A 105540-nucleotide genomic window follows, 5' to 3' on the forward strand; every position below is an offset into this window, starting at 1 on the left:
TGGCTGGATCTCACTCACTGCAACCTCCGCCTCCCGGGTTCACGCCATTCTCCTACCTCAGCCTCCCGAGTAGCTGGCACTACAGGCGCCCGCCACCTCGTCCGGCTAGTTTTTTGTATTTTTTAGTAGAGACGGGGTTTCACCGCATTAGCCGGGATGGTCTCGATCTCCTGACGTCATGATCCGCCCGTCTCGGCCTCCCAAAGTGCTGGGATTACAGGCGTGAGCCACCTCGCCCGGCCTGGTGATGACTTTTCACAAGCATACTGCCTTGAGGCACTTGTTTAACAAAGCACACCCTGCACAGCCCAAAATCCTTTAAACCTTGAGTCACCACAGCACATGTCTCTTGCAAGGACAAGGTTGGGGGTAGGGTCACAGATTTACAGCATCTCAAATGCAAAACAAAGTGGAGTCTCTTATATCTACTCTTTTCTAGATAGACACAGTAACAGTCTGATCTTTCTTTTCCCCACACTGCCTCACCATCCTCCTTCCCAGTCACACCTGGCGTGACGAGGCCCCATCCCCAGCACAGAGGCTGGTGCATTTGTGGGGTTTTATCCCCCAGGGACGGTCTTGGAGGGTCACATCGGGAAGGCCATCCCACGTGGACGGGAGGAGACTACTTCCCAATTTGACGTAAAGCCAGGCGATGGCTAAAGGGTCCTCTATTTTTTCACGTTACAAACGCTTTTCCTAAGCTTCCAATGGCTATTGTCATTGATCTGCTATCAGGCATGTGCAGGCAAGAATGGGAATCTGTAAGAATCGGATACCAGCCAACATGCCCAGGGTGACGAGGGCAAGCGAACGACAACGTCCCCAGTTACATTTTGTTCCTAGTGGGGAACTCACAGGCCGACGTTTGGGTGTTCTGGGACAGAAGTACGTATTCTCCGAGCTGCTGAGGCCTAAGCATCAGGTCTCAAAATTTTCTGGGATGACAGTTTTCCCATCACAAAATTTTACCATAAGCATGTGTGGCCAGGCGTGGTGGCTCACACCCATAATCGCAGCACTTTGGGAGGCCAAGGCGGGCGGATCACAAGGTCAAGAGATAGAGACCATCCTGGCTAACACGATGAAACCTCATCTCTACTGAAAATATAAAAAATCAGCCGGGCCTGGTGACGGGCGCTTGTAATCCCCGCTACTCGGGAGGCTGAGGCAGGAGGATGGCGGCGTGAACCTGGGAGGCGGAGTTTGCAGTGAGCCGAGATCGTGCCACTGCACTCCAGCCTGGGCGACAGAGCGAGACTCCGTCTCAAAGAAAAAGAAAAGAACAGATTAAAAGAATGAGAGAATATGCTGGTTTAGGTGTCAAGGATCCTCTTGGGCAAGGAATTTGTCACTAACAATTGGCCAGGTATTAACCACAAATTACAAAGGAAACAGAACTAGAAAAATAAGCCTATAGAAGAGATTCTGAGACAGGAAAAAAACATCTTAGGAAAGAGAAACACTGTTAGAGGGAACAGAGAAAGTGAGAGAGAGACAGTGTCAAAGAGAGAGAGGAAAGGATAGAAGTAGTAAAGAAAAGCAATCTGCCCCATTCTTTTAAAAGCCAAGAGTAGGCCCAGCGTGGCAGCTCACGCCTGGAATCCCAGCACTTTGGGAGGCCGAGGAGGGCGGATCATGAGGTCAGGAAATCGAGACCATCCTGGCTAACACGCTGAAACCCTGTCTCTAAGAAAAATACAAAAAATTAGCCAGGCACGGTGGCAGGTGCCTGTAGTCCCAGCTACTAAGGAGGCTGAGGCAGAAGAATGGAGGTTGCAGTGAGCCGAGATTATGCCACTGCCCTCCAGCCTGGGCGACAGAACAAGACTCCATCTCAAAGGGAGAGAGAGAGAGAGAGAGAACCCAGGAGGTGGAGCTTACAGTGAGCCAAGATCGCGCCACTGCACTCCAGCCTGGGCGACAGAGAGAGACTCCGTCTCAAAAAAAAAAAAAAAAAATAGATCTAAGAAAGTTTCCTAATAATTGGTGTGCTTAAGCATATTGAGCTGTTTGCACTCAGCCAAGCCTTAAAATACTTAGAGAACCAGGAAGGAACCATCTATACCAATTCTAAGTATGCCTTTGACGTGGCTTATACATTAAAAATATATATGTATTAGACTGAATGAAGTCTTATTAATAGCAAAGGATAATTAAAATCCCAAACTTACAAAGTTCTCAACAAAAGTAAAGTTTGCTCTAAGTTATCAGCGTAGGCTGTGCTCGGTGGCTCATGCCTGTAATCCCAGCACCTTGGGAGGCCGAGGCGGGTGGATCACCTGAGCTTAGGAGTTTCAGACCAGCCTGAGCAACATGGTGAAACCCCATCTACTAAAATACAAAAAATTAGCCGAACGTCTCGGCCTGCACCTGTATCCTAGCTACTCAGGAGGCTGAGGCACGAGGATCGTTTGAACCCGGGAGGCAGAGGTTACAGTGAGATAAGATGGTGCCACTACACTCCAGCATGGGCGACAGAGCGAGACTCTGCCTGGAAAAAAAAAAAAAAAAAAAGTGCTATTCCAAACATCAGACATTACGTAAGAATACCACACTCCTTGACACCCACCCTCATCAGGGAAAGTAGAAACAATGAGTGAGACTTTAAAGAACCACTTGAGGCCAGGCGCGGTGGCTCATGCCTGTAATCCCAGCACTGTGGGAGGCCGAGGCAGGTGGATCACAAGGTCAGGAGATCGAGATCATCCTGGCCAACGTGGTGAAATCTCTTTCTACCAAAAACACAAAAATGAGCCGGAAACGATGGCATACGCTTGTAGTCTCAACTACTCAGGAGGCTAAGGCAGAAGAATGGCACGAACCCAGGAGGCAGAGCTTGCAGTGAGCCAAGGTCGCACCACTGTACTCCAGCCTGGGCGACACAGCAAGACTCCATCTCAAAAAAAAAAAAGCCAATCGCATTTAGATTGTGAGGTCTAACCCTGGCCAATAAGGGAACCACACAGCAGTAGGTACTACCTGCGTCAGGAAAAAGAACCTTCCCCTCCATTCTCCAAATGCTCGCCATTGCTCCATCTATGAGATGCCCCCTTCTATAGAAGTAAATTTCCTAGCTGAGAAAAATGTACATTCAAGTGCTACTTGTTTTGCGACACCGAAAATTTACGTATAACACAGTGAGCCGCCACTGCACTCCAGCCTGGGCGACAGAGCAAGACTCCGTCTCTCAAAAAAAAGAAAGCCAGCTAGGCACGGAGTCTCAGGCCTGTAAAAGCCCCACCAAACAGGCTCTGTGTGAGCAGCAAAGCTGATTGTTTCCCCTGGGTGCAGGCGGGCTGTGTCCCAGGAGAGCCAGCGAAGGGAGATGGGGTGGGGCGGTTTTCTAGGATGTGGGTGGATGATGGAAAATTACAAAGGGGGTTTTTCTCTTGCAGGCAGGGGCGGGGTCACAAGGTGCTCAGTGGGGGAGCTTCGGAGCCAGGAAGTTAAGGTGGGGCAAGAACAAATCACAATGGTGGAATGTCCTCCGTTAAGGCAGGAACCGGCCATTTTCACTTCTTTTGGGATTCTTCACTTGCTTCAGGCCATCTGGATGTCTACAGGCAAGCATGGGCTCCGAGGACTGACAGTTCCCATCTGTTCCCCGGGTCACCTGCTCTCCCCTGGTCACCTGCTCCATCCTAACTCATCCGGGTCACCTACTTTGACCTGAGTCACCTTTAGTTATTTGTCCTATAACCGTTTTTCCCACCAAACCACTTACCTGGCCACTCTGGCCCATACTCCTGCTCTCTTTAAGGCCAACGGGCATGAGGTTAGACTGTGCGTTCTAACCCTAGCCAGTAGAGGAACCACACAGCAGTAGGCGCTACCTGCATCAGGAATAAGAACCGCTTCCCCTCCCTTGTCCAGACACTCGCCATTGCTCCAGCTATGAGACGGCCCCTTCTATAGAAGTAAATTGCTTTGCTGAGGAAAGTTTGTATTTGAGTGCTACTTCTTTGGCAGCACAGAAAACTTACGTTTAACACAGTGAGCTGCTGAGATCTCGCCCCTGCACTCCAGCTTGGACGACAGAGTGAGACTCTGTCTCAAAAAAAAAAAAAAAAAAAAGCCAGAAAACGCCGGCCAGGCACGGTAACTCACACCTAAATCACACGGTAGCTCACTGGTAATCCCAGCACTTTGAGAGGCGGAGGCGGACAGATCACCTGAAAACAGGAGTTTGAGACCAGCCTGGCCAACATAGTGAAACCCCCGTCTCTGCCAAAAATACAAAAATTAACCTGGGCACGGTGGCGTTCGCCTGCAATCTCAGCTACTCCGGAGGTTTAGGCATGAAAATTGCTCGAACCCTGTGTCACGCGTGTCCGTGTGAAGACACCACCAAACAGGCTTTGTGTGAGCAACGAGGCTGTTTACTTCACCCGGGTGCAGGAGAGCTGAGTCCAAAGAGTCAGCAAAGGGTGCTGGGATTATCGTTAGTTCTTACAGGTTTTGGGATAGGCAGTGGAGTTAGGAGCAATATTTTGGGGGCAGGGGTGTGGATCTCACAAAGTACATTCTCAAGGGTGGAGAGAATTACAAAGAACCTTCTTAAGGGTGGGGGAGATTACAAAGTACATTGATCAGGTAGGATGGGGCAGGAACAAATCACAATGCTGGAATGTCATCAGTTAAGACTGTTTTCACTTCTGTGGATCTTCAGTGGCTTCAGGCCATCTGGATGTACACATGCAGGTCACTGGGGATATGATGGCTTAGCGTGGGCTCTAGAGGCCTGACACCCTGGAGGTGGAGGTTGCAGTGAGCCCAGATCGCACCACTGCACACCACCCTGGGCGAGCAAGACTCTGTCGCAAAAAAAAAAAAAAAAAAAAAAAACGGAAAACAGGTCAGGTGCGGTGGCTCACACCTGTAACCCCACCACTTTCGGAGGCCGAGGCAGGAAGATTGCTTGAGCCCAGGAGTTGGAGACCAGCCTGGGCAACAAAGAGAGATCCTGTCTCTACCAAAAATTAGGAGAGGACGAGAAAAACCCGATGAGTTCCCCTGCCATAGCCAGACACCCCCCAACCCCCACCCCATGGCTGTAATCAAGATTTTGATTCTTTAGAGACAGGGTCTCACTCTGTCACCCGGGCTGGAGTGCAGTGGCATGATCTTGGCTCACTGCAACCTCAGCCTCCCATGCTCAAGTGATCCTCATACCTCAGCCTCCAAGCCAAGAAGCTGGGACTGAGCTGGGACCACAGGCACGTGCCACCTGACCTGGCTTTTTGTTTGAGAGTTTGACTCTTGTTGTCCAGGCTGCAGTGCAATGGCATGGTCTCAGCTTACTGCAACCTCCACTTCCCTGGTTCAAGTGATTCTCCTGCCTCAGCCTCCTGAGTACCTGGGATTTCAGGCACCCCGTACAATGGTTTTTTTTTTTTGGAGAGATGGGGTTTCACCATGTTGGCCAGGCTGGTCTGGAACTCCTCACCTCAGGTGATCCACCCGCCTTGGCCTCACAAAGTGCTGAGAATGCAGGCATGGGCCACCGCAGCCGGTCCCGGGTGGCATTCAGGCAGCCGGCCCCGCTGTGGCAGGCACCTCATGTGAAGCCCACCCTTCTGTGCTTAAATTCTCCAGAAAGCTCCAGCCTCTGTCTTTTCTGTCACCTTTGACCCCAGGAGGACGCTAGGGGACCCCAAACCCCGCCCCACATCAGCCAATAGACAGACACAGCGGTGCGGCCCCCGTGGGAGTTTATTAGGGGGAGCATTTCCTTAATGTGCAGGGACTGGAAAGGCAGGGGTGGGAGGGGTCCGCAGCCAGGCTCCGTGAGGTGTGGTCTCTCCGCGGACTCAGGTTAAGGGGTGCTGATCCTCGGACCCAGGCCATCCCTCTTCAGCCACTGCATTTTCTCCTGGTGCTGCTCGACAAAGTCTTCAACATGGGCATCCAACATGGCCTCAGTGAGGACTCCATCCTCGGAGGCATATGCCATGGCCTAGTGAGGAGAGAGGGAGCTGAGGGAGGCCACCATGGGAACCCCCCACCCGTAACACACGCCAGGGCCCCAAGGTGGGGAGGGTCCAAACCCGAGGCACCAGGACGGCCTCAGGGTGAAACACAGGCTTCCTGCACCTCGGCAGAGCCCAGCATGCGTGTGGACACCGGGAGCGGCCCCTGCAGTGCCACAGCCCTGACTGCGTCCTCGGCACTGCTGTTTCTCAGTGACTTTCTAATAACAGAAAGCCCAAGGACGAGCCCCACTGACTGCAGACCCAGGGCAGCTCCCAAGAGGCAGGTGGGAATTGCAGACCCTCTGTGTGTCTCAGCCGTGGCCAGGCAGTGCCCCCGGGTCACAGTGCACTACAGATCCTCAGACCCTCACCTTCATAGGCCTCCAGGGCAGAGGCAGCCACTGCCCAACCTCAGGGCACATAGGTGGTAGCATCAAGATCACCCGTGCCTCCACCTCCCTGTCCTGGGCACAGGACTTGGCATCCAGCACGCGGAGGCTGGAGCTGCTGGGAGTGTGGCCCTCGGTGTTGCTTCAAGCACCTCAGGTGCAGCCCTTCTGCCATGGACAAGTCGCTCTCCATCCCAGTCCCAGTGAAAGGCGTGGAGTCCCCAAGGGAAGTCACCCATGGGTCAGGGTGAAGGTGTGGGCACCCCCACTGGGCACCGTGCTTGGGAGTGCACCAGGATGCCTGGAGGAAGCATAGGGCAGGGGACGCTTCCCGGACAGCTGAGGGGTCCCTCATCCCGTCCCGGCTGTGCCTCCCAGAGGCAGGACTCATCTCACAGGGTAAAGGGGCAGCAGCGCACCATCCTCCCACAACACGGCTGCCCCGACGGGACCTGCCATGGGGATGACCACGTGGTGCCCGTCCCCTCTGGCAGTGCCAACCCCTCGCCAAGAGCCACTGTGTGGGGAGACACTGACTGGAGCTGGACCGCCACTGTGGCTCAGGGGCCCAGGAGTGCAGGAGACACTGACCGGAACCGGACCACCACTGTGCGTCAGAGGCCCAGGACTGCTCAGCATCATTTTTGGTCTTGAGCCGACCCAAGAGAGTTCAAACAGGTGCAGGAACCCTCAGGGTGCACCCAAGTGGCTGCACCTCACCCAGAGCCCAGCCGAGGAAAGGGGCTGAGCAGATGCTCATGGGGTCACCCCGCCAGGAAGCACGGGACCTGGCAGAGCCCACCAGAAGTGACAGCTAAATGTCACGTGGCCTCCTGGGTGGGATTCTGGGCAAGACCCAGTCCCAGGTGGGGCCAACTGTGACACATGACGTTCACCATGTGGCAAGGCCCCGGGCCCGGGAGCTCTCTGTGCTACCCTTGCAATTTTTCTGGGAACCTCAAGTCTTCAAGCTGTAAAAGTTGAAACACAAGACCTGGACCTGATGTCTTCATGTGTCAATTCACAAAACATTAAGAATCAGCAGCACTCCTCAAACTCTTGGACAAATTGAAGAATATTTCCTCACTCGTCCTAGGAGGCCAGCATCACCCTGATATCAAACCCAGACAAAGACATCACAAGAAAAATGACAGGCCGATATCCCTGATGAGCATCGCTGGGAAAGTCCTCAGTGAAATGCCAGCAGAGTGAATTCAGCAGTATAGTTAAAGGACTCTATACCCTGACCAAGCAGGATTTATTCCTGGAATGCAACGATAGTTCAACATAAGAAAATCAATGTTCCGAATATGAAATGTTCAACATACAAAAATCAATGGATATTAGCAGAGTGGAGGAAGGAAACCACAAGACTGTCTCAAGTGTTGCAGGAAAAGTATTCGACCAAATAAAACACCTTTTTTTTTTTTGAGATGGGGTCTCACTCTGTAGCCCAGGCATCTCGGCTCACTGCATGCTCCGCCTCCTGGGTTCACGCCATTCTTTTGCCCCCAGCCTCCCAAATGGCTGGGACTACAGGCACCTGCCACCATGCCCAGCTAATTTTTTATATTTTTAGTAGAAACAGGGTTTCACTGTGTTAGCCAGGATGGTATCGATCTCCTGACCTCGTGATCCACCCACCTTGGCCTCCCAAAGTGCTGGGATTACAGGCGTGAGCCACCGTGCCTGGCCACTTTTTTTTTTTTTTGGAGACAATGTTGCTCTTCTTGCCCAGGCTGGATTGCAAATGGCGCGATCTTGGCTCACTGCAACCTCTGCCTGCGCATTCACGCGATTCTCCTGTCTCAGCTTCCCGAGTAGCTGGGATTATGGGCATGCACCACCATGCCCAACTAAGTTTGTATTTGTAGTAGGGATGGGGTTTCTCCACGTTGGTCAGGCTGGCCTCGAACTGCCGACCTCAGGTGATCCACCCGCCTCACACTTTTATGATAAAAACACTCACCAAACCAAGAATTGAAGGATACGCCCTAAACACAATGAAAGCCACATATCACAAGCCCATAGGTGACATACTCAGTGGTGGAAACAAAGCTTTTCCTCTGAGGTAAGGAACCAGGCAAGAATGCTTTACCGCTTCTATTCCACACACCACTGGAAGCTCTGGCCAGAGCAATTAGACAAGAAAAAGAAAAGTCATCCAAACTGAAAAGGGACAGGTAAAATCACCTGTTCTCAGATGACATAATCTTATATGTAGAAAATCCTAGAATCCATATTGGAAGAAAAAATGCCGTGACATCAACAAACTTACAGGATACAAAAGCTGCAGTTCTCCATCCCAACAGTGAATAATGTGAATGGGGAATTATGAAACCGTTTCCATTTACAATAGCAGCAGCAAGAATAAAATGCTTGGAAATTCACTTAACCAAGAAGCTGAAAGACTTGTACAGTGAAAACTGGCCGGACGCGGTGGCCCACGCCTGAATCCCAGCCCTTTGGGAGGCTGAGGCAGATGGATTACCTCACTGCAACCTCCACCTCCCGGGTTCAAGCGATTCTCCTGCCTCAGCCTCCTGAGTAGCTGGAATACAGGCATGCGCCACCACCGTGCCCGGCCAATTCTTATATTTTTAGTAGAGGTGGGGCTCGATATGTTGGCCAGGCTGGTCTCGAACTCCTGGCCTCAAGTGATCCTCTCCCCTTGACCTCCCAGCATGCTGGGATTACAGGCATGAGCCACCATGCCCGGCTCAAATTATTCTTATTTTTAAAGACAGGGTCTCACTCTGTAACCCGGGCTGGAGTGCAGTGGCACAATCACAGCTCACTGCAGCCTCTGGCTCCTGGACTCAAGTGATCCTCCCACCTCAGCCTCCCTAAGTAGCTGGCATTACAGGCGTGCACCATTAGGGCCGGCTAATATTTTTATTTTTTGTAGAGATGGAGTCTCCCCTTGCTTTCCAGGCTGGTCCTGAACTCCTGGCTTCAAATAATCTGGCTGACTTGACCTCCTCAAATGCTAGGAATACAAACGTCAGCCACCACCATGCCCAGTCTCTGTTTGCTTAGTTGTGGAAACAGACCTGGTCTCAAGTGGGGACGGCCTGGAACAGACCTCAGGTGACCCACAAGGATGGGGTTTGAGATCTGGGGCTCTTTGTCACAGCGGCATAACTGACTAATACAGCCCCTATAGGCCCTAGCTCCAACGTTCAAATCAAGGTAACTGGCTACTTCATGAACCTGTCACACACCAAAGCGCTGCTAGGTTGAGTGACCAGGTTGTCACACAGACTCTGCAGACCCCAGAGGCAGCGATGCCTGTGCATGGCCTTGGTGCCTTCGGCCCCACAGACCTGGTTTTGCTTTTCCAGCAACCCCCAAAGATTAAAGCTTTCTGGATGGCCACGCCCACACTGCTCTGAGTCCCGGCTCCCCGTCCCTGCAGCAGCCACGGAGCTGCAGGAGGGGTCCTCCAAGGAGCAGCCGGCTGTGGAACAATCAGAGGTCACTCCTGCCCATGTGTCTGAGCCCGTCAAGCAGGACCAAGCCAACGGACTTGGTCCGGGAAACACAACATCCCTCCAGCCCCACCACCAAACTCAGGCGGGGCCTGTCCCGATGACCATTCACACCAGGGGGTGCCCGTCTGCCAAGGTGAGTATGGAAAGCCTCCCGGCCCACCTGGCAGATCCCGGATACTAGGATGCCGGACGCGCTTCCTGACCTGTGACCGTCAGCCACGGACATGCCCCACCCTTCCGAGGGCAGGAGCAGGGGCGTGCCACTGTGTGGAGTGGCCGACTGGGGCGGGTGCCCCGCGTCACATCTGTGCACTGAAAACCCCTCAACAGGAGCTGCTGTGTGACACTGGTGCTGGGACAGGCGCAACCGGGCGTCTCCACAACAGTTGGACTCCCGTCTGGGTGGGTGATCCGGAGCCCGACTCACCTGCCAGGACTGAACCAGCTGTGAGATCTCCCGGCCCGACATGTGCTCCGTCAGATCAGCGATCTCCTCACACTTCCTCTCATAGTCAAACTGGGCCAGCTTCAGGTGCCTGGGGAAGGAGTTCCGAAGTGGGCCGGCCAAGGCAGCGGCTCCCACACCACGAGGTGGGGGCCGGAAGACAGGCAGCCAGGCGGGCACCCATGCCAGATGCCCCCTTGGGAGGGACTCTTCCTGTGACAGCCAAACTCCACCCTCTCCCTGATGCAAACCAGGTCTGGGCTGAGCAGGGAGGTGGCGGCTGCTGTGGGGCCTGGAGATGGCCGCACCCCCTCTTCACACCAGCCCTGCCCACACCTGCCCACTCAGCACCCACAAGGCGCATGGCCGTTACAGTGGCAGTGGCAGAGCCCTGACTTCCAGCAAAAGCATCTCCCTGGAGGCCACAGAAGCCAAGTCATGGTGCCAGGGCTACGAGCAGCCGTGGGAGTGGGAGAGCCACTCACCAACACGGGCGGCAACACCACCTGCGACATTCACCATCACACTGGCGACACCACAGGCAGGCGCTGCAGTCACAGCTCAGGGCGCCGGCACCACGGCGGAGCAAGTGCCCACTGCGTGCCAGGCACCTACTGTGTGCTGGGCAGCGGGGGACGGAGGACGCAGTCGTGTGCGACGTGGTGTGCCACCACACTAGGCTGGCGCCTGCGCACAAAAAAGTGAGGCTGTAAACGAGAGCTTTCTGTGAACTTCAAACTCTCAGGGTTTTCTGAGGAATAAAGTTTTTGCAAAATGGAGTCAGGGTCACCTTCTGTTTTCTTTTTTTTTTTTTGAGAAGGAGCCTGGCTCTGTCCCAAGGTGGGAGTGCAGTGGCAGGATCTCGACTCACTACAACCTCCGCCTCGTGGATTCAAGTGATTCTCCTGCCTCTGCCTCCTGAGAAGCGGGGATGACATGCACGTGTCATGTGTAGAGATGGGGTCTCACTGTGTGGCCCAGGCTGGCAACTGTGTTTTCTTCTCCCAGCTCGAGGAGCAGCCCCACCAGGAGGTCCAATTTGGCTTGTTCCGTGCTGGGAGAGCTCCAGGGCCTGTGCAGAGCCAGCAGGGACAGGACCCGGGGATAGGATCCAGGGTTCCAGGAGGCCCCCACAAGCTGCCCCACAGCCACCTGCCAGCCCTGCCCGGGACACGCATGTTTACCGTGGCTGTCACTGTGTCCCGCTCTGTCACAAAGGCACGGAATCTTTCCCCAAACACGGTGACAGACGTCCTGCGGGGAAAGCAGCGGTGTGACCAGTACGGACACGAAGATCCGAGCCACACAGCAAGAGCAGGTTGAGGGTGAGGCCCTGACACAGCGGCCCGGTCCTGCCAGGACAGAGGGGCAGTGCCCCCACCAAGGAGCCAGCCTGGAGCAGCCAGGCCTGGGAGAGCTGGAGAGCGCCTAGGACCAGCGACTCACACCTGCGGGGCCCCGTCTGCGGCTGGCCTGGGCAGCGCTCACCTGATGGACGCCAAGAAGGTCTGATGGTGCTTCTGCACGGACTCCTCCTGCTTCCGTAAGTTCTCCTCATTGACAAGTTGCTGAGAAGCCACAGAACAAGAGAAAAGCCTTTAAAACCAAAAAAATGCTCAACACCAATCCAGAGGTTGTGTCTGCCCCAGGACCGGGGGCTCCAAGCGTCTCGGGCACCTGGGGCCCTGCAGATGCCACAGCCGGACACAGACACAAGTGACATCGGCCGGGACGGCAGTCGCTGAGGGGCTGCTTTCAGGAGCCCAAACTCCCCAGCGGCAGAAACAGCCCCCACTGCGGCTTCCCTGAGAAGGGCCACTGCGCGGCCGACCTCCCAACACCACCGCCCTGATTCACGCTGTGCTGAAGGAAGCCTCTGTCTTCTGCCAAGAAAACGTTAGAGCTACAATGGCCACAACAGGCAACGCGTGAACCCCGCCTGTGAGCTCAGGACTGAGGGCGACGGGCCGGGCGCGGTAGCTCACACCTGTAATCCCAGCATTTTGGGAGACCGAGGCAGGTGGATCACTTGAGTCAGGAGTTCAAGACTAGCCTGGCCAACATGTCGAAACCCCATCTGTACTAAAAATACAAAAAAGCAGCTGAGTATGGTGGCAGGTGCCTGTAATTCCAGCTACTCGGGAGGCTGAGGCAGGAGAATCGCTTGAACCCGGGAGGCGGAGGTTGTAGTGAGCTCAGATCACACCACAGCACTCCAGCCTGGGTGACAGAACGAGACTCCGTTTCAAAATAAATAAAATAGAAAAAATCCTGCTGAGCTCAAAGAAATGAGGTGAGAATGTCAAGAAGATCTAGGCCCTCCAGACGACCAGACACCCTCACCAACACTGGTCCTCCCTCTCGGGTGGCACTGCAGCAGCGTCTCTCACCTCCCCTTGGAATGAGGCATCCAAGCCCTGCCCTGGGCCCCACTGCTGCCCATGTACACGCCCCTCACCCTACCCACGGGCAGTAGCCCACCAATCTCCACGCCCGAACCCCATGTGCACCCCGGCCTCCCCACACACACCGGCTCCACTCACTTTGAGCTTGGACTGTTGCTCCGGCTGCAACGTCGGCTCCTGCACCTGCACCAGATTCACGGTGTCCTTCGACATGGCCTGCGGGCGCAGAGGCACGGAGCGCAGGTGTTAGGATACACGGAGGACTGGGCAGGCATGCACACCAGCCTGGGGGCTTTCACACAGCCACACCTGGACCTCAAAGCCCCCAGCCCTGCCTGAAGGGGTGGCCTGCCCCTCCACACCTGTAGGTGTTTCTCGGTAGGTGGAACGAAAGACTTGAGAAAAGAAATTAGACACAGAGACAAAGTATAAAGAAAGAAAAAGTGGGCCCAGGGGACCAGCGCTCAGCATACACAGGACCCACCCCGGCACCTGTCTCTGAGTTCCCTCAGTATTTATTGATCATTATCTTTACCATCTTAGAAAAAGGGAAGTGGCAGGATAATAGGATCATAGTAGGGAGAAGGTCAGCAGTAACACATATGAATAAAGATCTCTGTGACATAAGATTAAGCAAAAATGCCTTGATATGCATATGCAAACATCTCTATAAATCTTTTTAGTGTACAAAGAGCAGCATTGCGCTAGCACGTCCCACCTTTCGCCCTAAGGCGGTTTTCTCCTTTCTCAGTAAACAGAACATACAATCGGGATTTACACCGAGATGTTCCATTGCCCAGGGACAGGCAGGAGACAGATGCTTTTCTCTATCTCAACTGCCAAGAGGCCTTCTTTCCTCTTATACTAATCCTCCTCAGCACAGACCCTTCATGGGTGTCAGGCTGGGGGACGATCAGGTCTTTCCCTTCCCACGAGGCCATATTTCAGACTATCACATGGGGAGAAAGCTTGGACAATACCTAGCTTTCCTAGGCAGAGGTCCCTGCGACCTTTGGCAGTGTACGTGTCCCTGGGTTTGAGATTAAAAGAATGGTGATGACTTTTTTTTTTTTTTTGAGACGGAGTCTCGCTCTGTCGCCCAGCCTGGAGTGCAGTGGCGGGATTTCAGCTCACTGCAAGCTCCGCCTCCCGGGTTCACGCTATTCTCCTCCCTCAGCCTCCCGGGTAGCTGGCACTACATGCGCCTGCCACCTCGTCCGGCTAGTTTTTTGTATTTTTTAGTAGAGACGGGGTTTCACCGCATTAGCCAGGATGGTCTCCATCTCCTGACCTCGTGATCCGCCCGTCTCAGCCTCCCAAAGTGCTGGGATTTCAGGCTTGAGCCACTTCTCCCGGCCTGGTGATGACTTTTCACAAGCATACTGCCTTGAGGCACTTGTTTAACAAAGCACACCCTGCACAGCCCAAAATCCTTTAAACCTTGAGTCACCACAGCACATGTCTCTTGCAAGGACAAGGTTGGGGGTAGGGTCACAGATTTACAGCATCTCAAATGCAGAACAAAATGGAGTCTCTTATATCTACTTCTTTCTATATAGACACAGTGACAGTCTGATCTTTCTTTTCCCCACACTGCCTCACCATCCTCCTTCTCAGTCAGACCTGGCGTGACGAGGCCACATCCCCAGCACAGAGGCTGGTGCATTTGTGGGGTTTTACCCCCCAGGGACGGTCTTGGAGGGTCACATCGGGAAGGCCATCCCACGTGGACGGGAGGAGACTATTTCCCAATTCGACGTAAAGTCAGGCGATGGCTAAAGGGTCCTCTATTTTTTCACGTTACAAACGCTTTTCCTAAGCTTCCAATGGCTATTGTCATTGATCTGCTATCGGGCATGTGCAGGCAAGAACGGGAATCCATAAGAATCGGATACCAGCCAACACGCCCAGGGTGACGAGGGCAAGCGAACGACAACGTCCCCAGTTACATTTTGTTCCTAGTGGGGAACTCACAGGCCGACGTTTGGGTGTTCTGGGACAGAATTACGTATTCTCCGAGCTGCTGAGGCCTAAGCATCAGGTCTCAAAATTTTTCTGGGATGACAGTTTTCCCATCACAAAATTTTACCATAAACATGTTTGGCCAGGCGTGGTGGCTCACACCCATAATCGCAGCACTTTGGGAGGCCAAGGCGGGCGGATCACAAGGTCAAGAGATAGAGACCATCCTGGCTAACACGATGAAACCCCATCTCTACTGAAAATACAAAAAATCAGCCGGGCGTGGTGGTGGACGCTTGTAATCCCCGCTACTCGGGAGGCTGAGGCAAGAGGATGGCGGCGTGAACCTGGGAGGCGGAGTTTGCAGTGAGCCGAGATCGTGCCACTGCACTCCAACCTGGGCGACAGAGCGAGACTCCATCTCAAAGAAAAATAAAAGTACAGATTAAAAGAATGAGAGAATATGCCGGTTTAGGTGTCAAGGATCCTCTTGGGCAAGGAATTTGTCACTAACAATTGGCCAGGTATTAACCACAAATTACAAAGGAAACAGAACTAGAAAAATAAGCCTATAAAAGAGATTCTGAGACAGGAAAAAAAACATCTTAGGAAAGAGAAACACTGACAGGGAGAAAAGAGAAAGTGAGAGAGAGATAGAGTCAGAGAGAGAGAAAAGGATAGAAGTAGTAAAGGAAAAGCAATCTGCCCCATTCTTTTAAAAGCCAAGAGTAGGCCCGGCTTGGCAGCTCAGGCCTGGAATCCCAGCACTTTGGGAGGCCGAGGAGGGCGGATCACGGGGTCAGGAAATCGAGACCATCCTGGCTAACACGGTGAAACCCTGTCTCTACTAAAAATACAAAAAATTAGCCAGGCATGGTGGCAGGTGCCTGTAGTCCCAGCTACTAAGGAGGCTGAAGCAGGAGAATGGCATGAACCTGGGAGGCGGAGGTTGCAGTGAGCCGAGATTATGCCACTGCCCTCCAGCCTGGGCGACAGAACAAGACTCCATCTCAAAAAAAAAAAAAAGAAAAAAAAAAGAAAGAAAGAAAGAAAGAAAAAGCCCGAGTAAATTTAAAACCTATACTTGAGGCGAGGAGTGGTGGCTCACACCTGTAATCCCAGCACTTCGGGAGGCTGAGGGGGGCAGATCACCTGAGGTCAGAAGTTCAAGTACAGCCTGGCCAACATGGTGAAACCCCGTCTCTACTAAAAATATAAAAGCTAGCCGGCCTGTAATCCTAGCTATGTGGGAGGCTGAGGCAGGAGGATCGTTTGAACCCGGGAGGCAAAGGTTACAGTGAGACAAGATGGTGCCACTACATTCCAGCATGGGCGACAGAGCGAGACTCTGCCTCAAAAAAAAAAAAAATGCTATTCCAAACATCAGACATTACGTTAGAATACCACACTCCTTGACACCCACCCTCATCAGGGGAAGTAGAAACAACGAATCAGACTTTAAAGAACCACTTAAGGCCAGGTGCAGTGGCTCATGCCTATAATCCCAGCACTGTGGGAGGCCGAGGCAGGTGGATCTCAAGGTCAGGAGATCGAGACCATCCTGGCCAACGTGGTGAAATCTCTTTCTACCAAAAACACAAAAATTAGCCGCACTTGATGGCATACGCTTGTAGTCTCAACTACTCAGGATGCTAAGGCAGAAGAATGGCACGAACCCAGGAGGCAGAGCTTGCAGTGAGCCAAGATCGCACCACTGTACTCCAGTCTGGGCGACACAGCAAGACTCCATCTCAAAAAAAAAAAAAGGCCAATCGGATTTAGATTGTGAGGTCTAACCCTGGCCAACAAGGGAACCACACAGCAGTAGGCACTACCTGCGTCAGGAATAAGAACCTTCCCCTCCCTTGTCCAAGCGCTCGCCATTGCTCCATCTATGAGACGCCCCCTTCTATAGAAGTAAATTTCCTAGCTGAGAAAAGTGTACATTCGAGTGCTACTTCTTTTGCGACACCGAAAATTTACGTATAACACAGTGATCCGCTGAGATCTCGCCACTGCACTCCAGCCTGGGTGACAGCAAGACTCCATCTCAAAAAAAAAAAGAAAGCTGGCTAGGCACGGTGTCTCAGGCCTGTAACAGAAACACTTTGGGAGGCTGAGGCAGGAGGATTGCTTGAGCCCAGGAGTTGGAGATCAGCCTGGGAAATCAAGAGACCCGGTCTCTATCAAAAAATAAAAAGAGGAGGAGGAGGAAAACCAAATGAGTTCCCCAGCCATAGCCAGACACCCCCCCCAACCCCCAAACCCCCCAATGGCCATCAGGAAGGGCTTATTTTTATTTTTACTTTTATTTATTTATTATATATTTATTTATTTATTTATTTTGAGACAGAGTCTCGCTCTGTCGCCCAGACTGGAGTGCAGTGGAGTGATCTCAGATCACTGCAAGCTCCACTTCCCGGGTTCCCGCCATTCTCCTGCCTCAGCCTCCTGAGTAGCTGGGACTACAGGCCCCCGCCACCACACCCGGCTAATTTTTTGTATTTTTAGTAGAGACCAGGTTTCACCGTGTTAGCCAGGATGGTCTCCATCTCTTGACCTCGTGATCCGCCCGCCTTGGCCTCCCAAAGATTACAGATGTTAGCCATCGCGCCCAGCCAACAAATTTTTGCAATTAGTGGGCGTGGTGGTGCACGCCTCTGGGGGCTAACTAGGACCTAGTAGGGTATGGCTACTGGACAGGCTGAGTCAGGAGGATCACTGGAGCCTCAGAGGGCGAGGCTGCAATGAGCTATAATCACACCACTGCACTCCAACCTAGGCTCAGAGCAAGAATCCATCTCTAAAAGGAAAATGAGAGAGAGAGAAATAGAGAGAGTGGGCAGAGGTGAACCGCCTCCCTCCAAGCACTGCAGCTCCCAGGGTTCTGTCTGCTCTCTGACAGACCCGCTGCATGCCCAGGCTCCTCTTCTGTTTCCTACTTCTGCCAACACCCCACACCCTTCCTAAGGACACAAAGTGCAGAAAGCAGTTTATGTTTCATCCGCCAATATGAGGCTCTGCGCGATTGCACTGTGCTGTTTTGCCCTGCGATTCCCCGCGACCACCCCTGCACCCCGCCCTGCGCCCAACGCAAAGGTTTCCTGAGAGAGTCCTCCAGCATTGAGGACCTGGAGGAGCGACCGTGCAGGTTCCAGGTGCAGCCTGGACCTTGAGCCAGGATAGGGACACAGCTGCCTCCGGAAGCCCGGGCCAGCGGGAACAGGGGCTGGAGTCCCAGGGTAGGCCCCGGCCAGGCAGTGGGTACCAGGCTCTGCTCCCAGAATTCAGGCAGCGAGTGTGGTTTCTGCCCTCTGCATCCCTGAGCGGACATCTGGGGACAGGGAGCTGCGTGGCACGACAGGACTGTGGCCTCCCAGCGTGGCCCGTGGCCCCCTGTGACCCAGCCCCAGGGCATCCCAGGACCGAGGCTGCAGTGGCCGGCTGCGTGTCTTCCACGGACAATGCCTGGGCAGAAGCGGCCTCTTACACCTGAGAACAGTGTGGTAGGAAGTCACCGCTGGCCCCCACATCACTCTGCAGCCTCGTTCTTCTCGGGGGCCCGGCCTTCAGGAGGGAGGGGCTGCTGGAGCGCAGGCAGCTGGTCCCGGGCAGCATTCAGACCCAGGCCCGGCCATGGCGGGCACCTGATGTCAAGTGCACCACTCTGTGGTCAGTAAATTCTCCAGAAAGCTCCCGCCTCTGCCTCTTCTGTCACCTTTGACCCCAGGAGGATGCTAGGCGGCCCCTGAAAGCCCGCACAGCATCAGCAAATAGACACGGCAGTGAGGCAACTGTGGGACTTTATTAGCTAAACAGACACCACCTCCAGCCACAGGGCTCACGGTTCTCCATAGGGCTCCCTGAAACCGGTCAGCCCCTGCCAACACTCCTCAAAGTGCACTGATTCATGAGAGGCAAACGGAAGCGGCAGTGCCAGGCCGGCAGGGTGGCTCTGGTCTGCATTCCCAGCATTGTGGGAGGCCAAAGCAAGAGAATCCTTTGTGGTCAGGAGTTTGAGAACAGCCCAGGTAACATAGGAAGACCCCCATTCCTTAAAAAATTTTTGCCAGGAGTGGTGGCTCACACCTGTGATCCCAGCACTTTGGGAGGCCGAGGCAGTTGGATCACCTGAGGCAGGAATTCAAGACCAGCCTGACCAACATGGAGAAACCCCGTCTCTACTAAAAATACAAAATTTAGCCGAGCGTGGTGGCACCTGTAATCACAGCTACTCAGGAGGCTGAGGCAGGAGAATCACTTGAACCTGGGAGGCAGAGGTTGCAGTGAGCTGAGATCGCACCACCACACTCCTGCCTGGGTGACAGAACAAGACTCTGTCTCAAAAAAAAAAAAAAGCAGGAAACACACAGCTACTGCCCTGGAGCTGATCGTCCTAAACTGTCCCCTCTGGTGGGAGGCTGTCATGTGGGCTGTGCCTCGGGGATTTCACTTGGTTTATTACTGTCACCATAGAAACAGGGCGGCAACCGGCTTCCCTAGGTGGTTCCCAGCAGCGTGCCCCACGCGTGGCCACCCCACTTCCTAGAAATCTGGACTGAGACCCCAGGCCTCTGTCTGGCTTCTCACGAACAGCTCTCTCTGGAGAGTTTTTTTTTTTTTTTTTGAGACGGAGTCTCGCTCTGTCACCCAGGCTGGAGTGCGGTGGCCGGATCTCTGCTCACTGTAAGCTCCGCCTCCCGGGTTTACGCCATTCTCCTGCCTCAGCCTCCCGAGTAGCTGGGACTACAGGCGCCCGCCACCTCGCCCGGCTAGTTTTTTGTATTTTTTTAGTAGAGACGGGGTTTCACCGTGTTAGCCAGGATGGTCTCGATCTCCTGACCTCGTGATCCGCCCGTCTTGGCCTCCCAAAGTGCTGGGATTAGAGGCTTGAGCCACCACGCCCGGCCGAGTTTCTTGTTTTATTTTCTTTTTTTCAGTTGGAGTCTCGCTTTGTTGCCCAGGTTGGAGTGCGGTGGTGGGAACTCGGCTCACTGCAACCTCCGCCCCTCCAGGTTTAAGCAATTCTCTGCTTCAGCCTCTGGAGTAGCTAGGATTACAGGCGCGTGCCACCACACCCGGCTAATTTTTTTGTATTTTTAGTAGAGACGGGGTTTCACCACGTTGGCCAGGCTGGTCTTGAACTCATGACCTCGTGATCCACCCGCCTTGGCCTCCCAAAGCGCTGAGATTACAGGCGTTAGCCACCACGCCCGGCAGAGTTGCACATGCTGGAGAGCTGCTGCTCTGTCATCGCTCATGGAGGCATGGACCCGAATTTCTGCCTCTCCTTTCAGTGGCCAGCAATGGGCTGTCCAGCGAAGGACCTTGCACAGCCTATCAGGGACTGGTCTGGCACGCGGCCAGCGTGAAACCCTCAGGTTGGTTCTCTTCAGATGTGGGAGCAGCCTCCCTCCGGGATCTCCTCAAAGTGCCCAGGGCTCTCCCCAGCCCTGCCCGCCCCTGGCCTTCTGAACACCTGCCACGTGGATCACAATCTTGTCGCTCTTCTTGTCTCAACTAGAAGCAACCGCAGGATGGCCCTTCCTGATTTCCAGGTGCATGTCGAAAAGCGTGCAGTGGCCTCGTGACGTGGTCAGGCCCTTGGCAAGGAAGTCCTGGCGGGTGTCAGCCTCTGCACTGCACTCTGAGTGGACTGAGTCGGGGCCAGGATTGTGTCAGGGGAGCTGGAGGAGCCACGGGACAGCAGGTTCACAGAGGCCTGGATGGAGCACTCCGGGGCCAGAGTTGTTTGCAGACTTGGTACAGATTCAAAAACTTCAAAATGCCTGGGGCTACATAAGGGGCAGCACTTCCCAGACGAGGGCCTCTGGAAGGGACATTCCTTGACACGGAGATGGAGGCGGCAGTGCCTTTCACCCTCTCTGGGAGGCCTTGTGCTGTGCTCGGCCTTGGTGCGCAGAGATGAGCAGAATGGAGGTAGAGCCTCTGCCAGACGGGTATGTGGGGAGCAGGGTTGTGGCCAGGGCCACCGATCTGCCCTCTCAGGATTGCAGAGCTGGAGCCCCTCCCAGCTTCTCATGTGAGTCTGAGTCGTCCACAGAAGCCACCGAGGCCATCAGGAATGAGCCCCTGGTGCCCCGCTGCCACCCACAAGGCACTCCATGAGCTGGGCCTGGGCTCAGTGTGCAAGGGACATCTCCTCTCAGGTGACTGTGGGCTCAGATCTGCCATCACCCTGGAGAATGGGGTAGGGGGCAGGGGCTGCATGAAGGAAAGTCTACCCCTCGACAGCAGGTGGGACCGGAGACCCGAGCCTGAGACCCTGGCCACCTGCTGACCAGCAGTGCAGTTGTGAGCACGCCATCTGCAGTGACACGCACAGGCCCTGGGTCCTGCTCAGGCCTCCGTGGCCTGACTTGGGGGCTGTGTGGAGCTCAGGAGAAACCCAAAGTCCAAAGTCCAGCCAGCTGGGCCCCCCCCAACAGACACCTCCTGCACACACAGGCAGGGGGGCCTCCTGTGTCTCACTTATAATCACACCGGAGGGCAAACTCTGCGTGGTGAGCCTGACCCCAGCCAGCCCCCCACGAAAGGTCACCACACCCAGCTGGTGGGTGGTGCAGACTTGGGTGTCTGGTGGGGCCATGGGATGCACAGAGCTGGGTTCTCGGGAGACAGTGCCAAGGCCAGCTGTCCCAAAGGAGGCCCCTGGCACAACGCCCACCATGTCTGAGGGAGGGACTGAGACCACCTCAGTGCTGCAGTTCCTGGGGTCACGTGAGTCCACCTGGGGAAAGGAGCAGTGGACCCCACGCAGTGCAGGGTGCGGCTTTGCCAGCAGAGGGAGCCCGCATGCGGCTGGGCCCAGGGCTATGGGTCATGGCAGAGGCTGTGGTGGGAATGGCCCTGCAGAGGCCCCAGCCCCCTTTTCCTCTGCATTCCAGCCATCTGTCCTGGGCCCAGTCCCACGGGAAGGGGGCCCAGCCTCTCTGAATAAAAGGTGCATAGAGGGACCAACGAGGCCTGGCACTGGGAGGGGACAGCTCCACCTCCTCTCCCCGGACACCCCAAAGGGCGGAGGAGAACTTCACAAGCTGTCCTGTCCGTGGCTGCTGTTTGTGGAGGAGAAAAGCATCCTAAGGAGACTGCAGGTTCGGTGTACATCTGATTTACTTAATTTTAAAGTCTGGGACGTTAGTGGGGAAGAGGGGAGGTGAGCATTGCGTGACACCACAGTCCTGGGAGCCAAGGACTAGGCCGGGCAGGGAGTGTGCCTGGCTAGGCACCCCCACCCTAGGCAACTCGCCCGCGGGCCCCAGGGTAGTGAGTAGTGACAGCATGTGGCCCAGGGGTGAGACCTCTCACAGCCAAAAGATGGTGTGGTCGCTGGGGCCTCCCTGGAGAGCGTTGTCGCTGCAGCCCCTGGGAAGTACTCCCACACAAGGCTTCCTGTCAGTGCGGTCCCGGGGCCTGACCGTGGAGGTGGGTGGGTGGGGTCACCTGTCCTCAAGGTCCTGAATGCCCGGCTCTGCCCCATTCCTCTGATTCCCAGTGGCTGCTAGCTGGACCCAGCTGGTGTCCTGGGCATGAAGGCAGGGCCACCGTCCTCAGCAGGTGCTGCCCTCCCGGCTGGCTGAGCATCCCCGCCACACCACCAGCGTCCGGGTGCCCCTACCTGCCCTTCCTTTTCTTCAGAAGCCTTTGGGGACCTGACCTGGGCCAGCTTCTCCCGCGATTCCCCTTCCACTTCCTATCAGCGCCCAGGGCCCAAGCTGCCCACCCCAGGCCAGCCCTTGCCACCTGGGGCCGAGTCTTCACACGTGGGAGTCTGACCGGGGCTCCTCCCTGGACAGTCCTGGGTCTGATGCTCTCAACACCACCCACGAGCCGATACCACGCCTGACTCGGGGCGGGGATGGGGCCGGAGCTGCTGCGCGGTCCCACCAGGCGAGGCCCCAGCCCTGGAGGGCAGGTGCCAGGCGGGGAAGCCCTGTGGCCACAGGGAGAGGGCCGGGGTCGTGCGGAGTCCGCGTGGGGAAAGGCTGGGCCTGCACCCTTCTCCCGAGCTGGGCGCCTCCGCACCGGGTTCGGGACACAGGGGCCCTCCGGTCGGCGCCGGGCTTCTCGGCAGGGCGGGGATGCCGGCTTACGGCTCACGGCTCGCGGTCCCCGGGGTCGAAGCACGGGGCACGGGGCGTGGTCGCGGGCGCGGGCCGTCCGCCGTGCAGGCCTTGGCGGACAGCGCGCTCTCGCGGCCCGAGCGGAAGGCGGCGGTCACGGTCACCAGGTAGGCGGTGCCTGGCGCCAGGCCCTGCAGCGTGGTGCAGTTGCGGCCCGCGGGCACCTCCACGCGCTGCGCCGCCCCGCCCCCCAGCGGCCCGAACTGCACGTGGTAGCCGAGCGCGGCGGCTGCGCCCAGCGCTGGGGCCCAGCTCACGCGGAGGCTGCGCGGCCGGGCGTGGGAGATGACGATGCGCTCCGGCCCGGCCTCCTCCGGGGCGGGGAGGGCGGCGAGCTGGGTGGGGGCCGGCCCAGCCCCCGGCCCTGCCTCACCCGGCCGCGTGCGCACCCGCAGTTGCTGGGGCCTCAGGAGGCGCACGTTGGACTCAGGCACCAGCGCCACGTCGTAGTCCGTGTCTGGGTCGAGGCCGGCCCAGGTCCAGTCCGTGGCGTTCCCCGGCAGCTGCTGGCGTCTCGCAGCCCCCGGCTGGGCACTGGGCACCAGCTCCAGCACGTAGTAGCCCGAGTCTGCGGTCAGCAGGGGCGGCCAGGCCAGGCGGAAGCCGCTGGACGTGATCTCCGTGGCACGGAGCTGCTGCGGCCGCATCGCGTCTGTGGGTGGTGCAGGGGGTCGGGGAGCAGCGGTCAGTTCCTCCTCTGCTCCTGGAGAGCGGCCCTGGCTGATGGGGAAGATCTGGAGATTGGAGACCCCACTAGGAAAGACGGGGCCCCGCGGCCAAGGAGCTGCTGGAGCCATGCCCCGCAGATGCTGGGGATTCTTAGAACATGCCTTGGCTGGGGGAGGACTGAGGAAGGGGGTGCAGCCACCTCACGGCCTGTCAGAAGCGCCCCTGCCTCCCTCAGCCCAAACCCAGTCCTTTGTGGAGAGGTGCAGTGGCCAGATCAGTGACCAGGACAAAGGTCCTCAAAGACAGCAGGGTCCACGGTGGTACCTGAGAGCAGAGGACCAGCCCCAGCCTGAGTGGCCAGGCCCGGGTCTGAGGTCAGCCCGGCTCTCTGAGCTGCAGCCAGGAGATGGGAGATCACAGGGGCAGGCCCTGGGGTTCTGGAGGCGCTGCCTGCCCCTGGTCCCCAGGAGAGTGTGGGGTGGGGTACTCCAGAGGGGGACTACTGGGCCCTTGACACCAAGCCCCACATAGCCCTCTGAGTGACCTGCTGTGGCGAGGCTCATAAATGTCTGCGCTGGGTTAAAGCTATCAGGATCTTCCTCCTGTAGTGCTGGGTGCTTGTGCCACTTTCTTCCCACCCCCACCCTCAGACCCAGCCTCTTTCCCAGGAGCCCCCACCCTGCTGCCTGGCCCCTCTGCACCGCAGCCTCAGGCTTTTCCTTTCCAGCTACTTAAGGCAGTCTTTTCTCCTGGTCCCCTCCAGGCACAGCTGCACTGGGTGACCCTGGGGCCACTAGGGGTCAGATGTCCCTGGCGAAACCTTGGGGCGGGCCATCCACCCCTCTCCAACCCACAGTCCAACCCCTTCCGGCTCTGGGTGGATGATTAACCCACAGACGAGACTTGGTGAGATCCCCGGGGTTAGTGGTATTTTTCAGTGGCTACAGCAGGCTGAGCCAGTGGCCAGTTTCCTCATCTCCAGCCTCAACTCCTTCAGGGCTTGGCTGGGGCAGAGATGTCCAGAAAAAAGCCAATGGGAGCTGCTCAGCTCCTGCCTCAGGCCTTCCCTGGCCTGGCCTCTCAGGAAATCCTCACGGTAGGCCTGCAGTCCAAACCTGTTCAAAGCCCTCGGTGGCTGTCCCGACCCAGGAGAGGTACCCTGTGCTTCCTGGGGGGCAGTCCCTGACCTTTCTGGCTCTCCCCTCTCCAGGTATGGTGGGCATGCCCAGGAGCACATGCTGCCCATCTGCAGAGTCCCCAGACTCGCGAGCTTCTTCCTGGGCCTACACCTGGGCTCTGCACTCCATGGGGCCTCGAGGTCTGGGCTGGACCCGTCAGCAGGGAGCTACACTTGGAGGTGGCTACTCAAGCCCCCATCTCAGCAGGGCGCATGGGTCACCCAGTGGAGAACGTGCACAGAGAAGCTGCATCACGCAGCCCTGCACCCTAGGAGTACCACAGCCCCGGAGGCCCTGGCCGCTGCTCTGGGGACATGAGATATTCCCAAAGTCTCAACCCAGCCTCTCCTCCTGCAGCTCCCAGCTAGGGATCCCTGGGCCCTGCCTCCTCCCACCTACCGAGGATGGAGCCCCTCAGCTCTTGGACGATGATGTGCAGGTCATCCACGTCCACAAAGTGCAGGTGCTTCTCGGCAGGGGCTGAGGCAGCAGCTGACAGCTCCAGAAAGTTGCCTCGGCCGGTGCTGACGATGAACACGGTGACGCCCAGGTCTTTTAGCTCCTGCATGGGGGGTCCCACAGGGTCGCTGGAGCCGCCATCTGTCACCCACACCAGCACCTTGGGCACTCCTGGCCGGGCACCTGCTGCTTCAGCAAAGAGCTGTTCCTTGGCATATGCCAGCGCCAGGCCAGTGTGAGTGTCACCCATGCGCTGTACTGAAGCGCGAACAGCATCCCGAGCAGCCTCGCCTGAGCTGTGTTGGCCGAAGGGGAACTCAGTGTACGGCCGAGTGCCCACGTGCACCAGGCTGGCACGCAGGGCCCCAGTGCCCAGGGGAAGTGGAGCCACCAGCTGCCCCACAAACTCCCGAACCCGGGAGAACTCGTAGTGAGACACGCTGGCCGAGCTGTCCAGCAGGAACATCAGGTCCCCTCGGGGGGCTGATGCTGGTGGACCTGGGGGAAAGGAGGAATGCTCAGCCTCAGGTGTGGGCCCCCCAGACAGCCCCACACAAGGCAGGGTCCCCCAGGGCCTCAGCTTTCCTTAAGTGGGTGCTTGCCCTCCTCCGAAGGTCCTAGGTTGGGGGAAAGAGGAACTCTAAGACAAGCAAGAGGCCTGTACTTTTGGGGCTTTCACTCTGCACACTGGCCATGGGACCTACAGCTCTCTCTGGGCTGGTGTTATCCCATCTGTGAGAGGACGACTCCCCGCTCCAAGCCCCCACACCTTCCCATTCCTCACCGACCCTGTGAGCTGGTGGAGCCGAATCCTGGCCTAGGTCCCCAGGACAGGCCTGAGCCATGGTGCTGCTCCCTTCAGGCATGGCTTTCAGAGGAGCAGCCCGAGGCTGGAGTTCAGCCACGCAGCTCAGCCTCCAGGTGAGGCACCGTGGGCAGGCACACAGCAGCAGGGGAAGGTGTAGGAGGCAGAGCAATGACCCCGCCGGATGGCCTGGCTGGAGCCCAGACCCCACTTACCAGATGGTGTCCCCTCCCCTGGCCCCCATCCACCAGCCCACCTGGACCCACACAAGACACACACCCCCAAGCAGCCTGAAAGCCAGATCAACTCCTCCCAGGCTTCCCCCTTCCTCCCGGCACCCCCAGGGTGGAGGCTGATGCCCCACACACCACCCCTCCGCACCAAGCCAGGGACCAGCGTGCCTCAATTCTAGTCCCGGCCTTGCGGTTTTCCCCAGTGCGGTGGGGCGACTCCAATTTCCCTACCATCCCTCCACTGAGCGCCTTTGCAAGGGTAGGGAAACTGAGGCTAGGTGCCCCCTCGACAGACATCTCCCTCTTCCTGTCCAGGCCCGCGATCCCGCAGAAATGCAGGCCGGGCCGGGCCGGCCCCTACGCCCCGGCGCTCACGGACGGTGTCGCCTGGAGCACCTGGGCCGCCCGCCTCAAGTGAGCAGGACGCTCCGCCCACGCCCACGCCCGCGCCCCCGCCCGGCTCCCGCAGCCTCCCAGCCCGCCCGCCAGCTCGGAGCCGGGGACAGCGACGGCCCTGCGCGGGCAGCGGCGCAGAGCGGGCACCAGGGGCCCCAACCCCGGCCCGGCCGTCTGCCGCACTCACCGCTCTCCGCGCCGCTCCGCGCCAGCGCCAGCCGCAAGCTCAAGGCCAGGCCGAGCGCCGTCCAGGGGAGCATCGCGCGCGACGGACGGGGCTCGGCAGCTCGCTGGCTCTCTCGCTCGCTCGCTCGCGGCTGCAGGGCGCGTCACCGCGCGGACCAGGCCGGCCCCGCCCCCTGGAGGCCCCGCCCCGAACGGCCACACCCACGCCTAGGCCACGCCCACGCCCTCCTGCGCGAGCGGAGGGCCACGTGCACAAACCCCGGAGAGGCGCACCAGCGGACCCCGACACGCAGGGACACGCAGCACCAGCCGAAATACGACGGAGGCATGCACGCGTGGGCACGCACACACACACTCCAGTCTCCCTCTCCCGGCCGAGGCTGTGCGGCCGGCGCTCTCCACCCGTCTCTGACCCCCAGCCGCAGGAGCGGAGCAGGGAGGTACCAGGCTAGGCCCTCCCCATGCCCACCACTGCCGTAACTGTGGGTGCTGGGGTCCCTGCAGCCAGACCCAAGAGAACCCCAGGGGCTGGCGGTGGCACCAGAAAACGTCCAGAGCCTGGTTTCACCTTGGCCACACAGCTGGAGGCCGGTGGGTGTCTGGAGGAATAGGATACGTGTCCTAGGGACTGACCAGCGGAGATTGGAAGGGCCATGGGGTGGGACTTAGAAGGACACAGTGCCTTGAAAGGGGACAGAAGACAGGAATTTGAGAGAGACTCGAAGCTCCCACCCCACCTGGGCTTCTTGGAGGAAGAGGCATGGGAGTGGGAGATGGTTGGTTCAGGCCCTGTCCAGTGGGACCACACTGGGCCTGTTACCCATATACCCTACTCAATGAGGGGCCCAGACTCCAGGACCCAAGAAACACCCCCGGCAGGACTGGAGGGGCCCACTGGTGAGCCAGGAGCTCTTGGGTCTTGGGGTCTTGGCGAGGCCCAGACTAGAGGTGGCTGGCTGCAGGGGGTGTCCTGAGGCCCCCAGGGCAGATTTCCCTCGCTCAGGTGGGGCTGGGCCAGCAGTATCCCCTGGACAGGAGAACCCCACCCCAGCCCTCCCTCCAGTAGCCATGGCACTCTCCCTGGGCCTCCTCAGCTCAGAGCTGGGGGGCGGGGGATGGGGGTGTGTCTGCCAGGATGTCCCCTCCTTCCCCACCCTCTCCTGGAGGATGCCCCGCAGGAGAACGGATGGGGCTCCATGGGCTTCCTTCCTCCCTTTCAGGCAGGTGAGACACCGCGGGGCGTGCAGACGAGCGGCCAGCGCTCGACTTTGCCTAAAAAAGGAAGCGGCAGGCTGAGTCTGAGGAGCTGGCGGCAGGAACAAGGGAGAGCTGTGTCCCCGCCGGCGCCCCCCGCCCCCCCTGCCAGGGATCTTGGCAGTGGAGGTGCTGGCTGGGCTCCACAGACCTCAGGCCTCCGCTGGGACCAGAAATGCCTTGTGCTTCCGCCTGGGCCTGCTGGGGGGACTTTGGGTCCCCAGAGTGCGAGCTGTGCCACTCCGAGGGGCCTTACCAGGCCCCCCAGCCCCCAGTACACAGAGGCTGCTGTGGAGATGACGCTCAAGGCCACAGCCGCTGGAGGACCTGAAGTCTGACCGGAAGCTGGCTGCAGACCCTGCGGGGGCACACCCAGGTGGTCAAGCAGGGAGCTGGGCCGAGGGTCCCCCACCCTGGGGAGGCTCACAGCCAGTGGCCTGCTCGTCCCCCACCCCTGCCCAGCAGGCGGGCCACAGTCACACCTCACACTGCTGGGCTGACGGGGAAGTTTCCCTCACTTCTGGAAAAAGTGAGTGCGTCTTCTTGGCTGTGACTCAGGCCCTCAAGGAAGCTGCCGCCCTCCTCCCTTCAGCTCGCCGTCAGCGGGAGAAGGCACAGGAGGCCTGGCCTCCACCCAGCGTGGGCCGAGCTCAGCCACCTGCCTTGCTCCCAGCTCTGCCTGGAGTCCCTCCTGCTAGGAGACCCTCCCCATCAGCTCTCCCCCTGCTCCTCAGCCTTCAGGACTCATTCCTATGTCCTGCCCTCCACCCGCTGTCTCCACCGCAGAGGAAGGACGTGGACAGAGGGTCTCAGAGAGCATGGGGTCAGCCAGAGGTGCAGTGTCAGGGCCCGGGCCGGACTTGAGGCAGACACCAGAGGAAGCACAAATATAACAGCCGGAACCCTCCAGTCTCCAGGGAGAAGGGCCCGGGGTAAGATAGGCAGGGCAAGGACGGGTCAGGCCAGATCACAGTGGCTCCTGGCCCCAAGACTTCTGCCTCCTGCAGGCATAGCCCCTGTCTGATCCTGGTGGCCTTGGGCCCCACGGGGTGGGGAGCAGCCTGGTGTGGCTGCGGCCACCCTGCCCCCACGGTCTGGGCCTGGGCTGTGGGAGTCCTTGTGCCTCACTTCCCGGAGCCGGCCTGCCCTGCCGGTCTGTCTGCGGGCAGGTGGAGGGGGTTCCGGGAAGCTGGGGACGCTGCTCTCGCCCGGGCACCGCCCTGCCCCCACCCGCCTTTGGGAATGCTCCCTCCTCCGCACAATCCAGGCTTCTGCAGAAGAAGAAGGGCCTTTTGTCCCCAGCTGGCTGTGGTCATGTTTGACCCCGGGGAAAAGGGCAGCTCCTGAAACCTCTGACCCCACCCCTGACCCAAGCCGAGCGCAGAACGACCAGGCCCGCACCCGGCGCCTTTGGTTGCTGTTTTCCTGTATCTCATAAATGTACTCAAGCACACATTGGAACAGATGGAAGGGGCGGTGAGGGGCAGCAGTGCGGGCCTGAGGCACTGCTCTGGGGTGTGCCTGAGCCCGGGACCCCACCCCATAACAGTAAGTGGGGCAGAGCCGGGGTCACCAAGAGAGCAGGGCCCACCCAGCTCCTAGACTCAGCCTGCTCACTGGAGTCAAAGACAGGTCCTGGGGTCACTTTTCACTTCCCAGGAGCCCAGGACTGCCCCTCTGGCCCCAGAGCTGACCCCACTCAGTCCCCTGTGCCAGCAGCAGCTGGGGTGGCGGGTAGCAGCCTGGGTAGGGGGCGGGAGCCGCACCATCTGCATCTGTCCATCCATCCCTCGTCTGTGTGCTGGGCACAGCCGCACCCCGGCCTCAGTGCTGGGGACACACAGGCGCCGGGCCAGCACTGCCAGGCTAGGAGGGGTGGGCTGTGACCAGCTAGGAAAGATACGGTCTACGTGTTTTCCCTGTGAGAACGGGGGGTCACTGGGGACTCACACGCAAGGTACTCGAGGAAGAGACTTCCGGGCAGAGAGAAGGAACCTCGAGTACTGAGACCAGGGTGGGGTGGGCAGGAGGGCCCTGCACCGGGACAGCAGGGGCAGAGCAGGCTGGGGGCCTTTGGGAGGGGTGGCCGGGCTCCTGAGTGCAGTATTCAGAAGCCGGGTGGAGGCTGCTGCTGGCCTCGGTGGGGGCAGGAGATTCGCCGCAGCGAGAACAGAGCCCGGCCCCGTGGGAGCCAGAGAGTAACAGCCTGAATGACCCCGGGTTTCCCAATAGCAGGGCCCCTTCCTTGTGTGGGTCCCCTCACTTTGCCTCTCTCCTGGGACATCCTTCCCCGAAAGGGAGAGGAGGACGACACACTGCTCCTTCCCTAGACACAGTCAGGACAGGCTCAGACCACAGCCCTGGGCAGACCCAAAACTCCCAGGGGCCTGGACCAGGGTCGGAAGGAGGCAGCAGGGAGGGACTGACCTATGTCCACACACGAGGGACTCCCCAGAGGCAGGTTGGGCGGGGCTGGGAGCAGGGGCCTTAGCCCTCAGACCAGCCCACTAACCCTGGGGAGTTCCTGCCCCACAGCCTTCCCAGCTTACAGGCCTGGGGGCAGGGGCAGGCCAGCACAGGCCAGAGGGACAGAGGGAGCCACATCTGAGGGGCCCCCCAGCTGTTCACACCGTCTGAGGCTGTGCTTGCCAACAACTGTGCTCCCAGGAAATATTTTGCAAATCAGGAAATGACACGGGGCAAGGTGGGAAGCTCGCTCCATCCAGTGGGGCGGGGCCCCTTACTGCCCCCCTGCCCCAGAATGAGGCATGATGGGGACGCAGATGGGACACACACAGGCACACACACTCTGGGCTCCCTTTCGGACAAGGCAGGGGCTCCAGCCACTGGGAAAGAACGCCAGGCAGAGGTCCCCACAGCCACCCCGAGGCCTCCGCAGCCACCCCACAGTCCCCATGGCCACCCCAAGGCCCCCACAGCCACCCCAAGGCCCCCATGGCCACCCTGAGGTCCCCACAGCCACCCTGCAGCTCAGCTCCTCCACCCGAGGAGTTCAGGCCCCTGGGCCAGGGGAGAGCTGCGGTAGAGACTGCAGGAAGAGGAGGCTGCTCCTGGCCCTCAGGCTGGGGGAGGGGCTCTGGGGAAAGGGGTGTAGAGGCACCCTCAGGGTGGGGGCCGGCCTGGGGACCCAGGGCCCTGAAGCGGGGTTTTGATCATGGGCGCCATGCTGGGCAAAAGTTGGGAGAGATTTGTGGGGTCCAGGTGGAGTCGTTCCCTGGCAGGGGCTAGAAGGACTGGGCAAAGGCCAACTGTATACCTGGGGCCTTGAGGAGGGGCACCCTGGCTGGGGCCCCCACCTCCTCCTCATTTCATGCCCCCCTCCTGGCTTCCCAGATGGTGGCCAATAAGGAAGCTGCTTAGGATCCATGAAAGAGGCCAGGCAAGGACCGTCCCAGGAAGAACCCAGGGGCCTCAACAGGGAGTCTGTTCAGTCCTAGGGGGTGGGGCCCCTGCCTTCCAACGTGGGGCCTGTCCTGTCCTAGGGGCTGGGGCCCCTGCCCCAGCACAGGGGCTCTGGCCTTCCTGAATCACCCCTTCCTTGCTTCTTTTCCGCAGGCCAGGCCTCTGCTATCCGGGGCTATGGCCTGCCACAGGCACGTTCCTACACCCCTCTGAACCGCCCACAGGCCCCCACAGGTGTTCCTCTGCCAGCTGATCTGGCAGCCGGGGCTGGGGCCGGGCTTCGCTGCTCCGTGCCATCAGCCTCCCTGGCAGTGCGGGACCTCAGGGTGGGCCTGGGAAGCTGGAAACACCTTTGGAAACAAATGCCTGAGGCAGCTGTGGACAGAAGCCCCTGCCCAGCAGCCAAGGGAGCTGGCCTCTCCACTCAGCCTCCCCACCCCCACCAGGCCCAGCTGTTGTTTTCATGGCTCCGGGGCCAGGCGATGCTCAGCCAAGAGCTTCCCAGGAGAGCCCTCATCTTCAACCCCTAGTGGCGGCCAGAGCCAGCCCAGGCAGGAGGGGAAGGAAGAGAGCCGTGGCCCCGGGGAAGCCATCCTGGCAGCTTGGCCACTGGCCCAGCTCCTGTCTGACCAGGATAGGCATCAAAGTCGGACTCGGATGGAGGCTGGAAAACCCCGAGACTTCTGCTGGACTTGACCCAGCCACACACCAGGCTGTGCTCAAGGCCACGGAATGAGCCTCGACCCTGATCACAGGCTGAGCCTTGACCCTGGCCCCAGATGGAGCCCAGACCTTGCTGGTCACAGGCTGAGCCCTGCTGGCAATATGATGTACTAGATCCCTTAAAAGGCCTTCCAGCAACAACCAGCTTCTGGATGAATTACTATGAGCATACATTTTTAATAGACTGCTGGGCTTCCAAGAAAGTAAATATCTCCAAGGCTCCCCCAAAATTAAACAGCAAAAATAAATAAGGCCAGGTCGGGTGGTTCATGCTTATAATCCCAACACTTTAGGAAGCCGAGGCGAGAGGATTGCTTGTGCCCAGGAGTTCGAGACCAGCCTGGGCAACATGATGAGACCCCGTCTCTACAAAAAATTTTAAATTAGCTGGGTGTGGTGGTGCACTCTGTAGTCGCAGCTACTTGGGAGACTGAGGCAGGAGGATCACTTGAGCCCAGGAGGTCGAGGCTGCAGGGAGCTAGGAGCTCACCACTGCACTCTGCCTGGGCGGCAGAGCAAGACTCTCTCTCAGTAAACAGAGTAATGTGGAGGCCCGGATGATGAAGGGAAGTGGCTGGGAAAGCCGATAATTCACTGGACACACACAGGGACAGAGACCCAGCCTGCGGCCAGCGAACAAGTATGCTTCCCTGCATAGGGGCTGCTAAACCAGGGGTCTCAAGGGTCACCGAGGGGGCCCAAGGGGGTCTCGCCTGGAAATGGGGAATAGTCTCTGGAGGGAAGCATCTCCAAGTTGGACCTCAGAATTGTCACAGGTAACGGCTGACAATTAGACATTACCAAACATTCAGAGAACCACCATGCTACTGATGAGAATCAGTAGAAACAACCACTCACAGATTTAGACCCCTAAAGACTAGGAAATTGGAATTACTTAGTACAGAATATAAAATAACTATATATAAAATATGTTTAAGAAGTGGAAACTGTAATCCAAAAAGTAAGCACGTACCAAGAGACCATAAAAAGCGATCAGACAAATCTAAAACAGAATCACATGTAACTTTTAGATATGTTAACCCCCTCCCCTTTTTTTTTTTTTTTTTGAGATGGAGTTTCACTTTGTCACGCAGGCTGGAGTGCAGTGGTGCCATCTCAGCTCACTCCAACATCTGCCTCCAGGGTTTAAACAATTCTTGTGCCTCAGCCTCCTGAGTAGCTGGGACTACAGGTGTGCACCGCCATGGCCAGCTAATTTTTGTTGTTTTTTTGTTTGCTTTTAAGATGGAGTCTTGCTCTTGTCGTCCAGGCTGGAGTGCAGTGGCACGATTTCGGCTCACTGCAAACTCCACCTCCTGGGTTCAAGTGATTCTCCTGCATCAGCCTCCCAAGTAGCTGGGGTTACAGGTGCCCGCCACCATGCCCAGCTAATTTTTGTATTTTTAGTAGAGACGGGGTTTCACCATATTGGCCAGGCTTGTCTCGAACTCCTGGCCTCAGATGATCCACCCATCTCGTCGTCCCAAAGTGCTAGGATTACAGACGTGAGCCATAGTGCCTGGCCTGGATATGTTAACATAATAATTTAAGATAAAATGAATGAGTTAATCAGCAGATTAGACAGAAGAGAGTAATTTGATGAGGGGGTAAAAAAGGAAGCGGTGAGGATATGGAGAAGGAATTCGTGGTGAAACTGGAGATAATGGTTGAGGGATTTCCGGAGTTGATGAACGTTGTGGACCTGTGGCTTACACCAAACAGGGTGGGTGTGAGCTCGGCCCAGCTGGGACGTGCTGGTGAGACCGAGGAACACCAGAGTCAGTGAGATCGTAGAGTCATCCCGAGAGAGCCCACAGATGCTGGCGCCTGTCTGAATGCGAGGCTGCCACAGGCTGAGCCCCGCTGCCGCCCCCCGTGGGCTTCTGGAACCCTGGGCGTGGCCGAGCGTGGGCGTCTCTCCTGGGAGTCCCAGAGCCCTGGACGCCGGAGGCCGGGACCTGGGCAGACGGGAGAGGCCTTGGGGCTGGGGCCTGACCCCCTCCTCTGAGGGCCGCCTGCCGGGCTCTGCCTTGCCCTCCCCTCGCCTGCACTCCCCTCCCCTCGCCTGCACTCCCCTCCCCTCCCCTGCACTCCCCTCCCCTCCCCTCCCCTCCCCTCCCCTCCCCTCCTCTGCACTCCGTGGCGGGGGCGGGGCTGCGGGCGGGGGAGGCCGGGGTCGTAGCCGGGAGCGCTGCGCGCGCAGCCAGGAAGGGGGAGCGGGCGCGACCCTCAGTTTCCCGGGCCGGGCCACGCGATGGGGTCCCGCGCGAGCTCGGAGGCCTCTCGGGGTTTCGCAGCGGCCGCCGGGTCACACCCAGGCGCAGAGTTGCTCGTCCCCGTCGGGGCGCCCCGGGGGGCGGCGGGGTCCGGGGGTCCCAGCGGGCGGAGGCAGCAGCGGGCGGAGGCGCCGGGCCAGGCGGGCGCGGACGGCCGAGGCGAGCACCAGCAGCGGCGGCAGCGAGAGAAGCCCGAACACGATGAGCGCCGCGGAGCCGCGGTCCGAGAACAGCGCGCGGCACCGGGGACCGGGAGCGGGGTGGACCTGGGGGCCGGGCGGGCTGTCAGTGGGGGGCGGGCGGGGTGATGGAGCTTCCGGAAGGGGGAGAAGAGGGAGCGGGACAGGGTGATGGAGGGAGAGGAGGGGGCGGAGGAGAGGGGGCGGGACGGGATGTGGACGGGAGGGGAGCAGGGCAGGGTGATGGAGGGCAGGGGTGGAGGAGAGGGGGTGGGTGGGTCAGGGTGATGAAGGGGCGGTGAGGGCCGGACGGTGAGGGATGGGTGGGCCGGAGCAGGGTGGAGAGGGGAGGGGAGAGGGAGCGGGGTGGGAGAAAGGATGCTAGGCCGCGGCAAAAGGAGATGGAAGGGTGCAGGGCGGGAGAGAGGAGTGGCAGATAGAGAAGATGAAAGAGCAGGGACGGGGCGATAGAGGGGCCGGGGCGGGCTGAGCAGGGTGGGGAGAGGGAGGGGGAGATGGAGGGATGAAGGATTAGGGCCTGGGCGAAGGAGGGGCGGGGCGGAGAGAGGGGAGGGGCGGGCCGCTGTGGGCCAGGCAGTGCTGAGGGGTGAACGGGAGATCCGGGACGCAGCAGGTAAAGGGCCGAGCAGGGTCCCTTGAGGGGAGGCTCAGAAAAAGCGCCCACTGCCGTGTTCTGTCCCCCTGCGCCGTCCCATCACCAGCTGGCGCCATCCCCCATGCCAGCAGAAAGGGGCCCGGGGCCATCTGCCTAAACCCCCGCCCCCAGACCAGGCCACAGCCCACTCCACAGGGGGGAAGCCCCGCCCTGGCAGGAGGGCCTGGGAGGGGCCGTGTGTGTTGGAGGGACGGGGGGCTGTGCGTTAGTGAAACTTGACAACATTTTCATCTTCTTTTCCTGGAACCCCGTTCTCTCCCCACCCCCACCCAGCTGTCCAGGCCCTGGTGGCCCCTGGTACAAGGCCGGGAGGCCTCGGGGTGGGGACAGAGCTGTCCCTTGGGTGAAAAACAAAAGCCCTTTTTTGGCTGTGGCTGGTGGGGGTGCTTGGGAGAAGGGGCTGCCAGGTAGGGGCACATGTGTCTCCGAGGACAAGGGGCAATACTGGAAAGGGGCACAGAGGCCTTCAGCCGCAGGGCACGCCCACTCCCCAGGACCCCAGCTAGTTCCCCGCCCATGGGGCACAGGCTCACCCTCGAGTGGCACAGGAATCCCAGGTAGACGACGGCCGCTGCGGGCAGGAGCACCAGCAGGAAGGCTGTGGCGGGCAGCAGGAGGTGCAGCAGGAGCCCGGCCACCAGCCGGCCGGGCAGCAGCAGGGGCCCCGGCCACCCTGGGCACGGCAGGGCTGAGGCCTGGTGGTCAGGAGGTCCCCGGGGCAGCATAGGCGCTGTGTCCGAAGCACTGCCTCCCTCCTCCTCCTCCATCTCCCTTCCCTGCTCGCTCATGCTCCTGACGCTGCAGGCCTGCGGCCGGGGTGGTGTTCAGGTGCAGAGCTGTGCTCCCCAGGGCCACCCTAGAAGACCTTTAACCCCGCCCCACGTTGCAGCTAGTCCTCATCTCCCAGCCAGACCGTGGACCCTTGCTAGGGATGTCCTGCCCTGATGTCTGTCCCAGAGCCACACCCCCACCTCAGTTTCCCCTCTGCCAGGCAGCTGCAGCTCCAGCCGCACCAGTCTCCAGTCCCAGCCAGCTCCTGGTGCTCTGGGCAGGCCTTGCAGGGCCCTTCCCACCAGGGCCTCCTCCCTCCCTGTCCCGCCCTCCCCCTCTGCAGCTCCCCCACACAAAGACTTCATTTCAAAGGGATTGACTCTGACAGCTGCCCCATCAGTAGCTGCCACCTGGAGCCCGGCCCCCCACCCCATTTCCCAGCCCCGGCCGCACTGCTCCCTCATCTGAACGCCTTGTCAGTGTCCTCTGCCTGTGTCTCAGAGTGGATGAGAGGGCACCTGGGATGCGCGTGAGCTGTAAGGTGTGGGGCCTGTACACAGCAGGCACTCAGCAGGCAGCCAGGGACCACAGGCACCCTCGTGTCGGAACGCAGCCATCCCGAGCAGAGGAAAGGCAGATTTTCCAGGACAAGAACCTATGTTCCATCATTTCTTTTTTTTTTTTGAGACAGAGTCTTACTCTTACCAGGGCTGGAGTACAGTGGCACGATCTCAGCTCGCTGCAACCTCTGCATACCTGGTTCAAGTGATTCTCCTGCCTCAGCTTCCCTAGTAACTGGGACTACAGGCCCTTGCACCATGACCAGCTAATATTTGCTTTTTTTTGGAAGGAGTCCGCTCTGTTGCCCAGGCTGGAGCGCAGTGGTGTGATCTCAGCTCACTGCAAGCTCTGCCTCCCAGGTTCACGCCTTTCTCCTGCCTCAGCCTCCCAAGTAGCTGGGACTACAGGCGCCGCCACCTTGCCCGGCTAATTTTTTTGTATTTTTAGTAGAGACGGGGTTTCACCGTGTTAGCCAGGATGGTCTCGATCTCCTGACCTCGCGATCCGCACGTCTCGGCCTCCCAAAGTGCTGGGATTACAGGCTTGAGCCACCGCGCTCGGCCTCTGACTTTTTTTTTGAGACAGGGTCTCATTCTGTCACCCAGGCTGCAGTACAGTGGTTCAATCACAGCTTACTGCAGCCTTGACCTCCTGGGCTCAATCAGTCCTCCCGCCTCAGCCTCCTAAATAGTTGGGACTACAGGCACCTGCCACCACGCCTGGCTAATTTTGGTATTTTTGTAGAGATGGGATCTTGTCATGTTGCCCAGGCTGGTCTGGAACTCCCGGCCTCAAGTGATCCGCCTGCCTGGGCCTCCCACAGTGCTGGGATGACAAGCATCAGTCCCCGCGCCCGGCACAGTCCCTGATGTCTGTCCGTCTCCCAGGGCTTTATTGCACATCAGTAGTTCCAGCTCCATTTTCTTTTCTTTCTTTCTTTCTTTTTTTTTTTTTTCGAGGTGGAATTTTTTGCTTTTGTTGCCCAGGCTGGAGTGCAATGGCACGATCTCAGCTCACTGCAACCTCCACCTCCCAGGTTCAGGCAATTCTTCTGCCTCAGCCTCCCGAGTAGCTGGGATTACAGGCGCCCACCACGCCCAGCTAATTTTTGTATTTTTAGTAGAGGTGGGCTTTCACCATGTTAGCCAGAATGGTCTCAAACTCCTGACCTCAGGTGATCCGCCCGCCTCCGTCTCCCAAAGTGCTAGGATTACAGGCATGAGCCACTGCACTCAGCCTCCAACTCCATTTTCATAATTAATTGACAGGAGTAGGTGTCTGTGAGCTGAGCCACGCCCGGTGAGGTCTTCTAGTGGGCTCCATCCCTTTCAACACGTTCCAGGCCTCTCCATCTTGCCTACTTCTTTCAGACCTGTGAACAGGAAGGAGAGTGGCACCACGTGGCGTGTGACATCTAGCAGGGCAGTAGAGGCCTCCCTGCAGTGTCCCTACAGCGCTGGGCACGGTGGCTCATACTGTAATCCCAGCACTTTGGGGGGCTGAGGTGGGTGGATCACTTGAGGTCAGGAGTTTGAGACCAGCCTGGCCAATTTGCTGAAAGCTGGTCTCTGCTAAAAATGCAAAAATCAGGCCAGGCACGGTAGCTCATGCCTGTAATCTTGCACTTTGGGAGGGTGAGGCAAGTGTATCACTTGAAGTCAGGGGTTCGAGACCAGCCTGAACAATGTGGTGAAACCTCGTCTCCTAAAAAAAAAAAAAAAAGGCCGGGCGCGGTGGCTCAACCTGTAATCCCAGCACTTTGGGAGGCCGAGACGGGCAGATCACGAGGTCAGGAGATCGAGACCATCCTGGCTAACACGGTGAAACCCCGTCTCTACTAAAAAAATACAAAAAAAAAACTAGCCGGGCCAGGTGGCGGGCGCCTGTAGTTCCAGCTACTCGGGAGGCTGAGGCAGGAGAATGGCCTGAACCCGGGAGGCGGAGCTTGCAGTGAGCTAAGATCCGGCCACCGCACTCTAGCCTGGGCGATAGAGCAAGACTCCGTCTCAAAAAAAAAAAAAGGCCGGGCGCGGTGGCTCAAGCCTGTAATCCTAGCACTTTGGGAGGCCGAGACGGGCGGATCATGAGGTCAGGAGATCGAGACCATCCTGGCTAACACGGTGAAACCCCGTCTCTACTAAAAAATACGAAAAACTAGCCGGGCGAGGTGGCGGGCGCCTGTAGTCCCAGCTACCCCGGAGGCTGAGGCAGGAGAATGGCATAAACCCGGGAGGCGGAGCTTGCAGTGAGCTGAGATCCGGCCACTGCACTCCAGCCTGGGCGACAGAGCCAGACTCCATCTCAAAAAAAAAAAAAAAAAACTTAGCCGGGCTTGTTGGCATGTGCCTGTAGTACCTGCTACTCCGGAAGCTGAGACAGGAGAATTGTTTGAACCCGGGAGGAGGAGGTTACAGTGAGCCGAGATCAAACCATTGCGTTCCAGCCTGGGCGACAGAGCGAGAATCCATGTCAAAAAAAAAAAATTAGGCGTGGTGGTGGGCGCCTGTAATCCCAGCACTTTGGGAACCTGTGGAAGACGGATCACTTGAGGTCAGGAGACCAGCCTGGCCAACATGGTGAAACCCTATCTCTACTAAAAATACATAAATTAGCCAGGCGTGGTGGTGGGTGTCTGTAATCCCAGCTACTTGGGAGGCTGAGGCAGGAGATTCACTTGAACCTGGCAGATGGTGGTTCCAGTGAGCTGAGATCATGCCACTGCACTCCAGCCTGAGTGACAGAGTGAGACTTCATCTAAAAAATACAAATAGAAAGTTTAAAAATGTTGCAAAACCTCTGCTTTCTAAGTGTCCCCCAACCAGGCCCCTCGCTTATTCATTCAACAAACACTGCTGAACTGCTACTGAGTCCCAGGGACTGTCACCAGAAAAGGAGGTCCCGATCCAGACCCCAAGAGAGGGTTCTTGGACCCCATGCAAGGAAGAATTCGGACGAGTCCACCAAGTAAAGTGAAAGCAAGTTCAATAGGAAAATAAAGGAATAAGAGAAGGGCTGCCCTGTGGGCTGAGCAGCGGCCTGGGCTGCTCCACCGAGAACGCTTACTGTTTTCTGGGAAAGAGGCAGGCAACTCCCAGAAGTAAGGTTTCCTCCCCGTCTTAGACCATCTAGGGTATGTTCTGGCATTGCCATGGCAACCGTAAACTGTGCTGGTGGGCGTGTATCTCATGCTAATGTATTATAATCAGTGCATAAAGAGCAGTGAGGACCGGCCGTCTTGGTTTTGGTGGTTTGGGGCCGGCTTCTTCACGGCATCCTGTTTTATCAGTGGGGTCTTTGTGACCTGTATCTTCTGCTGATCTCATCCTGTGACTAAGAATGCCTGACCTCCAGGGAATGCAGCCCAGCCGGTCTCGGCCTCATTTTACCCAGCCTGTTCAAGATGGAGCCGCTCTGGTTCAAATGTCTCTGCAGAACTACTCCAGGTTCTTTGGATTCCACGGCAAGGGGGCTGTGGCTTCTGCCCTTCCGTGCCCCACTGTGTGTGGGTCCTACAAGCATCACAGAGGCAGCTGTGGCTGCCCCCGCTTTGGTGGAACCTGGGAGACGGGAGTCTTGGGAGTGGCCTTCTGGAGGTGCATTCTCGCCTCTGTACCTCTGGGAAGCTGGCATGAGGCAGTTTCTGGGGCCTCCCTGGCCCTGATGAGTATGGGACTTTCCACCCAGCCCCCAGAGCTCCTCACATCTTTCCTGGTCAGCCTCACAGAGCGTTCCTTCGAGAAGAGGAAGGCCGACATTTAAATAAAATAAACACATACTTTCCCATAGTGATAAATGCTAAAAACTAAAACGGTTAGAGATGCATGTTGCGTCAGATCCATCAGTGGTCAGGCTCTGGGAAGGTGACCGATGAGTAGCCTGATGAGGTTTGCAGGGCAGGGTCTGTGTGGCTGGGTGGGTGGTCCCTTGTTTGGAGACCCTTTGGGCCCTTGGAGAGGCAGTCCTCTAGGGAGTGGGGGAGGCCAGGCCTGGGCCCTCTGGAGACCCTGTCCTTGGGGACCTGGGAGGCTGAAGGGGGCTGAGGTGGGAATGGGTAGCCCCCATCACCTTTCCCGTGCAGCTGCTGGAGGGGCCAGGCTGCTGCAGCCATCCCAAAAAGCCATGCTCCCTTCTGTCTGGCCCGAGGTACTGGGAGAGAGGAAGATGCCCTCAGCACCAGCCCCACCTACCCTGTGCCAGGCCCCCAGAATCCCGCTGCCCCAGGCCTTGCTTGAGCAGAGCTGCTTTTCCACATGCAGACGTGCCCTAGCAGGAATTCTCCCACACTCCCTCCTGCCCCCCGCCCCCACCTGCCCCAGCATCTGTCCCTTCCCTGGCTCCAGACTTGCCCCAGCCAGTCCCGAGAGGGTTTTCATCCCTACCACGCCAGTGCCACCCTCTTCTCCAGGCCAGTGCCACCCTCTTCTCCAGGCCAGTGCCACCCTCTTCTCCAGGCCACCTGCCTGGAGTCCTTGGTGAATCTTTTGTCCTGTCCAGCATTTACAGAAAGGAAGGCCAGAACCTCGCCCTGCTCTCCTCCCCAGCCTGGAATCGGGAGGGGGGGCCGGCACCCACCCCTGAGTGGGCTTAGCCAGCACGGAGAGGAGTGAGGGTGAGGGGGCTGCCCGAGGGTGGGCACCATGGAGAGGCCTGTGAGGCCTTCCAGGGGCATGTCAGGGCACATCCAAGGCTGTGCTTCCTGGGGGAGGTGGCATCTGAGCAACTTTCGTCCACAGGCATGTTCCTGCTTGTCCTGCCCAACCACCCTGGCCTTTGTTCCCCAGGAGGGCAGCCGAGCTGGGGCCCTGGCAGCCACAGGGGAGGAGCGTGTTGGGCAGGGGCTGTGCCTGAAGGCAGGGCCTTCCTAAGTGGCTGAGTAAACAGCTTCAGGTGTTCTCAGCCTGGCCCAGGGGACCAGCTGTGTTCTCCCACCCCCTGCAAGGCTGAAGCTGCTGCCTTTCAGCAGCGCACTCTCCACCCCAAAGCCTGCAGAAGGCACTTTGTGAAGAAGGTCAGCAGGCTGAGCCTGGGCCAGAACCCATCTGCAGAGGACCCCCAGCCAGAGCAGAAAGCTCCTGGGCCAGCTCCCTTAGGTAACTGGAGCCAAGTCCGTCTGAAGGCTAAGTGGTAACTGGAATGGGGGGCTCCAGGTTGGCCCGGGACACTGGGCTGGGGGCAGGCCAGAGGCCTCCACGGTGGATGCAGGATCCCTGCTCCCCCAGATGGACTCCCAGAGGCCTGAGCCCAGAGAGGAGGAGGAGGAACAGGAACTGCAGTGGATGGAGCTGGACTCCAAAGAGGCCCTGGGAACCAGGACAGAGGAGCCTAGTGTCTTCCAGGGCTGGGGGCACCTACTCCGGGCCGTGTGGAGGGGCCCTATAGGCCTGGTGATGCAGCTGCTGCGGCAAGGGGCCAGCGTGGAGGAGAGGTGCACCTGGGCTGGGGGGTGAAGGGGTCCGTTCTCTGGTTGGGGTAGGACGGGGGTTCCAGTGCTGGGTGGGCGGCAGGACGGGGTGGGGCTGGGCGGGGTTCTGGTCAGTGGTCCATCCCCGCGCCGACGCCCTTTCCCCCTCCTCAGGGACCACGCAGGCCGGACCCCGCTCCACCTGGCTGTGCTGCGGGGCCACGCGCCCCTGGTGCGTCTCCTGCTGCAGCGAGGGGCCCCGGTGGGCGCGGTGGACCGGGCGGGGCGCACGGCGCTGCACGAGGCCGCCTGGCACGGGCACTCGCGGGTGGCCGAATTGCTGCTGCAGCGCGGGGCCTCGGCGGCGGCGCGCTCCGGGACGGGCCTCACGCCGCTGCACTGGGCAGCCGCCCTGGGCCGCACGCTGCTAGCCGCGCGCCTGCTGGAGGCTCCGAGCCCGGGACCCGCGGCGGCGGAGGCAGAGGACGCGCGCGGCTGGACGGCGGCGCACTGGGCGGCCGCGGGCGGGCGGCTGGCGGTGCTGGAGCTGCTGGCGGCCGGCGGCGCGGGCCTGGACGGCGCCCTGCTCGTGGCGGCCGCGGCGGGGCGCGGGGCGGCGCTGCGCTTCCTCCTGGCGCGCGGGGCGCGGGTGGATGCTCGGGATGGCGCGGGGGCCACAGCGCTGGGTCTGACGGCCGCCCTAGGCCGCCCGCAGGTACGTCCCGCCCTCCGCCCCGCAGTGATGGGATGGGGCGCAGGGCCAGGAGCCCCAGAGAGGTGCCCCCGGGGCAGCCGGAGCCGGCTGGGGGACGGTGTCCGGGCACGAAGGTGACCGCGCCCCTGGCTGTGCCCCTCCCGTGTAGACCAGGGCGGGACCCGAGGCCCGGGGCTTGGCTTCATGCTGGTGGCAGCAACAGACTCTCTGCCAGCGCCCGGCTTGTGCCCGAACCCCCCTGTTCCCGGGCAGCGGGCAGGGCTGCAGATCCTTAATTTGCTGTAAAGACCCTTAGGGGAAAAAGTGACGTTTCCAAGCAGAGCTGCTGCAGGCCAGCCTTGGGTTCGGCCTCACTTAAAGCATGAGAAAATGGTGTCAGGAATTCAGGCCACTGGGGGAACAGAAGAGTCCTGGGCTGGGCAAACGCTTGGTGGCTCTGCCCCTCGCCTGCTGGGCTGAGGCCAGCCCCTGCTCTTCTTCTCTCCTGTTCTAGGACATTGAGGTGCTGCTGGGCCACGGGGCAGACCCAGCCATCAGGGACAGGCATGGCCGCTCTGCGCTGCACAGGGCTGCCGCCCGGGGACACCTGCCCACCGTCCAGCTGCTGGTCACCCAGGGGGCTAAGGTGGATGCGCGGGACACCCTGGGCTTCACGCCCTTACACCACGCCTCTAGGGAAGGCCACGCGGAGGTTGCCAGCTGCCTCCTGGACAGGGGTGCCCAGGTGGATGCTACCGGCTGGCTCCGAAAGACCCCCCTACACCTGGCTGCAGAGCGAGGGCATGGCCCTACCGTGGCGCTTTTGCTGAGCCGAGGGGCCAGCCCCACCCTGCGGACGCAGTGGGCTGAGGTGGCCCAGATGCCTGAGGGGGGCTGGCCCCAGGTGCTTCCTGAACTTGGAGGGGGGCAGGAGTATGAGGGCACAGAGCCCACAGGCTGAGCCAGACAGCAGGCTCTGGGCTCTACTGCCCCAGCGATTTCCAGGCTCTCTGGCTGAGGCTGCCTGCCTGGAGGGAACATCAGGGGAGAGGCTCCCAGAGGAGAGGGTGGGAGAAAGCGGGGTATGTGGCTTGAACTGGACCTGGGATGGCCGCCAGCTCCCAGGAGGGCCCACCGACCCTGCAGCTCCAGCCTTCTCCGCACTCCAGCAAAGAATGAGTTGTGGCAACTGATGTGACCAAAACCTGATGACAGACGGTGGCAGGGACCTGGACAGCACCTCTGCCTTCCCTTCCTTCCCTCTGTCTGCACACCCTTGGGGCGCCCTCTTCAGTTGCTCTCTGTAGGCCGGGGTGTTCCCACTGTTTTCTTAGATTTGTATATGTCACCTTGGCAACCATGAATTACATGACCAAACTTACGGCCATGGCTGTTCTCCTCGCTTCCATCCAGAGCCCATACCCTGACCCACCTCCTCATCTAACTGCTGCACAAGCCCCTACTTCCCCTGCCCTGAGTCGCCCAAGGCCAGGAACAGGCAACCAGGACAGCCACCGTGCACCAAGGCCAGATGGCATTTTTTTCTTTTCTTTTTTAAATGGAGTTTCGCTCTCGCTGCCCAGGCTGGAGTGCAATGGCGCAATCTCGAATCACTGGCAACCTCCGCCTCCTGGGTTCAAGTGATTCTCCTGCCTCAGCCTCCCAAGTAGCTGGGATTACAGGCGCCCACCACCATGCCTAGTTAACTTTTTATATTTTTAGTAGAGATGGGGTTTCAACATGTTGGCCAGGCTGGTCTTGAACTCCTGAACACGGATGATCCGCCTGCCTTGGCCTCCCAAAGTGCTGGGATTATGGGTGTGAGCCACCTCGCCAAGATGGCATTTTTCAAGCTGGCCCATTCTGAACTGCTCACCCCGCCCTCCCTGCCCTTCCCACAGAATCCTTAGCCAAGGCTCTGGTCTTAGCTTTCCCCCCTCTGCCTCCTGACAAAACATGGGCGCTTCTCACGTCACCCTGTATAGTGTGGGTGTCCCCATCGCTAAGGAAATGCAAGTAATAAAAATCTCCAATAACATCAGGTTCTCCACGTCTCCACTCAGTTACCTCCACGAACTGAAAATCCTGCAGGAAGGCCACTTGTGCCTGTAATCCCAGCACTTTGGGAGGCCAAGGTGGGAAGATCACTTGAGCTCAGTTTTGAGACTAGCCTGGGCAACATGGTGAAACCCCATTTCTACAAAAGTTGGCCAGGCATGCACTTGTGGTCCAGCTACTCAGGAGGCTGAGGTGGGAAGATCACTCAAGCCCAGGAGCGGAGGCTGCAATGAGCTGAGATCACACCACTGCACTCCAGACTAGAGTGAGTGAGAGTGAGACCCCATCTAAAAAAAAAAAGTATAATTTTTTTTTTTCTTCTTGTTTTTTGAGATGAGGTCTTGGATCTGTCACCCAGGCTAGAGTGCAGTGGTGTGATCTTGGCTCACTGCAGCCTCGGCCTCCTGGGTTCAAGCGATTCTCCCACCTCAGCTGGGATTACTGGGGCACGCCACCACGCCCAGCTACTTTTTGCATTTTTAGTAGAGATGGGGTTTCACCATGTTGGCCAGGCTGGTCTCGAACTTCTGACCTCAGGTGATCCACCTGCCTCGGCCTCCCAAAGTTGTGTAGAGCCACTGCACCCGGCCTCTGGAGTACAATGAATGGCGTGATCTCGGCTCAGCACAAACTCTGCCTTCTGTGTAGAGTTCCAGCAATTCTGCCGCGGCCTCCCGAGTAGCTGACCATGTTGGCCTGCCTGGTCATTTAAGGTCAGTTCGAGACCACCCTGGCCAACATTGTGAAATCTTGTCTCTACTAAAAATAAAAAAATTAGCCGGGAGTGGCAGTGAGCGCCTGTAATCCCAGATACTCGGGAGGCCAAGGCAGGAGAATCGCTTGAACCGGGGAGGCAGAGGTTGCGGTGAGCCAAGATCGCACCTTTGCGTTCCAGCCTGGGCGACAGAGCGAAACTCCGTCTCAAAAAAAAAAAAAAAAAAGACACAACAATGAATGCAGTGTGTCATCCTGGACTGAATCCTCAACAGGGAAAAAAAGGTATAAAGGACATTTGAGACGAGTTAAATCTGGACTATGGGCTGAGTTCGGATTTTGATCATTGTACTGTGTGGTTCCTAAGAGTAAATACACAGCAAAGTGTTTAGGTATCTCCAGCTTCTCAAGTGGTTTAGGAAAAAAATCCAGTATGTTTACATTTATAGAGACAATGATTCGAAAATGGAGCAAAATGTAAACAGGAGATTGAAGGGTTGGCCTGCCCCTCCACACCTGTGGGTGTTTCTCGTTACGTGGAAAGAGAGACTTGAGAAAAGAAATAAGATACAGAGACAAAGTATAGAGAAAGAAAAGCGGGGGCCCAGGGGACCGGCGCTCAGCTTACAGAGGACCCACGCGGGCACCGGTCTCTGAGTTCCCTTAGTATTTATAGATAATTATCTTTACCATCTTAAAGATAAGGGAGTGGCAGGACAATAGGATCGTTTTTAGAGAGGAAATCAGCAGTAAGACATAAGAACAAGGATCTCTGTGACATGAATAAGTTTAAAGGAAAATCCTGTGCCTTGAGATAAACCTTTTAGCGGCATTGTTTCATCCTATCACATGGGGATAAACCTTGGACAATACCTAGCTTTTCTAGGAACAAAGACACACCCTGCATGCCCAAAATCCATTAAACCTTGAGTTACCACAGCACTTGTCTCTTGCAAGGACAAGGTTGGGGGTAGGGTCACAGATTTACAGCATCTCAAATACAGAACAAAATGGAGTCTCTTATGTCTACTTCTTTCATATAGAGGCAGTAACAGGCTGATCTCTTTCTTTTCCCCACAGGAGGTGAATTTGGTTCAAGAGTATTAAACAAATGGAGCAAATGAAAACAGTTGGCACGTTTCCGTAGCAAACACTGGGGAGTTTTCCTTGTACTAGTATTCCAACTTTTCTATGATTAAGAAAAAACCATATCCAAGTATAATAAAAAGTTACAAAGAAACTGCACACCTCCCATCATTTTTGTGGCAATATAGCAGAAACATAAAATTACCCATAATACAAAACTTTTTTTTTTAGAGACTCTGGCTCCGTTGCCCAGGCTGTTGTGCAATCTGAGCTCACTGCAGCCTCCACCTCCAGGGCTCAGGCGAGCCTCCCGCCTCAGCCTCCTGAGTAGCAGGGACCTCAGGCGCGCGCCATCACCGCGCCCGGCTAATTTCTTTTTAATTTTTTGTAGAGCTTGGGGTCTCAGTATCTTGCCCAGGCTGGTCTGGAACTCCTGGACTCAAGTGATCCTCCCCCCTCGGCCCCCGAAAGTGCTGGGATTGCAGGCATTGGCACCACCGCGGTCATTTGCCGTTTTGGAAGCTTAGAATTTCTAGGGCGGGCGCGGTGGCTCAGGCCTGTAATCCCAGCAGAGGCCAGGAGTCCGAGAGCAGCCTGGCCAACGCAGGGAGACCTCCCCCCTACAAAAAACACAAAAAATTAGCCGGGCTGGCGGCGCGCGCCTGACGTCCCCGCTACTAGGGAGGCGAGGCCGCCGCGAGCCCAGGTCCGGCCGCTGCACCGCAGCCAGGGCGACCGGGCGAGACCCCGTCTCAAAATGAGTAAGTCAACAAGGAGAAGGCTTCAGGGGCAACGGGCACTTTCCCAGCGACGCGACCATCTGCACCTCGGTTCCTGAACATTCTCGTGGCCCTAGGAGGCGGCCTGGCCCTCCCCGCCCGCGCCACACCCGGCGCTCCCCGGCCCCGGCGCCCCCGTCCCGGGTCCGCTGCCCTCATGGCGCCCTCGGAGCCACAGCTGCGGCCGGGCCGTGCTCCAGGAGGATCCGCGCTGCGGCTGCTGTTTATTCATCGCCCGCGGATGGCCACGGGCGCTGCGGCCCCTTTTTCCTTTCAGTCCCCGTCAGGGCTCCACACCCGCTCCCCTACAAGCGCCACCACCGCGGGTTCAGAGACGCAGCCCGGCACCCGCGGGCTGACGGGAGACGACCTTCGCCCCGGAAGTCATCGCAGGCGCTGACCCGGAAGCGTTCGTGACCGCTATTTCCGACCCGGGCAAGATGGCGGTGGCGCGGCGCATGCGTTGTTGAGTATACGGGACGCCGGCTTGCAGGCACCATGGTCTTCCTCACGGCGCAGCTCTGGCTGCGGAATCGCGTCACCGACCGCTACTTTCGGATCCAGGAGGTGCTGAAGCACGCCAGGGTGAGTGCCGCTCGCCCGGCCTGGGCACTGGACGCGCGGGAGATCCCGCGGGCCAAGGGGCGGCCGGCGCGGGCCTCGCTGACAACCTTGGTTTCTCGTTTTCTGACCCAGCACTTCCGGGGGAGGAAAAATCGCTGCTACAGTTTGGCGGTTAGAGCCGTGATTCGAGCCTTTGTGAAATGCACCAAAGCCCGATACCTGAAGAAAAAGAACATGAGGACCGTAAGCGTGGACCCGGGACACCGGCCGGCCAGGGCGCTCGCGGCCCCTGCGTCTCTGCTTCGCGACCCAGCGAGTGTGCAGCCGCTCGGCCACCCTCAGCTCCTTCCTTTCTTCCTTTCATACCTCGTTTCGAAACTCCCACAAATTATGTCGCCCCGCAGGCTGAGTGTGGGACATCCGTTCTCCCGCCCCCCTCGCCACCCCCACTGTCAACCCCTGCTCCAGCCCCTCGCCCGGGCCACTGCAGAGCCGCCTTGCCACTCTTCTGCGTCGCCAGCCACCGCCCTAGTCGCTGCTGCTCTCATCTCCCCTCCGGTGGCTTCCCTTCCCTCCGACAGCTGAAGTCAACCCAGCCCCTTGCCCACCCTCCAGGGCCACTGTCTGCTGCCGTGGTGGTCCTCGTAGAGCCCACGCCTGCTGGCAACCTCTGCACACCCGGAACCCCCGGCATTTTTGAGAGGCTAGCGCCTCCACTCTGTCCACGTGCCATCTCATTTCTGCGCCTCACCACTCCCACCTCAGCCTCATGAACCTAGCATCTAACATACCCGTGTTTTTGTTTTTTTGTGTTTTTTTTGAGGCAGAGTCTCGCTCTGTCGCCCACGCTGGAGTGGCTCGCTGCAAGCTCCGCCTCCCGGGTTCACGCCATTCTCCTGTTGGGACTACAGGCGCCCGCCACCACGTCCTAATTTTTTGTATTTTTAGTAGAGATGGGGTTTGACAGTGTCAGCCAGGATGGTCTCGAACTCCTGACATCGTGATCCGCCCACCTCGGCCTCCCAAAGTGCTGGGATTACAGGTGTGAGCCACCGCGCCCGGCCGTTTTTTTTTTTTTTTTCCTTCCCACGGAGTCTCGCTCTGTCACGCAGGCTGGAGTGCAATGGCGTGATCTAGGCTTAATGCAACCTCCGCCTCCTGGGTTCACGCGATTCTCCCACCCCAGTCTCCCGAGTAACTGGGACGGCAGGTGTGCGTCACCAAGCTAATTTTTGTGTTTTTAGTAGAGACCGGGTTCAGCTATGTTGGCCAGGCTGGTGTCGAACTCCTGACCTGAAATGATCGGCCTGCCTTGCCCTCCTAAAGTGCTGGGATTACAGGCCTGAGCCACTGCGCCCAGCCAGGTTTTTGCTGTTTTTAATTTTGAAACAGGGTCTTGATTTCACTCAGGCTGGAGTGTGATGTCACCATCATAGCTATTTGCTTTTTTTATTTTCCTATTTACTTTTAGAAAAATATTCCTTAGTTCAATTAGAGCCTTTGCTAGGACATAACATCCAGAAGTCATTTTTAAGTATCTCCATGTTTTCTTATTTCAGCTCTGGATTAATCGAATTACAGCTGCTAGCCAGGAACACGGCCTGAAGTATCCAGCGTTCATTGGCAATTTAGTGAAGGTATGGGTGAGCATGTGGGCCCTGCTGAAATTATGGACATCTGCAGAAACCATCATGTGGGGTGTGGCGGTGCCTCCCATAGCCCAGCGACTCAGGAGGCTTTGGCCAGAGGATCCCTGAGACTGACTTCTGGGCTGTAGTTTTCTTTGCTGATGGGGTGTCCATGTTAAGTTTGGTATCAATATGGTGACCTCTTGGGAGCAGGGGACCACCAGGTTGCCTAAGGAGGGGTGAACCAGCCCAGGTTGGAAACGGAGCAGGTCACAGTTCCCATGTTGATGAGTGATGGGATTGTGCCTAGGAATAGTGCCAGCAACAGCCTGGGCAACATAGTGAGACCACTCTCTACAAAAAAAAACTAGTAAAAATAGCTGGGTGTGGTGGCACAGACCTGTAGTGTCAGCTATTGAGGAGTCTGAGGCAGGAGGATCACTTTGAGCCCCCAGGGGTTTGAAGCTGCAGTGAGCTATGATGGCACCACTGCACTCTAGCCTAGGTGAGAGCGAGACCCTGTCTGACAAAGAATAAAGAAAGCCATGGCCGGGTGGGGTGGCTCACGTCTGTGATCCCAGCACTTTGGGAGGCTGAGGTGGGCAGGAGTTGGAGACTATCCTGGCCAAGGTAGTGAAACCCTGTCTCTACTAAAAATACAAACATTAGCCGGACGTGGTGGCTAGAATTCCACCTACTCCGGAGGCTGAGGCAGGAAAATCGCTTGACAACTTGGGAGGTGGAGGCTGCAGTGAGCTGAGATCACGTGACTGCGCTCCAGCCTGGGCAACAGAGCAAGACTCCATCTCAAAAAATAAATAAAACCCTCCCATCAGACCTGATCCAGCCCAGCAGTGGTCCATGCAGCAGAGGTGAGGGGTGCCACTCCCGCCGCACTGTAGCTGCACTCTGTCTTTGTGTGGGGTTCTTGCAAGTCTGGGAGTTTACCACACTGGTTGGCAGCAGAGCAGAATTGGAAACAAGTCATGTGTTTCTGGAATGTAAGTCCTGATGTTTCCCCATTAAGAGAAAAGAGGCCGGGCGTGGTGGCTCACGCCTGTTATCCCAAAACTTTGGAAAGCCGAGGTGGGCAGATCACAAGGTCAGGAGATGGAGACCATCCTGGCTAACACGGTGAAACCCCGTCTCTACTAAAAATACAAGAAATTAGCTGGGCGTGGTGGTGGGCTTCTGTAGTCCCAGCTACTCTGGAGGCTGAGGCAAGAGAATCACTTGAACTTGGGAGGCAGAGACTGCAGTGAGCCGAGATCACACCACTGCACTCCAGCCTGGGTGACAGAACAAGACTGTCTCAAAAAAAAAAAAAAAAAGTAAAAGAAAAAGGGTGTAGAAAAACTTGACTTTAGCTTCAAAGTTTAATTTAAAAGTTTAAACAATGAAGTTGGGTGTGGTGGCTCACACTTGCAATCCTAGTACTTTGAGAGGCCGAGGCAGGCAGATCACCTGACATCAGGAGTTTGGTAGAGACAGGATTTCACTGTGTTAGCCAGGATGGTCTCAATCTCCTGACCTGGTGATCCGCCTGCCTCAGCCTCCCAAAGTGCTGGGATTATAGACGTGAGCCACCGTGCCCGGCCTTGTGGGTTTTTTTCTTTTTTTTTTTTTTTTTGAGACGGGGTCTCGCTCTGTCGCCCAGGCTGGAGTACAGTGGCCGGATCTCAGCTCACTGCAAGCTCCGCCTCCCGGGTTCACGCCATTCTCCTGCCTCAGCCTCCTGAGTAGCTGGAACTACAGGCATCCGCCACCACGCCCGGTTAGTTTTTTGTATTTTTTTTAGTAGAGACGGGGTTTCACCGTGTTAGCCAGGATGGTCTCGACCTCCTGACCTTTTGATCTGCCTGTCTCGGCCTCCCAAAGTGCTGGGATTACAGGCGTGAGCCACCTCGCCCGGCTCGTTTTTTGTATTTTTTTTTTTTTTTTTTTTGAGACGGAGTCTCGCTGTGTCTCCCAGGCTGGAGTGCAGTGGCGTGATCTCGGCTCACTTCAAGCTCCGCCTCCCGGGTTCACTCCATTCTCCCGCCTCAGCCTCCCAAGTAGCTGGAACTACAGGCGCCCGCCACCACGCCCGGCTAGTTTTTTGTATTTTTAGTAGAGACGGGGTTTCACCATGTTAGCCAGGATAGTCTCGATCTCCTGACCTCGTGATCCACCCGCCTCGGCCTCCCAAAGTGCTGGGATTACAGGCTTGAGCCACCGCGCCCGGCCTTTGTATTTTTTTAGTAGAGACAGGGTTTCACCGTGTTAGCCAGGATGGTCTCGATCTCCTGACCTTTTGATCCGCCCATCTCGGCCTCCCAAAATGCTGGGATTACAGGCTGAGCCACCGCGCCCGGCCCTTTCTCTTGTATTTTTTAGGACAGATGAGGTTTTTCCATGTTGGTCAGGCCAGTCTCGAACCTCTGACCCCAGGTGACCTGCCTGCCTTGGCCTCCCAAGGTGCTGGGATTACAGGCGAGACACCGCACCCAGCCTTGGTAGCTGAATTTAATGCTCAGAGACAGCCCCCCTTCTTTTCTGCTCCTTAAACTCTGGCATTGTTCACTAGCTTCTGAAATCATCTGCAGTTCTTAGCTCTCTTGTGGGCACTTCACTAGTTTCTGAAATCCTCTGCGGGTCTTGTGAGCACTTCCAAGTTGCCTTAAAGTGTTACCCCCGGCCAGCAGCCAGCAGTCAGTTCAGTCAGGGTGGCCACCAAGGACCCTGAACAAGGCGTTTGGTTCCCTGGGCTGACGTTGGGATTGGACTCCAGCCACCCTGCAGATTCCACAGGTGCCTCCCTCACCCTTGTCCACATTTATCCTTCAGCATCCTGCCTGCAAGTCCTCTGCTGTGCCACCCAGATAGGATTCTCCTGGACCTTCCCTCCCCCCAGGCGAGTGTGCAGCCTGAGCCAGCGCCTCGCCCACGCACACTGACTGCAGGTTCTGATTCTTTCTTTTCCCAGTGCCAGGTGGAGCTCAACAGGAAAGTCCTAGCGGATCTGGCCATCTACGAACCAAAGACTTTTAAATCTTTGGCTGCCTTGGCCAATAGGAGGCGACACGAAGGATTTGCTGCTGCCTTGGGGGATGGGAAGGAACCTGAAGGCATTTTTTCCAGAGTGGTGCAGTACCACTGAGGACTGTTGCTGTATTGATTAGGAAAAGACACAGAGTCATTTGCAGTTTGTTTGATTTGTTCTTTTCTTTATCTACATCCCAGTAACAGGCATGAGGGAAGGCCCTGTCTCTGGGACAGAGTGTCACAGATGACGTCCGTGTTTTGTGTGAATGAAACTCAAACACTTCAGTTTTTGGAGTCATTTTCTGATAGCGAGCGAGCGCATGGAGGAGCACGTCCTGCTTCCAACCGAGGCTGCGGCGACACCTGGCTGTGGGATGCAGCTGAGCAGGCAGCTGCCTTCTGCACATGGTGGGGGGTCCCTACCTGGGCTCCCCTCAAGGGCTGCGTGCACAGTGCCCACTTTCCAGTTCCCTGACCCACCCTGAGTCCCTACTCCATTCCGCTCAGGGCTGACCTCAGCCCTGTCTTCCCCTGGCCTCCAGTGTTCTTGCGTCCAGCAGGGCCCTGTGGCTCAGTTCAGCCACCACTCAGAACAGCACCCTCAGCTTCCCTGTCCGCCAGATTCAGCACCCAGCAGGGACTGGAGGAAACGCTCACATCAGGTGGGTGGTGGCCTGGTCCCCGCAGGCTGAACTGGCTTTTCAGGCATCCCCAGGAAGCAACATCCAACAGACAACTATCCCTTAACCCCAAGGGTGATGCACACTTCTCCCCTGGTCTTTCTGCCCCAGGAAGGCTCTTGAAACCCTGTTATCAGCCGCTGTCTACCTGCTGATGCCCCCCACATTTACACAGCAGTGCACAGACCCCTGCTGCAACCTGCTTGTTTTGCTGACCCTGCCATAGGAGCGCCTGAGCTGAGTGCCCATCTTCCCCCCTGCAAAGGCAGGTGGCTTGCATCCTGTGGCAATGTGCCCTTCACCCTTTGCCAGCAGTTGCTGGGGAGTCTTTCTGGCCCCTTTCTCAGACTCACCACCTACCTCCAACCTGCACAGATCAATCAGAGTCCTGGCCACTTGCTAGAGATGGCTTCAGGCCGACCACTCCATCTTCACTGCAGGCCGCCTTTCTTTTTGGCTTCCATAACTGCATGGCCCCTTAAGAGGTCCCCCTCCTGGCCCTCGTCACTGCCTGATGACAGCCGCTACGCCCTATGACTTTGGAGGCCAGGGACCAAGTCTCATTCACTGTCCTTTCCGCTGCATGAGTGCAGTGTCTGGCTATGTGCACGGGGCACTCAGTGCCTGTGAGCCCTTGGTAAATGGCTTCTGGACAACGGGGTCAAGGACAGAGCCTTGGGCGGCCACGTTCTGTGCATTCTGCTGTGCTGTGGCAAAGCTGCCTTTTCTGCATTTCATGTCAGTGAAGGAAGACGTGCATGCGCAGAGCCCTGTGGGTTGCTCCCAGCACTCATTTGGTTTGTGCCATAGTCCTGTTCCCAGGCAGCCCCGGGGTCTGCCCCTGATTGGCTGGAGGCACCACCAGCCTCCCACTCCTTGGGCAGTCACAGCTCAGGGAATGGGCAAGCAGCACCAATGAAAAAACAGCTGTGTAGAAGAGGAAATTCCTTCTTTACTGGAGAGCTTGCAGTTGTAACAGACAAGACATCCTTCCCTGAGCTGCCAGCCTGGGGAAAGAGGACAGGAGTAAAGCTGTAACCACACCGTGTTGCCCATAGCAGGCGGAGGAGAGTGGGTCTTAGTTGGCACTGTTTGAGCTGCAGTATCAATCATGGCAGAGCTAGTGGACAGCTGGACCTGGGGGTAGCGGTGAGGAGCAATGGTGGCCTCTGGATTTGAGCCCGTTTGAGCTAGGCAGTCACTGGCAGCTCAATGTGTGAACCTGCAACCACTCAGGCCTCTGCTGCCCTTCCCTCTTCTCACTGCTTCACCCTTCCCTTGCCCCACGCAGGCTTCCCCACTATCCTCACCCGTGGTTCTGCACTAGTCCTGGCAAAGGTTCCGGTAACTGTAGCAACAGATACCTACTGCCCCTCCTGCACAGCTGTGGTCGATCAGCGATGTTAAGACGTTACAAACCCAAGAACCCCGTCACTGTCTCCCTGGCGTTTGTGGGGTAGCTCCTTCACACGTACAGCACCGGACCTCCCTCCCCCGACCCCTTCCGGGGGCCTGAACCTTGAGGTACTTAGGCCTCCCAATGCTGGAGGGGCTCTGTAGAGGCGTCGAGGCCACGTTTCCAGTCCCCCCTCCACCCGTGTCTCCCCAGCGGCTGAGTTTTGAAGGCAAGACTTTGCGGGAGTCTGGCGTTAATACGCATCCCAAAAACCTGGAGTCAATAAGGACTGAAGACACGACGCCGACGGCGGCCGGGTGACTCCGGGCACGCGCGTCTCATCCAGGGCGAGGCCAAGCGGAGCCTCTGACCCTGCCCGCGCCCAGGGAACAGCAGTGGGCGGTCGTCCCGCCCCAGATCCGACCGAGATGGACACCCTTGACCCACAGGCGTTTTGAGACGCGAGCTTCCGCGATCCGAGGTCTCTGTGCGAACGTGGGCATCTTGGAAGAGTCCCAGCCCCGCTCGGGGCGCACAGGCAAGCGCTCTCAGCACCGCACCCGCGACCCGCGCCTCCGCTCGGAACAGACACGCTTCCGGGGTCGGCCGGCACCGCAGAGCCTGCTGGGTAACGAGCCCGCCCCACCCGCGCCAGGTTCCGGCGTCGGCGTTTGGCGCGTTGCTGACGGGCAGGTTGCGTAGCCAATTGCCGCTAGGCGGCGTCCCGCTGGTCGCGGGCCGAACCAATGACACGCGACGAGGCGGGGCGGTGGTGGCCGTGGAGCGTCGCGAGGAGCCGCCCTGCGGGAAGAAGCCGAAGGGGAGTCGGCGGCACAAAATGGCGGCGGCGGCGGCTGCGGCGGCTGGGGCTGCAGGGTCGGCCGCTCCCGCGGCAGCAGCGGCCGGCGCCCCGGGCTCTGGGGGCGCGCCCTCGGGGTCGCAGGGGGTGCTGATCGGGGACAGGCTCTACTCCGGGGTGCTCATCACCTTGGAGAACTGCCTCCTGCCTGACGACAAGCTCCGTTTCACGCCGTCCATGTCGAGTGGCCTCGACACCGACACAGAGACCGACCTCCGCGTGGTGGGCTGCGAGCTCATCCAGGCGGCCGGCATCCTGCTCCGCCTGCCGCAGGTGAGGGCGCGGCCGCGAGCCTCGGGCCCAGGTAACCGCTGGGGCGGCAGCCGCCCTTTGTTGGCGGCGAGTCGGGCCCGCGCCGCCCCAGCCCAGACCCCGAGCCCAGCCCCTGCCCCGACCGCAGCCCTTGCCGCGACTCCAGTCCCTAGCCAGCCCGTGCCCCTGACCCAGGGCCTCCCCGCCCGCCAGCGCGCTGGATCCCGCGACGGCGGGACGCGAAGAGCCTTTGTGGACGTGGGAAGCGTTTCAGTGTTTGGTTTTGCGTGGGGAGTCCCCACGTTACTCGATGACTTTTGGCCGCGAAGGCTTTGAATGGTGCGTTTGAAAATACAGAAACTTTCTTCTATTCTAGGTGGCCATGGCTACCGGGCAGGTGTTGTTCCAGCGGTTCTTTTATACCAAGTCCTTCGTGAAGCACTCCATGGAGGTAAGGTTTCCTCTTGCACTTCATTCCTAGCGAAATATGTTACGGGGAAAACAGTTTGTTATTTTGCCCGGGTACTCAGGGGAGCGAGTACCTGCCCCCCAGTCTGAGCTCTGTGCCGGAGAGTTCTGTTTCTTGGTTTCTTTTTTCCCTGGGTGCACCTCCCTTTTGGTCTGAATAGCCTTCAAGCCTTTGGCGGCCGTCAGGACGCCGTGGCTGGGGACAAACATGGGCGTGTTGCAATGCTTTCGCTTCAGCATGTGTCAATGGCCTGTGTCCACCTGGCTTCCAAAATAGAAGAGGCTCCAAGACGCATACGGGACGTCATCAATGTGTTTCACCGCCTTCGACAGCTGAGAGAGAAAAAGTGAGTCGGTCAGAGTTGTTTAGTCTATCATAGGTGTCTGTTTCCTTTTCTTCTGGTGAAGCTGCAGTGACACTTGTATAACAGTACAGGCCTGAGATTCTAAACATGTGGGATGTTCATGAGCGCATTCTCAAGTTCCACGAACAGGGCCTGCTCAGAGGCATTGGCAGATACTGTTCAGTGAGGGCAGGGCCTCTAGTGAGGATAGTGCACTGTGGCGGTTCTTGCCGGCGCTAGTGCACAGCCCTGTTGCTGTTTCTTTCCTACAGGTTTCCGAACGCTCTACAGCAGGGAGTCTTAATCTCAGCACTATTTTTTTTTTTTTTTTTTTTTGAGACGGAGTCTCACGCTGTTGCCCAGGCTGGAGTGCAGTGGCGTGATCTCGGCTCACTGCAAGCTCCGCCTCCCGGGTTCCCGCCATTCTCCTGCCTCAGCCTCCTGAGTAGCTGGGACTACAGGCGCCCGCCACCGAGCCCGGCTAATTTTTTGTATTTTTAGTAGAGACGCGGTTTCACTGTGGTCTCGATCTCCTGACCTTGTGATCCGCCCGCCTCGGCCTCCCAAAGTGCTGGGATTACAGGCTTGAGCCACCGCGCCCGGCCATCTCAGCACTATTGACATTCAGGCTGGATAATCTTTTTTTTCCCCCTGAGATGGTTTCCTGTTGTCCAGGGCAGAGTGTGGTGGCATGATCATGGTTCACTGCAGCCTCAATCTCGTAAGCTCAAGAGTTTCTCCTGCCTCAGCCTCCTGAGTAGCTGGGACTACAGGAGCATGACACCATGCCAGCTAATTTTTATTGTTTATTTGGTAGAGATGTGGTCATGCTCTGTTCCCCAGGCTGGTCTCAAATTCCTGGGCCCCAAGGATTTGCTGGGCTTAGCCTCCCAAAGCGCTGGGATTACAGGTTTCAGCCACCGCATCTGGCTGGGTAATCTTTAGTTGTAGGGGATTCTCCTATGTGTTGCAGGATTCAGCAGCATCCCTGGCCTCTACTCACTGGATGACAGAAGTACCCCACCTTAGTTGTGACAGCCAGAAATTCTCTCATACCAGGTGTGGTGGCTCACACCTGTAATCCCAGCACTTGGGATACTGAAGGAGGAGGTTTGCTTGAGGCCAGGAGATTGAGACTACAGTTATCTGTGATGTCACTACTGCACTCCAGCCTGGATGGCAGAGTGAGATCCTGTTTACAAAAAACCCAAAAGTATCTTGATGTTGCTTCACGGCCCTGGAATAGCAAAATTTCTCCAGCAGAGAACCGTTGTCTCTGACCCAGGGTTTATGCACCTGAAGTTAATGGAAGTCCTTTAGAAAACACAGCCTCGGCCGGGTGTGGTGGCTCACGTCTGTATTCCCAGCACTTTGGGAGGCCGAGGCGGGCGGATCAAAAGGTCAGCAGATGGAGACCATCTTGGCTAACACGGTGAAACCCTGTCTCTACTAAAAATACAAAAAAATTAGCCGGGCGTGGCGGCGGGCGCCTGTAGTCCCAGCTACTCGGGAGGCTGAGGCAGGAGAATGGCGTGAACCCGGGAAGCGGAGCTTGCAGTGAGCTGAGGTCCTGTCCCTGCACTCCAGCCTGAGAGACAGAGCGAGACTCCGTCTCAAAAAATAAATAAATAAAATAAAAGTAGAACACAGCCTCTGGCCAGGCGCGTGTGGTGATTCCTGCCTATAATCCCAGCACCTTGGGAGGCCTAGGCAGGTGGATCACCTGAGGTCAGGAGTTTGAGACCATCCTAACCAACATGGTGAAACCCCGTCCCTGTTAAAAACACAAATTGACCGGGCATGATGGCTCACACCTGTAATCCCAGCACTTTGGGAGGCCGAGGCGGGTGGATCACGAGATCAGGAGATCGAGACCATCCTGGCTAACACGGTGAAACCCTGTCTCTACTAAAAATACAAAAAAGCCGCGCGAGGTGGCGGGCGCCTGTGGTCCCAGCTACTCGGGAGGCTGAGGCAGGAGAATGACGTGAACCCGGGAGGCGGAGCTTGCAGCGATCCGAGATGGTGCCACTGCACTCCAGCTTGGGTGACAGAGCAAGACTGCGTCTCAAAAAAAAACAAAACTAGCTGGGTGTGGTTGTGGGTACCTATAATCCCAGCTACTCGGGAGGGTGAGGCAGGAGAATCGTTGGAACCCGGAAGGTAGAGGTTGCAATGAGCTGAGATTGTGCCATTGCACTCCAGCCTGGGCAACAAAAGTGAAACTGCGTCTCAAAACAAAATAAAACCCTGGCCTTGCTGGGCATGGTGGCTCACGCCTGTGATCCCAGCACTTTGGGAGGCTGAGGTGGGTGGATCATCTGAGGTCGGGAGTTCGAGACCAGCCTGACCAACATGGAGAAACCCCATCTCTACTGAAAATACAAAATTAGCCAGGCGTGGTGGCAGGTGCCTGTAGTCCTAACTACTCGACAGGCTGAGGCAGGAGAATTGCTTGAACCCGGGAGGTGGAGATTATAGTGAGCCGAGATCGCACCACTGCACTCCATCCTGGGGGACAAGAGCGAGAGTCTCTTTCAAAAAAAGAAGAAACATGGCCTTATCGGCCTCCCAGGGTGCTGGGATTACAGGTGTGAGCCACCGCGCCCGGCCCTTTTTTTTTTTTTTTTTTTTTTTTTTTGAGACAGAGTCTCACTGTGTCTCACTATGTCACCCTGGCTGGAGTGCAGTGATGCAGTCTTGGCTCACTGAAACCTCTGCCTCCTGGATTCAAGTGAATCTCCTGCCTCAACCTCCTGAGTAGCTGGGATTATATGCACCCACCACCACGCCAGGCTGATTTTTATATTTTTTTAGTGGAGATGGGGTTTCACCATGTTGGTCAGACTGGTGTCGTACTCCTGAGCTCAGGCAATCTGCCTGCCTTGGCCTCCCAAAGTGCTGGTGTTACAGGCGTAAGCTACCGCATCTGGCCCATCTGTATTTAAATATTGTGCTTTCATTGGTTCTATGGTTGTGGAACTGTGAATATGTATCCTCATTTATTTTTTTTTTTGAGATGGAGTCTCGCTGTGTCGCCCAGGCTGGAGTGCAGTGGCCAGATCTCAGCTCACTGCAAGCTCTGCCTCCTGGGTTTACGCCATTCTCTTGCCTCAGCCTCCCAAATAGCTGGGACTACAGGTGCCCGCCACTTCGCCTGGCTAGTTTTTTGCATTTTTTAGTAGAGACAGGGTTTCACCGTGTTAGCCAGGATGGTCTTGATCTCCTGACCTCGTGATCCGCCCGCCTCGGCCTCCCAAAGTGCTGCGATTACAGGCTTGAGCCACCGCGCCCGGCCCCATATCCTCATATCTTGAGTCACATAAAGTGCTGTTAGCATTTGTGCCATGAGATCCTAAAACTGTTGCTATGTTCGGTCTATGCTTGTGCACCAGAAGCTGTTGATCTGTAAGGAAAAGTGGGGAGGATCGTTGGGAAGGGATGAGTAGGTTGGCACTGGGCTGTGAGAAACGGTGTGCGGTTTTGTTCATCAGAGGACATGGACTTTGCAGCGATGTTGTGTTGTGGGGTTTGCGTTTTTAAGTTAGGTGCTCAGTGGGAGGTAATGACGGGATCTCAGAAGGCTTGCTCTGCTCGACTGTGATGGATACCCTCTGCTCTCTCTTTGGCAGGAAGCCCGTGCCTCTACTATTGGATCAAGATTATGTTAATTTAAAGAACCAAATAATAAAGGCGGAAAGACGAGTTCTCAAAGAGTTGGGTTTCTGCGTCCATGTGAAGCATCCTCATAAGGTGGGTGTGCGGCTCCCGCCCTGCAAGCCCGCCTAGGCCGCTGCTGCAGCCTGGCCGCCTCTCTCCACCTCAGTGCAGTTGAAGGCTCTGAAGAGGGCTGAGTGCCTCCCTGACTTGGCTTCCCGGTTTCCATCTATCATCTCAAAAGTAGCTCCTGACGCATTCGTCTTCTAGGGTCAGCTGTTTATTTTAGTAATATATTTTTAAGAGTTTTGGAAATGGCATTAAGTTTGGGCTTTCAAAAATAGTGGTGAGTTTATAAAAATTGAATTTTAGTTTACATTTTTCTTTCTCAACAGTTTTTTTTTCTTTTTTCTTTTTTTTGCGGTGGAGTCTTGCTTTGTTGCCAGACTGGAGTGCAGTGGCATGGTGGCAGTGGCAATGGAGGCGCAACCTCCACCTCCTGGGTTCAAGCGATTCTCCTGCCTCAGCCTCCCGAGTAGCTGGCCCTACAGGCACTGCCACCATGCCCAGCTGGTTTTTGTATTTTTAGTAGAGACAGGGTTTCACCACGTTGGCCAGAATGGTCTTGATCTCTTGCACTTGTGATCCTCCAACCTTGACCTCCCAAAGTGCCGGGATTACAGGCATGAGCCACCGTGCCCAGCCTTTTTTTTTTTTTTTTTTGAGACAGAATCTTACTCTGTCATGCAGGCTGCAGTGCAGTGGGGTGATCTCGGCTCATTGCAACCTGTGCCTCCCAGGTTCAAGTGATTCTCGTGCCTCAGCCTCCCAAGTAGCTGGGATTACAGGCATGCGCCACCACACCTGGCTAATTTTTATATCTATAGTAGAGATGGGGTTTCACCATGTTGGCCAGGCTGGTCTCAAACTCCTGATTTCAGGCGATGTACCCAGCTCAGCCTCCCGAAGTGCTGGGATTACAGGCGTGAACCACTGCACCCAGCCTCAACAGTTAATTTTCTAAAGTTGCTTTAGTGGTAGCCTTACTTCCTCTTATGGAGGAATTAGTGGAATTTTGGCCCCTTTAGTCTGAAATGACTGGCAAGTTTTGCGGCATGTACTGACTGAGGACCATGACCGTGACACTGTCCCTCAGTCCCAGCATTGTGGGTGCCTTCTGTGTTACATGGAAACAGAGCACTTGTTTTACTCAGAAAAATTGTTTCCAACTCCTTTATTACTGGTGGGTTTCCTCATTTGCTTGTTCCACTTTCTGCCATTTATTCAAATTATACATAAATTGCCCACCACAGAACCACAGATTGAAGTGCTTTTCTTTTTTTTTTTTTTTTTTTTTTGGAGTCGGAGTCTTGCTGTGTAGCCCTCTGCCTCCCGAGTACCTGGGATTACAGGCATGCACCACCACGCCCAGCTAATTTTGTATTTTTAGTAGAGACTGGGTTTCTCCATATTGGTCAGGCTTGTCTCGAACTCCCGACCTCAGGTGATCTGCCCACCCCACCTCCCAAAGTGCTGGGATTACAGGCATGAGCCAGCATGCCCAGCCTGAAGTGTTCTTCTCTGTTTGCTGAAAGTATGTTCATATTGTATTTTGGTGAGTTGGTAATTGGGGTACAGAGACGTGTAGAACAGGCCAACCTCACTGGTGGAAAGGTCTTGGAGATGAGAATGAAACCAGCCCCATGAAGAATGAGGCCTGTGCCGTGGGTTGTGCGGCTGGGCTCACAGGCATGCATCCTGCCTGGCTGCCAAGGCAGACAGCAGGTGCATCCGCAAAGCTCCCTCCAGCCGAGCCATCTGCCAGACGTGTGGCCAGGAGCCACTCCTGGGATCTAGCATGAGGCTCTTATTTGCTGCATGGACACCCACAAGATCTGAATTCTGGGCTCTTAAGGTTCTTGGTAATAACTGCCTGACCCGTATCTTCCAGATAATCGTTATGTACCTTCAGGTGTTAGAGTGTGAGCGTAACCAACACCTGGTCCAGACCTCATGGTGAGTTGAGCTTCCTTGTTTTATGAGACCAGCAAGGGCAGTGCAGGAATGTATTGACTTGAGGCACTTGGGCAGTGGGTAGGCAGCCCAGTGACTTGGTTGTGGGCTGGAGTTGTCCGAGTGCCCAGTGCTCCTGCTGTATAAATTCCAATCAGACTCCCAGAATGGGCACTGGCAGTCACGGTAGGTGGCCCGTCCCTCCCTGCAAGCCTGGACTTCCTGTGCCCCCCCGAAGAGAGCAGTCAGTGGGCTTCCTCTGGGAGCTGTTGACTTGGCGCAGGAGGACCTTTTCCTGGGAAAGTTGGAGGGACAGACTAGTGGAGACTTTGTCTGTTTCTCCGCTGACATTGCATCCCATGGGAGAAGGGCAGAGAAGGTTCTGGGGCTGATTTTAGCAACGCATGTGCTAGAAAGGAACCCTAAAGTGGCAGTTTAGTATTGGGGGTATTTTGGTGAATTTTTTCCCATGGAGTTAAGTCTGTAAGGGTCATATTTTTGCTGACTGAATTGTCTGGTGCTATGACATGTTTAATAGAGAACCTATTTTGACTTTTCTTTTCTGTACTCTTTCAATCAAAGGGTAGCCTCTGAGGGTAAGTGACTAAGACTTCTCCTCTGCTGTCCAAGCGCTTTGGTGCAGGGACAGCGGCGTCTTCAGCCAATCCAGTGCAGGCTCTCCACCGAAGGCTGGCTCTAGACTGGTGGTACGCACATAGCATAGCCATGGCCGACTCCTGCTGTGGTTCTCTGACGATTGTGCTTCTTGTTAATCCTCTGTCGTGCTTTGGTAATTGTATTGATTAGAGTTGATAACTGTCTTGACTTGAATTTTGTCCCTTTAAAACTGCTGTACCTGTATGATAAAGATGCAGTACCTTTCTCTTAAAAAAAAAATGGTATGGAAAGCTGTGAGAATTGAAAAGACAAATTGGCTGATGTCAGTGTGGGGTTATGTCATGATTTCTAGAAGCCCTGAGGTTGCTCTTTTCAGCAGCTTTGGGTGACACGCTCTGGTCAAAGGTGTGCATCTTTAAATTATTTCATGGATACTTTAAAAAATATTGTATCGTTTCAAATACAGCAATAAGTTTCTATGTTCTCAAGATTTCATTTGTTTTTAAGAATTTAAAGTTCATGGATTAATACTATCAGTACTTGAATACTGAAAGTTGTTGATTAGAAATCGAAAGGTTACTGATTGTTGAGTGTATCTGTGTTAGAGCTGTGCACTGGCACGCTTACGTCAGGGGGTGCGGCCACACGGACGCCACACAGATTCCCCCGTGATGCCTGGAGCTGCCTCCAGAGACTTACCATTTAGAAATCTCTGATGGGTTTGTATGTTACCTTCTCCAAGGTTTGTTTAGGACAGATGCTGGGGGAGGGCTGTGGGTTGGATTCCCACACGACCCGTCTGTCTGCTGGTGCAGCCCCGCTCCAGGGCTCACCGCTACTGGGGTGTGTGAGGAGCAGTAAATAGAAAACCAGTTCACCTGTCCTCACGGAATTACCCTTTTTGTTTTTGCAATATTCATAAAGCTAGTATAAGGTCTGGTTTTAGTCTATTAAATCTTACATATCTGAAGGAAAATGCGAAAAAGGTAGCCAGTTTTTAAATGTTTTAACTTTTAAAAAATGTAAATTTTTGTATTTTTATAGCTTCTAAACATGAAATTTAAAGAATGTACTGTGATGAAATGTTCAGTATCATGTTGCTTCTCAGTATTGTGTTGCTTCTGATTCTATGAATGTTCATTTTAAGACTCCTTGTTGAAATGGGACAGTTGGCAGCGGCTCTGGTGAGCCCGAGAAGAGGCCTGCCCTTGGGTGCGGAGCCTCCCTCCGCACGACGCTCCCACGCGTCCAACTTGCACCCAAGGGGCTTTTCCCTCTTCCAAGTGGACTCCTTCAAGGAAGCTGCAGCTCGGTCAGCAGAGAAGGGGCCTGGCGCCAGCGCCCTGGAGGAAGAGGAAGAGGAACGCAAGAGGATGGCTTGTCTCCCAGCAGCCGCACCGGCTTTGTGCTCAGCCAGTTCATTTGAGTTTGCATGTTTCTCTGCACTATGGATTTTGAGCATTTAGATTTCTTTAATCAAAAGCGTTTTAGTGACTCCAGTAGACATTTTCTTTCTGAGGCATCGTGCTTTGCATGAGAGCAGGCCAAGGTTGAGGGGAAAAGTAAAGTTAAAGTTGGTTCTCTTTCATAGCAACACGTATTGTCTGACATTCAGCCAGCTTTTTTTTTTTCTAATAATTTCTGTGCCTTCCTGTCCTGTATTTAGAAAAAGCAGCTAGAATATTTCTCCATTAACTCTTGAGATTCACAGGACTGTCTAGCTCTGAGTCCTAGCAATAGACTCCTTAGAGGAGTAGTAAATTTATCTAGACTTTCTCTAGATAATGCAGGCGGAAGACCTGGGTTCCCGGGGTGGGGCGCCGCAGCTCTTCCTGTGTTTGGCTTCCAGGAATTACATGAACGACAGCCTTCGTACCGACGTCTTCGTACGGTTCCAGCCTGAGAGCATCGCCTGTGCCTGCATTTATCTTGCTGCCCGGACACTGGAGGTCAGTGTGTGGCTACTTTGGAGAGATTCTAGTCATTTTTTTTTTTCACCAGTCTCCAGTAAAGTTTACTGTATCATTCTTCAAATTATGCTAATCTGGGCCAAAGCATTTTGGTAACCAACAGGCTGTTTTTTTTAATTGTCCTGAGTCTTGCTGGCCTTGAAGTTGAGGAAAGTGTAACAATGATGGTGTTTGTTTTTACAGATCCCTTTGCCCAATCGTCCCCATTGGTTTCTTTTGTTTGGAGCAACTGAAGAAGAAATTCAGGAAATCTGCTTGAAGATCTTGCAGCTTTATGCTCGGAAAAAGGTTGTTCAGAATTTTTTCATGTCACGTATGCATTTGTGTTTGGCCAGAAACACTTGATTCTGAACGGACGCCTTCTGACTTTTGCAGGTTGATCTCACACACCTGGAGGGTGAAGTGGAAAAGCGAAAACACGCTATCGAAGAGGCAAAGGCCCAAGCCCGGGGCCTGCTGCCTGGGGGTGCACAGGTGCTGGATGGTACCTCGGGGTTCTCACCTGCCCCCAAGCTGGGTGAGTCTGTTAGGGTGCAGGAATCCACTCCCCACAAAGGTGAAGGCCGGTGACCCTCCCAAACCTTCATTCTGGGGTATGTGCTCCTTCCAGACTTTTTTTTTTTTTTTTTTTTTTTGAGGCAGGGTCTCTGTCACCCAGTCTGGAGTGCAGTGGTATGATCATAGCTTACTGCAGCTTCCAACTCCTGGATTCAAGTGATCCTCCTGCCTCAGCTTTCTGTATAGCTAGGACTACAGGCACACGCCACCATGCTTGGTTAATTCTTTTTTGTTTTTTGTTTTTTTTTGAGGTGGGGTCTCACTCTTTTGCCCAGGCTGGAGTGCAGTGGCGCGATCTCGGCTCACTGCAAGCTCCGCCTCCCGGGTTCACGCCATTCTCCTGCCTTAGCCTCCCAAGTAGCTGGGACTACAGGCACCCGCCACCACGCCCGGCTAATTTTTTGTATTTTTAGTAGAGATGGGGTTTCACCATGTTAACCAGGATGGTCTTGATCTCCTGGCCTTGTGATCCGCCCGCCTTGGCCTCCCACAGTGCTGGGATTACAGGCCTGAGCCACTGTGCCCAGCTTGCATTTCTTTTTTTTTTTTTTTTTTGAGACAGAGTTTCTCTCTTGTTGCCCATACTGAGTGCATTGACGTTGTCTCAGCTCACTGCAACCTCTGCCTCCCAGGTTCAAGCGATTTGCATGCCTCAGCCTCCCAAGTAGCTGGGATTACAGGCACCTGCCACCATACCCAGCTAATTTTGTATTTTTAGTAGAGATGGGGTTTCTCCATGTTGGTCAGACTGGTCTTGAACTCCTGATCTCAGGTGATCTGCCCGCCTCGGCCTCCCAAAGTACTGGGATTACAGACGTGAGCCACTATGCCCAGCTTTCTTTTTTTTTTTGAAACGGGGTCTTACTCTGTTGCTCAGCTTGGAGTGCAGTGGCACTATCTGGGATCACTACAACCTCTGCCTCCCAGGTTCTAGTGATTCTTGTGCCTCACCCTCCCAAGTAGCTGGGATTACAGGCGCCCACCACCACGCTCAGGTAATTTGTGTGTGTGTGTGTGTGTGTATATATACACACACACATATATATGTTTTGGGTTTTTTTTGTTTTGTGTTTCTTGAGATGGAGTCTTGCTCTGTTGCCAGGTGAGTACTGTGGCGCAATCTCGGCTCACTGTAACCTCCACCTCCCGGGTTCAAGCGATTCTCCTGTCTCAGCCTCTGGAGTAGCTGGGACTACAAGCGCGCGCCACCAAGCCCGGCTAATTTTTGTATTTTTACTAGAGACAGGGTTTCACCATGTTGGCCAGGCTGGTCTTGATCTATTGACTTCATGATCTCCCCGCCTCGGCCTCCCAAAGTGCTGGGCTTACAGGCGTGAGCCCCCGTGCCCGGCCCCATCTGCATTTCTGTGATGCCTGTGTGAGTTCCGGGTCCCAGGCTGGGAGCAGGCAGTTACAGTCTGCATCGCTGTTCCACCTGGAGAGGAGCCTTATCTTGCTCTACTAACTTGTTTCTTATTGGGAGACTTTCTTTGTGGTTGGCTTTTAACCTCTTGTTCTGATTCTAGTGGAATCCCCCAAAGAAGGTAAGGGGAGCAAGCCTTCCCCACTCTCTGTGAAGAACACCAAGAGGAGGGTGGAGGGCACCAAGAAAGCCAAGGCAGACAGCCCCGTGAACGGGTGAGACTCCTGAGCGGCCCGGGTGGCTGTCGGGGTTGGCTGGAGAGACTTGTGGTCTGTCATTGGCTCCTGTCCTGTTCACAGGTTGCCGAAGGGGCGAGAGAGTCGAAGTCGGAGCCGGAGCCGTGAGCAGAGCTACTCAAGGTCCCCATCCCGATCAGCGTCTCCTAAGAGGAGGTGTGTGCCTCGGGGGGCACCCGGGAGGCCGATACCGGGTGGGGCTGTCCCTCGGGGTAATCATTCTCACCTGAGGTGGTTTCTTGTTTCTCTAAACCTGGAGCTTGTGTGTCTGAGCTCCTGTGGCCGTGTTGGGCCTGGCTGGCCAGACAGTCGGTTGCAGAACACGTGTTCTTCCTCCCAGGAAAAGTGACAGCGGCTCCACGTCTGGCGGGTCCAAGTCGCAGAGCCGCTCCCGGAGCCGGAGTGACTCCCCACCGAGACAGGCCCCCCGCAGTGCTCCCTACAAAGGCTCTGAGATTCGGGGCTCCCGGAAATCCAAGGACTGCAAGTACCCCCAGAAGCCACACAAGTCTCGTAGCCGGAGTTCATCCCGTTCCCGAAGCAGGTCACGGGAGCGGGTGGATAATCCAGGAAAATACAAGAAGAAAAGTCATTACTACAGAGATCAGCGACGGGAGCGCTCGAGGTCATACGAACGCACAGGCCGTCGCTATGAGCGGGACCACCCTGGGCACAGCAGGCATCGGAGGTGAGGTGGGGTTGCAGTGACTGGCGGCCGCAGGCCCTTCCCTGGGGGGTTCCTGATGGCTGCCCTTTGACCCCCGGTGGCTGCCCTTTGACCCCCGGGTGTGCTCCCTCAGCGCAGGTGACCCTAGAGCAGGATTCTTTTTGGAAATGTATGTTGAGTGGACCTTGGTGGATTTGGAAATGGAACTGAGGGACCGGTGACATGTGCTTCAGACCGGTCTGGGGTGCGGCACACACCTGGGCCCGTGTAGGGCCCGGCTCGGCGGCAGCTCTGAGGCCAACTCGATGAAAAAGTGAACGCACACGCCCCTGTTGGCGTGGCCTGGCGTGGCCTGGTGCTATCGGCAGCCGCTCTCCACTCCCTGACTGATAATTACGTGAAGCCAAGAAAGATGATTTTTAGAATCTTTGCCTATATTAGGTTGTACTTATGTACATATTTTGCAGTGTTTCACAAGAGAAAATGGCCTTAATTGCCCCTTATTCTCTCTACACGTTGTAAATAAACATGTGTTTAATACAAGTTAAAGCTATATATGAAAACTCAGAACTTGAATCCTGTCAGCTTAAACCTTGTGTAGGGAATCCTGACTTTTAAACTGTGAGGGTATTTGGATCTGTGTTGAAAGTCGTATATTTTTATCTGTGCAGTGCTGAGTGCAGGCCACCAGCTCCTAAATAGAGGTTCCCTATATGCGCGTATGACATGGTGAATAAACACAGCTCTCTCCACTCAGGACATCTGGAGCGTTGTGGACGTGGTAGGTGGTCGTTCTGCGTGCTTGTGAAAGTGTCCGGCGTGTGCACAGCCGGCGTGCCCACTCTCGGGCTCCTTGCTCCCTGCTCTACTAAAGTTTTGGATTTTGCATCCAATCCTGTGTGCCTGCCCTTCTGCTGAAAGCTTGTGGGGGTCCTGAGCCCCCTGCCCATCAGGATGACAGGCTCCTTCCTGCAGGGCCATAGGAGGGAAGTTTTGGAAACACACAGAATGAGTCCAAAGTGCTCTCGTTCCTGAGGGGGACTGGTTTGTAACCCATGACATCTGTGTGTGGGCGTGAGAGGCAGCTGGGAGCAGGACACTTGGAGGGTCACCCCAGTGCCCCCCAATGTTGTCAGCTGCCTCTTACCGTGGATTAGGGGGCCCCACTCCCAGTGGTACGGCTTGGGCTTACTAGGGCAGTGGAGCATATAGGCCAGGGCTAGTGGGATAATGGGGAGTTGTGCTTGATGACTTTTTTTTTTTTTTTGAGACAGAGTCTTGCTCAGTCACCCAGGCTGGAGTGCAGTGGCGTGATCTCGGCTCACTGCAAGCTCCGCCTTCCAGGTTCACGCCATTCTCCTGCCTCAGTCTCCCGAGTAGCTGGAACTACAGGTGCCCGCCACTACGCCCAGCTAGTTTTTTGTATTTTTAGTAGAGACGGGGTTTCACCGTGTTGGCCAGGATGGTCTTGATCTCCTGACCTCGTGATCTGCCCACCTCGGCCTCCCAAAGTGCTGGGATTACAGGCGTGAGCCACCGCGCCTGACCGTGCCTGATGACTTTTTTGATGGAGTTCTGTATTAGAGAGTTGGTGGGACCCGAACTGAGGAGATTCCAGGGAGGGTGTCCTTCCAGGGGGAGCAGCTATGAGGGGCCCGTTAGCTTCCTGTGCCTGGAAGTGAGAGAACCAGTAAAGGGCCACACATGCCTGTGCCCAAGAGACTTCTCTCCGTTTGCTTTCCTTTTTACGGAATAATTGTAAAATTATTATGACATGAAGAACTGTTTAAGACCAGATTTTATGGTCTCCCAACTTGCATCGGGCCCAAATGGTGTTGCAGTAGAAATTGAATTTTGGCCGGGTGTGGTGGCTAATGCCTGTAATCCCAGCACTTTGGGAGGCCGAGACGGGCGGATCACAAGGTCAGGAGATCGAGACCATCCTGGCTAACACGGTGAAACCCCGTCTCTACTAAAAAATGCAAAAAAAAAAACTAGCCGGGCGGGTTGGCGGGCGCCTGTAGTCCCAGCTACTCGGGAGGCTGAGGTAGGAGAATGGCGTAAACCCGGGAGGCGGAGCTTGCAGTGAGCTGAGATCCGGCCACTGCACTCCAGCCTGGGCGACAGAGCGAGACTCCGTCTCAAAATAAATAAATAAATAAATAAATAAATAAATAAATAAATAAATAAAGCCAAGTTTGGATTCGCCCCAATAGCCCAAGACACATCTGTGATGCCAGCCGAGGCGGCAGGAGGGAAGCAAGTGGCTTCGTCCCTTCCAGATCCCACTCTCCGCAGAGAGGTGAATTTGGGTGGCACGAAAGTAGATGAGAAGCATTTGTCCACTAACGGAATACAACAAAAGAAGTAATTTTTTTCTTTTTCTTTCTGTTTTTTTGTTGTTGTTGTTGAGACAGAGCCTCGCCCTGTTGCCCAGGCTGGAGTGCAGTGGCAGGATCTCGGCTCACTGCAGCCTCTGCCTCCCGAGTTCAAGCGATTCTCCCACCTCAGCCTCCTGAGTAGCTGGGACTAGAGGTGCCCGCCACCATGCCCGGCTAATTTTTTTTTGTATTTTTGGTAGAGACGGGATTTCACCACATTGGCCAGGCTAGTCTCGAACTCCTGACCTTGTGATCCGCCTGCCTCAGCCTCCCAAAGTGCTGGGATTACAGGTGTGAGCCACCGCGCCCGGCCATGTTTCCTTTTTTTTTTTTTTTGAGACTAGGTCTTGCTCTGTTGCCCAGGTTGGAGTGTAGTGGTATAATCACGGCTCGGCTCACTGTAACCCCACCCTGGGCTCAAGCAATCCTCCCACGTCAGCCTCCTGAGTAGCTGGGACTACAGGAGCGGGCCACCACACCCAGCCAGTTTTTCTATTTTTTTGTAGAGACGGGGTCTTGCTGTGTTGTTCAGGTTGGTGTTGAACTCCTGAGCTCAAGCAGTCTACCTGCCTCGGCCTCCTAAAGTGTTGGGATCACAGGTGTGAGCCACAGCACCTGACGACAAGCTTCTACTAAGCAAAGTGTAGAAGGGAAAGCGTAAAGTGACTATAAGAAGGGTAAAGCTGGCCCGGGCATGGTGGCTCACGCCTGTAATCCCAGCACTGTGGGAGGCTGAGGCAGGTGGATCACGAGGTCAGGAGATCGAGACCTTCCTGGCCAACACAGTGAAACGCTGTCTCTACTAAAAATACAAAAATTAGCCGGGCGTGGTGGTGGTGCGTGCCTGTAATCCCAGCTACTCAGGAGGCTGAGGCAGGAGAATCGCTTGAATCCGGGAGGCAGAGATTGCCGTGAACCGAGATTGCGCCATTGCACTCCAGCCTGGCGACGACAAAGCGAGACTCCAGCTCAAAAAAAGAAAAGGCTGTTACCAAAAGCTATAATTTTAGGTTTTAGGGCAGTAAGCAAGAAAAGGCAAGACCAAGATTCCGCTAGATTGGGCCTCCAACCTGCAATCCTAGAAGAAATGTCAGTGCCAAAACCCTGGGCCATCCAGAGGGTGACCAGTAACATGAAATGCCAAAACCCTGGGGTTCCCAAGTATTGACCAGTGAGGGTCCACACATGAAATGCCAAAAACCCCAGAGCAGGTGGAAGGCAGCCAACAGTATATGCCAAAGGGCAAGCTGGGGCCACAGAATGTGACTCTGGCATCCCGGGGTCAACACAGCAGGGCCTCTCACAGCCAAGTGTCCTGCCTTAAACAGTTGCTCTAATACAGTTCTTGGGGAGTAAGAGCCAAAACCATGAAGGAAGCACACACTTTAAGACAGAAAATACAATGGGTTGGGCACGGTGGCTCACACCTGTAATCCCAGCACTGTGGGAGGCTGAGGTGGGTGGATTGCTTGAGCTCAGGAGTTTGAGACCAGTTTGGGCAAAATAGTGAAACCCCATCTCTACTAAAGATACAAAAAAGAAGTAAAGGACTGGGTGCAGTGGCTCGCGCCTCTAATCCCAACACTGGGAGGCCAAGGTGGGCAGATCACAAGGTCAGGAGATCGAGACCATCCTGGCCAATGCAGTGAAACCCTGTCTCTACTAAAAATACAAAAATTAGCCGGGCGTGGTGGTGCGCGCCTGTAATCCCAGCTACTCGGGAAGCTGAGGCAGGAGAATTGCTTGAACTAAGAAGGTGGAGCTTGCGGTGAGCCAAGATCGTGCCACTGCACTCCAGCCTGGGCAGCAGGGCGAGACTCCGTCTGGAAAAAAAAAAATTTAGCCGGGCGTGGTGTGCACACCTGCAGGAGGCTGAGGGGATGGTCACTTAGGCCTAAGAGGTTGAGGCTGCGTTGAGTTGAGAACGTGCCTCCAGCCTGGGCGATAAGAGTGAGGCCTTCTCAGAAATAAAGTAAAATTGCTGACAAAAATAAATTGGGGTTAGAGGAGAATCAGCCAAGAGAAGGGGTGAGAAGGATGTGGTTCTGTCCAGGGTGGCCAAGCAATGGGGTATCCAAATCCACTGCTTGGCTGCCGTGAGGGAACAGGCCCTTAGACTTGGCACCTGACCAGAGCACGGATTTCACAGGAGGTGGCGGTGCTATGGCCGCTTGCCCACTGCTTGGCTCCACCGTGGGCCAGGAAAGAGGATGGTTCTGAGAAAATCCTCGTGGTAGCTTTGATCGCCCACTGCGCACATCTCGTCGTCTCCTCATCTTGCCTCCGCCGGTCGCCTCCATCTCCTGTCTCCCTGCCTCTTGCTCACCCCCTTGCTGTCTTTTTCTTTTTTGTTTTTGTTTTTGTTTGAGACAGAGTCTCGCTCTGTCGCCCAGGCTAAAGTGCAGTGGCCCTATCTCGGCTCACTGCAAGCTCCGCCTCCCGGGTTCACACCATTCTCCTGCCTCAGCCTCCTGAGTAGCTGGGACTACAGGTGCCCGCCACCACGCCTGGCTAATTTTTTGTATTTTTGGTAGAGACGGGGTTTCACCGTGTTAGCCAAGATGATCTCCATCTCCTGACCTCGTGATCTGCCTGCCTTGGCCTACCAAAGTGCTGGGATTACAGGCGTGAGCCACTGCACCTGGCCTCTTTGCTGTCTTTGTCCCTTCATGACCGCTGGATGATCCATGGCCAGTAAGCCCCCAAATTAGGGCTTAGCCCATGAGGGTTCTTGTCTTCACCTAGGGAAGAATGCAGGTGGTGTTAGACAGCAATCTTTCTTTTTTTTTTTTTTTTTTTTTTTTGAGACGGAGTCTCGCTCTGTCGCCCAGGCTGGAGTACAGTGGCCAGATCTCAGCTTACTGCAAGCTCTGCCTCCCGGGTTCACGCCATTCTCCTGCCTCAGCCTCCCGAGTAGCTGGGACTACAGGCGCCCGCCACCTTGCCCCGCTAGTTTTTTTAAAATTATTTTTTAGTAGAGACGGGGTTTCACCGTGTTAGCCAGGATGGTCTCCATCTCCTGACCTCGTGATCTGCCCGTCTTGGCCTCCCAAAGTGCTGGGATTACAGGCTTGAGCCACCGCGCCCGGCCTTTGTTTTCTTTTTTTTAATTGGAGATGGAGTCTCACTTTGTTACCCAGGCTGGAGTGCAGTGACATGATCACAGTTCACTGCAACCTCTGTCTCCCAGGCTCAAGCAATTCTCCCTCTTGCTGGTATTGTGGGTGTCCACCACTGCACCTGGCCCACAGCAATCCAACAGTCTTGCTCTCTTGCCTGGGCTGGAGTGCAGTGCTGCAGTCTCAGTTCACTTCCTCCTCCCAGGTTCAAGTGATTCTCCTGCCTCAACCTTCTGAGTAGCTGGGATTACAGGTGTCCGCCACCACGCCTGGCTAATTTTCACCAGTTGGGGTGGGGGTGTTCACCATGTTGGCCAGGCTGGTCTTGAACTCCTGACTTCAGGTGATCCGCCCACTTTGGCCTGTGCTGGGATTATAGGCGTGAGCAACCAAAGCTGGCCCACAGCATTCCTTTTATTGAACTGGAGCTAGTACTGGTGGGGCAGGGATAATGTGTAGACAGTGGGCCCAGAGCTGCACTTGAGGGCTGTTGGCAACTGTATTTATATCTATGTTTACTTACATTAAATTAAGGGGTGAGTTACCAGGACTTTCTGCGATAGGGGTGGTAACCTCTGGGTCACTGCCGTGGACTTTGTAAACTGTCAAGGCACTGGGGGGACGGCTTACACCAGTGAGCAGTGAGGGCCCCCAGGGATCGCCTTCCTTCTGGCGGTTTTGCTTCATTCTGTCTGGACCAGGAAGGCCGTCCTGCAGGTCTCCCGTCTCCCTGCTGCAGCGTGCTGATGGGACCAGGGGGTCCCTGGTGGTCCCCGGCTGGAGCCTGGCTGGCTTGGGACAGGGCGTGTGGTGGCTGCCTCCAGTGGGTCCCCAGGAGCCCCAGCATGGTGGGCATCTCCTTGCAGTCACCGCTGCAGAGAGAGATCCAAAGCACTGACCCAACGCAGGGCCCAGCACACGCTTCCCAGAGCCCCCTCTGGGCCCCCGTCCTGGGTGAAGGGTTGTTTCTGGGGAGTTGACAGCAAGCATGGCCCTGACTGTCCATGAGATGACTGGCCCCGCGAGGCTGCCAGGAGGGGAAGTGCAGGCATCAGGGTTGCCTGTCCCCGCGACTCCATGCTGCCTGCGTCTCAGCTCCCGGGCCGCCATCTGGAGGAAACTGGTGGGAGCTCAGGGGGGCTCAGGCTAGGGGGACACGGTGGAGGACTGAGAGCTCAGAGATGTGCTGTTGGGCCACGGTAGTGCCCCAGGGACACTGCTCCACACACTGAGTGCACAGGACAGTCCCCAGGCGTCAGCTGTGCCAAGGTGGAGAAACGTGTGGGACATGCCCCAGAGGACACAGCAGGGCCCATTGTCCCCAGAGCCTCCAGCACCACAGCTCTGGCAGTGCCCAGTGTCCTCGCAGGGCGCCTCCGCTGCCTGAGGCTTTCCAGAGCCCATTCTGGAGATAACCAGATGGGCGGGCCAAAGTGCGGTTCTGCTCCAGGTCCTTTGAGGGTCCACGCTAGCTGGGGGGCCCCACAGGCTGGTCTCTGCCTAGGGACACAGCAAAGGGCCACGGCGCCAGCTCCTGGCATGAGTGCCCTGGAGCTCTGGCAACTGGAGCCTGGTCCGGCATCCGGAAAGGGAGAGTCGCCAGCCACAAGGTGGGGCAGGTTCGGCCTTTGCTCCAAGTGACTCAGGTCTCGGCCTGGATCCAGGAGCACTGACCTGAGGGTGGGGGTCTTTCCCACCACACCGGGGGCTCCCCGTGCCCCAGAATCCATGGCTCTCCCTGCCTGCGGCTAGGCCAGGCCCAGGGGTCACTCCAGCCCTGGGAGTACCTACAGGAGGAACCCACACGGGGAGGCATCTGGTGCGGTGGGTGGGCACCTCCCTGGCAGCCCTCAAGGTTGCCCTGGCACTTGGGGCGACTGCACATTTTCCCAGGGGAGGCAGGCAGTGGGGGGCTGCCCAGCATCCACGAGGCCACCGTCCCACCTCTGTGAGATTTACCCTCTGCAGGGACCAAAGGAAGGAGGGGCACACACCAGTGTCGTCCCACGGATGCCCCACTCCACCTCCTCAGGCCCAGCCCCTGGGGGCTGCTTCCATCCCGCCAGCACCTTCACGACTCCACGGGCAGCTGCATGAATGGGGGGACTGGCACAGGCAGGGCTGTGGCCCCACATGGGGTGCACCTCAAGTTCCTCACAGGGCAGGGCACCCACAGAGCAGCGGCTGTGTCATGGAGCTGCTGGGCAGGCTTCACTGGTGGTGGCCTGGCTGGAGTGTCACGGCCCAGGGCACCCCAACCCTGAGAGGACATACCTGGTGGAGAGGCCATTTCGCCGTCAGCAGGGGGTTTAGGCCCTACCACCTGGGACAGCTCATGGTGGCGCCCATGCCCGGGGTGGGGTAGGACTGAACTGCTGCATCCTGAGCCAGATGCACTGCTCCTGTTCCCTTAGCCTTGTGTGAGGGTTCCTGGCTCCTGGGAAGCCCTGTGCCTGGAACACTGGTGAGCATTTTAGCACCTCTGAAAAAAGGGTAGGCCCTCATTTTTCAGTTTTTGGGGTGTACATACTTCCTTCATGGCCAGTTTTATTTATCTGAGATAGTCCCGCTCTGTCACCCAGGCTGGACTGCAGTGGCGCGATCTTGGCTCACTGCAACCTCCATCTCCCAGATTCAAGCAATTCTCCTGCCTCAGCCTCCCAAGTGGCTGTGATTACAGGCGCCTGGCTAATTTTTGTATTTTTATTAAAGATGGGGTTCCACCACATTGGCCAGGCTGGTCTAGAACTCCTGACCTTAAGTGATCTGCCTGCCTCGGCCTCCCAGAGTGCTGGGATTACAGGCATGAGCCACTTGGCCCAGCCCGGCCAATTTTATTTTATTGTCTCTGTCACCGAGGCTGGAGTGCAGTGGTGTGATCTCGGATCACTGCAGCCTCAACTTCCTGGGCTCAAGTGATCCTCTCACCTCAGCCTTCCAAGTAGCTGAGACCCACAGGCTCACGCCTCCATGCCTGGCTAATTTTTTTCTTTTTTTTTTGAGATGGAATCTCGCTCTGTCTCCCAGGCTGGAGTGCAGTGGCTGGATCTCGGCTCATTGCAGGCTCCGCCTCCTGGATTCACGCCATTCTCCTGCCTCAGCCTCCCGAGTAGCGGGGACTACAGGCGCCCGCCACCATGCCCAGCTAATTTTTTGTATTTTTAGTAGAGACGGGGTTTCACCATGTTAGCCAGGATGGTCTCCATCTCCTGACCTCGTGATCTGCCTGCCTCAGCCTCCCAAAGTGCTGGGATTACAGGCATGAGCCACCGCGCCTGGCCTTCTTTTTAATTTTTTGTAGAGATGGAGCCTCAATATGTTGCAGGCTGGTCTTCAACTCCTGGGCTAAAAGTGATCCTCCCACCTCAGTCTCCTGAGTAGCTGGGACTACAGTTGTGAGCCATCACGCCCAGCTAATTTTTGTATTTTGCGTCGAGACGGGGTCTCACCATGTTGCCCAGGCTGGATATGGCCAATTTCAAGTGCCAACAACTTATTCCATGCAGTAGCCAGTATACAGCTTTTCCTTCACCACTCACCGTGGCATGGCCGAGGCTCACTCTGCCTCCCGTGTTTAAGTGATCCCCCGTCTCAGCCTCCTAAGCAGCTGGGATTACAGGCATGTGCCACCAAGCCCAGCTAATTTTTGTATTTTTCGTAGAAATGGGGTTTCACCATGTTGTCCAGGCTGGTCTCGAACTGACCTCAAGTGATCTGCCCGCCTTAGCCTCCCAAAGTGCTGGGATTACAGACGTGAGTCACTGCATCTGGTCCACAATAGTTAAAAAAAAAAAATTGATAGTTTATTTAAGCAAAAATACATACAGTCGTTACTGCCAGACAATATGAGATGTTGAACGTTTGATCCAATTTTCCTTCCTGGATAAGTTTTTCTTTCCGATTCCTGTCAGTTTTGAAAACATAATACCAGAAGAAGAGGGTCCCCATTCCATACAGAGCTCCCAAGAGTGAGTTTTTAGGAGTGGGTCTAAAATTAGGGTAGACATTCGCTAATCTTGCGCAGATCCGCTGAATCAAGGCAGGCTCTTGATGAGCCCTTGGCGGTTAGGGACCTTGTACTGAAGCAGGTGCTCCCGTTTAAGCCGGGCTCTGAATGGCCAACGGCTGGGCTTGTGCCCGCCTATTTGGCTGCACCGAGGGCCGAGGCCAGGTGTGACGGGGTATACTTGGGGAGCGATATCTCCATGACCGGGCACACACTTGCCTATAACATTCAGTCATCTTAAGACCATTCTCCGGAGGCAGGAGAATCGCTTGAGGCTGGGAAGTGGAGCTTGCAGTGAGCTGAGATCGCACCACTGCACTCCAGCCTGGGTGACAGAGTGAGACTCCCTCTCAAAAAAAAAAAAAAAAAAAAAAATGCCAGGCGTGGTGGCTCACACCTATAATCCTAGCACTTGGAAAGGCCGAAGCAGGTGGATTGCCTGAACTCAAGAGCTCAAGACTAGCCTGGGCAACACAGTGAAACCCCATCTCTACTAAAATACAAAAAATTAGCCGGGTGTGGCGGCGTGCTGTATTCCCAGCTATTCCGGGGGCTGAGGAAGGAGAATTGCTAGAAACCGGGAGGCGGAGGTTGCCGTGAGCCGAGATCACGCCACGGCACTCCAGGCTGAGTGACAGAGCGAGACTCCATCTATTTAAAAAAAAAAGAAGGAAAGAAACTTCAGAATTTTTTGGCATGTTGTATCTCTGGCCCGGCGGCTGGAGGAGCATTAAAGGCGGGGTGGCCAAGGGTGGACCCAGGCTGGGGCTCAGCCTGTGCCCTGAGCTGAGGAGCCCCAAAGTCTTGGGGCAAAAGTTGCAGCCAGGCAGGGCCCTGATGCCTTGTCAGAACCTGGCAGTGACTTGTGGGAGCCAGTGCAGGCTAGGGCGCAGTGGGACCGCTAGCTGTTAAGCTTTCAGGAGTTTTGCACACCAACTGCTACACACAGCCATTATTTCTAAACCACATACATTTACAGTTAAATTATGCTAATAAAAGGAAACACTGAAAACTCATAGTTTCGTATTTTAATAAGATCACTATTATCCGTGATCTTAAGATTATTTAAGTATTATAAGCAGGTGTGCGCTGGGTTGCCAATATGTTGTTCCCCAAGTATACTCCGTCGCGTCTGGCCACTCTGCCCTCGACCCAGTCCTGAGGAGCTGGGACTACAGGTCTGCGCCACCACCTATGCCTTTTTTTTTGAGTCGGAGTCTTGCTCTGTCACTCAGGCTGGAGTGCAATGGCACGATCTCGGCTCACTGCAACCTCCAATTCCCAGGTTCCAAAGATTATGCTGCCTCAGCCTCCAGAGTAGCTGGGACTACAAGTGTGCGCCACCACACCCAACTAATTTTTTTTGGTATTTTTAGTAGAGACGGGGTGCCATGTTGGCCAGGCTGGTCTCAAACTCCTGACTTCAGACAATGTGCCCGCCTCGACCTCCCAAAGTGCTGGGATTACAGGCGTGAACCACTGCGCCCGACCAAAATTCTGAAGTTTGTAAAGAAAAACTTTCCTGAAGACAAATGGGTATTTTGGGGAAAACAGGTATGTGCAGTAACTGTGTACTTCCCTTGAGAGACTAGAGTTCCTTTGTTTACAAATTAGGAATCATAACCCATGCACCCTCCCCGATTCTTCCACTGCATTTTTCTTCCTCAGATGTTTGTAAAGGATCGATCTTCCTGGGCTAGTTCCAGCTCACCTAGCTTGGCAGCTCTGCTCACACAAGCATCTGGCACTTGCAACACGTGTTCCTGCCACTCCTGTGGGAGGCAGCTAGTCAGGTCTGGCCTGGACATTCATCGGGGTGGCCATTGTCTGCAAGCCTCCTGGGCCGGCTCCATGCAGCTCCTGTAGCTGAATGGTAATTCCCCAGCCTCGTAGCAGCTGGGTCCTGCTCTAGCTGGGACCTTTCCCGTTTGGCCTGGAGCCTGCTGGGTACAGGGACCGCAACAGACTGGTGTTCCTCACTTCACCTCCCTGAAATTACTTCCTGAGAGGGGGAAGGACACCCTGGTTCCTCGTGCCCCTCCAGACTGTCTCAGACTGAAATGTCCACATCCTGTTTCTTCTACCTGGTCCCTAACTCTGGGGAGGTACTTCTATCTGCGCATCAATGCCTCAGAAGCCTGAAGGCCAAGGTTGCCAGCCCAGGTTATTCTGGTTCTTCTCAACATGCTCACCTGTTCTCTGATGGATTCTTTGCATCTCCCTGGCCCCTGGCCGGATGAAGACGAACGGAGGCACCAAGGCAAGGGCTGCTCTGGAGGCACCACCTGCTCATTTACAACCAGATCCACTAGGGCGCTGTGCAGCGGGCGGGCGGGCAGCAAATACACCTTCCCGCTTGGAAATCCCAAGTAGCCCCTGGAAGGTAAGGTAGAGTCACCTGGGGACCTCAGTTATGGAGCTGGGCCTGGAGCCTGCACTTTCTGTCCTCACACTGGCCTATCCTGTCACTCACTGCTGGGCTGGGCCCGGCGGATGACCTGGCCTGGCCAGTTCCGCTAAGCGTCCCTTCAAGACCCTCCTGCAAGGCAAGTCTCTGAGCAGGCCCAGCAGGCTCCGCTCCACACCCCGCGCCCACCAGGCGCCCCTGGAAGTCCATGCTGGGGTCTCTGCCTTAGCCAACCTCAGGGAGGTGAAAGGAGCCTGTCTGGAGTAGAAAGGTGAAGCTACACGTTGGCAGCGCCTACTCTGGGGAGCAACATTAGGGGCTCAGCCAATCCCAATCCTCCACAGAGGCTGCTTCTAGTTTTCAGACAAAAAGTTGAGAGTGTGATTTGCTTTATCTTTTGAGACAGGGTCTCACTGTCGCCCAGACGAGTGCAGTGGTGTGATCTCGGCTCACTGCAACCTCTGCCTCCCGGGCTCAAGCAATTCTCCTGCCTCAGCCTCCTGAGTAGCTGGGATTACAGGCACCCGCCACCACGCCAGGCTAATTTTTGTAGTTTTAGTAGAGACGGGGTTTCACCATGTTGGCCAGGCTGGTCTCGAACTCCTGACCTCAGGTGATCCGCCCGCCTCGGCCTCCCAAAGTGCTGGGATTACAGGCGTGAGCCACCGCGCCCGCCTTGAGTCTTATTTATTTATTTTTTTTAACCCCAGGAATGAGGAGCAGGCTCAGCGCTTGCTCCGGGTCCTTCGTCTCTAGCCAAAACAGGAGAAATAACTCCAGACACTTCCGCCTTCAGATAACTTCACTTCCGCCGCCGGATACGTCACTTCCGTGGCCTTGAGCCCGCACTTCCGTCGGCCCGTTGGGAATCCGGCCCCCGGGTGGTCCGGAAACGATTCTGGACCCGCCGCCATGTCCAGGGCCCGGAACCCCCTGGGATTGTGGGAAATGTAGTTTTTTGCCTCCGTAAGGGACCAGGCGGAGCTGAGGAACCGCGCGAGGACTGGGACCGTGACTCCTCTAACCGGAAACCGTCGCCTTTCGGGCCCGGCGGGGCCTGAGTCAATGCAGAACCGGGGGCCGCGAGGACGCCAGGGGGCGCTGCGCGTAGGAACCGCCGAGTGGCCGCTGCCGATCGGCGCCGACTCGGGGACGGACCGGAAGTGCCTGAGGGCGGCCGCGGAACAGTCAATTTGAGCCGCGCGGAGGTCGGGCCTGGGAAGGGTCAGCGGGAGACCTGAGGGCCCAGGACGCTGCGGCGGGCGGACCCGGGGTCCCGCCGAGAGGGTCCCGGCGCCAGGCAGCGCGATCCGCGCGGGGGTGAAGCCGGGGAGGGGGCCGGCCTCCACGTTCTGGGACTTTTCTGTGCGTCCGAGCGCGACACCGCCCGCGGCGGGGGCTTGGGAGCCTCGGGGCGCGAGCTGTGTTGGAAGCAAAGTCCTCCTTGTGGGTTGGAGTTGCGGAGGGAGAAGGGAGGCGGGGGTCGCGGCGGGACCCGACGCCCCAGTCCCGGCCCGCCCGTGGCTGCTGAAGGCGCTGCCGCCTGACCTGAACGGGCACCTGTGTTCCAGCTCCCCTGGGACCTGGGCCGCCGCCCACAGACCATGCTCCTGGGGCGCCTGACCTCCCAGCTGCTGAGGGCCGTTCCCTGGGCAGGTAGGAAGCCCCGCGAGGGCGGATGGGAGGATACACGCCTGGTCAGGAATGCGGGTCCCAGCAGCTCCGCCGGGGCAGGGCCCGTGGCCACACACACTCTTTCCCCTCTAAGCTTCCGAGGCGCACAGAGGGAACTCAGGGGTTCAGGCCAGGAATGAGGTGCGGGGGATCCTCACTGGGACGAACGTGCTGCTCCCCAGCCCGACGGGCCTGCGTGGTCTCGCGAGCGGTGACTGTGGCGTCTGGTTTTCTGCAGGCGGCCGCCCGCCCTGGCCCGTCTCTGGAGTGCTGGGCAGCCGGGCCTGCGGGCCCCTTTACAGCACACGGCCGGCCGGCCCAGGTAGGGCGGCCTCCCTCCCTCGCAAGGGGGCCCAGCTGGAGCTGGAGGAGATGCTGGTCCCCAGGAAGATGTGCGTCAGCCCCCTGGAGAGCTGGCTCACGGCCCGCTGCTTCCTGCCCAGACTGGATAGCGGGACCGCAGGCCCCGTGGCTCCACCCCAGTCCCACCAGTGTCCGCCCAGCCCGATAGGGGAAGGGGCCGAGCAGGGGGATGAAGGCGTCGGGGATGCGCCTCAAATTCAGTGCAAAAACGTGCTGAAGATCCGCCGGCGGAAGATGAACCGCCACAAGTACCGGAAGCTGGTGAAGAGGACGCGGTTCCTGCGGAGGAAGATCCGGGAAGGACGCCTGAAACGCAAGCAGGTGAGCGGCCGCCTGCTTGTTCCTGGGAGGGCAAAGTACTGAGAACACGTTTATTTGCCACGAATTAATTGGCGGTCCCTCCCTCTGCCCCTTGCAGATCAAGTTCGAGAAAGACCTGAGGCGCATCTGGCTGAAGGCGGGGCTGAAGGAAGCCCCCGAAGGCTGGCAGACCCCCAACATCTACCTGCGGAGCAAATGAGTCTGGCGCCGCCCTTCCCGCCCGTTGCTGCTGCGATCTCTAGTAATAAATGCTCAGAGGACTCGACCATTCCTGCTGGTCTGGAGCCCCTTTTGCCTAGTGTGAGGTCTCAGGATTGAGGCTGGTGCCAGTCCCAGGTGTTGTAGAAGCCCCGGGCGCCAGGGTGGCAGATTGGCCGTCCGTCTCTCTAGCTGGCCCTTGGCCGCCGTCCAGAGGGTGCTGGGCCTGTGGGAGCCCCAGCCTCGCTGTGAGTGAATGTATGCTGTATGCAGCCCAGGCTAGGTGCTGTGGGATCACTGTGAAGAGAGCCCACAGCCCCTCCCTGAGCGCCACATTCCCTGGGGGAGCGGACCCAGAGGGCAGAAGTACAGGGGAACAGGACTGGGGTTGAGGGAGCTCCCAGAATGCATGGGGTGACTCAGGTGTATTTCATGAGTGGAGGGTCAGGGAGGGTCTCACTGGGAAGGCAGGAAAGGTCCTGGTACCACTGGTGGTGGTGGATGGTGCCCACCAGGCTCCATGGACGTGAGCCTCCAGTGGCCCTCCGCGCCATCCAGCTACAGGGCCAGGGTGTTGGCCCTCCCAGGTGGGTCTGCCGTCTCCTGGGGCTCTGAGTGGAGGTGGGGACTCAGCAGGAAGAGTTGGCCCAGAAGGAGTTCAGGGCTGGGGGGTGGCTGAGGAAAGGCTCTCATTTACAGGGTGGAGAATCCCTGAGGCTTAGGTTGAGCCATAGGCCTCCGGTGTCTCCAGGTTCCTCTGGGTGAAGAGGAGGAACACATTACTCCGTGTGTGTGTGTGTGTGTGTGTGTTTGAGACAGAGTCTCATTCCATCACCCAGGCTGGAGTGCAGTGGCGAGGTCTCAGCTCACTGTAACCTCTCCCTCCCAGGTTCAAGTGATTCTCCTGCCTCAGCCTCCTGAATAGCGGGGATTACAGGTGCCCGCTACCACGCCTGGCTAATTTTTGTATTTTTATTAGAGATGGGGTTTTACCATGTTGATGAGGATGGTCTTGATCTCCTGACCTCAAGTGATCTGCCTGCCTTGGCCTCCCAAAGTGCTGGGATTACAGGCGTGAGCCACCGTGCCCGGCTGGAACACGTTATTCCTAAGAGCGGGGGCCCTCGGACTTGGGTAGCAGGGCATGCAGGTGGACACCGGGAAGGTGCTGCAGCCCAGTCTCAGCCGCGCTGCCCCCAACAGCTCAGCAACAGGAGAGGAGGCTTTGCGTCCGCCCCAGGCTTTTGAGTGGAGGCCTTGGAGCTGCAGCCTCTCCCACCCCACCCCGTGTGAAGGCTGGGCTGCCTCGCCAGAGACATGGGGGCCTCTTGTTTTATGTCACAGAAATGTGTCTGAGTCTCAAGCTTGAGTCCCTTGCCCATCAGACTTTGGGGAGGGCTTGAGCGCTGTTCCCAGCAGTTTCTCTAGAACAGGACGGACTTGTGGGTCACACACTGTCCGAGGAGTCGGGCCCTGGACGTGCCAGCCAGCGAGGTTAGCAGGCCTTGGCTGTGGGTCCCGATCTGCACGAGGGGTCCGGAGGCCCTAGCGGGTGCAGGTGCGCTTCCCAAGACCACCACACGGGGGCAGCAGCCAGGCTCCTGGGTCCAGGGCTGGGGACCAGGACAGGTGGCAGGAAGCATCTTGTGGGGCCCCAGGTGGGGTCACAGACATCCTTCCTGTGTCTGTTTTCTTTTCTTTTTTTTTTTTTGAGACGGATTCTTGCTCTGTAGCCCGGGCTGGAGTGCAGTGGCCGGATCTCAGCTCACTGCAAGCTCCGCCTCCCGGGTTTACGCCATTCTCCTGCCTCAGCCTCCCGAGTAGCTGGGACTACAGGCGCCCGCCACCTCGCCCGGCTAGTTTTTTGTATTTTTAGTAGAGACGGGGTTTCACCGTGTTAGCCAGGATGGTCTCGATCTCCTGACCTCGTGATCCGCCCGTCTCGGCCTCCCAAAGTGCTGGGATTACAGGCTTGAGCCACCGCGCCCGGCCTACCCTGTGTCTGTTTTCCCAGCTGTGAGTGGAGCAGGGTTCCCAGGGCCGAAACTCCTCCACCTGAAGCGGAACCCGCTCAGTGCCAAGCCTGGCCCTGCCCCAGCCTCCCGGTGCCCTTGCCTGCCACTGGCACCCTCTGCGGAGCCGCTGCCCCTGCGTTTCCTTCCATCCCGGCCTTAGGAGCTGCCCCGGGCTCACCTCCCTCCTCTCTGTGTGAGGGAGGAGACGTGGGAAGCTGAGTGGACCTGTCCGGAGTCCTAGCCTGCAGAGGCCAGCTGGGCAGCCAGTGGTGGGGAGCAGCCCTACCCAGCTCAGGTCAGCCCTGAGACCCGCCTCGGGCCTGGCCTCCTCCACCCCTGCACGGGGGCCGGCTTGGGGTGCTCCTGGGAGGCAGGTCAGCCATGGCTTTGAGCCGCGTCTGGAGACGTGTGGTTGTCAGTGGGAAGTGCTGCTGGCATGGGCGGGTGCAGGCTAGGAATGCTGCCACGCAGCCTGCACCATGAGGATGTCCCCACCACGAACCCATCAGCCCACATGTCAGCGGCGGTGGGCACCCCTGCTCCAGACGTCACCATCCCGGTGAGGTGGTGCCTCAGCGGTCCACCCCAGCTCCCGCATCCCAGGCGCCTCCTACAGGTCTGCACCCTGCCCAGCCTGCAGTGCTCACCCTGCCTTGGCTTGGAAGCCTTTGTTGCCCAACCACAACCTTGGGAAGCAATTTTGGGGTTTTATTTTTATCTCTGTGGCTGCTCCCAGGCCACAAGAGGCTGTCCCTCCCCTCTCCGCGGGCCTCCACCCTGCCCCGCCTGTGAGACGTGCACCCCTTCTCCCTGTCGCCTCCCTTGTTCTGGCCCTGGGCATCACCTGGGCGAGGGGGATAGAGGTGGGGTGGGGTGGTCTGGGGGCCTGTGGAGCTGCCAGCGACCTGCTCCTCCCTGTAGCATGTCCTGGTGGTGCCCAGAGCTTGGGTTCCAGCCAGGACTTGGCTCTGCTGGGGATGGTCTTGGGCAGTGGGGATGGTGCCCCAGCCTCAAGCCCAGGGGTGGGATTCAGCAGTGGCCTCGAGAATGGGGCATGTTGGTGAACTCAGCCCCATGCCTCTTCCCCTGGCTGCTGCGTCCCTGGCAGGCCGGTGTCTTCTGTGCCTTCCACTGGGGCTGAGCCTGGGGCCTGGGGCCTGACCAGCTGCAGAGCTATGGCTTCAGAGCTTTCATGGACCATGGGGAAGGCCCTCAACTCCCACCCCCGGTGCCCACCCAGGGACCGGCCTGCTTCAGACGTGTGTGTGTTGGGGGGCAGGGGAGCAGCACACGTGTGTGCCACACAAGGCCCAGAACCTCCAGGGAGCCGAGCTGAGTCTCACTGTCCACGCCTTGTCTGAGGAGCATGCGGGCTGGTGGGGGCAACAGAGAGACCCTCGTGTACAGCGGAGTCTGGGAGGAACCTGGCTTCCCTGGGCTGGGCCAGGACCCCCGAACCTCCCGGGAAGGGCACTGGGAGGGGGGAAAGAACATTCCTGTCTCTCAGGCTGGGGGACTCTGGGTCCTGTTTCTGAATGCCATGGTTTTCTCATTCTTTTTTTTTTTTTTTTTTTTTTTTTTTTTGAGACGGAGTCTCGCTCTGTAGCCCAGGCTGGAGTGCAGTGGCCGGATCTCAGCTCACTGCAAGCTCCGCCTCCCGGGTTTACGCCATTCTCCTGCCTCAGCCTCCCGAGTAGCTGGGACTACAGGCGCCCGCCACCTCGCCCGGCTAGTTTTTTGTATTTCTTAGTAGGGACGGGGTTTCACCGTGTTATCCAGGATGGTCTCGATCTCCTGACCTCGTGATCCACCCGTCTCGGCCTCCCAAAGTGCTGGGATTACAGGCTTGAGCCACCGCGCCCGGCCGGTTTTCTCATTCTTAGTTTACTACTTTTTTTTTTTTTTTTGATGTGGAATCTCGCTCTGTCACCAGGCTGAAGTGTAGTGGTGCAATCTTGGCTCACTGCCACCTCCGCCTCCCAGGCTCCAGAGATTCTCCTGCCTCAACCTCCTGAGCAGCTTGGACTACAGTTGTGTGCCACTGTGCCTGGCTGATTTTTGTATTTTTAGTAGAGATGAGGTTTCACCATGTTGGTTAGGCTGGTCTCGAACTCCTGACCTTGTGATCTGCCCACCTCGGCCTCCCACAGTGCTGGGATGACAGGCTGAGCCCCGCGCCCGGAACGGTTATTTCACTGACCACTGATTAGAATTAGCCATTTCATCGGCACGGACCCAAAGTACAGAGTTTAACTTGCCAGGAAGCCATGAGCCAGCCCTGAGTCTGTGTGATTCCTCAGCTTAATTGTAAAAATAAATTATTTTTATAAAAGTTAAGCTCGTGGGCCAAGCACGGTGGCTCTCGCCTGTAATCCCAGCACTTTGGGAGGCCAAGGCGGGCGGATCACAAGGTCAGGAAATCGAGACATCCTGGCTAACACTGTGAAACCCCGTCTCTACTAAAAATACAAAAATTACCCAGGCATGGTGATGGGTGCCTGTAGTCCCAGCTACTCGGGAGGCTGAGGCAGGAGAATGAAGGAAAACAGTGTGTCTTCCCCCATCCCCACACCACCGTTCCCAGAGGCAATTTTAGCCTTTTTTTTTTTTTTTTTTTTTTTTGAGACGGAGTCTCGCTCTGTGGCCCAGGCTGGAGTGAGTGGCGCGATCTCGGCTCACTGCAAGCTCTGCCTCCTGGGTTCCCGCCATTCTCCTGCCTCAGGCTCCCATGTAGCTGGGACTACAGGCACCCGCCACTGCGCCTGGCTAATTTTTGTATTTTTTCTTTTAGTAGAGATGGGGTTTCACCGCATTAGCCAGGATGGTCTCGATCTCCTGACCTCGTGATCCGCCTGCCTCAGCCTCCCAAAGTGCTGGGATTACAGGCGTGAGCCACCACGCCCGGCCAAAGAAAATTTTTTTTTTAATTAGCCAGGTGTAGTTGTGCTTACTTGTGGTTCCAGATACGCAGAAGGCTGAGGTGGAAAGATCCGTTTGAGCCTAGGAGGTCGAACCTGCAGTGAGCCAATATCACACCACTGCAGTCCAGCCTGGGCAACGGAGTGAGACTCTGTCTCAAAAATAAAAATGAAAAAAGCCGGGTGCCACGGCTCACGCCTGTAATCCCAGCACTTTGGGGCGCTGAGGTGGGCAGATCACATGGTCAGGAGATCGAGACCGTCCGGGCTAACCCAGTAGAAACCCCATCTCTACTAAAAATACAAAAAATTAGCCAAGCATGGTGGCGGGCACCAGTAGTCCCCGCTACTTGGGAGGCTGAGGCAGGAGAATGGCGTGAACCCCAGAGGTGGAGCTTGCAGTGAGCTGAGATCATACCACTGTACTCCAGTCTGGGCGACAGAGCAAGACTCCATCTCAAAAAATAAATGTTGCTCCTGATCCTCTAAACTGAATTCACACTCACCAGTTCATATTCACCAATTCATACTTGCCAATCCACACCCATCCACACTCATTCACACCCACACTCTCACCAATTCACACCCATCCACATTCACTTGCCAATTCACACCCATCTACACTCATCTAAACTCATTCACACTGCAAACCCCAATTCAATTCACACTCACCAGTTCACACTCACCAGTTCACACTCATTCACTCTCACTCTCACCAATTCACACTCACCCACACTCATTCACACTCACTCTCACCAATTCATACCCATCCACACTCAGCCACACTACTTCACACACACCAGTTCACTAACTGACACCCGTTTACATTCATCCACATGCTCATTCACAGTACACACACCAGTTCACACTCACCAATTCACCAATTCACAATCACCAATTCACATCCATCCACACATTCACACTCATCCACACTACTTCACACTCACCAATTCACTAATTTCCACTCACCCATTTACATTATCCTTTCACACTAGTTCTCACACTCATTCATACTCCTTCACACAACACTCAGCCATCCACACCCATTCACATTCTCACTCAGCAACTCACACACTCATTCACCCTCGACAATACTCACTAACCAATTCACTCACACTCACCCTTTCACACCACTCTAATCCACACACTCATTCACACTCACATTTATTCACATTCACACTCGCCAATCCATTCACCCATTCTCACCAATCTACTCATTCATACCTATTCACACATTCATATTCACCAGTTACACTCACCAACCCACATTCATTCACACTCATTCATGGACACCAATTCACATTCATTCACATTCACATTACCCACCCACACCCACTCATTAACACATTCACACTTGCCCATTCACACTCACCAGTTCACACTCATCCACACTCACTTAACACACTCACCAATTCACAGCCATCCACACTCATCCACACTACTTCACACTAATTCAGTAATCACACCCATTTACACTCATCCTTTCACACTCATTCTCACGCTCATACTCCATGCTCACCCATCCACATTCACCCATTCATATTCACACTCACCAAACCACACACTCATTTACATTTGCCAATCCACACTAGCCAATTCACTCATTCACACACTCACCCATTCACATCCATCCCCCCTGATCCATGCACTCATTCACACCCACACTCATTCACACTCACACTCATTCACACTCACCCATTCACACACCAATCTACACTCATTCACACTTGCCCATTCACACTCATCCACATTCACACTAATTCACACCTATCCACACTCATCCACATTACTTCACACTCATGAATTCATTCACACACCCATTTACACTTATCCTTTCACACTCGTTCTTGCATTCATACTCTTTCACTCTCACCCATCCACACCCATTCACATGCACACTCATCAATCCACACATTCACACTCATTCACACTTGCCAATCCACACTAACCAGTTCAGTCATTCACACACTCATTCACACCCATCCACACTAATCCACACATTCACACTCACACTCATTCACACTCACACTCAACATTCCACACTCATTCACACTTATTCACATTCACCCATCCACACCCATTCAGTCATTCACACCCATTCACACATTCACACCCATTTACATTCAACAATCCACATTCATTCACACTCACCACTCATTCACATTCACACTCACCAATCCACACTAATTCACACTCACCAGTTCACACTTGTTCACACTCACCCACACTCATTCACACTCTAATGGGGCATCATTTAATGCAGTTTGAAAAACATTACACCTTAATTTAATACTCATATTGCTACATTTTGTTTCTTCCTGCTCTGCAGTCCCAAGCTGACACCTGACTCCTTACTCCTTCAATCCTTGCACCACAGCCTTGCATGCTGGGATCCCTGAATTGTCTGTTCACATGACAGCCACGTGATGCTCTGAATAGGATGACTTTTCCTTCCTTATGCAGTTTCTGTTTTCCTGCAGTCGGTAACTGTCTTTTTCTTTCTTTTTTTGAGACAGAGTTTCGCTCTTTTTGCCCAGGCTGGAGTGCAATGGCGCAATCTCAGCTCACTGCAACCTCCACCTCCCGGATTCAAGCGATTCTCCTGCCTCAGCCTCCCCAGTAGCTGGGATTACAGGCATGCACCACCACCCTGGCTAATTTTTTTTTGTTTGTTTGTTTTTTTGTTTTTTTTTGAGACAGAGTCTCGCTCTGCCGCCCAGGCTGGAGTGCAGTGGCCAGATCTCAGCTCACTGCAAGCTCCGCCTCCCGGGTTTACGCCATTCTCCTGCCTCAGCCTCCCGAGTAGTTGGGACTACAGGTGCCCGCCACCGCGCCCGGCTAGTTTTTTGTATTTTTTAGTAGAGACGGGGTTTCACCGTGTTAGCCAGGATGGTCTCGATCTCCTGACCTCGTGATCCGCCCATCTCGGCCTCCCAAAGTGCTGGGATTACAGGCTTGAGCCACCGCGCCCGGCCCTAATTTTGTATTTTTAATAGAGACGGGTTTTCTCCATGTTGGCCAGGCTGGTCTTGAACTCCTGACCTCAGGTGATCCTCCTGCCTCGGCCTCCCAAAGTGCTGGGATTACAGGCGTGAGCCACCACGCCTGGCTTTTTCTTTCAATTGCTTAGTTTTCTTTACCCTCCTCACAGTTCCAATACCAAGTTCCTGGGCCAATTCCGGGCGCATCTGAGGTTCTATGGTTTCATCTCATTGATGAAGTCCCCCCCCAGGACCTCTGACTTGCTCCAGCTGGGCTGGGTGCCCGCTGCATCTGGAGCCCAGATGTCTCCCTGGAATCCTGCTTTGTGCTTTCAGGGAATTCTCTCAGCCTCCCTCTTGCTTCCCACATCCTTTGTCTCCCATTTTTTTCCTTTGGAAGAGCACATATTCCATAGCCTCCTGAGGAAAGATGCACGAGGGGAAATTTTGGACCTTTAGTTACCTGGAAATGTCTTCATTGTATCCTGTTACTTCGTTGATAGTTTGGGTAGAGAATTCCAGAATAGGCCGGACCGGTGGCTCACACCTGTAATCCCAGCACTTTGGGAGGCAGAGACGGGCAGATCACGAGGTCAGGAGATCGAGACCATCCTGGCTAACACGGTGAAACCGCGTCTCTACTAAAAAATACAAAAAACTAGCCGGGCGCGGTGGCGGTGACTGTGGTCCCTGCTACTCGGGAGGCTGAGTCAGGAGAATGGCGTAAACCCGGGAGGCGGAGCTTGCAGTGAGCCGTCACAGACGGAATTCCAGGATGGGAACCGCCACTGATGGAATTCCAGGATGGGAACCGCCACCGACGGAATTTGGCAAGTCTGCTTCATTGTCTTTTAGTTCCCAGGGTTGCTGTTGAGATAAACTCATTTTGAGTTGTGAGCCTTTGTCAATGACATTTTTTTTCTCCATTGAGGAATTTTTTTTTTTGAGACGGAGTCTTGCTCTGTCGCCCAGGCTGGAGTGCAGCGGTGCAATCTCAGCTCACTGCAGCCTTCACCTCCTGGGTTCACACGATTCTCCTGCCTCAGCCTCCTGAGTGACTGGGACTACAGGCGCTCGCCAGCACACCCGGCTAATTTCTGTATTTTTAGTAGAGACGGGGTTTCATCAGGTTGGCCGGGCTGGTCTGAAACTCCTGACCTCAAATAGTCCACTCACCTCGGCCTCCCAAAGTGCTGGGATGACAGGCGTGAGCCCCCGCGTCTGGCCTAGAGGCTTCTTTTTCAGTGACTGTTTTGAAAGTTCATAGTGATGTACTTCAGGGTGGATCTGTTTTCGTCCCACAGCAGCCCTCCCCTATGTGGAGAATCATCACTTCACTTCAGGAACATTTTCTCTTGGGTTATTTTGTTGTGATTTCCTCCCCTCTATTTCTTCAGTTTTTCTGAAGCTTCTGTTCTATGAATTATTTTCTGTCTCCTATCAACATTTGACAGAAATGTTCATAGAAATGTTTAATAGAGGCCGGGCGTGGTGGCTCACGCCTGTGATCCCAGCACTTTGGGAGGCTGAGGTGGGCGGATCACAAAGTCAGGAGTTCAAGACCAGCCAGGCCAACATGGTAAACCCCATCTCTACTAAAGATACAAAATTAGCTGGGCTTGGTGGCAGGTGCCTGTAATCCCAGCTACTCAGGAGGCTGAGGCAGGAGAATCGCTTGAAACCAAAAGGCTGATGTTGCAATGAGCCAAGATCGCACCACTGCATTTTGGCCTGGGTGACAGAGCGAGACTTCATCTAAAATATATATATATACACACACACATATATACACATATACATACACATATATACACATACATATATATGTATATAAATTAGCCAGATGTGGTGGCGCACGCCTGTAATCCCTGCTACTCAACTAGTGGGGAGGCTGAGGCAGGAGAATCGCTTGAGCCTGGGAGGTGGAGGTTGCAGTGAGCCGAGATTGTGCCACTGCACTCCAGCCTGGGCGACCGAGCAAGCCTCCGTCTAAACCAAACAAAGAAACAATCAAAAAAACAAAAGGAGAATCTTTCTGCTCCCTCACCTTCCACTGTTGCTGACTGTGTTATCCGGAGCTGACCAGCATTGCCAGCAAGGGTGGCATCTACTTTCTCTTTCGCTGACCCAAGGCCCCTCCAACAAACTGCAGATAGCAATGGGCCTCAGTACCCAGGGGCGTATCTGGGATTTCTGACTGTCAGTGCCGCAGGACACTGGATCAGCGGCGTGTGACCACGCCAGCACCTGCCAGTCAGTCCCAGGAGACCGAATCAGGGCCTGGGGCTCCCTTGCACCAGAAGCAGATGACCTGTGAGCGCATTCCCCAGCAGATGCTGGCCTGGAGAAACTGTTCCGATTGAGAACTAGTGAGCATGACAAACAAACTTGTTTTCCCTCAACCCTCAATTAGGCAAGAGCCACAGGCTGCAATGAAGTATTCTTTTTTTTGTTTTTTTTGAAATGGAGTCTCACTCTGTTGCCCAGGCTGGAGTGCAGTGGCACGATCTCGGCTTACCACAACCTCCGCCTCCCGAGTTCAAACGATTCTCCTGCCTCAGCCTCCCGAGTAGCTGGGACTACAGATATGCGCCACCATGCCCAGCTAATTTATTTATTTATTTATTTTTCAGACAGTCTCGCGCTGTCGCCCAGGCTGGAGTGCAGTGGCGCGATCTTGGCTCACTGCCAGCTCCGCCTCCCGGGTTCACGCCATTCTCCTGCTTCAGCCTCCCGAGTAGCTGGGACTACAGGCGCCCGCCACCACACCTGGCTAATTTTTTGTATTTTTAGTGGAGACGGGGTTTCACTATGTTGGCCAGGATGGTCCTGAACTCCTGACCTCATGATCCGCCCACCTTGGCGAAGTATTCTTTAAATGGTATTGCTGAGCCGGGAGTGGTGGCTCACACCTGTAATCCCAGCACTTTGGGAGGCGGAGGTGGGCAGATCACATGAGGTGAGGAGTTTGAGACCGGCCTGGGCAACATGATGAAACCCCATCTCTACTAAACATACAAAAATTAGGCCAGGTGCAATGATGGCTCACGCCTGTAATCCCAGCACTTAAAGAGGCCAAGGTGGGTGGATCACCTCAGGTCAGGAGATTGAGACCATCCTGGCTAACACGGTGAAACCCCGTCTCTACTAAAAATACAAAAATTAGCCGGGCGTGGTGGCGGGCGCCTGTAGTCCCAGCTACTCGGGAGGCTGAGGCAGGAGAATTGCTTGAACCTGGGAGGCGGAGGTTCCAGTGAGCCGAGATCGCGCCACTGCACTCCAGCCTGGGTTCCAGAGTGAGACTCTGTCTCAAAAAAAAAATAAAGGAAAATCTTTTTTTTTTTTTTTTTTTTTGAGACGGAGTCTGGCTCTGTCACCCAGGCTGGAGTGCAGTGGTGCGATCTCGGCTCACTGCAAGCTCCGCCTCCCGGGTTCACGCCATTCTCCTGCCTCAGCCTCCCGAGTAGCTGGGACTACAGGCGGCCGCCACCTCGCCCGGCTAGTTTTTTGTATTTTTTAGTAGAGACGGGGTTTCACCGTATTAGCCAGGATGGTCTCGATCTCCTGACCTCGTGATCCGCCCGTCTCGGCCTCCCAAAGTGCTGGGATTACAGGCTTGAGCCACCGCGCCCGGCCGGAAAATCTTAATATATATGTAAAGCCAGAGAATCTTCAGGGGAAGTGAGATTCTGCAGGAAGTAATGAGCGGTTTCCCTGGACTCATCCACAGAGCCGCTCAGGGCAGGGCATCAGAGGGGAGCTGCCATGTCCTGCCCAGCTTTCCCACGAGTTTGGTCTGCAGCAGGCCGGGTCGGAAGACGGAAACCACAGGGGAGGTGTGGCCGTGCGGTTCAGGTCCATTCCCACCCCTGGGTAGCAGAGAAGTGCGTCGGTTTGCTCAGGGTGCAGCTGGTCTGCATTCTGGACAAGCAATGGGCCACCTCCTATCAGGCGTGGGGCACAGCGGCAACAGAGGTGACCTGGGCATAGGCTGGGGCGGGCCCTCCAGGTTCCCTGCACAGGCAGTCAGGGCGTGGGTCTCCGTGTTGAGGGAGCAGGGAAAGCTCACTGCAGACCTCAGGGTGGCCCAGGGACCGGGAGCTGTGGGCACGTGGCTGGGGCCAAGCTCACACCCGCTGACCCAAGGGCACTGCCAGAAACAGCAGAACCCCTCCGTCTGCAGTGCCCCCAGCGCCCCCTGCTGGCAGAACTCAGCCTCGCTGGGTTACAAAGGAGCCCTTCGGAGCCCCTCCAGGACCTGCTGAGCACAGAGTGCTGGAGGCTCTGGAGCCGCGAGTGGCAATAACTAGACAAATGAGGCTCAGATCCACGCAGACGGGGATCAGTACACACCGGATCGTTTTTCTTTTCTTTTCTGAGACGGTCTGGCTCTGTCACCCAGGCTGGAGTAAAGCGATGCCATCACGACTCGTCCTCCCTTCCCAGGCTCAGGCCATCCTCTCACCTCAGCCTTTCTTAGCTGGGATCACAGGTGTGCGCCACTACAGCTGGCCTAATTTTTTTTCTTTTCTTTTTTTTTTGAGACAGAGTCTCACTCTGTCGCCCGGGCTGGAGTGCCGTGGCCGGATCTCAGCTCACTGCAAGCTCCGCCTCCCGGGTTCACGCCATTCTCCTGCCTCAGCCTCCCGAGTCGCTGGGACTACAGGCGCCCGCCACCTCGCCTGGCTAGTTTTTTGTATTTTTTTAGTAGAGTCGGGGTTTCACCGTGTTAGCCAGGATGCTCTAGATCTCCTGACATCGTGATCCGCCCATCTCAGCCTCCCAAAGTGCTGGGATTATAGGCTTGAGCCACCGCGCCCGGCCCTTTATTTTTTATTTTTTTTAGACGAAGTCTTGCTCTGTCGCCCAGACTGGAGTGCGGTGGTGCATTCTCAGCTCACTGCAAGCTCCGCCTCCTGGGTTCAGCCAATTCTCCTGCCTCAGCCTCGAGAGTAGCTGGGACTACAGGCGTGCGCCGCCATGCCCAGCTAATTTTTTATTTTTATTTATTTATTTTTTTTTTGAGACGGAGTTTCGCTCTTGTTACCCAGGCTGTAGTGCAATGGCACAATGTCGGCTCACTACAACCTCCGCCTCCCGTGTTGGAGCGATTCTCCTGCCTCAGCCTTCCTGAGTAGCTGGGATTACAGGCACACACCATCATGCTCAGCTAATTTTGTATTTTTAGTAGAGACGGGGTTTCTCCATGTTGGTCAGGCTGGTCTTGAACTCCCGACCTCAGGTGATCTGCCCACCTCAGCCTCCCAAAGTGGTGGGATTACAGGCGTGAGCCACCGGGCCCAGCCTTATTTTTATTTTTTATTTTGTTTTTGAGACGGAGTTTCACTCTTGTTGCCCAGGCTGGAGTGCAATGCCACAATCTTGGCTCACCTCAACCTCCACCTCCCAGGTTCAAGTGATTCTCCTGCCTCAGCCTCCCAAGTAGCTGGGATTACAGACGTGCACCACCATGCCTGGCTAATTTTTGTACTTTTAGTAGAGACGGGATTTCTCCATGTTGGTCAGGCTGGTCTCGAACTCTTGACCTCAGGTGATCCACCCCCACTCAGCCTCCCAAAGTGCTGGGATTACAGGTGTGAGCCACCACGCCTGGTCTTTTTTTTTTTTTTTTTTTTTTTTTGACATGGAGTCTCGCTCTGTCACTAGGCTGGAGTGCAGTGGTGTGATCTCGGCTCACTGCAACCTCCGCCTCCCAGGTTCAAGCGATTATCCTGCCTCAGTCTTCTGAGTAGCTGGGATTACAGCCGTGTGCCACCATCCCCGGCTAATTTTTGTATTTTTAGTCGAGATGGGGTTTCACCATGTTGGCCAGACTGGTCTCAAACTCCCCACCTCAGGTGATCCCCCCACCTCGGCCTCCCAAAATGCTGGGATTACAGGGGTGAACCTGGCCCTATTTTTTTATTTTTGACTGGGTCTTGCTATATTGTCCTGGCTGACCTCCAAATCCTGGGCTTAAGCGAGCCTCGTGCCTCCACCTCCCAAAGTGCTGGGATTATAGGAGGGAGCCACCGTGCCCGGCCATTTTTTCTATCGTAATTCGTACATCAAATCTGTAATTATAACCATGCTGGAAATGTCACACGTGACAGCCGACCTCCCTTGGTGAGGAGGGAGAAGTCAGGATGTGCGTCCCACGTGGAAGCCGTGGCTTGGCCCTCGCCTGAGGCTGGTGTGACAGCTGCCCGACGATGCGCCCAGCCGAGAACGGAGCTGGATGCAGAATCCCGTAGGTGGAGTTTGGCCTTGCAGGTGGAGGCACCAGTTACCTGCCAGGTAACTCTGGCAGCAAACTCAGGGTTCTTTGTTCCTGATTTTAAAATTGATGAGGCCGGGCGCGGTGGCTCACACCTCTAATCCCAGAACTTTGGGAGGCCGAGGTGGGTGGATCACAAGGTCAGCAGTTCGAGACCAGCCTGGCCAACACGGTGAAACCCCGTCTGTACTAAAAATACAAAAATTCGATGGGCGCAGTGGCTCACTCCTGTAATCCCAGCACTTTGGGAGGCTTAGGCGGGTGGATCGCAAGGTCAGGAGTTCGAGATCAGCCTGACCAACGTGATGAAACTCTGTCTCTACCAAAAATACAAAAATTAGCCAGGTGTGGTGGTGCATGCCTGTAATCCCAGCTACTCTGGAGGCTGAGGCAGGAGAATTGCTTGAACCTGGGACGTGGCGATTGCAGTGAGTCAAGATCGCGCCACTGCACTCCAGCCTGGGTGACAGAGCGAGACTTCATCTCAAAAAAAAAAAAAAAGGCGGGGCGCGGTGGCTCACGCCTGTAATCCCAGCACTTTGGGAGGCCGAGGTAGGCGGATCACAAGGTCAGGAGATCGAGACCACAGTGAAACCCCGTCTCTACTAAAAATACAAAAAAATTAGCTGGGCACGGTGGTGGGCGCCTGTAGTCCCAGCTACTCAGGAGGCTGAGGCAGGAGAATGGCGTGAACCCGGGAGGCAGAGCTTGCAGTGAGCCGAGATCACGCCACTGCACTCCAGCCTGGGCGACAGAGCGAGACTCCGTCTCAAAAAAAAAAAAAAAAAAAAAAAAAAAAAGCCAGGCGCGGTGGCTCACGCCTGTAATCCCAGCACTTTGGGATGCCAAGGCGGGTGGATCACGAGGTCAGGAGATTGAGACCATCCTGGCTAACATGGTGAAACCCCGTCTCTATTTAAAAAAATACAAAAAATTAGCCAGGTATAGTGGTGGGCGCCTGTAGTCCCAGCTACTCAGGAGCTGAGGCAGGAGAATGGTATGAACTCGGGAGGCAGAGCTTGCAGTGAACTGAGATTGCGCCACTGCACTCCAGCCTGGGTGACAGAGCGAGACTCCGTCTCAAAAAAAAAAAAAAAAAAAAAATAGCTAGGCCTGGTGGCAGGCACCTGTAATCCCAGCTACTCGGGAGACTGGCACCTGTAATCCCAGCTACTCGGGAGGCTGAAGCAGGAGAATCGCTTGAAACTGGAAGGCAGAGGTTGCAGTGAGCTGAGATCATGCCACTGTACTCCATCCAGCCAGAGCAAAAGAACAAAACTCTGTCTCCAAAAAAAAAAAAATGGATGAATCTCTCCTGTAATCCCATTGCTTTGAGAGGCCGAGGATCGCTTGTGGCCAGGGATTGGAGTCTGCAGTGAGCCAAGATGTTTGCATTGCACCACTGCCCCTCAGCCTGGGCGACACGGCGAGACCCTGTCCTTTTGTTTTGTTTAGTGTTTTTGAGATGGAGTCTCGCTCTGTGGCCCAGGCTGGAGTGCAATGGCGCAATCTCAGCTCACTGCAACCTCCGCCTCCCAGGTTCAAGCAGTTCTTCTGCCTCATCTTCCGGAGTAGCTGGGACTACAGGTGCACGTCACCACGCCCAGCTAATTTTTGTATTTTTAGTAGAGATGGGGTTTCACTCCTTTTTATTTTTTATTTTTTTGAGATGGAGTCTCACTCTGTTTCCCAGGCTGGAGTGCAGTGGCATGATCTCGACTCGCTGCAACCTCCACCTCCCGGGTTCAAGTAATTATCTTGCCTCAGCCTCCCAAGTAGCTGGGATTACAGGCGCCCACCACCACGCCTGGCTAATTTTTTGTATTTTTAGTAGAGACAGGGTTTCACTATGTTGACCAGGACCGTCTTGAACTCCTGACCTCAGGTGATCCGCCCACCTCAGCCTCCCAAAGTGCTGGGATTACAGGCATGAACCACCTTTCCTGGCTTAGATTCTGTGGCTTTAAAAAAAAAAAAATTACAGAAGGTGGCCCTGGGGTCTAAGGTTGTGATTCTGGGGTGATGTGTGTGTACCAGGCAGCCGGTCCCACTGCATTTGCATGTTTAGAACAAGCCAGATACTACTCGAGAGGAGGCAGATGGTTTGTGAAATGTTTCTGTAATAGGCCGGGCGCGGTGGCTCAAGCCTGTAATCCCAGCACTTTGGGAGGCCGAGACGGGTGGATCACGAGGTCAGGAGATCGAGACCATCCTGGCTAACACGGTGAAACCCCGTCTCTACTAAAAAACACAAAAAAACTAGCTGGGCGAGGTGGCGGGCGCCTGTAGTCCCAGCGACTCGGGAGGCTGAGGCAGGAGAATGGCGTGAACCTGGGAGGCGGAGCTTGCAGTGAGCTGAGATCCTGCCACTGCACTCCATCCTGGGCGACAGAGCGAGATTCCGTCTCAAAAAAAAAAAAAAAAAAAAAATGTTTCTGTATTTTCAAATCTTCTTGTCTGTAGTTTTGAATCACAATGCCTCAGTGCAACAATTATCCTTCAGTCCGTCACAGTAGTGGTCTGTCTCTGTTGTCCAGCAGGAGGAGACGGTGGTGGTGGAGGGCGGCTCTCCTCTTCCGGGCCTTCCCACAAGGGATCTGGGATCCACAGACAGCGCTGCCTCCCGGGGCCGCAGGAGGAGGGACCAACACACATGCCGGCGATGGCTTCCCAGGATACTGGTCAGGATCAGCAGGAAAACAGTCAGCCAGGGACGTGGCCGGGAACAGCCGCCACAAGTGGCTATAAGGGATTAACACATTTTCTTTTGTTTTTGATAAACAAGTTTATTTGTAAATTTAGTCATCATACATAACTAACCAAACCTTCAATATATTTTGAGACCCCCTTGGCAGGCTGTCTCCATAAAAGTGACTTTCCCAGGAGAGTGACCAGATGTGATTGGCCAACACCGTCTTAGCCCGCAGGGGTTCCTGGCGAAGGAGCCTCACGTCCCTCCCCAGAGTTTTCAGAATCCAAAGGCCGTAGGAGAAAGAACGCTGGTGGTGCTTCCTCTTAGAGGGGAGAATCTCGGCCTGGGTAGGAGACCCAGCCCCACGCCGGGAAGTCGCGCCAATGCTTCCAGTGTGCGTGGCCGGTGTGGCGGCGGAGAATATGGTTTGTCCTGGAGCCTGACCCTGTCTGTGTTGGTGTCAGCAGTGGCCCCCCCCAACGTACACACACAGGGTCCCTGGCATCCCAAGACCGCTCCCGGCAGCCCCACCGCTGGCTGTGCCTGGAAGCCGCGTCCTCAGGCCTCGCCCGGCATTTGCTGACACAGAGGTTGCGCCCTTGGGTCCGTCCGTCCTCACCCCTCCAGCCTCGGTGCACCCCACCCTGTCTCATTCCCTCCACCACACTCAGCATAGTCCAGGAGGCTCGGGTCCAAGAGGGCCACGGCCGGCGCCCGGCTTTGTGCTGAGTCCCCAGTGCCCAGCAAGCCTGGCGCCCAGGAGGTGCTCAGCAAACGCTTCGGAACGACGGGAAGTGGGACTCTTCACCCATCAGTGATCCACTGCACAGCCACAGGTCCATGTCTGTGTCTTTCCGTGTGTGTCTGTGTGTCTGTTTCTGTGTGTGGACCCGTGTGTGTGTCTCCGTGCATCTCTGTGTCTCCGTGTGTCTCCATGTGTGTCTCCGTGTATCTCCGTGTGTGTCTCCACGTGTGTCTCCGTGTGTGTCCATGTGTGTCTCCATGTGTGTCTCCGTGTATCTCCATGTCTCCATGTGTGTCTCTGTGTATCTGTCTCCGTGTATCTCTGTGTCTCCCTGTGTGTCTCCGTGTGTGTCTCCGTGTGTCTCCGTGTGTGTCTCCGTGTGTCTCCACGTGTGTCTGTGTGTGTGTCTCCGTGTGTCTGTGTGTGTCTCCGTGTGTGTGTGTGTCTGTGTGCGCGTGTGTGTCTGTGTGCGCGTGTGTGTCTGTGTGGTGTGTGTGTCTGTGTGCGCGTGTGTCTGTGTGCGCGTGTGTGTCTGTGTGCGCATGTGTGTCTGTGTGTGTCTGTGTGCGCGTGTGTGTCTCCGTGTGTGTGTGTCTGTGTGCGCGTGTGTCTGTGTGCGCGTGTGTGTCTGTGTGCGCATGTGTGTCTGTGTGTGTCTGTGTGCGCGTGTGTCTCCGTGTGGGTGTGTCTGTGTGCGCGTGTGTGTCTGTGTGCGCGTGTGTGTCTGTGTGTGTCTGTGTGCGCGTGTGTGTCTCCGTGTGTGTGTGTCTGTGTGCGCGTGTGTGTCTGTGTGCGCGTGTGTGTCTGTGTGCGCGTGTGTGTCTCCGTGTGTGTGTGTCTGTGTGCGCGTGTGTGTCTGTGTGTGTTGTGTCTGTGTGCGCGTGTGTGTCTCCGTGTGTGTGTGTGTCTGTGTGCGCGTGTGTCTCCGTGTGTGTGTGTCTGTGTGCGCGTGTGTGTCTCCGTGCGTGTGTGTCTGTGTGCGCGTGTGTGTCTGTGTGCGCGTGTGTGTCTGTGTGTGTGTGTGTCTGTGTGCACGTGTGTGTCTGTGTGTGTGTGTCTCCGTGTGTGTGTCTGTGTGCGCATGTGTGTGTGTGTGCGCGTGTGTGTGTGTGCGCGTGTGTGTCTGTGTGCGCGTGTGTGTCTCCGTGTGTGTGTGTCTGTGTGCCCGTGTGCGTCTGTGTGCGCGTGTGTGTCTCCGTGTGTGTGTGTCTGTGTGCGCGTGTGTGTCTCCATGCGTGTGTGTCTGTGTGCGCGTGTGTGTCTGTGTGCGCGTGTGTGTCTGTGTGCGCGTGTGTGTCTGTGTGTGTGCGCGTGTGTGTCTGTGTGCGTGTGTGTGTCTGTGTGCGCGTGTGTGTCTGTGTGTGCGTGTGTGTCTGTGTGTGCGTGTGTGTCTCCGTGTGTGTGTGTCTGTGTGCGCGTGTGTCTGTGCGCGTGTGTGTCTGTGCGCATGTGTCTGTGTGCGCGCGTGTCTCCGTGTGTCTCCGTGTGTGTGTGTGTCTGTGTGCGCGTGTGTGTCTGTGTGCATGTGTGTCTGTGTGCGCGTGTGTGTCTGTGTGCGCGTGTGTGTCTCCGTGCGTGTGTGTGTGTGTCTGTGTGCGCGTGTGTCTGTGTGCGCGTGTGTCTGTGTGTGTGTGTGTGCGCGTGTGTGTGTGTGCGCGTGTGTGTCTGTGTGCGCGTGTGTGTCTGTGTGCGTGTGTGTCTCCGTGTGTGTGCGCGTGTGTGTCTCTGTGTGTGTGTGTGTCTGTGTGTGTGTGTGCGCGTGTGTGTCTGTGTGTGTGTCTGTGTGTGTGTGCGCGTGTGTGTCTGTGTGTGTGTGCGCGTGTGTGTGTGTGTGTGTGTGTGCGCGTGTGTGTCTGTGTGCGTGTGTGTCTCCGTGTGTGTGCGCGTGTGTGTCTCCGTGTGTGTGTGTCTGTGTGTGTGTGTGTGCGCGTGTGTGTCTGTGTGTGTGTGTGTGTGTGTGTGCGCGTGTGTGTCTGTGTGCGTGTGTGTCTCCGTGTGTGTGCGCGTGTGTGTCTCCGTGTGTGTGTGTCTGTGTGTGTGTGTGTGCGCGTGTGTGTCTGTGTGTGTGTGCGCGTGTGTGTGCACATGCTCATGGGAGTGAACACGGGCTTGGCTGTGCTGCTTGTGGCTCTGAGCGCCGGTGGTTTCTCTTCCCGATGAGCCGGGCTGCCTGGAATGTCCGAGTCACCGGGAATGGAGCCAAGATCAGGTCCTCAGTGCGGGCAGCAGGGCCAGCTGACCCCTCTCGCTCCACCCCAGCCCCGGAGGGGGGGCCCGGAGGAGGGTCCAGGGCGCTGGTTTGACTGGGGGCTTAGCCAGAGCACGGTGATGCCAGTGGCTTTGTTTTGTCCTGGTTTGTCCTCTTCCCTGGAGGGAGAAAAACGCCAGGCCAGGCTGGGAATTAAGTCACACCCACGGCGCTGCAGAACCCCCACCCCGCCCCCCAGTGAGCAGAGGCTCCGCAGTCCCGGCCCAGGAAGGGGCAGGAGGGGCACAGGTCAGTGGCCCTGGGAGGAGCAGGTGACCTGGTCACTGCCGGGCCTGCTCTCCTCCGTGGCTATTTCCTGCTGAGGGCCGGACAGGGAGGGGCAGGGAAGGGGCCTGGTGGCCTCTTCGGCCTTTTGCTCCTTGCCCAGGGTCCCGGGGGGGGGTGTCAGCTGCCCCCAGGTGGTCCTGTCAGAGGTCAGGGCCCTCTCAGACGACAGCCTCTGGCCTGCATCTCAGCTGGCTGGGCTCCCGAAAGTGTGGCTGGAGACCACTGCCCGGAGAGGGACAGCCCCGCAGAGTGTGGCGAACCCTGGCCTGAGGCCGCAGTGTGGACCAAGCGCCCCTCTCAGTCCTCCCAGACCAAAGGGCCAACCCTGCCCCCCATCAAACTGCTGTCCTCCTCCCTCCACGGGGACAGAGGGACCGGGGAGAGTGACGGAAGAAGCCAGAGAAGGAGACAGAGACGGCAGAGGCCAAGGCCCCAGGGTGTGCGACGGAGACAGACATGGGCGGGCGGGCAGCTGCCAGCACTAATGCAAACCAGTTGGAAAAACAGGAGGAGAGGCCAGCAGAGGCCTCGGGGCCAGCCAGGTGGGGCTTGTTTTTCCAGAATGAAAGGCCCAGGGAGCGAGTGGGGGTGGTGGGATGTGTTCAGCCCTGAAGCCGGTTTGGAAAGGCGCCTCCCGGGCCAGGACCCTGCTGAGGAAACGGTCGGACCTCGCCGGGCTGGGGTCCGAGTCCTGCCCGTTGCCCCTCACACCCTCTCACTGCGGCAGCAGAGCCCCCTCCCCTTGCCCTGAGACCACGACTCTGATTGGGACTGGGCTTCCCACTGTCTGAGGACTTGGGGACCAGAGCAGGGTTCAGGGTTAAGCCCCCCCAACCCGGGGCCTCCGAGGCCTGTAAGGAGAGCTCACTCCAAGTGGGCGTGCTGAACTATGCTCTGAGGGTTTCTTGTGGTTGTGGTGGTTCAGATTTTTTTTTTCTTGAGGTTTGCTTAATTAGAAGGAGTTGGGTTTGGTACACAGTGCAGGCTCTGTTATTTCGCATTTGTTTATGTGACTTTTTAAGTTTTCCCAGAGTTTCAAATTTGTGCCTTCCGTGGTGGGGATCCCACTCTCCCCTTCCTCCAGGAGCCCTGTAACCCGGCACCTAGTTTCAGGGACACCAGGCTGCGCCCTTAAAGGTGGGCAGCCTCAGAGGATGGGGCCAGCAGGGGAGAGGTCTGCTCACCCCCAGGCCTCCCAGTGCTCAGGGCCCCCCCTCCCTGGCTGACTGTCCAGGTTATAAAGGGGACTACTGACCCGCAGCATCCATCATCCTGTCTTAAGAGAGCCCACCGTGCCCCCCAGAGGAGACGGAAACCAAGGTCACGCACGGCCAAGGGTTGGAGCTGGAAGGGCCATCTGGTCTGAAGCAGGGTACCAGGGTGCACAGTGGGTGGGGGCAGTCTCAGCGCTGGGAGGCCTTTCTGGGGCCTGGAACAGGCTGAGGGGAAGACCCTGCTCCGAGGTGTCTCACATGGGGGGAGGCCAGAGGTGGGGCCAAGGGGCCACTCACCCAACAGTCCCAACCCCGCACCACAGGCCTGGAAGGCTCCCAGATGTCCCCGCACCACAGGCCCGGAAGGCTCCCAGCTGTGAGACACGCTCATGTGGTCTCAGGCGCCCACGCCCTCGGACCCTCTTGTCCCTCCAAGGGTGGGGTCACTACCCCCTCCCCAGGCCTGACCGTGAGGGGCTGGGCCTCTGCTCCCACACTGCCCCTCCCCAGCGGGCCAGCGAGGATGAGGGAGGCCAAGGGGCCCGGGAGGAGCCAGAGGGGGCGGTCCCCAGACTGTAGACAGGCCCAGGGCTCCGTGATGTCACTGCGGGTGCTAAGGAGGGGGAAGGGGGTAGGGCTGTTTTTCTGGAGAGAGACTTAGAGCCGAGTGGGACAAAGCCTGGGCTGGGCGGGGGCCATGGCGCTGCCATCCCGAATCCTGCTGTGGAAACTCGCGCTTCTGCAGAGTGAGCGTGGGGCCCCGGGAGGCGAGGAGGGGGCAGCACGTGGGGCTACGCGAGTCCGTTTCGGACAAAACCGCCCGTCTGCGCTTGGGCCAGGAGGGGTGGGAAGGCCCCACCAGGGAAGAGGATGGGTCTGGGGGATCTCGGGACAGCTGCTTGCTGGAGGGTGCGATGTCTTCAGTGAGACCTTGGCCAGCCTCCCCTCGCTGGGGAGCTGGAGGCCAGAGGGCCGAGAGGGCTGGGGGCCCAGGCAGGGTGGCGTCTCCATCAGGGCCCTTCCTGCACCCCCTCTTGCTGGGGCTCCGTTTAGGGAGTGGGTCAGTGATGGGGGGGGACCTGAGAACTGTGGGATCTGTTCCAGCCCCCGCTCCCAGGCCTGGGCTGGCCTGCTGACCAGGCACATTCCTCTGGGAAGCTCCCAGGCTCTCAGCCACATCTCTAGGGCAGTTTTCATGTAGGATCTACGGGAGCGAGAGCAGCCCCCAGTGATCAAGAGACACAGGATGGAAACACAGTTTTGATCACCCACAGGCCCTGGGGTGCACAGAGTGCCGTGAGGCCAGGGAAAGTGGAGAGAGACGGGGACCCCCAGGCCAACCCTTTACTGGGACCAGGGCGTTCTACATACAGGTTTCCCTCAGGAATTTTTTTTTGGACGGAGTTTCTCTCTCGCCAAGGAGGCTGGAGTGCAGTGGCGTGATCTTGTCTCACTGCAACCTCCACGTCCCAGGTTCAAGTGATTTTCTTGCCTCAGCCTCCCAAGTAGCTGTGACTATAGGTGCCCACCACCACCACACCTGGCCAGTTTTTGTATTTTTAGTAGAGACAGGGTTTCATCATGTTGGCCAGGCTGGTGGTGAACTCCTGACCTCAGGTGATCCACCTGCCTCCGCCTCCCAAAGTGCTGGGATTACAGGCGTGAGCCACTGTGCCTGGCGAGGGAGTTTTAACTGGTAGGTTTAAGGCAAGCGGCGCGAGCCCCGTGGGGCCGTGCTAACTGTACGGGGTCTCTGCGGTGTGGCTGCACATTCCATGTGGGGCGTGGAGTCCATGGGGACATGGGGGGTCACCAGGGGACACCGTGTAGGGGGGGCGTCTGGGTGGATCAGCTCGAGGAAAGGGGATGTGAACTGGAAACTGTCCCAGGTGACAGCCCGGCTTCCAATCAGAGGAAGTCCAGCCTAGACTCAGTGGATGCTGAGGCAGCTTAAAATGCTGGAGTTCCCTGCAAGCAGGAACGCCGGCCTGCGGGGTGACA

General features: G+C 56.5%; 7 protein-coding genes across 16 annotated transcripts in view; 5 read left to right on the plus strand and 2 right to left on the minus strand.

Annotated features, from left to right (window-relative positions):
- Positions 1 to 19346: 19346 nt before the first annotated feature.
- On the minus strand, positions 19347 to 26892 carry LOC105498323 (von Willebrand factor A domain containing 1). The gene is made up of 3 exons (XM_011770365.3): positions 26742 to 26892; positions 25061 to 25618; positions 19347 to 23466 (listed from the first exon to the last, which is right to left on the minus strand). Exons 1-3 carry the CDS (start codon positions 26812 to 26814, stop codon positions 22781 to 22783), a joined length of 1317 nt encoding a protein of 438 aa, XP_011768667.2. The 5' UTR covers positions 26815 to 26892; the 3' UTR covers positions 19347 to 22780.
- Positions 26893 to 34257: 7365 nt separating this feature from the next.
- Positions 34258 to 36296, minus strand: LOC105498322 (transmembrane protein 88B). The gene is made up of 2 exons (XM_011770364.3): positions 35805 to 36296; positions 34258 to 34682 (listed from the first exon to the last, which is right to left on the minus strand). The coding sequence occupies exons 1-2, from the start codon at positions 36057 to 36059 to the stop codon at positions 34449 to 34451; spliced, it is 489 nt and encodes a 162-aa protein (XP_011768666.2). The 5' UTR covers positions 36060 to 36296; the 3' UTR covers positions 34258 to 34448.
- Positions 36297 to 36334: 38 nt separating this feature from the next.
- Positions 36335 to 47634, plus strand: LOC105498320 (ankyrin repeat domain 65). Of its 3 annotated transcripts, none has more exons than XM_071068052.1 (3): positions 36335 to 42028; positions 42179 to 42719; positions 43213 to 44079. In XM_071068052.1, exons 1-3 carry the CDS (start codon positions 41823 to 41825, stop codon positions 43657 to 43659), a joined length of 1194 nt encoding a protein of 397 aa, XP_070924153.1. In that variant the 5' UTR covers positions 36335 to 41822; the 3' UTR covers positions 43660 to 44079. The 3 variants fall into 3 exon arrangements, with proteins under 3 accessions (XP_070924153.1, XP_011768664.1, XP_011768665.1); XM_011770362.3 differs by lacking the exon at positions 42179 to 42719 and having other exon boundaries at positions 36335 to 41693; positions 41823 to 42028; XM_011770363.3 differs by lacking the exons at positions 42179 to 42719; positions 43213 to 44079 and adding an exon at positions 46551 to 47634.
- A 122-nt stretch (positions 47635 to 47756) lies between these two features.
- Positions 47757 to 52836, plus strand: LOC105498319 (mitochondrial ribosomal protein L20). Its single transcript, XM_011770357.2, has 4 exons — positions 47757 to 47920; positions 48032 to 48142; positions 49459 to 49536; positions 52493 to 52836. The coding sequence occupies exons 1-4, from the start codon at positions 47834 to 47836 to the stop codon at positions 52664 to 52666; spliced, it is 450 nt and encodes a 149-aa protein (XP_011768659.1). The 5' UTR covers positions 47757 to 47833; the 3' UTR covers positions 52667 to 52836.
- A 2599-nt stretch (positions 52837 to 55435) lies between these two features.
- On the plus strand, positions 55436 to 68448 carry LOC105498318 (cyclin L2). 6 transcript variants are annotated; one of them, XM_011770355.2, is made up of 12 exons: positions 55451 to 55759; positions 56115 to 56189; positions 56444 to 56553; positions 60183 to 60303; positions 62159 to 62223; positions 64688 to 64787; positions 64992 to 65096; positions 65184 to 65325; positions 66893 to 67004; positions 67089 to 67181; positions 67366 to 67713; positions 67831 to 68448. In XM_011770355.2, exons 1-12 carry the CDS (start codon positions 55466 to 55468, stop codon positions 67832 to 67834), a joined length of 1569 nt encoding a protein of 522 aa, XP_011768657.1. In that variant the 5' UTR covers positions 55451 to 55465; the 3' UTR covers positions 67835 to 68448. The 6 variants fall into 6 exon arrangements, 5 of the variants coding, with proteins under 5 accessions (XP_011768658.1, XP_011768657.1, XP_011768655.1 ...); XM_011770353.3 differs by having other exon boundaries at positions 68364 to 68448; XM_011770354.3 differs by having other exon boundaries at positions 67366 to 68448.
- Positions 68449 to 80328: 11880 nt separating this feature from the next.
- Positions 80329 to 82233, plus strand: LOC105498317 (aurora kinase A interacting protein 1). 3 transcript variants are annotated; one of them, XM_024798126.2, is made up of 4 exons: positions 80329 to 80970; positions 81177 to 81261; positions 81518 to 81963; positions 82061 to 82233. In XM_024798126.2, exons 2-4 carry the CDS (start codon positions 81210 to 81212, stop codon positions 82160 to 82162), a joined length of 600 nt encoding a protein of 199 aa, XP_024653894.2. In that variant the 5' UTR covers positions 80329 to 80970; positions 81177 to 81209; the 3' UTR covers positions 82163 to 82233. The 3 variants fall into 3 exon arrangements, with proteins under 3 accessions (XP_024653894.2, XP_024653895.2, XP_011768654.2); XM_024798127.2 differs by having other exon boundaries at positions 80329 to 80813; XM_011770352.3 differs by having other exon boundaries at positions 80919 to 81051.
- A 23107-nt stretch (positions 82234 to 105340) lies between these two features.
- LOC105498341 (matrix remodeling associated 8) overlaps positions 105341 to 105540 on the plus strand; it is a 2285-nt gene continuing 2085 nt past the window's right edge. The window contains 1 exon segment of the mRNA XM_071069256.1: positions 105341 to 105428. Coding sequence (XP_070925357.1) covers positions 105341 to 105428 — 88 coding nt within the window.

Source organism: Macaca nemestrina, chromosome 1 (assembly GCF_043159975.1).
Source record: "Macaca nemestrina isolate mMacNem1 chromosome 1, mMacNem.hap1, whole genome shotgun sequence".
In the NCBI taxonomy this organism is placed as follows: domain Eukaryota; kingdom Metazoa; phylum Chordata; class Mammalia; order Primates; family Cercopithecidae; genus Macaca; species Macaca nemestrina.

Excerpts from the sequence above, each read along its gene's own strand:
- LOC105498323 (XM_011770365.3), bottom strand. The coding sequence starts at position 26,814 with ATGCTCCCCTGGACGGCGCTCGGCCTGGCCTTGAGCTTGCGGCTGGCG. Across the intron at positions 25,619-26,741 it reads GCGGAGCGGCGCGGAGAGCG|GTCCACCAGCATCAGCCCCC; the intron begins GTGAGTGCGGCA and ends CCTTTCCCCCAG. Across the intron at positions 23,467-25,060 it reads GCTGAGGGGCTCCATCCTCG|ACGCGATGCGGCCGCAGCAG; the intron begins GTAGGTGGGAGG and ends CACCACCCACAG.
- LOC105498322 (XM_011770364.3), bottom strand. The coding sequence starts at position 36,059 with ATGAGCGAGCAGGGAAGGGAGATGGAGGAGGAGGAGGGAGGCAGTGCT. Across the intron at positions 34,683-35,804 it reads GATTCCTGTGCCACTCGAGG|GTCCACCCCGCTCCCGGTCC; the intron begins GTGAGCCTGTGC and ends CCCGGCCCCCAG.
- LOC105498320 (XM_071068052.1), top strand. The coding sequence starts at position 41,823 with ATGGACTCCCAGAGGCCTGAGCCCAGAGAGGAGGAGGAGGAACAGGAA. Across the intron at positions 42,029-42,178 it reads GGGGCCAGCGTGGAGGAGAG|GGACCACGCAGGCCGGACCC; the intron begins GTGCACCTGGGC and ends CCCCCTCCTCAG. Across the intron at positions 42,720-43,212 it reads CCGCCCTAGGCCGCCCGCAG|GACATTGAGGTGCTGCTGGG; the intron begins GTACGTCCCGCC and ends CTCCTGTTCTAG.
- LOC105498319 (XM_011770357.2), top strand. The coding sequence starts at position 47,834 with ATGGTCTTCCTCACGGCGCAGCTCTGGCTGCGGAATCGCGTCACCGAC. Across the intron at positions 47,921-48,031 it reads AGGTGCTGAAGCACGCCAGG|CACTTCCGGGGGAGGAAAAA; the intron begins GTGAGTGCCGCT and ends TTTCTGACCCAG. Across the intron at positions 49,537-52,492 it reads TCATTGGCAATTTAGTGAAG|TGCCAGGTGGAGCTCAACAG; the intron begins GTATGGGTGAGC and ends TTCTTTTCCCAG.
- LOC105498318 (XM_011770353.3), top strand. The coding sequence starts at position 55,466 with ATGGCGGCGGCGGCGGCTGCGGCGGCTGGGGCTGCAGGGTCGGCCGCT. Across the intron at positions 60,304-62,158 it reads ATGTGAAGCATCCTCATAAG|ATAATCGTTATGTACCTTCA; the intron begins GTGGGTGTGCGG and ends CGTATCTTCCAG. Across the intron at positions 65,326-66,892 it reads CTCACCTGCCCCCAAGCTGG|TGGAATCCCCCAAAGAAGGT; the intron begins GTGAGTCTGTTA and ends TTCTGATTCTAG.
- LOC105498317 (XM_024798126.2), top strand. The coding sequence starts at position 81,210 with ATGCTCCTGGGGCGCCTGACCTCCCAGCTGCTGAGGGCCGTTCCCTGG. Across the intron at positions 81,262-81,517 it reads GAGGGCCGTTCCCTGGGCAG|GCGGCCGCCCGCCCTGGCCC; the intron begins GTAGGAAGCCCC and ends GGTTTTCTGCAG. Across the intron at positions 81,964-82,060 it reads GACGCCTGAAACGCAAGCAG|ATCAAGTTCGAGAAAGACCT; the intron begins GTGAGCGGCCGC and ends TGCCCCTTGCAG.